Raw genomic sequence first — 144,179 nt, forward strand, 5'->3', positions numbered from 1 at the left:
GTGCTGACACTAACTTCACTTATTTCGTCACGTTTTGTTCTACAAACAATTTATTTTACGTTAATAAAATGTCTAGATGTTTGTAATTTGAGATTATATTGGATTCATATTTGCTGTACTGGTCCATAAAACTTCGGTGTACTGCAAAACATTGCGTAAGATATCTAAATGTAATTACAAAATATTCTACTTCCTTCACATTTTTCTAAGTTATAAGTTCAAATTTTGAGCTTTTAGACATAAATGAAGTCTTGTTCGATGTCCTACATAATTTCAAAATACAAACTGCTAGATGTTCTAGGAAGGAAAATAAATTATTAGTTTTATAAATTACAACATCCGAAGATATTTGTATTTTACTTTTTATTTTAAAGGTGAAATTCATTTTTCTACTGCAACTCGAAAACAGTAACTGTTAATTTTTGGGATGTCATTTTCGGATTCAGTACACGATTTTACATTGAAAATAACAATTAGCTTATTGAGTTCATAAATGCTGTGAATAAGTGTAATCAGCTGAATTAGTTTCATTTAGACATCGAAAAAAAATTAATTTATTTTCTTGCACATATTTGGAGCATGAATATAAATGTAAAATTAAAGTTCACCACAAATGCACACAACTTGTCGTGCATTATTCAACGAATTTTATTATAATTTTACGCGTTGATTGAAAATTGCAGTTTCATTAAACGGTAAATTAATGCACTTTAATGTGATATTAATCCAATATTGCTGTAAAATAAAGGATATGCAATATCATGCGAACGAAATGTAAAATCATATACTTTTTGATGCTCCCGTTGGGTGCATCGAACTTAATTGTCAATCCAATTTTTGAATCAAGCTTTATATGTTTACATTCGTATTGATTTACATGTTGCTTAAATTTCATTTATTTGTGTGAACGTGTCAGTCCATGGAGATTCTTAGCATTTCGAAACGCACGTGTAATTCCGCATGGTGCTGAAACAGAATTAAATTTTAGCAAAAACATATACGGAATTATTTGATGCTCTGTCCCAAAACTCAGTGTAAAGTGTAACCTGTCGTAAAACGTGAACATTTTTCGAGAGGGTTCTGTTGCAGAAACCCTACACGCAAATTCTTTTAGCATATTTAAATAATAAAATAAAAATGTGTAATTGAATGCAATCATTTATTATTTATCACTTCAACCAACGAATTTATTAGTTTGAAAATATTTTTATTTAATTTAAGTTTAAATTTAAAGCAAAAATTTATTGCATCTATAAAAATATTTTTAAATTCCATAGTTTTCTTTTAATTTCAATAAAAATTATTAAAAACGAGGACGATAATTTTTTTATTGAACCAATAAATAAATTTTATTGAATTAAATAAAGAAATTTATTGTCTCCCGACCAATAATTTTATTTATTGAATTTATTCCATATTTTTATTGAAACTACAAATCTTTTTTCTGCGTGTAAGCAACTAATTTAAATGAGAAGTGGAAAATTACTTACATTATTCAATGTAATAACTGTCCCAAGAACTGTCCTTTACACAGAACTCGAAGTTATTTTTGGAATAAAACCATACAAGCTGCTTACACAAATGACAATTCATGCTCGTTTATGCTGATATAAAATTGTTTGCGATATCATTTAGAAATTAAAAAAAAGTAGTCATTTATCTATATTATTACTACTCTTATGGCCTACGTTAATTTACTGTGTAAAGCATTTAGTGCCAACAGTCCATCTGTGAACTAAATGTTTCTTTCTACGTCTAGCAGTGCAGTCTGGACGCCGAAATTAGAACTAACAACAAATCTGTCAACAGAACACTGGCGTAAGGGAAATGGAAAATTGAAAATGACATTAAATAAAATAATTTAATTATTATGCTAATATGCTTATCCGCTAATGAATGTAATGAGTTGGATGTGTATTTTACCCAAGAACTTTTTTATTTCTATACTACACGAAATAGGTTCATGGATTTTTCCTAATAGAACACCACAAACAAGCGTTGTACACGAACACGCTGCCCCTAACAACGTTGCGACGTAGTTATGCAATAGAGATGCATTTCGCCGACCTCTTCCAAGTTCATGCGTGTATCCATCATCATTGGCACTGTATGCATTTTCGCTCGATCAACACATTCAGGACCAGAAGGAATAGTGTATGAGAAAACACTAACATTAGAGCTGGTTTCGCAGGCGAAAACATTCTCATCATGCAACTAATATTTCACAGTTCGTAGCAAGATGTGCGAGAGAATATTGTACTAAAAACAGAGATTGACATCAAGCAAAGCAGGTGTGTGTGTGTACAAGAGGTCGTACGCAACACACACAGTACCGCTAACTGTTGACGGAGTTACGTACAGAAAGAACCGTTTCTACTTTTTTTGGGAGAGCGTTTATCAAGTTGACCGAGCGGGTCGAACAAGCGAGAGAGCGCGAGTGAGTGTATGTGTGTTGGTATGTGCGACGGTGTCGGCCGAGTATGAAAGGAACGGCGAGTTTGTGCGACGTCGTCGCATTTCAAGTGAGGAATCGCCGATTGGTGGTGTTAGTGCGCCTGAAAAATACACGCGTTCGAGCGGTCGTTCACCCCGGGGTCCACATTATATCGTACAGTCATTTCTCTCATCATAGTTGATCAAACGGTCGCAACTTTTTCATAGTCTCTAATGTTTATCGCCTGGTTTTCACCGGAAAAGTCGGTTCCCACAAGTTCTCTCCTCGTGTTGAAGACCTACTCCTGCTAGTTTTTCGGTTTCTAGTGTACTAACTATAACCTTAGTGTTTAGTGCCGCTGTCGTCCCGTGAAGTTAGCGAGCAAAGTGTCGGCTAGGCAGACCGAGTAGGTCTCTGGATGTGAAGCAGCAACAGCAGGGTAAAAAGGTTCGCGAACAACCGTGAAAAATCCTCCCTTTCTGCGAGTTGTGAATCGAAACTGATAAGGCTGAATGAAGTTTTGCCTGTCGTTCGGTCGAAGTAGGCAGTCCTGATCGTAGGAAAAAGTGAGATTTTCAGGGAGAGTTGTGTAACTAAATTTTTGCTTCGATGCGAGCTTGGACCACAGATTTAATCAGATTTTAGTGTGTTTCTTGCCACGGTTTGGTTGAAAAATACTGTGCTAGCAACAGTGGAGGAAAAATTTTCGGATGAGTGCAAATTTGTAGCAGAAGCAGTATCCTCAGGCATCATGATAAGAAGCTGGAGCGGTGGCACCCCTCCGTGGGGCAGTGTGCAGCAAACCTGAAAACGGAAGGGAGACCCGCTTCGTCCCATTTTGTGAGGACGGAAAGTGCAGTTTGACTTGTGACGGATAGATTGAGCAGTTTTCAAAATGTAATAAAAACCAATCCGGTGGAATCGTGGAAGTGAAGCAATATTAAGGTAAAGGTTTGTGAAAAATAGAGAAAACGGTCGTGTGAATTGAATGAAACAGAAAAGTGTAAAAAATAGTCAAACAGTGGAGAAAAAAGGACCGTTCTAGAAGAGAGTGAAGTGACGTGCCATTTTTTCGGTCTGCTTTGTGAGATATAAGTCGAAGAGGACGTGAAGTGTGAAGCGATAGTGAGGGATTTTGGACTCCGAATCGGATAACTGCTCAGCTCGTTTGATGGCCAAGGTTAGTATGGCGAATAGTATCGACGCTTTCGGGACGTTAGATGACGTGATGTGGATTTGGATAACATTATAGATGACTTTTTTTTCTCAACTGCGTTGAATATTGCCTGAAATTTCATTTGAACAATTGAACATAAATAAGATGACATAAATAAGATGACACAAAAGATGACACAAAAAATTACAATAAGAGTTAACATAAATTGAAAACTATTATGCATATTTTGGTTTAACCGAGTGAGCGATTGTTTCATTTAATTCAATCTTGGGACTAGGTTACAAAGGAACTCTACCTGAATATTTGCAAAAACACCGGCAAAAGCTGCAACTTAACCCATTCATCCCCATGTTGTTTGTGGACAACAACGTTTTTAAACAACTATAACTTTTGATTGAAGCGATATGTGCTCACAAAAACAAGTAAGGATCATTAATGTGATTGTTGCCTTTAATTTGAGTATTAACAGTTACAAGGATTAGCTCTAGAACTGAAGTTCTTGCAATTAGTCTGATTGGGTTCCGATGGAGCAGTGCTGCCAGGGACAGTTTACGTTGACGATTGAAAATGATTTTTTCATATATCTTCGTTATGGTGCAATATTATTGAAAACTGATAAAACTTATCAATTCGGACTGTCGTTGGCTACGTTTTCCACGTAATTGGACTATTGTAATTATTCTAGGAGAATTGTATTGAGCATAAGAAGGTAAAAATTGGCCAGCTTCTTGCACTGCCATGGAAGCACCCATCTTTATGAAAATAGGCTTTTCGTGTTTCTTGACCCCACCGTTTTCAAGGAAAAATAGTTTTGAAACCCTACATGAACTAGAAAAAAGTTGGGCTTGATAGGGTTAAATGGGTTCGAAATTTCACCATTCCTCGTCACACCACATCTGAAAGAAAAAGTGTAGGGTAAAAGGGTATAATACGCCTCTCTGGGCAAAATGCCCCTCTTTGATTCCCAAGATTCCTGAATTATCTAAAAAGTAAAAATGACTGATAACAGGATCGTTTCAGTTTGGTATTTTTAATATATTGCAAAACAACAAGATACACAAAAGATACAAAAGAGCTACTTTGATGTAAACTCCCACTTTTTCCAATAGCATTACAACCAATTAGAAACAGTCGGATTCGATAGAACTATTTCACGTAGTTTACTAGAATATTATAGTTACTATATTAGTTTTTAGCTTGGCGTAAAACTATGTGTGTGTAGAATTATTCATGTATTCACAACAGCTCATCACCGGCCAAAACGCCCCACCCATTGTTGTGGGGCATACTCACCGATTGCTGTGGGGCAAACCGTCCTCTTGTTGTGGGGTATATTACACTTTCACCAGGGGCATTTTGCCCTGGCTGAAAGAAAAAACTAGAATCAAGGCGTCTTTGAAAAATGTTTAATAGTACTTGTATCAGGATGTTTCAATAAAAAATGAAACGGGTACTAATTTCTAACTAATATAACAATAAATTAGAGTAACTAGTGAGAAGATTATAGTGTCGAATGGTGAAATATAGCTATTTTGGAATGAGGGGGGCGTATTAGACCCTACTTATCGCCGGCCCTCTTGTATGGAATAGACTGCCATGAAACAACAACCTACAACGTCAACCTTTAAAACTGTCCTTCGCGGACAATAAATTTCATTTATTGGTAGTTATTATCATCACTTATAAGCAGCAGCAACTTTATAGTTCCTTAGTGTAACTTTATAAAACTGTTTTTTGCTTTACCTTTATGCCGGGTAACAAATATAACAATATAATATACCGTCAGCTAATAGATTGCAAGGGTAATCAATCATATCTTAAAGGTGCTACCATAAAAAGGGGCGGAATCTAAAAATAAAAAGATTCAAAGATCTTAAAGTAAATTTGATGCAAGTTCCAAAGATGTAAAGATCGTAATATTCACCCCAAAGATCCTAAGACGGACGTAATAAATCAAAAACTTGGTACAACAAAAATTCTGGCCCTTTATTTAACATTTTAGACTTAATTTTTAACCACAATTACTGGATTTCACAACCACTGAGTTTCTTGATTCCACGATTTTGGTTTTTTTATAATCAATGTTCTATTCCATTAAATTGTTGATTTCATTGCGATATATTTCTTTACTACTACCTCATCTTCAACTAATTTCTCAGTCGTGGGTTCTTTGCGAGTTCTTGGAAAGTCGCTGCAGTAATTTCTTTACTAATACCTCATCTTCAACTAATTTCTCAGTCGTGGGGTCTTTCCGAGTTCTTGGAAAGTCGCTGCAGTAACTCCCATTCACAAAATTGGTAGTATTTACGACGTTAGCAATTATAGAGGAATTTCGACCCAAAGTTGTTCCCAAAAATGCTCGAAAGTCAGTTACACGAAACTCTTCATAACGCTGTACACCATATTTTTGCAGAGGAACAACATTGTTTTTGGTAAAAAGCGTTCCACAACAACCAACCTGATACGATATTTACATTTTTCGACATATCCTCAGGTGTGCCACAAGGGAGTCAATTAGGCCCACTGATATTCGTGTCATTCAACAGCGACCTCTGCAACCTTCTTAGGTCTCCTAAACTGATGTAAGCTGATGATTTTGAGGGATGTAAGTTAACACAGATTAATACAATGTATTCACCTTTTCACGACTACAATCTCCAATTTCCTTCGACTACAGAATCGCATCTACCACTATTAGTTGAGTTGCTGTGATAAAAGTCCTTGGCATCCGCCGTGATACTAAACTGAGGTTTTCCGAACATTTTTCTGCAACCGTCGCAACGGCTTTTTCAATTCAGGGTTTCATTCGACGTAACACTCAATCATTCGATGTGTACTGCCTAAAGACTGTACTGCTCCATCAACTGCAGCATTGGCTGCCTATATGGGCCCATATTTCTTATGGGTAAGCGTGTATGACAGTTTATCACTTTCCCATTCCATTTTATATAAAACATTGTTCTTTCCAACACATTTACCGACCGAACTATCTTCTTTATGCTTGCTCCGGCGCACAATAAGACCACAAAGCTAGGCCGATTGTTTTCTGGTTTCGACATCTTTACGTTTACTCAACACTGCTTTTTTACATTGACATCTGACAGAATGCTATCTAATGCTACCCAATATATCTGACGCACGTTCCGCAAGCATGAGAAATTGCAATTTGAAGCATACAGACAAAATTCGTCACGCATTGTCACGTGATGAGGAAATTTATCAGTAAAACTGTTAATTATGTTATCGTGTATTGATTGCTCTGGGCAGCCGAATACCGAAACTATTTTTAATGATTTAAAGTTGGGATTATTAATTCGAAAAGCTTGAGCTCCAGAAGCCAGTACCAAATAGAGCAAACGAAAGCAAAAGAAGCTCTAATTTTATGCACTGGACCATCAAATTCATCACAAAAACACTGTATTCGAGAATACGAATTCCCGAGAGGTTTCTATTTCCCGTTGCCTTATGCCAGGAAAGCATAATAATCGGCCAAATATTAGAAATCTAATGATCGACCAACCTATTTTGAAAGCAATTTAGTAAAATCATGACTTTTTGGCTCCTTCGTTCGCAAAACAGTTAGATAATGAACTTGTAATGCGCCTAACATCCCAATCAAATCGGAACTGTATGCTTCAATCCGGTTTCAAGGGCAGAGTTGTATTTAAAAATCAAAAGGCTTTGCCAGAAGAATTTGATAAAGAAGCCCAACATGGTCTCGAGGTTTAAGTTAATGGAAAAGGGAATTTTCGTCGAACAAAATCCTCTTGGGCTTAATTATGATGTCAGCCGTAAATAGGGTTCACAGGAACTCTGAAAATAAACGGTTTTGCCATACCGTTGAACATGTCTCGAAATTACATATTTTTACATTTATTTTACATTTTTACCAAATTCCCAATTGTCAATTGGTCAGTGTTAAGTCAGACCGGACTAAGTTACATTGTATTGATTTCGAGACAATCGAGTTTAAAGTTTGAATTGTAGCATCCTTTACATTATAATTTGATTTTTTTTGCTATAATTCTGGCTTATTCTAATATATTTAAAATCAAAAGGTCGAATGTAGTTGAAGAAATTCTTTATCCAGCTCTATGATTATCTAATTTGCGAGTTTTGCGATATAGTCCGGTCTGACTTAACACCGACCAATTCTATTAATTATTCGCGGTATCAAGTAAACTTCAAACTCATTATCTATTACCTTAGACATCGCAGTTACTTATAAAATATGATTTTGCTTCGTTGTGTTCAAAATAGTTCAGCCAATCTCATGGATTTCTAATATTTGGCTGTCCTTATGCTTTGTTGGTATAAGTCAACCACACTTTTTGAGCTTGTGCATAACTTTTGCAATATGATTCTGATGGAATAGTAAACACTTGGGAATTTCGTGGTTATTTTTCCAGCGTTCATGATGCTAAATTATGTATTTTTGAATACTAAAATCAATTTAACATTATATGGAATTTTGTCCAGAAATCTGACTAAATTTTGGAGCCTATACAATTCCAGTGATGATATAGCTGTTATATACAATGTTTACATTGAGCAAAATGGCAGCAACTTGTTTGTGTGCTAATATGTAACTAGGTTCTCTTTTCCTTTTTTATTTGTATTTGGACTAACATGTAGCCACATTTTCTTTTTTACTTTTTAATCACATTCATTAGCTAGAGATACTAAGTAGGGATAGTTATGCAAATTTGGAGCAATAGTACTCAAGTGAGAGCAAGGATGTGAAATATACAGATCGGAAAACTATATGTGGCAGGATCATTAGAAACAAGCTTTAAATCTTACGGACTAAACTTTTGTATCCTGCTGGTAGGAGTCGAGCTTAGGTAGCATTACTATGAATTGCTCAAATCTACCAACATGTCTTAGTAACTAGGTTCACTAGGGTGGATAAATTTCTAATATTACTGAGTCTCACAATAAGAAAATGCAGGTATTTTTGTGACAAATTCGGTGATCGACTGCATGAATAATAAAACTACCTTTGGACGTTTTTGTCATGCACAGGGATACACTTTTTGTTCCATACTAAATACTGGTCTAGTCCAGTGATTTTCAGCCACTATTTCGTAATATCATTCGAAGAAAAGGTGATTATCTCAATATCTACCGCAGAGCACAAATGTACGAAAACTGTAAGCATTCGTAAAAAATCCTGTTTTTCCTGAGGCCATGCGTGTATTACTAATCGATTGATCACATATATACAGGGTGTTTAGTTTATGGTTAAGAATCTCCAGAGGGACGATAAAAGATCATATTTGTGGAAAAATTATTCTAAACGTACGATTAAATCTCAACCGTTACAGTTTTTTTTTGTAATTGACCTGAGCTTTATCTCCAAAGGTGTACTTTGTATTTAAAAACTTTTAGTTCCATCAGAATACGCGAATATTTTCTACTGTACAAACCCCAACAAGGTAATGCGACTGTTACTACGAAGTAACAGACGAATTCCGCAGACATTTGATGCTCAATTGTTTACAATTATGGATGGAATGACGCCACAGTACTTGTGGATACGGAAGAGATGTGCACCGGTATCAAACCAGACAAGACGGCAATCTGAGATTGTTGAGCGCTATGAAATCTTGTACGCAGAACTCCTTATTTTATAAAGGCTACAATTTGTTCAATGCATTGCCAGAATACACCAAGCGGACTAATAGCCTAAGAGAACTTAAGCAGGCCTGCAAGATGTTTGTGAAGCAGAGGTATTTGGATTTATAAGAGAGTAGAATGGGCATACACCGAAGTGAAGTAATATTGAAAGAATCTCTCATGAGTGAAAACTATTATCGAAAGATATCTGCTCCTAAACCTTCCACAATACAAAAGACGGGTGTGAGGTGGACCATCCCAGGATCTAAAAAAAAATATCTTTCAGTTAATATTTAAGAAACCATTTTTTGGTAAAGTAGTCAAAAGTTTGTGTTTTAATTAGGTTTTTGTTAGTTTTCTCAAAATAATGAATAATGAACATAACAATACCTATTATCCAAAATTTTAGTGTAAAGACGACCCATAATTTGTCCTTCAACATCATATTCGTAAAGTAGTTATAGAATTTTTTTGACAAACTACTTAGATATAATATCTCGGTTTTCAAATTAAATTTCTTAACAATTTAAAATCTAATATTTAATGCCAAAATATACTTTTTGATTGATTCATTACATTTGGAACGGCCTCCGCGTCGAAAACCAAGTTGTTCGATATCTGTTCCGACGTCAGCTGCTCTGGTTGGTTCAACATGCTTTGCAACCGGGACCTGCCTTATTTGCAGTTGTAACTATGACTGTGAGTTTCTCTTTTACTGGTTTATTCTAGTTTGTGTGTTAAACATGCATCTTATAAAGATTAATCCTATCAAATAATTTCTATTTATTCTTTTACTTACGGCCAAATTTAAACGACATGTAAATCAATACATTGCCCTAGGAAAATTTTTTATTAAAAATTAAATAAAAACTGAGGCATTTAATTAGAGCATCAATATGCATATGATTTTGGGCTATAATTCATGTGATAGCTCCCAACACATATTTTATAATCATATTAGGATAAAGATCAGTAAAGATGCATAAATTTATTGTTTAAGTCATGTGAACTTGTAAAAGATTTAACTTTATATCTATTTTCATACTACAAATATGTGCACATAAATAAATGTCAAATTTCAATTTTTTCTGTGTAATACTCATATCCACTTAGCAAAATCAACAGTTACTACAACAATAAATTAAGGGCGTTTAGAATTGATTGTGAAAATTCCATATTATATTTACATTTTTTTATTCATTTCATTTATTTGATAGACACAAATGCGTTAGCTTGGCGGTGCCAAATTCTCTTGTTTTTACATTTTGGATATCTTAAAACTAGGAGGTTACAATGTTGAAATATTTTTTTTTATAAAAGAGAAAAAAATTTACAGCTATCTTAAGACTAGAAATAAGATTCTATATACAAGAGAGGGGCAATTATATTTACATGTTCGCATTCAAAGTTAAGCTCTCGGCGTAATACTGTACCTTGACATCGTCCAGGGGCTAAAGCTGCATTACAGTGATATCATACTTCGGCTACGATTACTTTCTTTTTAGCTAAGCTACGTTGTGATCAAGTTCAATACTCAACTTGGCGACATTTATTGCCCACTTAGGCCATGGTCGAAATAATGCACAAAGTAGGTTTAGGGCCTAGGTCCTTCTGGAGGTACCCTGGGCTTGGCGATGTGCCCTGGTCTAGGACTCCCATGCCAGAACTCCCGAAGATGACCGTCGATTCTGATAATCTAGGCCCGTGCATTCAGTTTGACCAATCAAAAAATAACGCTTATATCTACTAGACATGGCGACATGATTGGGAACTCTAGTGATACGGGGAACTCTTTCTTTTCTAATAGTCTAACATCTAAACCGCTCACTGAAAAAATAGTTACATACACGCGACATACAAATGCCCACACGATCGAACACGTTAACATACAAAAGTTCAAGTTTCTCGCGATGATACACAAAGTGAGTGCCTCTGACAGGGAGCCCTTCAGCTCTACAGCTTCAGTAGGACAACTCTAAAAAATGTTCTCCTGAAAAGTAATAATAATCAATATTCTGTCCTAATATTTATAGTTATATTGATATTCATTTAAAATAAATGTTTCTTTGACTAAGAACTTTTTAATAGGTCATGTCTGTATCGGGTGCATCGAAAATCGATTACATTCAGGTTGTATGGTCATAGGCAGCTTTCAGGATCGTTGTAACATAACAGGTTATTGGTAGCACTTAGTTGTTTTTAATCTAACGGAAATTTGCGAATAGAAAAAATACATAATAAATCCTAACATTCTTGACGCATTAACATTAACGCATGGTAACTGATTAATACACTTACTAATAAATTTCCCTTTGTCGTGATACATTTGAAGATGTAGAAGATCCTCGATCTCAAGTAGTAACATGTATCAGACTAATATTTATCCCTTTTCCGGTAGATCGACATCGGACATAACCGGTGTCGGTATTAACCTTCCGACACTCGCGTGAATGGCTCCCCGAATGAGCAGTCACTGGTGCTGAAAGAAGATTTCGCTAGAGTTTCTGAAGGTGTTGCACTAAATACAACGGCGCGAGTGCCGGATGGTTAATTAGCATGCAGCGATAAGAACAGACGCAATGTAAATGAGAATGTTATGTTTATCCAAAAACGTTCTGCAATCTTAAATCGTTTCGGTCAACAATAGAAAAGCAGCACATGTGCGATATTTTATTCTAATTTCGAATATTTTTTGATATCGTATACCAAAGTCGAAAGTCTTGCTTCTTTGCCAACAGGATGTCAACTACTTAGGCTTTATTTATTTCAATTGTTTACCATCTTTGTTCAATCAAGAATTGTGTATTTAATGTCGTCTTAGCTTCAGTTGCAGTTTTCTCTAAATATAGAGTAATATTCTCATCCATGAATATTTTTGGTTCGATTTTGGTCCGTTTTTTGATTCACATTCCGTCCGATTTTTTATCTACCAACCTTTTTATTTTCTTGAGTTTCATTCAAAAAGACTACATTGCACTTCGCTGTAGTATTACTTAGCTATCTTTGGATGTGTTGACGATCGTAATTTCACATTTGATTTGTTTTAGAGAAGCAAAAACATCGAGAACATGCGAAAAAAAAAATCAGCCACTACGCGAGAAGTGTTTTTTGTTCATGAACCGTACAAAAGGAAGGCTTTTATGATCGCGTATTTCTTTTTTCATTTGACCTCCCATCCATCGGGATGGCAGAGCAAGCTTTCTCTCGTATAGAACGAACGAACAACGCAAAACGGTGAAAGGTCTGACGAAACGACCCCACGTAAAAGATGCATGTCCGGAATGTACGAATAAAATCGACCAGAGCAGGAAGGAAAAAATAAGACACACACACTTCTTCCTGCTTTCTTCCTTTGGAGAGGGCAATGCACTTTTGGGGAAGTGAAAGAAAGGCGAGCCTTTTTTTCTGTTTTCCTCTTATACTTTTCTCATTGAATGGTAATCGAGTGCGACCATCGTAGGACGGCATGTAAGTCGAAGAAGAGAAGAGCATTAAATATGCAAGCTGCATCAAAATGGGTTCGGTCGGCTTTGACAGCAGCGGACTGCGATGGTTTATTCGTTTTTTATTTAGTTTAAGAGAATCATGAATTGTCTTCGGTGAGTGCGAGCTAAAATATTTCGGTTTCATATTATGCATGTTAGGCTCTACAAAAGAATTTAAAGTGCTTGTGAATAAAAATTGCTAACTATATAAATATGAGTTAAGAAGCTTTTTTATTTTATTTCTTGAACTAATTAGCTAAATTCTATTTTTTCTTACTTCTAACAAGTTCTATTTGGCTAGATGTTACCAAGCAGGAGAAGATATGAAAATGTTAGAGCCATAGTACTCCAGTGCTAGCAAAGTGGTGAAAATAATATTTTATTATATGGAGTGCGAAACTAGAAGTAGCAATGTCATTAAGAAAAGTATTCTTTTGTCATCTATTAGTAGTTTAGTTACTGGGAATCGTTTGGCCTTATCAATTCTTATCAAATTAAATGAGCAGCTATTGACAGATATCGATTGTGATCAGATTTATCATACAATGTTTTAGAGCGTGTGCCGAGTAATTTTAATGTTCTCGTTTCTTTAGTAATCAGCAAATGATCTGGCAGGCAATTTGTAGTTGCAGTACAATGCAGACGTATAGACCCCAATTGATGAAGCGCGTCACGCTGAAATCACTCGCCGCAATCCGAGATATGTAAGAACGACTGTATGCAACATCGCATCCTAGCAAAGCTGAATCTTATACCAGCAAAGTTTATTTCGTATATATGCACTAATATGAGCCACTGCCCCACGCGCCGTGTTCACATCTCGCCCATTCCTGTAAAAACTCTAAATCCCCTAGAATATTTAATTAATGAAGGAAATGCTGTTTTGTTTTCAAAAATTCGTCTGTTGTCATCGCCGGAATCGTTTTGGATTTTTTTTAACACTAATGTTATTCCAGGTGCAAGGATTGAAAACAAATCGTTCAATCTAATAATCATGCATCTTCATCGTCCAACTCATTATTTGATTATCTTGCCAGTTACTATCGATACACCTGCTTGTCGATTCAAACGAATCAAAATCGTCCAATGTAATTTTGAAAAGGAAAAAAGTAGATATTTACCTTTGGAAAAGTGATTTTGTTTATAACAAACGTTTATTGTTTGTTACACCATTTTGTATGATTGTGGAAATGTATGACTGCTGGCACGCATAATTTCTTGACAAAATAATCAAATAAGCTAATATGCATGCTTTTTGCGAGACATTACAACGGTGCGTGAGTTTCACCTGGCGATTGTACGGGCTTAAGGTAGTCGACCTTGAGGTTAAGTTATTGGAACAGGATCGTTTCGGTAACAATCATGGTGATTGCGACAAACGACATCTACCAGAACTCTACCCTTCACAGGTCAAAATTCGACTAATTTTGGACAGAGTTCGCAGGATCAGAGTGTATGTTCTGTGTATGAAAATGCACTCCATTGAAATCAAATACTTGTAGTTATTTGTATATTGAATCCACCTTCAGTAACACAAGCTTTTCCTTTTTCAATAAGATATGCTCTATCGACGCCAAACCTTCATACTGCCCTCAAACCTAAAAAACAGCCACAGAGGGTATTTTTAAGCCATCTAATTCTGTCGATTTTCGGCGAGCAGCTAAATTAACGCTGCTATCAAAAAACCGGGATGCTGGTAGAGGAAACATTTTTTCAAGGATTCTAGGCAGTACTGACGAAGGTCGAAACAAGTTATACATTTTTTGCATAATGAGTATATTTGAAATGCCACATCGTAACCCCCACATACAAGTCACCACATGGTACTTCCAACCCAAGATATACCATTCTGAACTAAATACACCAATCACAAGATCTTACGATTACAAAAGGTTGTTGAAGTGTGAAGAGTCCACAATTTATCGTAGAGAAAGTTAGAAGCCTTCAAAGTTTCCCCTAACAGAAAGAAGTGCTTAACAATATATGTATGTCTTCTTTCGGTTGTTGCTTAAAGAATACAATATTTTGAAGATATGAAGTTTTGCAATTATTGCAGTTCCAGAACTCTTTCCAGTGACAGCTCATGCTGAAAATAAGGTAATATGAATGCATTGCATTTATTGCTCATATTAGTAAAGAAGGATAATTCATCCCTCTGAATAAATAAATCCGCCGGAGAATGAACTAATAACTTTATTACTATTATTCCTTTTGTTGTCTCTACCTTGCTGCTGCTCATCATAAACATAACAGAGCAAGTCTATTCCACTTTGTGTTTGGTTTTTGTGCTAATTGAGTGGATATTTCGACACTTTTTTATCTCCGCCAAAAACAAAAAATACGTTCTCTGGAGAGAGGAGTGACTATCAGTTATACAGAATCGAGAAAAAAATCCTACGCTATTTGTGAAGACATAGAATTCTGTGCTTCATAATATTTTGAATTTCTGTTAATTACGTTGCATGAAAACATTTCTAACTTATATATGTACGTATATACTAAAAGACGAATGTGCGTATATACTAAAAGACGATTCGCTGCGGTACATAAAAATCTATCGCAGCGAATCAGGCATTATTTCTATCGTATCGTGCATTCGTTAACTTGAAATATCAATTTAACGTTGAATTCAATGAGAATGTCGAGTACGTTGTAGGTCCCCAGCGTTGTGAAGATGATTCCGGAGTTTTCATTCCAATCTAACCCCTATTAAACATCGACGGCATGATAGCCACCATTTCCGGCCGCCCCCCATCTCCATCGTTTATGGTGAAGGATATAGGATATGGACTAGCCCTCTCCTCCCTATATTTTACCTATTGATGCTTTACCTATTTAACGAAAGGATGACGATTCATCAGACCATTTTCATACTTCGAATAAACGGCCACTAGAAATAGAAATTTTGTTTAGTTATTGAGTTCTTTAAACTCGGGGCAGCCGGCTACCGAGAGACGCTTATGTTTTCTGAACAATATCACCTCAACATATGCTTACTTATCCAAACTATAGCTCAAAGTGGTCACCGTTAGGATAAGATCAGGTGAGTTGAAGTGTTACCTACATATCGGAAACCAGCCGACATTGCAGCGCTTCCATGTGTACCACGGAGTTTGATCAAATGGAAGGTATTGATCTGAGACTCGTAGCAACTATGTAGCAACGAAATGTGTGGAAAAATTCAATTTTAGCGTTTTTGTTATATGATTCAGTGAATCATATCTTTTTACGTTCAAACTCAAACGAAAACGATATTGGTTGTCGTTTTATCTGGTAGTACAGGAGATATTATTCGGATTTATTTTTTTAGCATTTTTAATTTGACTGTAGAATAAGCTCAGATACCAAATTTCACATCATTTGGACAATTTTTAAATGCCGCCCATTTTAATTGAAGTTTTTACTTTTGTGACAGTGGGAAAATATGAGGTAAAATACATTAAATGCTATAACTTTTGAAGTAGCACTCAAAAAAGAAAACTTTCGCCTTTTTCGTACGAAATAATACTAGTACTGGAATAGAAATATGTCCGTTTTCTGCATAATAGAAAAAGTTAGGGTTCTGTGATATTTTCTCCCCAAAATCCCCTATAATCAATGAAATTTCTGCTCTACGCTGTAAATCATACATTTTCTGCAGTATTTCTAATGTCAAAAATCTCAAGAATCAAAAGGAACATTTGCGACCTTAGTCAGAATACGAGAAGAGGGGGTTTTAGGGAGTATTGTAAAACATATCAAATTTTATCATTTTCTCATCTCTATTATTTTAACTGTTATCAATTTTTTACAAATGCACTTTACTGAACGTGGGAGATTTTCAGGAACAAATGAAAGTATATTGTATATCGGTAAAATTCAGCAAAATTAGTTTATTGACATTTACCCTGAAAACCACATTCTTTCATTAAATTCCCTTATATCCTTTCCGGTATTTTTCTGCTTTGGAACATTATTTTGTAAATATGATGCATGAGAGATTTTGACACTAGAAATAATGAATGAATAATAGAGGTATCGACGCCAAAAGTCAAAAATAATAATGTTTCTAAATTTCAGCGATACCAAATCTATTCTCATATTGTTCCTGGGGATATTTCATGTGCAACAATGCACATTTGATAAAAACTAAAAAATGATTTAAGAATAATAGATGCATGGAAAGTGATAAAATTTAATATGAATGACACTATAACTTAGAACTCCAATTTCTCATATTTTGACTAAGAATGCAAAGGTTCTGTTTATTTCTTAAGATTTTGTCGCATTAGAAAAACTGCATAAAATGTATGATTTGGGACATAGATCAGAAATTTGGAGTATTTCTGAGAAAAATTATCTCAAAACTCAAACATTCCGTATTTGTCAAGAAACGAGCTTATTTCCAAACAAATACTGAGGTAATTTCCTTTAAAAAAGCTTTAAGCCATAATTTTATGAATTCGTTATTGGAGAGGGCTTTCGAGTTCCTCTCATCAGAATCCGACACTATCTTAGTGACATCACTAAGCTAGCGCCGGATTGACGCTAGCTCCAAAAACGAAAACACTATTTGTGTTCCTGAGCAAATTCCTAATACAGCGTGATGTCCCACAAGAAAAGAAGTTCTGAATAAGCTGATGAGAGTTATTTGAAGCCAAACTTGGTTCAAGCTAATGCAATACGCATTATGCTATATTTCTCCTTAGAGGATAGAATGTACTATTTTTCTCCACTAACGCCCACAGCATTTTTTAGCGCACAGTGTGTTTATAATGAACGATGGAATAGTTTTGATTTTGGAACCCCAATGCAATGCCTCTCAGAAAAAAGTGCATCTATTTTGTCTATCAAAAGTAAGCACTTATTCACATTTCGACATTGTTTTACTTTGAGCAATCTTAAATTATGCGTTGATAAAGCTGTAAAACTCTGTAAATATAACCTTCCGCACTAAACTTCAATTAAATCCACCTACATTTTCAGCAGTGAGGCTTCCTTGCGTTTTTAGAAAAAAAAAAGTTCAACCTCACATGATGATGAACGGTCAATGCTGTTTTTGAAATCAACCACTACAGTGTTCATATAAAATAGTTTCATAACCGAAAGCTTTTATTATTGAGGCTAACTCAATCTTTATATTGTAATATTGCATTTGATTGCCCCGACTGGTGGTTTCGAAATAAACCACTTAAAGACCTAGAGCGTACTGTACAAATATTTGACAATTGCTTCACACCTATCAATAGGGCAGTTGAATGTAGCCTCATATGGTCTGGTCCACTTAGAATCCGGAGAGTTTTATATCCTTAAGCAAGGCCTATAGTGAACAGATTTGGAATGTTGTCACTGATTTGTGTGAAAAGAAAATTAATCGTGCACAACTACATCGAAAACCAAACAAAGTCAATTAGAAATATGACGAAAAATCTGAAAATTACCGTTTCTACAGTGGAAGATGTTCTCAAATGGTCCCGTAATCGCGAGAATGTGGCTCGGAAGATTCAATGCGAACATCATATTGGAACTTTAGATCGGCAGTTGAACTGGAAGGTGTTGAAGTCGAACAAGGGTAATCCAGGATTTTCGCATCGGGATGTCGTCCGAAACATCCATCTGCTACCAATCTATATAGGCACCTACGCCCAGAAATTGCAGGAGCGACTTCAGGCTTCTCATGGTTAACGAAACCGATGTCCCGATAAATTCGCCAGAAAACTGATGATCTGGCAATGCATTTGCAGATTCGGGTTCAACATCAAGGATGTCGTCCGAAAAACGATGTAGTCGAAACTATATAATCTGGAGTGCCTGGAGAAATGTATACTATACAGATTTGACAAATTGCCACTACAGTTGGGAGGTGCCACAGTGGTACCGCGACAATAAGGTGGATTTCGTGGGCCAGTCCAGTGTAAAGAAGGTGGCGGCGGGAATTCGAAAGAAAATTCTTGATTTACTCTAAGGGCCGTCGGAGCTTTTGCGATGTTGTTTATTGTTCTTACATCCTTTAATTTTGCTTAAATTACGTTTCTCTTACGTCAAATCAATTCCGAGAAACACATGGTTTATGTGTCCAATTTCTAAGTGAACCAGTTATGTGAACTTTTGCTTCCATGTAATTGATTCATTTAGTAAGAGAATGCCAATCAAATTTTAAATTTAAACTTTGTTCTTGCTGAGATTAGAACCATTCATCAATAAAGCATAAACAATGTAGAACAAACTATGCGAAATTTCAGTCTTCGAGGGGCAGCTATAAAGTACAAGTAAAATCGAAATTTCAACTCATCAAATATTTTGAATGCCATGCTAGGAGAAAAACACAAACGATTAAGTCATTCATTGATCCTTAAAGCACATAATCCCTGTACATAAAAAAACTTCAATTTATCTACCTAAAAACTAATCCCCCTCTCCGTGCTAACTTTGACTCTGCCACCCGAACTGGGTTTACAGCATAATCGCACTCATAATATGCGTAGTATAGCAGAAGGCGAAACGGTGCTCTGTCCGTGTTTCCCTTTCTCCGATTGTGTTCCGTCGTGTTCTCTCTCACTCTCTCCGGTTGGTTCCATCGCACCGGGGCAGTGTCAACGTACTTCTTCGTACACATAAGCCCCCACTTGCCGCAGTCGTCGCCGCTGCTGCCTTCATCCCTGGGTTACTCGTTCACTCCTATCAGGCCAGGCTCATGCAACCGGCAACTCGACGCTTCCTATATTTTATGAAATTGTGTGCCTGCCAACCGACCGACGGAGCTACTCCTCCTATAGCTGCTGGTTGCTGGTGTTATGTGTTGCTTCGCTGCCTACTAACATGCTCAATCCAAGTTCGCTCAACTTTTATGCTCTCGCGCGCGGTGTCCGTCTCCGGCCTAATAGGATGTGTGTGAGCCGTCGTCGGTCGGTGCTGGCAGCGCGAATCGAAACTAATACCAGGAAGAAACGCGACTTCTAATTCTGCTGCCTGCTGCTGAGTTGTTGTTGCTGAAGCAACTAAAGGCAAGGGGTCGTATTTTGTGGCTCGAACACAACGACATTACCTGAATGTGACACGCACACAGACACGGCCAGCACCCATACAGCGACGGTAGCAGGGGACAGAAATACGCAAGATATGCCGGTTTTATAATTAAATGTGTGTCAAAAGAGCAATAGCCTTTTTTCCATGCCGATTTAAGGTTGATCGAGGATGTTGCCCTCGATTCGACGTAAGGTTCTGAAGTTGTTTTGCTTGGTTCACGTTTTGCGCTGTGCCTATCTCACTCTCGCTCGCACGCCGACCTACCGATCGGAGTGGGTTTTTCGCTTGCTCTGGTGAATGTGAATGCATTTTGCTTTTATGACGATTCGACGACGGCGATGCAGCCAAAGTGCATCGTAAGAGGGACCGCACGACGACGACAGTCAAACCGACACGGCGAAGGATCGACCTGAACGCGAGCAAGTGAAAAGCGCATTTTACGTAGCCTTAAGTTGTTATGGTAGGTAGTTGCGGAAGAGGTCTCACGATTGAATTTATCGTGTTTTTCTTCTTGTTTGTTGCGGCTGCTGTTGATTCCGTTTCTGCGATAGCGTATGTCTGTTTTTTGCCATCCGAACGGGCTCAGACCGTGCTAGAAAGTATTCACACCTCTCTTCGACGTCGGGAATGTCGTTTGGGTTGACGTCTCACTTTTCGCCGTTTCTCTTTATTTCTACCGCATCGAACTTATTGGCGATTGCCTGTTAGAGGGGTTTGCAGCAAAATTGTGAGTTTGTAGCTTATTTACTACGACCACTAAAATATCCCGACAGAATTTTAATTATGAAAGCTCGTTAAAAATGTTGAGTGCTTTAAAAATTTGCTATATTATTAGGTGCTGAATTTTAAACACTTATATTCAAGAAAATCAAAACTATTTGTATGAGTTTAACCCTTAAAGGCGCAAAGCATATTTTTTCAAATTTTCTGAAAATTGTCTCACAGTTTTAATACGTTACTATGATAATTTTGAGATGGTTTTCGCAATGTTGTTTTAAAACAACATTGCGCATTTAAAGGTTAAGCAAATGTATGGATTGTGGGGGTAATAATTAAACCGGATAAATATCTCAAAATATTTTCAGTTCTAAAGGGATAATTTCTTACTCAGTAAAATATAAAATTGCGTTCGGAGTTAGCGTCTACAAAAATAATCAATTCTCGAGTACTTGTTCAAATGGACGTAAGTAACATTGAGAGCCTCTCTTTGTTTACTTTCTCTTTCGTTTATTACGACGTCATTACAACACTTTGTACTAATTTTCCAGTACATATCGAAAGCCGACGGTTTTTGCTACAATATTATGCAAAGAGTAGAGTAGTAAATGTTGAAATGGCCGAGTAATGAACAGAAGAGAAAGACCTCAAAGAGAATCTCTCATTGTTACTTACGTCCATTTGAAAAAGTACTCGAGAATTAAACAATTTCATTGTGTTGAACTATTAACTTGAATGAGAAATTAACTATGTTTGTAACTACTTCATAAAATCACGAAAAACTGCATTTTCACAATGACAATAGTATATGGCTTTATGCTGAACCAGTCTAGCTTTTGGACACTGCGAAATCTATGGTCTAAATAATTAAATCAGACATTTGACGTGTAAAAAAACTGTTTTACCTAAATTTTTCTTCACTATGGAGAAATGAAGCATAGTGCATATTGCTTTGGACCAAACCAAGTTTCGATTTTATTAATTCTCATCAGCTTAATCAGAACTACTTTTATTGTGAGACATCATGCAGGATTAGAGGTTTGCTCAGAAACACAAATAGTGTTTTCGTTTTTCGCAGCAAGCTTCAATCCGGCGCTAGCTTATCCTGTTATTAACCCTTTCATGCCCAACTTTTTTCTCGTGCATGTAGGGTTTCAAAACTATTTTTCCTTGAAAACGGTGGAGTTAAGAAACACGAAAAGCCTTTTTTCATAAAGATAGTGGCTTCCCTCGCAGTGCTAGAAGCTGCTCAGTTTTTATCTTCCAATGCTCAATGCAATTCTCCTAATATATTTACAATAGTCCAATTGCGTGGAAAATGTAGCCAAACACAGTTTTAATCGATAAATTTTATCAATTTTCAATAATATGGCAACATAACGATGATATATGAAAAAATCATTTTCCGCAATTTTCTTCTTTGTGGAGAAAAGTTTTTAACTAAATTTTTCTTCACTAAGGAGAAATAGATTATTTTTTTTAGTTTTATGCTTACAGTTGAGCTGTTGGACTGGAATCGTAGTAACTTTACCTTTTTTCGTATCTTAACATATATAACCACTCAAAGGAGAAAGCTGCTACGCAGTTTTTGAAATATCAGAATATTTGCATATATTGCTAGATTATTTATCTACCTAATCAGGTAATGATTTTTATATTGTTCTTATTTTTGCGCTTTTGAAATTTAAGCGAACACAATTAAAGACAGGAGTATGTAAATAAATGAATAAAATAAAAAATGTTATGAATGAAACTAACAGAAATCAATTAAATGAATAATGCAAATAAAATAATGTAAAGAATAAAGTTAATGCAATAAATAACTAATGAATAATTGAAACACGACAAATAAAATAAATCTAACGAATAAAAAAGTAAAATGAATAAGATGGATAAAATAAACCAAAGAAATATTAATAATTCACGAATAAAATTAAGCAATTGAATAAGATACATAAAATATATATAAAATGCATTGGAACTTTTTAAAAGAAAATAGAAAATGGAACGATAATGTACGAGTTACATTTCCGACCAACTTGAAAAGTGGTTTAGAGGACAACGTGGTTAAAGTTTTCACTACGCCTAAAGCATGCCAAGAAGCGTCATAGCGGAATTGAGCCCTTGAATATCTAGATATTATTGTCACCATCCATTTTATTAAATATCATTTTCTAAACTGAGATATACATATAAGACCAATAAAAAATGGGTAATTTCAGAGACATAACCGGAGTGAAGTAGAATACACTTTCGCCATTTAATTGAAATGTAGCCATTATTAATCTTCTGTAATAAAGTCAGCTATAAGCTGCATATAAGGCGATTGATTTACTGATAGGACTATGTCCACCTCAATCTTGCTTATTTTTCTCCATATTCTGTCACGTAACCTGTAATATTTAATGAGTTGGAATATAATGTATGATCGCGTAGAAGCACCTCAAAAGATCGCTATCGCCAAAACTATAACATACAAACATGTATTAGTCTGTTTGGATCACAATGACTAAAACTTTTTTCGAGAATATTATAATATGTGTACCATTTAGCTCCACCAAATTTCTTCACGATTGATCAAGTTGTAGTAATCGGTGTTGGAATCGTGACGTTGAAACAAGAAAAAATTCACGAAAGAAGTACGATCCCAAATGGATTGTCGAAAAGCTCGAAGTCTGGTTGAAAACAATAGGGTGCGAAGCTACCATTAATCCAGTGAAAATGTCTTCGTTTGTCAATGCACATGATAGTTTCCTCGAGTGACCCTTTCTATATCTTCAAATCTCTTCATTCGATACTTCTTGAGCTTCTTCAGAAAAACAACCGATTGGAAGAGTACACTACCAAATATTTCAATCTATCAACGAACGAAGGGTAAATTTCAAATGCCCATGCATTACCACGAACTCCCTTGTCTGCTTCGAAATATTGATGATTTTCGAAAACATAGATGTGTTTCATCTTTTATTATTATTTAATTAGAAGACATTTCTGAACATATTTATTGCGTCATTTTTCAACATATTAGAAAGTAAAACGTGCAATAGATGTATGGATGCGGTCGGATACTGTACTCTAGAATTAATCAAATTGCAGTTTCAGTTTGGTTTATGCAGAATTATTACGAAAATAAACACGCGTAATCACAATCAATCCTTAGTTCTCTTGTTATTTCATCAAACCTATGATGAAAAATAGTTACCTATCTTGGCGCAAAACGGTGCAAGAGACCACTATGATATTCCGAAAGAAGGTGAAATTTCCTAGAATATGCAAATAATGGCATTCTTTTATGATTATTCCTGCCTTAGTAAAAGTTACGATGAATATTTAATATTATATGTATTCTTTATCATAAACTGCAAACATTTCCAAATTTTCAAGTATTTTTTAATCCAATGATCATTTCCGTTGCATGTTAACCCATTATTGGCCTACTTATTTTTCACGAGCATCACAAATTGAGTTTTCCGATTGGAAAAAAATGATGTGGTCATACCAGTAAAGTTATTTTTGTACTCAAAGTAGCTGATATAATAAGAAACAACCAGTGAAAATTTCAGATTGATCGATTAATTGGTTCCTGAGATATCGTGATCGCCGCGAACGAACTTTTCAACAAAATACAAATACAAGATAATCGAGTTTTACTGTCGATGCAACGAGTCAACGGTCTAGCGTCTACGCACCGCCTACGAGTGGTCAATGGGTAACGGTCCATGAATAGCTGTAACTCAAGTTGTAGTATTCCGATCTTATTGAAATTTTGAGAAGTTTTTTCTCAGCGTATGTAGTTTCAGAATTTCTGATTTACAAAAAATTGATTTTTTCCTTTCTGATAAAAATCTGTTACCCCTAAAGGAAAATTGAATAAAAACAAAACATAAACACCGGTTTAATCACTCTAATTTCTCTAAACCGTGCAAAAGTATATGAACAATATTAACTCATTGATAATGCCTGTTCTGCGTTATTGTTTGAGTAATAAGAGTTATTCTTAGCACCTACTATATATAGTTTTGGATTTGAACGGAAACTGCAAGGACAATTTTTTGGAGTCTGCTTAATGTGTTTTTCGGCAAAGTTTCCTTTCAGTGTATAGTCAATACAAATTTATCAAATATGCAGTGTGTGATTTGTACATGGATATGAAAAGAACTAATAAACATGAACTTTGGATTTCATATTCGAAAAATTTATGGGTCTTGCTAGCAACTGTTTCTTGAGCTATTCCCTGTACGGAAAATTTCTGTGCCTAGTGTATAATAGAGCTATCACCTTTCATCTCTGGGACTAAAAATCTTTGCATCTTTAGATAAAACCAATAAGTCAATGAAATCTGTTAACCATTATCTTCCATAAAAGCACTGCCAGTCAGTAGGAGATGGATTGTATGTACACACACAACTGTTTTAAACAGCTTTTGGCCTAGGCAAGTATTGCTCACAACATCGGGTAGAGCTAATAACTGAGACAATAACATTTCATTTGATCATTAACTGTTGAAAGTATTATCCATAGAACTGAAGTTATTTCAATTAATGCGATTGACTTCAGCTGGAGTAGTGTTGCCAGGGACAGTTTCACTTGATAGTAAAAATGAAATTTTGATATATTTTCGTAATCGTGAAATGTTATTGAAAACTCATAAAACCTATCAATTTTGACTGCCTACCTTTTCCATGCTCTTGAACTATTTTAAATATTTTAGTATAATTGCATTGAGCATCAGAAGCTAAAATTGAGCATCTACTAGCCTTGCGAGAGAGGTTTTTCGTGTTTCTATACTCCAATAGCTTTAAGGAAAAAGAGCCCAAGAGTTAAAATTTAAGTATGCAGCATTCCGCACGGTTATTCATAGAACTTTATATCTACCTATATACTTAAAATGTTTGGTATTCATTTGAAATAAACAATGCTATTCTTGAAAACTCAACGTAGGTATTTTATACGTAGAATGTGTAAGCAAAGTTTGAAATAAATTGGTTGAATTTTTGAATGGAATAAAATTGCTTATGTTTTCTGGTAACTATGAAAATCCGATCAATTTGTACAAAGTATTATTTAAGCAATAAATTCGATCGACATCACGGATAGATACTTACTAGAATAAGACGCTCAACAGTTGATCTTGAAATCCTGTTCTTAGCGGGAGTTTGGACAAAAGACTTGCACTTGTTACTGTAATGCATTTTTCCTGATGAAAATCAGTTTTTTGCTTATACTTTTGTCTACCCGTCAAAAGCTTTAACATAGCAGAAGGTGTATTCTCTGCTGACATATTTAAACTCTCAGTATTATCTAACGACTTTGACTACTCTGTGAATAAAGGTGTTTTATTAATTATCACATTGACATTTCTTAACCACTTATAATTTCCTCATTTTGTGCCCTTCCATGCTAATTTGGACTCAGTCAGTCAGTCACCTGCATAAACATACGATTAACTAGGCAGAGTTTTTCAAAAACCTTTGGTATCAATCCTTTCTTTCACCAATAGTAACTTGGTTCCAGTTGCACATAGTTCTTCAGACTTAAAATATTGTCCACAAACCTGAATACTCAGAATATCCCAATAAAAATAATTGGTATTGTGAGTTGTGTCCAGGGGTAACCATTATTTATATTGTTTGTAAGAAGTAAGTGACGATAATTTTGGCCCAGTCGTCCGATTATCGGTGCAAAAATCGCATCGTTGGTTAAATCAGGAAAGAAATTCGCTTGCAGGTGTTGTTGTCAACAAGTTGTTAGGCTGCATGGAAACCCAATCAATTTTAAAAGCGAATCCTGTGAATAATAATTCACAATCATTTCTACATTAGATAAAATTATTTTAGTCAGCCACACTCAATTTTCATACAAGTTATAAACTTCAATAAAAAGATGAGCTCCAACAAAATGTGCTTGATACAGTTCCGCCCGTTTCTATAAACTCCCGTTTTTTGCACCCCCGATTTTATGAACTTTTTGTACCCGATTTTATCAACCTCCCATAAATTTATTCTTCCATACCAGTAATTCTGACTTTCAATCATCTAATTGTATTCAGTTAAGGTAATCGATTCTGCACTGTTAGGTAGTAGTCGAAATGTAGGGTAGTTTACCCAATTTTGGTCCTATTGAAGGTAATTGATGAACTAGAATCACATTTTGCTTAAATTAAAAAAAAACAGGCAAGGTGTGTTTTTATGATAAACTAACACACTTTGACATATTATCGGTGGAAATCATAACAATTGGAAGAGATGCCGTATATATTAAGTATTGTATGCTTAGTAATACTATTTTTTATTATGTTATAGTTTATGCCAAACTGCTAACAAAATTTAAACGAATAATATTTTCTCGAACTGTCTGTGAACACCGATCCGAAGGATACAATTTAGCGCATATTTGTCTCTAATAGTGTGATATCTGTTTGTCTATCCCAATTAAACCATCTCCTGCCAGTGTGTTTGAGTCATAACTTAACAAAATTCGAATTGAATCAGCTACTGTCTTGTTCATGTTCTCTTTTGTTATCCAAGTCATCAGTTCGAACCAACGAGAATGGGTCATGTCAGTTGAAAGCCATAGACCCAGGCTCATCTTTATAATAAAATACGGGTGTCTATTCGAAACACTTTGAAATCCAGTACGAAATATTGGTTGATGACGACAAACCCTAAAAAATATCAAATCTGTTTGTCCCAATGTTGAAATTTCTACTAATAAAATAACCAAAAAATATGAAATTTGTGGAAAGAGAATATTTCTTTAACAAAAAGAAGGGTACAACATTAATAGCTACAATACTGAGATCAATGCTACCAAATTATTCATCACTGTCGTCGCTTCCAAAAACTTAAAACATGGAGAACGCATCTATTTCTGATTTTAGTAAAACTAAAAGTCACCCGCTTAACAAGAAAACTCTCAGCGCTCACTTGCGTAAACAAAATGAATAAACAACATCATTTGCATGGATCGTGGCAGGATTAACATGCTCGAAATTTCCCGATTTTTATCAGATTTTCCCAATGAGCATTTTTCGTAAAAACTTTGGTAAATTGAATGTTTCTAATGAAAAACTGGACTATTAACATTGGAAGCATTGGATATGAACGTATTCTTAAACTGTGAAGCCTTATTTGATGCACAGTTAGTTTCCAGATAGCGAATTTAATTTTCATCTTCGATCACAGTTTTCTTAGCTGTCAGTTTTGCATCATGTGCGTAGAATGGAAATGAACGACCAACGTTTTGTGTTTAATTAATCAATGAATAATGTCTACATCGTGATTTTAGGAAGTTTATCTGTTAAATTTCGTTGACATAATGTATTATCATTCATAATGAGTCTATTTACAAAATTTCATATCGATCCCATACTTGCAAGTTGGATTATACACCCGTCGGATAGTTCGGTTAAATACATTTTTTTGCACCGATAGACCATTAGATTAAATTTTTCTGCAAACTAACAACTTGAGATAGCTCGCGGGTTGTTTTTAATTATGTTTGATGGAAAAATGAAGACAAAAAAATCATGATTTTATCAACTTCCCCGTTTTATCAACTATTATTTTTCGGTTGTTTGATAAAAACGGGTCATTACTGTAATACATCTAGAAAGATTCAAACCAACATCAACCGAGAAATCAGATTTCTTTGCATTGGAAACATATTTTAACAGTTATGTGTCCAACAAAAAAAAATACCTTTAATAGGCCAACGAGGGTACCCGGGTACCCACAAATTGAAATGCTCATAACTATGGCTTCCTTTAGCCGATTTGGATACTTTTAGATATTTTGGATTCAGGAACTCGTCCACTTTTTTATTCTATACAATAGAACCGGAATAATGGATCCGGTTTTTGGTAATCCGGATTTTCCGGAGTAATGTTCCAGTACTAGGATATGATTTGTAAATTTTAATAATGTACTAGCAATATTAGTATCAAAACTCTTCAAATTGTCTCGGAAGTCTGTTTTTATTGTTACGGGACCCTATGGCAATTTGAAAAATGGAATTGGAATGGAATGCCACTCACGGCCCCACGGGAACCTGCTCCGGAATGTCCGTTCCGGGGTGAAATCGCCAAATGGTTCCAAAACCACGAGATACAGCCTACTGATGCAATTCCAAGAATTTTGATACCCATATTGCTAGTATTCCATTGAAGTTCGCAAATAGTACCCCAGCACTGGAACCTACTTCCGGAAACCCGGATTCCCGGGAACCGAATGAAGTAACCCGATTCATTTTTACCAAGTCCAAAAGTGGATGAGTTTCTGAATCCAAAACGGCCAAAAGTATCGAAATCGGTTGAATATTACCTTAGTTACGGGCATTTTACGTAGTAAAAAAAATTCAGGAGCCTCTCCTCACTCCCACCCTTACTATATCAACAATATTATTAACCCAAAAGCTTGACTTAGTGAAGTTCTAAGATGTCACAAAGTTTCAATTTCCAGCTATGGATAAAACATAGGAATTTTATTAATTGAAACTTAAAAAGGTACCCGGGTACCGCGTCGGACACACAACGGTTAAGATATATATACTTTTCTTCGACCTCCTAAAAGACTAATGCTATTTTCTAAGTGTGCATTGTTGCGACATTTTTGTGTCGTTTGTGATTTTTTGCGATAATAATCAGTTCTACAAAGCCAGGATCGCGGGATTATGCACTGCATCGGCATAACGAAAACCATTCTTAAGTGCGTGTACGGAGACGGTTGACCAAACTGTCCGCCCCGAATGTGACCGTCGCTTGCAATGCAAATGAAAATCTTATTTTTAGATGCGTGCTGCTCAAAAATGCACCACAGCTATTTACCTTTTCCTGGTTCATGTGCAGACGCGCGAGTTGCAAACCTAAAACAATGTACTGCACGCAAGTCTTCTTTAATGATTTTGATTGGTTTTCTTTGTTTTTGTTTCTTCTTTTCAGGAAATCGAAAACGATTAAGTGACAGGTGTGCGTTGCAGTTTGCGTAGAAGTTTCACTGAAGGGCAGTTTATGTAATATATGCTAGTGTAAATGAAAAGTGCATCAACTTCTCAACAACCAAAACCATCGAAGTGTGCGAGTTCTGAAAACGAAGAAAGGTTCGATAGGCGTGAAGCATTATTTTTTCTCTACAGACTTCCTACCACCATGGCAGGCGATAATGGATAACTCAATGGATTCAAGGTAAGCCTTCGTTCATAATTTTTAATAAATTGGATTTTTTTTTATCAACAACATCAACCAAATTTAATTCCCGTGTTTTTGCTTGTTTGCCACTGTTTTTTTTTCATATTTATGCTCCGATGATCATACCAACATCATTATCCCTACTATCTCTCTCCTGCCAAGTTCGACTGCAAACGTAATTATTTACCACCGCGAGCGGAACCGACGCCGAGCCTCTCGATTTCAATGCACCAACATGCCATTATTTTACCGCTACGCCATTTGCGAAGTTCAACGTCGCGTCGTTTCCCTCTACGATGCGGTCACTTTCATTTAGGTTTTAAGTCTCTCACTCTCGCGCACACTCGTGGTGCTCCCACTTCCATACCGGCTGCTTAACTGTATCGGTTGTAAGCATGGGACTCTCCGTGATGTGGGGCCGTGAATGCGAGGATCGTTTCATGGCTGGCGGAACATCGAACAAGACTGGCAGCAATTGGAGAACATGATCTGGAAGATTCGTGTTTTCGCTATTTTCTATGGTCATGCTTTTGCTCACCTTGCTTTCTATTTCCTCAACATGATTACGGGTTTTTACTTTTTTTGTGAGCCTGAGCCTCGATCGTGCTACGAGAGGGACAGTTATTCATCGCTTGAAATTGAAAGGGATTTTTTCGTCTATGTTATGCATTGATTGTGGTTGTAAATTCTCAACAAACATATGATTACGGCTTAAAAGCCAACTGTCAAAATTCTCTTTGAATGGAAATTCCGGACAAACTTATTGAATATATCGAAGCTAGTGGACCCATCGAGATTTGATCCTTTAGTGTAGAACATTTTGTCACAAGCCTTTTGCCCCCTCTCTTGTATATAGAATCTTATTTTTTTTTTTTTTTTTTATTTCGATTATAGAGGTTTTAACCTTAAGGTCATTCGCCTCTTCGGGTTAGAAAAATCTCTTATGAAAAATTTCTAACCCTATGTGCGGGGTCGGGACTCGAACCCAGGTGCGCTGCGTACAAGGCAATCGATTTACCAATACGCTACGCCCACCCCCAGAATCTTATTTCTAGTCTTAGCATTTCAACATTGTAACCTCCTAGTTTTAAAATATCCAAAATTTAAAAACAAAAGAATTTGGCACCGCCAAGCTAACGCATTTGTGTCTATCAAATAAATGAAATGAATAAAAAAAAATTTGTCACAATCGACTTCTCCGAATTTTTATAAAATATATTGGGAATCATTTGCGAGCGTATGTGGTCCGGGATTCCACGAATCTCTTCCTTCATGGTTGTGTCGAAGAATACAATTGATTCAGAAATATCTAATAATCGGACACAATTGGGATTATATGAAAACGGATTGATGCTCTGTGCCTTGTAGTTGAACTACAAGGACCTAAATCAGATTTAATTAAGCTCGACGAGCCTCTCAAAGTTTTCAATCACCAACGTGCTCAAGCCATCGTATTGGATGAGCAATCTGTAACTACTAGCCCGAGAGGAACATGTTCTCTGCCATTGTGCAGTACTATTTCTTCGAAGGAAGCGATACTTCGAAAGGCATCTTATGACGCCTAACGAGGTATGGCATACCTGTCCCAAACGGATCCTTAGTTACATTAATAGTGTACTGCCCGATTGGGACGACACATGTGGACAAACAAACAACTCGCTTCCAACTACATTGGATTCGGGTAATTTGTAACATGTAGAGCAAACAGTGGCACCCACCAAAGATAACCTGAATAGTGGTCGCAGCGGCAAAGTTTCCTCTAACAAAAAATATGTTCTAGTTATTGTCCGAAGAAACTTGACCATTTGTTGGCATTTCTGATTGAGATACCTAATGTGACATCTCCAGGTACCTTTAGAGTCGAACCCGGTCCCGTGATATTTAAATGTGAAGGCCTGATATTTAAGTGTGAAGGCCATCCATTAATAGAAGCTAGAGTTACGCCGGCTCACGCTTCCTAGAATAATCGACCAACTCCAGTTTTCTCCATGGAGAACTTAAAACCCGCTGAAGAGCCCAAGCAGACAAATTGTTCAAAGTATCTTGTAATGGTCCATGCAAATCGGTAGATTTAGGCTCTGTAACAGAAACCCCGTTGTTTGGAAATTGCCTTAGCGTGCATGAATTGAAAAGACAATCGTCAATGTCATTCAACTAATAATTGTAGAGTAGGGGACTTAGACATGAGCCCTGGGGAAGACCCATGTAGCTAGTGATGCAGCGATGTTGTTATATCGCCATGAAAAAGTTGCTTGTGCTTTTCAGGCAACTACTTTAGCAAACATTTATTTTAAATCATTGAAAAACAATGCTTGTGTAGCATCTCTGACATAACATTGATAGAAACTGAGTCAAAACTCCCTAATATCCAAGAACCGGCTCTCTGCTAGCCTAGGCCATTTGGATTTCAGTAGTAATGCTAGGTAATCGTTCGTTTCTTTACCTTTGCGGAAGCCAATTTGTGTATCTGATAGTAACTCATTTAGTTCAACCTAATTAGTTAGGTGAAACAAGATCATTTTCTCGAACAACTTTCGGATGCAGGAAGGTATTGGAATCAGCCAGTACGAATTGTGGTTGGAGGCTGGTTTTGAAATGGCGAAGATCTCCACTTACCTCCAGCCATAAGGGGCAATGTTACGCTCAAGGAACCTGCTAAATAAATTCAACAAACGCCTTTTTGCAGTGTCAGGCAGATTCGTTGGCAAGTTGACTTCGATTCTATCACATTACATAATAAGAGAGCAAGTGAGAACTCCACCATAGATGACGTGAATCCAGCGGTTTGAATATTCCACGTTCTCGTTGGTACTGTTTCGGTTACGCATACGTCCAACCGTATCCCAGAGAATGCTCATCGCTGTTTCTCTCGTTAACCCGTCGACGAACCGGTGCCAATAACTGCGTGTTTTTTTGCTTTCATTAGACTGTTCAGTAACCCGTTGTTCCGGAAGGCCTTACACACAGTGGACTTCTTTGTGTACAGTACTTAGCAGTTTTCGTCGCACCACGGGATGGAAGAACGTTCGTGGATGTTCGCGTCGGGTACTGGTTTAGCCTGAACTTGATTCGCGCTGTCGAGAATAAAGCCAGTCAAAAACCCGTACTCTTCCTCCGGAGGAAGTTCTTGAGTGAATTCGATTTTATCGGATGTCGCGGCCGCGTAACTCTTCCAATTAATGTTCCTTGTCAGGTCATGCGAGAAATTTATTGTTAGGAATTGAAATTACGATATGCAAATGATCTCTACCGCGTATATCAGGATTACCTTTCACATGCATACTAACTGTAGCGATGTACAGCATAGCGATGGCGCTGCTGGTGGTGTATGAAACCATGTCATTTCTCCCGCGGTTGAGATGGTCATGTTGAAATTGTCGCTAAGACCTTGGATGAATGTTGATCTATTATCATTGTGAAGACAACCCCATACCATACCGTGCGAGTTAAAATCTCCAAGAACCAGCCGCGTAAAGATTCTGTGAAATCGCAAAGCGTTCAGTGCCCTATCGGGGCTCTAGGAGGAATGTAGATGAAATGGAATGCAAAGGTCTTTGACTTTGATTAGAACTTGACAAGCCACAATTTCAATACCTGGTGTCGAAGGGAGGTTAATTCGGTTGAAGGAATAGCACTTTTAATTCGCAAAATTACTCCACCTGGATTTTCTCGATCCAGACGAATTATATTAAAGTTATGGAAGTAGACCAAGCTGCACATAATGCGCAAACATCACATTTTAAACTATTTAGTAATAATTTGAAAGAGTCAATTTTCAGACCCTTTCTGCAGTGCCACTGAAGAACAGTGATTGAAAAACTGACCTCATTCGACGGGTTTTTCATCGAAGGATTCGATCGCTGCAAGGAAGGGGCATTTTGCAGTCAACTGCTTCAAAAATGTTCGCACTATAGGAAGAAAATGCATCAGAAGACTTTTAGAAGAATCAGTAACATTGAAAGGTGTGAAAATTAAGTCCATGATGTCAGAAAATTTTATTAGTTCATGACTGGACTGAGTGTCTTTTTGAAAAAAGGGGACACTTGGGGTTTTTGTGTCCTTGGAAGTGGTGCGTACTCCTTGTTAGAAATCAAATTTAATTGGCCCTATTCGGATACAATCCCGTCAATTTCTACGTCCATTGCTACCTAGGCTATAAATTCCAGCGTAAAGCGCTCACAGAAAGCAATCTTGTTTGCCCAGGTCATTCACTAGAACACGTAAATGGTTTACCCGAACAAGTGAGATCTGAGTTACAGTCGGATTCTGATTAGTTAGTGCTCGAGACAGTTTCACTATATTAACTGCTTTATCCCCGATTCGGAAATACACCACCCAGCGGAATCTAGTGGATATTACTTTATACGGTGAGCATTGCGAGCATTAGGGGAATCAGGGACTTTCAAATTAGAATCATATCAAACCACCCTCCCCGCACTCCACCATGTCAATAAACTGGGAAGCCGTTGTGCGGGGTTCTCATAAAAGTTTGAAAATAATATCGATATGGACTTCGACATCTTGCGCCAATCAACTAACTAAAGTTCAAACAGCAACGAAATTCGTCTGCTCAAATCAACAAAGTTATCATAATGAAACTAAATATTTCCTCCCCACTACATGTTTCCACACCATTTATTCCTACTGTGTAATAGCATTGCCAACCTTCCTTGTTGCATACACTCAGCGCTGGATTATAAATAATCTCGGACCACTCCCCAGTGCCAGTCAACGCTTGAGATTAACTCCCTAGCAACTGCATAACCATGTAACCAACCAGCGATTTTTCAACAATAACAAACCATGACCTATCGCTCGGCTCGGGGCTGTCTCCTGGCTACGAAAGCCGAAACTCGGCGTTCATGAACTCTATGCGAAAAAAAGCAAAGCGAAAACATGTATGCATCCGTCTCCCATTGCCAAAGGCAGTATGTAGTCATGTTTCTCCGGCCAACGACGCTATCTAAGCAGCATTTTTATGTCTGTTGGTTGTAGGTATATTTTGGTTTGTTAGTTGCGCCTGTGAACCCTTCACATTTTTCGCCTATCCTAAAACAATCGGCTGACACAGAAGGCGCGCTATTTTTAGTGGCCCATTCGCGCGCACTGTTTCTCCAACGCTGACGACGATGTTGTCGACGGTCACAGACAACGTGCAGGACTCTATCTATGGACGGAAGGGGGCCCTTTCTAGGGGCATACATTTTATGCATCGCGCAGTGCAGCAACTTTCAGGTTTCATTGTTAATTGCCCGTTGCATTCCACACTCATTACGGTTACATACTGCAAGCCCTCGAGTCCCTTCTTCTGGCAGTAGGTACATGTGTGTACTTTCGCTTGATTGTGCTGATGACAATGAACATTTCAGCAGTCTTTGAACCCAGGCTGACTGAGTCCATCAAGAATGCACATATTGGTCGGGTGAAGCAATGCGACGAGGACTGATTTATCTGGAAATAAGCAGACGTCTGGTGGTCAAGGTAGTATAGAATCTTAAAATTAAATTTAAAGCAGGGATAATTTCAATACTCTGTAATCAAACTTAAAAAAAGAAAGAAATAATGCGATCACATGCTCACTGCTTTTATCTATTTACATTCGAATTTTTTTAATTTGCATTGTTTTGAAAAAGTACTTTAAACAGACCACAATCGGCATAAATTTCAGACACAACTTTTGAGAAAAGTCTATTATCTGTGATAACAGTAAGCAATATGAACAGTCAAATATCTTCAAAAATAAGAATAATTTGACAATGCATTTTAATGTTGCAATCTCTTGTTTTCTCATGGCTCAAGCCCAATAAAACATAACTTAATTGTTTTCTGACTGGTTAAAATATCTGTATTGTGCCAAGAAGAATTGTGCATTCGTGAATAACAATATACATACAGTGACGGGCAGAACAATATTACCAGATTATACCAAATGCAAAATTAGTCCTGATCTATATTTTGTCTCGTTGAATATGGAGTTAGTTTTACACAAGTCAATTAATTTATTATTACTTTTTATGAATAAGATGAGAATAGAACATTTCTACCGCCTTAGCATAGAAGTTAAAAGAAATTGTATGTAAACTTAAAAATTAGCAGCAAAGCGACAATTTACAGAACTATTGCAAAAATTGAATTAAATGAGTTAATGATCCAGTCTGAAGGTTCTATGTTTAGTATTTGTTAGTATTCATATTCTTATTGTTGGTTCTCATATTCTTATTAATTATGAGAATCTGCTCGACATTGAGTGAGCCGCAGTGTGGCTTGTAGTAGTTAGAATGGCGGACAATGCTTCTTGGATATCTCTCATTAGGCCGTGGTTTCTCCAGGTCAATTATTTTTTGAACGATCTGTTACAAGTTTTGATTTAGTTTTAGGACCGGAAATTGAGCTAGCTATTCGGTTCATTATCTTGTATAAATCGGCACATCAAATATATTTATCACTCAGCATATGTAAGTATAGAATCTCTAAAGATCTCAGCATAAAAATATTGGCCCATAACACCATAATATAGATCCTGCAAATCGGACCAACTTCGTACCAAGAGAAAGAACCTTCATCCATAATATTCACTTCTCCATGTTTGAATATATTGTGACTAACATCCCAAATTTTCTGAACTTCGAACCAATCGTTTCCCATCCAATCCAACCTTTTTACACTCTTAAGTCTTGGCTTATCTGAGCAGAAGATATCCTGCCTTTCTTCTTTTCAATTTTCGGATCCAGCCGATTTTAGTTGTTCTTTGGTGAACTACAGTCGAGCCTACTGTCTAGTAAGACTTCCCAATGGCTTCTACCAACAAGTTTATGCTATATAAACCTCCTTTGGAGAGTGATTATTTGGCGAAGAGGATTGGCCATTTGTAATCATCGATACTGATTTGAATATATACATATAAACTTCACGAATGGCGGTAGTTTTCCTGGGCATCCAGTCGCCACACGTGGTTTCACATCACGACGAACATTGAAAACATGTTGTTGCAGCATCGATATTTTTCTGTTTCGAGTCTTAATTGTAATATCGCAACGTTTACTCGAACGAGGTGAAAAATTTTAAGTTTAGAGATCTCAATATGCTTGTGATATTACCTATAAAGGACCATTTATAAATTCTGTCACACTATTAGGGGGAAGAGCTATGATAAATAGTGACACAAATGGGATGGGGAGCACGTCATGCGTTTTGATCCAATCGGCCGCTTTACGCACGATTGTACGATGTATATAGGAGATTCCAAAAAACAAGGACAATTTGCGTGCAGTGGTAGTATTGTGTTCCTACAAAAAAAAGAAAAATTGAAATCATATAAGAGAAAGTTAGTTTGTATTTGGCAATCTTTATAATTTTTGAATGGTCCACAATACCACTTTTAAACTTATTGTTTATGCTCCATTTTATACTGTCGACAACATTCCCGACAGCCGACTGTCCAGAGTTAAAGTTGTTTTCGATGAAACAAACTCTCGGTTTGGTTACTACGGTTACCCAGAGTGTAAACCCCTTCACATCTAGAACATTTACGTATCCTACAGTCAATAAACTATTCAAACATTTTATGCACGAAAATATATTCTCAGTCGCATCGATTGCTTGAGGCGAATCCTGACTAATAACCCACCCACTACCTAATCCGTGGTACTTATGGAAGTGTCACTGAATCGGGGCCTTCCATTAAGTAAGTATCACATCAACACTTCCTTTCTCGTATCCCAAGTTACGGTAAAGATGATCGTGGCCCGCAATGGTGGTTCTCAGGCGTAATTCTCGCTTGGACTGCATCAATTATTATACCCAAAGTAATCTGGGTGGAAATGAATATCATCAGTCTGCAATATACGAAGTATACCATGCTTACGCAACGCAACGCAAATCCGGACGAACCCTTACTCATCAAGTACCGATAATTTCAATAGCTGAGAAAGAAAACTTGTCTGTTAAATGTCAACATCTGTGCTTGTCGGATTTTCCGAAATTTTCGCTTAAAGTGTATTTTAGTTATTAATTGTTAAACAGGCATAAAATAATCGAAAACATCAAATAATGTAATATTAGGATGTTAGCTAAAGGAAACAAATTTCCGCACTCAGTATTTCGCAACATCTACCCGTATCCCGGTCGTCTGTTTGCGTGTTGCGCTGGTTGTGTTGTGACCCACTTAGATAAGAGCCTCTCTAATCGCGCAGCCAAACACCCGGCAGCAGCCATACTTTGCATTTCGTTTGATAACGTTGCTTAACAAATGGTTGTTAGCAGCCGTATTCCCGAGGCAGAGGATTACTTTTTCGCCATAAAGCAATGCAAACGATTTGAGCATTCTCAAGTCTCCGCATTATGCCGCCCCTTTTGCAATGTGATGCGTGCGTATCAAGGTTAATAGACCTGACAATACATCTTTAAGTTGTCGGAATCTTGCGTTTTTCCTACACACGTCCGACTCTTTCAATCATAGGACTTGAATTCCGCTTGAATTTTTTTCGGCATACAATCAAACTTCGGTGCGAAAATATGCGTGTGGGTGCGCAGTGTAGATATCACGCGATTGTGATCAGTTCTCCTTTTTGTCTAATAGTGTATTGTAAACTCAATTGACTGAATCATCGCTAAATTAAAAGCAACCTTATTAGCGATTGCGACGACGAAAAGCACCGAATCGCGTGAAAGTGTGTGCGAAAGATTAGATTGGATATGTACAACAATGAGTGTATCAGTTGAGATTTGTGTAATAGTGAATGATTTTCATTTTGTAAATCATATGATCGATCAGCGCTATTCTACGTCGCATTTTTGCTGGGAGCTAAAAGATTATTGAGAATTTTTCATTTTTATTATATTACTAATTACCAGGTATTTTCAAAAAAATGAGCTTTCTACGCAATGAATGTAAATATTTTCAAAACAACTCGAATGCTTAAACGATTTGCTTTTTCACATTTGAAAACAACAAATATAGCTCCAACCACCTGGTCACCCTAGGCGCTGTTGTGCGAAAGGGGCATTGACCTTCCGTGTCCCGATGAGTGTTCTCCATTTGACATGGGCAGCAAAAATAACAGCAACGCGTGGCCTAGCAGCAACAACCCAGGAAGAGAGAGTAAAACTATTCTCTTCATCATCACCGGTTCGGTGCGTATGATGAGAACGGACAGCCCAGCCCGGCATCGGTAGCGGGATCACATGTGCGTTGGAGGCCCGGTGCTCCCCACGCACACGCGTTTGCGATTTGATGTTGTGTTGTATAAAAGTAGATACCTACCGACATAAAGTCCCAAAATTTGGTTTAACTCTGCTGTTCACAGCACGCAAACCAAACGAACTGTTTTTGGCGTCCCGGCGTTTTTCCGGCTGTTTGTTTTCGTCACTACGACAGGGGGATCAGGTTTGAAGCTGGACTTTCACTCTGCTCCGTAATGTGCTCTGATAGGGCAATAATCATGGACCGAAAGTACAGCAGCGATGAGAATCGATGGAAGTGAAGGAGTTTTTTTTTATTATTATTGTTACAGTGAAGTGCCGATATTGTCTAACCGTGATGTAATCAGTTTTTTATCCGATTTGGTCTGCCTTGAATGCAAAAATTGTTTTATGAGCTCTAGAAGACGTGCCAGTTAAATTCGATCAAACCTTTTCTGGAACATACTTCTCTTTTCTTAAAAATTCAAAATATGTCAGAATAAACAAACCATTTTTTTTTTTTAATTTTGCGCTAGAAATAGGGAAATTTGTACTAAAAAGTTAGAAAGGGTTATGGGTATATGTCTAGGGACTACCGCAGAATATTTTAATAGCTTCGGTGAACTAAAAAGAAACAAAACTGTGTCCCGATTTTGTCAATATTTCCATTTTGTCAGCCTAAACTAAACAATAAAAACGATAAACAATAAAAACGAATCTTCGCTGTATTTCTAAATACATCTGTTTGAAGCGATGTTTGCGACAAAACATCAACATTCTTTACAAACATATGACCGCGGTGACCCACCAGCCAATGAGTGCTTGGGACAGTGTATAAAAACTGGAGCTAGTGTTTTGAAAAATTAACGGATCGATTTTTTTTGTAGGAATTTCTTTATAGTGTTATGTCTATTAGTCTGTGGTTGTTCGTCTTGAATCTATAAGAGATACAATCTGCCTTTTGAAAAGTCGCTTTGAGCTTTTTTGTCGATAATTCGTTATATCAGTCATTCTTCAAATACTCATTCCGGTTCGATGAGAACGACATTTATGAAAACACACAGAGACTCTTTAGGTTTCTATCAACCTGATCGATTCACTTTGTTAATAGCGCTATTTTCCTTCTTCGAAGGAGTTTCGCGCATGGTGTGAGTACATGTTTAGCCAGGTCTAGTACAGTGTTTTGGTAGGATTTTACGATTCTAAAATATTGAAGCGAAAATATTTTTTAATCCAATACAATAATAGTTAAATTCTGCAAGTTTCGATTATCAAAATGCCTTTAAAGATAAGTTTTAAATTTACGTTATTACGTTGTATACATGAGGCTCCACTATGTAGTTGTTCATCTTTGATACCGAACGCCTATCCCTTATTTCCCCCCGTACCAGCCGGGGTACGAGCAATCTTAGTGGAGATGAAGTAAGTAACTCCGGTGTACTGTCCACTCGAAAGCCTCAAAAAGTGTAGGTACAGATTGTGCCCCTTCGCAGAAGTAAACCTAACTACGGGTACCTCGTTCAAGTACGGCATCTACTACAGTCGCAACGAAAACGTAGAATATAGAGTGGACTTTATTGTGCTTACCATGGTGCGTACCAAATTTCGAAGCCTTCAAAACACCACGAAATGGTCTCAATAACCTAAATGCACCACTATATGGTTTTTATATGGGATCTACCAGATCCTGATGATGGTGTTTTCATGGGTTGATCCCAGTCAAAATACCATGCAGTGTGGGTGAAATTGGACCATGACCATTGGAGTATTATGGTCTTTTTAATTGTTCGGGAACAATGAAGGGTTTGCAGATGCAGGTCGGTTGCCGACCGTGTCTACATGTTAAGGATACCTACAGTTTAAATAACGCTTATGATGTGTCGACAAACCCGATGATGGGAAAGATGAATTCAGACAAGCCCACCAAATTATGCCATAAAACTCATCGTTACGCTAAGGTCGGAAAAGAATAATTAGTTCATGCAATTATTGGAAAGAGAGTTTCCACTTAACCAACAATAAAAACGGCATATCGTTGATTAGCCTCGCCAAAGTCAGAGGCCATATAGACTACTTATTTTGCACGGAATAAATAGCAACTGCGCAAGAATAAAAACTAATTGAAAAGAACAGGGACTTCGGCAATATCTTCGCATAGCCTGGAAAATTTGTATGAAAAAGTCAGTTAAGAACTCCATCTTCATCAACCGAGTATTCTTCGATTACATTCCTAATTTAACTGACATGAAAATCTCTCGATTTCGAATGTAGCTCTAATAGATTCGTTGAAGCTCGAGACTTTAAAAAAATGCAACTGATATCACGTAGATTTGAGCCGGCGAACATTTCCTCACTGAGTATGTTTCTTTACTGACTGGTCTATACCGACATATAGTTCCTTGGTCAATAAATGGCATACATAAACTTTACCTCAGCGCAATAGCTATCACAGCTCACTGAACTGCAGTTCATAATTTTACAGGTTGAAACATGTGAAATTGTGTAGGCAAACAAAAATTCTTCGCGATGTTCTTTATGTCAACTGTATTACAGTGAAGACCCGTTTTTATCGCCCCTTGGTGAATTTTAGGCTGATAAAACGGGGACAATGATACAATCGGAATTTAAAATATTTTTCTTTAGTCCCTAGATATAGCCTCATAACCCTTTTTTGATTATTTGGTTTTAATTTCCCTTAAAGGGGTCTGACTGAGCAATACTTTTAAAAAATATTTTTGCATATTTCGGATCTATAGGATAGGAAAAATATTCTCAAGAAAGGATTTACTCGAATTCAACTTGGTTCATCTGCTAGAGCCTTTAAACTACTATAAATTTTCAGACGAAGCTGATAAAATCGGAGGTAGACAAAATCGGGGGCTGATAAAATAGGGTCTTCACTGTATTAATATTTTATAAAGAAAGGCTATGCAATCACTGTAAAAATCGACGGCTTAACCGAGAGCCGGAGGGCCGGGTGTTATGTACCATTCGATTCAGTTCGTCAAGATCGGAAAATATCGGTGTGTGTATGTGTGTGTCATTTAAACTCACACAATTTTCTCAGAGGAGGCTGAACCAATTTACTCAAACTTAGTTTCAAATGAAAGGTACAATGTTACCATAAGCTACTATTGAATTTTTAGTTAATCCGACTTTTGGTTCTGGAGTTACGGGTTGAAGAGTGCAGTTACACAGCAAATTCCCATATAAACTGCTAATGATGTCCAAATGATGTAATACATATTAATATGGGTTCAACATTACTTGAGTTTGCGGGTCTAGCTCACTAATGATCAATTGAAGTAGCATTGACCACACCACCACGAAGTAGCTTTGACCACCACGAAGTAGCACCACCTATGGTTCATGCAGCATTTCAAAACACGATCGCATAAAAATAGCATTGAACTCATGCTGATTAAGCTAAATATTATGTTTTCTTGTTTAAAGTGTGTCCGCGTCGACTTTCGTGGTAGTCGTTGAATACGTGCTAAGTATAATATAAATGTAACAGACAATTCCACAATTATATTGAACATAACCAGCTAATGAATCATAGTTTGTATAAAAGAGAAAGGAACGTTCGCACCACTAGGTGGATTAAAACAGGTTTTTGCCTTTCTCATATAAAGAAAGGCTATGCAATCACTGTAAAAATCGACTTTTTAACCGAGGCCCGGAGGGCCGAGTGTCATACACCATTCGATTCAGTTCGTCGAGATCGGCAAATGTCTGTGTGTGTATGTATGTGTGTGTATGTATGTGTGTGTGTGTGTGTATGTGTGTGTGTGTCATTTAAACTCACACAATTTTCTCAGAGATGGCTGAACCGATTTTCTTAGTTTCATCTGAAAGGTATAACGCTCCCATAAGCTGCTATTGAATTTTTAGTTGATCCGACTTCCGGTTCCGGAGTTACGGGTTGAAGAGTGCGGTCACACAGCAAATTCCCATATAAACTGGTACCACCATGATGTTCAAATGATGTAAAACATATTAAAATTGATGTAACATTACTCTAGTTTGCGGGTCTGGATCACTAATGATCAATCAAAGCAGCTTTGACCAAATTGGCCACCTATGACAGGTCATGACGCCCCACAGTGGCTGGAGGCTGGCCAAAACCTCAAAAATTTATTTTTGAATTATTGATATTTTATATTTTTCCTAAACTTCTCATGTATTGAATGATGTATATTCCAAATTTTATGAACATTGGATAAGAATACATGAGTTTAACATGAGTTTAAACGTAGCGAAGTTCGGACTTTTTAATGATTTTCATTTCCGAAACCATTTCCGAAACCATTATTGTTCACTTCAAATGCATGTAGCTGTTTTGATTTTGGTTCGATTTTGGCACAACTAGTTTCATTGTGTAGAGAAACGAAAGAACTTGGTTAGTGAATAAAATACATTTGGTAAATTTGCTTGGAACTATGACTTTTTAGTTTAAATATGTTTGAGGTGGTTAGATCAAAAATACTTTTTACACTAAAGTGTTCTGTACAAATTTCGGAATCATTTCGGAACGGTCACATAGTATATATTCTATGGGAAATAACCTCTACTTTTCGAATATCATGGTCTCGTTCTGCGCCTAGGTGCGCAAAATGGTTTAAGGAGATTTTAAAGCTTTGTTGCTGATATGGAGGCGCATGGTGTTTTGTGTAAAATAGTTAGACAATCTACAGTAAACCAACACGTTATACAATGGATTTAAAGTAGTGTTCTTCATTTTTTATGATATTGCTGACATTGGTGAACAGTAACGGAATATCTATCATGAAAACGGGATCATAGTCATAAGAAAGGTTCAATGACACTGTATGGAAAAAAAGCATTTAATATGTTACGACTTTTGACATCAAAAATGAGCTCAGCACCTCAAAATTAGCTTGAATTGTGATTTTCAGCCAAATTAGGTAACATTTGAGGTTTTGTCCGACTTTTGTCTGAAGACCCGCCAATGTGCGCCCCCGGGGAACTCGCCAAGTTCCTAAGCTAATATCACACCCATTCCCCAACGAATTCTCTACCGATTTTTACAAACTTGATTTCAAATGAAAGATATAGTAATGCCATTGACTGCTGCTGAATTTCATTCGGTTCTGACTCTTGCTTCCGGAGTTACAGGGGTGTTAGTAAGGATACACTGGAATTTCCCATATAAATCGGTACAATCGTAATACCTCAGAGGCTAAAAACTATTGAAATGGTCACCAAATAACTTCTAATCGCAAATCTAGATCACTGATTGCCAATCAAACATTCTTTGAATATATTGCCTACTATCGACGATTCCGGAAGTCCGGAATTCCGGGCATATTCCACAATTAAAGTCAAATCGGTTCTTCGGTGATGACTGAACCGATTTTCTCAAACCAAGTCTCAAATGGAAGACAAAATATGCAGTTGAGTATTGCGTCGCCGCCCCCCTCCCCCCCTCCGTCTTGCCCTTACACCTCCATCCTTCATCACTCCCCTCCCCTTGGACCACCCTCACGCCCGCATTTCCTGCATCCATCCCGTATACCGAAATAAGATGAAGGATTTCTGACGCATCCTCCACTCCCACTCTACTAACTCCCCATTCCCTCCACTTTCAAACCCATTCCACCATCATTTCAAAATATAATCACATGAAAATACTATTGAACTCATGCTGATTAAGCTAAATATTATTCTTTTGCCTTTCTCATATAGAAAGGTTATGCAATTGCTCCAAAAACCGACTTTCTAACCGACTCATAACATTCGACTCAGTTCGCCGAGATCGCAAAATATCTGTGTGTATGTATGTGTGTATGTATGTGTGTATGTATGTGTGTATGTATGTATGTATGTATGTATGTATGTATGTATGTATGTATGTATGTATGTATGTATGTATGTATGTATGTATGTATGTATGTATGTATGTATGTATGTATGTATGTATGTGTGTATGTGCGGATTTGTTAACAAAATGTCCACATCGGTTTCTCGGAGATGACTGAACCGATTTTTACAAACTAAGATTCAAATGAAAGGTATAATATTCCCATAGGTTGCTATTGAATTTCATTTTCAACCGACATCTTGTTCCGGATTACGAGTTGAAGAGTATGGTTACAAAACAAAATTTGTTGATTTGTCCACATCGGTTTCTCGGAATTTTCTGAACCGATTTTGACAAACTTGATTTTAAATGAAAGGTCCATCAGCTGCTGTTGAATTTTGTGTGGATACGAGTTCTGGTTCCTGAATTACAGGGTGATACGTACGATCACGCAGCAAATCCCGATTCTAACGAATTCTGCGATGAATGTAAAAAGGTGAATTTTTTTCCAAAATGTAAACACATTTGTTGAATTTGTAGATCTAGGTCACCAACAGTCATTCAAAGTCTCTTTGGCCACACTGGCCACCATCGACGGATCCGGAAGCATCCAAATTCAGAATAACGGTTATATTGGTTTCTCAAAAATGGCTAGACCGATTTGATCAACTTAGTCTCAAATGAAAGGTGTTCCCTAGAAACTGATATTAAATTCCATCTCCATCCGACTTCCGGTTCCGGAGTTACGGGTTGTGGAGTGCGATCACATAGAAAACTCCGATTCAAACCGATACCGCGATGAATGCAAAAAGGTGCTCTTATATATACTTACCAAGTGTAATAAGAATGAAAAACATTACCATAATGTTATATTGTACGAACCAGCTACTAAATCATAGTTTGGAGAAATGAGAAAGGCACAATTGCACCTCTAGGTGGATTAAAACAGGTTTTCAAAGTATATAATAGCACCTATGTTTGATGTGTATGACGGAAATACGAAAAAATCTAACGTCCCGTTGATTGTAATATATTGATAAAACTTAACTTCATTTCACCTGTATCCGTGCCAGTCTATGAAAGCTTACGTGGACGCTCCTGACTATGTATTACTTATTCCTGGTTGATATAAAATAAATAGGGTGCATTACACAATTCTAAGCTACCACTTTTTAGGAAATCGTGCATTATGCGATTCCAACGACATTTTCCCAGTTATTAAATAACAATCGCTTCAATTTTTCATAAAAAGAAAAAAAACAAAGTTTGTTTGCCAGGATAGCAGCAGCATAGCTATTGATAGTTAGTGCGACATACCCGTAGATGAAGGTTAATGACCCCGTTTCGGTAGCTTACGCGAAATTCCGCTACTCACCAATACAACACTACAGCACTCAGATGCAGCTGATATAGGTAGAAAGAATATTACGACACAAATCGACCGTCAGTTTTTTATGCTGCATCCGGTTCTGTAGCATATTTCATGCTGTTCTTGCGCACACTCGCTACTTTGACTGTCAAAGTCAATAATCGAATCGGGTGCTACTGCTCCTTCCGCTCTTGCATATAAAATCCAATAATGTCGTCTTTAAGACAAAGCGTGTACATATGATTGTAATTCCGTTTTCGAACATCATGTTGCGATTTTGTTCGACATATTTTGTTCGTTTTGTCGCTACACCTTTTTTCGAATAGGCGTTTTATATTGTCTCCCTTTAATGATATCTCCCAAAGTGAATGTCTCGATTCTTTTAAAAGTATCGGAGCAATCTGAACCTTGTTATGTGATATCAAGAAAGACCCTTCCATGTTTTGTTTATTTTACGGAGACGCGTAGTGCTTTACCTTCTACAAAAACCGTGCGTCAATATCAAAGGATGATATTCTAATTTTATTTTATTTAGGATTCAACTGAGAATGCTCCAAAATGCGGTTATCTTTGAAAAGGAAAAAAAGTTTGTGCCCTTCACACAAACTTCATTAAAGTCAATTAGTGTATTAGTGGCATTGGTGGTACTGCCTTTTTCGTAATAGTAATAAAAGATGGCCGCTTTCCGGATTTTCTCTGTTGAACCTTAACAATGATATTAGTTCATTCGAATTTTAAACTATTACTGTTCTGATTATACAAAACCAAATCAAGTACGTTTCAAGAGCTCTTTCTGTTGAGTCCGCTGCGCACTCAATTTTCCCACTTTTTTTGCAAAACTATATTGAATGCTTCATACACGCATCACAGACAAGAAACAGACATCGTGGTGAAAAGACATTCACCTCGTTACTTTACTTACGAGCCGCAACTGACCGATAAGAGTGTGTGAAGTGCGTTGTCAAGTCATGCCACTCTATGTAGGTTCTAGCATCACTATTAATAGTTAATGTTACCCTTCATTTGTTGAATCTCCGCTACCCGCTTCTATCACCATATCGGCCGGCCAGTTGAAGTATGTCACGACTTCTCGCACTTTCAAGTGCTGTAGAGCTGTCGTTGATTAAAAGGTCGATTGCAACGTCATAGTGAAAGGTTGTCTCAGTTCTGCAATACTCTTCACCTCCTCTTCGACGAACGTATTCACCTGGGTCGAGGAATGCAGGAAACCGAACTAGGTACCTACATAAATACACACACACATAGGTGAAGAGCATGATTTAGTTGCAGGAATGTGTCGTGCTCAACTTCGAGCACTAACTACAATTTATGTAAACTGCAACGACAGTAGAGATAGCATCAAGCTTGAAGCAGAAAATTAGAAACTGTTTCCGAGCTGAACGTGTGCAGCAACTTTTCCTATTGGAAAAGTGAAACTTTCTCGGCAATGGCGGAGCTAACATGCCACAGGAGGACGGCGCTGAGTTCCAGCAACTAATCAAGTGATACTCAATTAGGAGTCTTGTGATCGTGGTATCCGGAGTAATGTAATGTCGTTTACACAACCTTCACCGACATGTTAGAATGCAAAGCATAAACTCAATACCAACCGAGTTGATTTACATTTGAGAGTGTGTGCTGTGATGCGATCTCGCGAATCATTTACTTCTGTGTCTAAAATTCTTGTGAAATGCCGTCTATTTATCATCCATACAAAGTCAGCGCTGTTGTGTCAAGACATTTAAATTTCACACACAATGTACGATGGGTTCAGTGCAACGAAATTCCAGCTTCTGCCGTGCACTCGATGGTATCTTCATAGAGACACCTTTACGCTCGGGTAACGTTCAAACGTGTGCTCATAGGCGATTTTCGATACTAGTTTGTTTCAATCTGCTTCTCTCTCACCATCAATTTTTCATTTCATGTTTCCTAAACCTTCTAGCGTTGATGGCCGTTTATATTTTTTTTAAAGTCCACCACTGTATATATCAATTAAAATGGTGATATTTTCAACCAGCTTTCTTAATGAGAGATTACTTCGTAGAGCTAGTCTAATATTGAAAATTCTCTCTCGCATTCTTCAAAATAAAAAAACTTCTCGTAATCGGGTTGAATCGTATTAGCGAAGCAACGAATTCTCGGGTTCGAATTTTCGACTTCTTATCGGGCTAGTTGGTTTCTATTAGAGAAATCGTTCTAACTTGTGAAATAAGTTGATTATCAAACGGATGATTTTTTTTAATCTTTGGTAGGTAAGTGACAAATTAATACATTGGCCAAAAGATACGGATGTCAAATTCTTGGTGGTATTTGCTACTCTTTTTTTGCTATTTACCATTGTAATATTTTATTCCTCCTGTGCCTTGTAATTCGTCTGAACCCACCCATTTTTTTGTCCCAGATTATTGTATTTTTAGCTTTTTATGATTAACACACAATTCTAAGTTTCCAGTGCGGGTTGGAGAACCGGAGACATATAACAACAACTTTACCATGGTGACTTTTCGTTTACTTTTACTGACTTCCATAATTACGGGATAGATTTCTAGAAACGATGACCTTTTGATTCTCGTCAGGTTAAGCTCTAGGTTTGGTACATTCTTTAGGCTTCATCCATAAATGACGTAGCATTGAAGGGGGTAGGAGGATTTAATATTTTGTGACCATATGTGACGATGGGGAGATAAGGTCGCAAGCAAAGCTACGTAGCTTTCTTTGAATTAGAAAAAATAAAATAAATTGTGCGTATGTAACAATTCGTAATAATAAGTACAGAATAATTAAAAACCACGCAGTTATTTAAATTTGTTAATAAATATAGAGTAGAGTGGGTTCAAGTAGGTCAGTTTTCTTTGGCGAACCCTTGCGATGGTACTTTTGCACTGATTTTGACAATCAAGCATTCGTTGGAGAGTTTATACATATGGCAGCGTTTTGGCAATAATGGTTTTATGCCCGGCTAAATATTTTTCAAGCTAAATCCAAGGTACTTTTTTCAATGTTTTTAAAATCTGGGTGTACGATAGATCACTATATTCGAGGTTAAATTAAACAATGTACACGGCTAGAAAATCACCGGTTCAACTTTTATATGAAGGGTATTAACCCATTATTGCCCAACTTATTTTTCATGCACATCACAAATTGAGTTTTTCGATCGGAAAAAATATGTGGTCATTCCAGTAAAAATATTTTCGTACTCAAAGCAGCTGATATAACAAGGAACAACCAGTAAAAATTTAAGCTTGATCGACTAATTGGTTCCTGAGATATTGTGATCGCCGCGAACGAACTTTTCAACAAAATACAACTCCGAGATAATCGAGTTTTACTGTCGGTGCAGCGAGTCTAGCGTATCAAACACTACGCACCGCCTACAAGTGGTGAATGGGTAGCGGTCTATGAATAACTGTAACTCAAGATGTAGTATTCCGATCTTAATGAAATTTTGAGAAAAATTTTCTCAGCGTATGTAGTTTCAGAATATCTAATTTACAAAAATTCGATTTTTTTCATCCTGACAGAAATGTATATCCCCGTAAGGGAAAATTGATTGAAAACAAAACATAAACACCGGTTTAACCACTCTAACTTCTCTAAACGTATTCTGCAAGAGTATATGAACAATATTAACTCATTTATAATGCCTGTTCTGCGTTATTGTTTTAGTAATAGGAGTTCTTCTTATCACCTACTATATATAGTAGGCTGGGCAATAATGGGTTAATACTGCAGATTATTTAAAAATTGGCGTAATTCAGGTAAGAATATGAGCAGTTGCAAATGTTGTGAAAAATCATGAAGCTGCGAAAAGATATGTTGTTTCAGCAACTGCGTCTGGTTTTGTACTTGCGAATTACTTCTTCGGTGTCCTTCTTGTCGGCAGAGTGTGGAATTGAAGTTGTTCATTCCGAATCACGTGGTTTCTTACCTGTGAGACGATGAGTAGTTCCCCCAAGCGTTTCATGTTGATGTCGGGATTTTTTCAAAAACACAAAACTCGTGCTCAGCATTAATATTTACGTAAGAAAAAACTAACTTGACATTTTTTTATATTGATTAAATGAACTGTACAGAGGACGAAAGACAGTGCGTTTACGCAGAACAACACACGAAAATAAAAATGACGCCGTAACTGATCCATGCTAACAGCCGAAATGACAGTCGTCAACGATGTTTTCTACCGTGAATTTAATTCACACAAGATGAGCGACCTCTGCAATAACATAGCAAAACCCTATACCCTATATTGTACCCCCTTACTTAGTTGACCCCATTCTACTCTAGCTAGTTTTTACAATTATTCTGACACGCAAAATTATTTCATTGACTTTTGATCAATAATCTTCAAACCTGCGGAGTTGAATCGATTGCTCTGTATTAGGCATTCCACAAGACGTTTGTTTGACGATTCAGCGGTAGGTTTTATCAACTGTGTCGGTGTCTTAGACGTCAAATAACTCAATGCTTAATTTTGACAGTATGATAGAAACAATGTACATGCGAAACAGCAAGAAAGTTGGAAACATTTATCAGTGCTTGCGTGTAGTTTTTTAACCCAAAATAAAGTTACGAATATTTCGTTGCATCAAGCTTCATTTGGGTTAATTGGTGGTATGAATATTTAAGCTGTAAGGATCAGACTGTGATCCTTTATTTTAAAAGCGAAAAACTAAGATTCAAATAACGACTATTGTTTACTAAAGACGCAGAATCTCTGTTACAAATACTTACTATTTTACCATCTATTTACCATTTATCGGTCAGAGTCATTTCAATCCAACACGAGACATGCCAATGGCTCTCGTTCGAGAAGAATTAGAACAGATTTACCTCGGATTGAGTGTTTTTGCCATGGCATGTGCTTGAACAACACTGACAGATAAATGGGAAATAAACGATTGAGATTGCGAGTCTCCAGAGATTCAACGACCTTAAGATGGTCTTCTACTCGCGATGCCTAAAATTGAGCAGAGCTCACCTTCCTCATCACGAAAATAGCTTTGCACATTTTTCTCTCTCTGTTGAATTCGGGTCTGTTTTGCCGCGACACCCACTTTGCATTCAGAATGAGTTATACGTTCACCTTCGAGTCGAGTAGCACATCTTTCAGCTTCAGTCCCCAAGGTAATTCCCATCACCTCCGTAGCTTGTAAGAACGATGAAAATCCTTGATTGAAGATACTGACTGCCAAATAAGTCACAACATTGACCATCTGCCTGCCAGAATTTGTGCACGTGTTTTGGCGCTAAAGAATAGATTCCACTATTCAGAGACTCATTGATGTTTTGGGTGTGAGCTCCTAAGCATATTTCTAATAAATCATTTAATGATAGACTTTCGTAGATCCTGACATGTTCGAATGTTTCTAAGGTTCCTTTTACTTCAGTCTAATACCACTTGCACCAACTGTCCTCGCCGGGTGAACACTTTGCGTGTTAGGGATATTCGTTCGATGACGAGCAGTGTTCGAGGGAAGCCCAGATTGGATTTCGCATATGTTCTACAGAATTTGAGTTTCTCCGAATCGCCAGTCCATAAAATTTTGTTAGCTGGCCGATTGGTTTGTCCGTCAACTTTGTCCAATGCATTCTTTCTTCCGTAGATAATCTCACAGACGCTCGCATATACATAAACCGTCAAGAATGGTGAATTCTTTAAACAATAATTTTTACATAGACAAGCGCCATCGTGTTGCGCCGCGCTTAGTATCTCAGAAACGGCCAGAGATGGGTACCTTTCGGTTCCCAGAAACATGCCATGGAATATGATTTTAACCAAATTCTTTCTGTGGCGTATTCTCAGATGCGTATAGATTGAAAGTAAACAAAGAAAAAAAATCGATTTTTTGAAACCATGAGAGTAAAAGACCCCCTTAATTTCTGGTACTGCTGAATTTCAACAACTACTTCGGTCAACATTCCGATAAATTTAATCACTTTATAGGAAATAATTTTCGAGCTGTCAAGGAAAAAAATCTTTAAATAGTCCACAGCATAAGATTCAATGTTGAGCTCCGATAAGATTAATATGAATTTTCAACTGTTTTGCTTCTCTTGTATTTTATAATGTCAATTACAAGCAGCAATACATAGCATGTTGGGATGGATTAGATTAAAATATAGTTTTTTTCTTATGTAAAGCAAGCATTTACTCTCTAAACATTGCAATTTAATTTATGCGATGACGCTTTGTTTATTTTACGATAAAAGAAGAATTTCATTGCTGTATATTCCTAGTGAAGTAAATTGGATTAAATCAAATTTGTGCACAAGGGCTTGTGTATTTCGACTTCGTATCATTAGTATCTGACAGACCGACTTGATGCCAGAATTCGATTTTCCTATGCGATAACCAAAGTAAACACATGATTGGAACAATTTCTGCCAATTACCACAATAGAAAATTCTGAATTAATTTCAATAGCTCTGACTGAATATTATGCTTCTTAACTTCTGTTGACGAACTCTGCATTTAAATGGAATAAACGGAAAACGGTTTGAATCTTTAGTGTAACATTTTTATATAAAATCGAACGGAATGTTTGTGATGGCGAAATAAACGGGTTTTTATCATTTTTTACAAAATGAAATATAACACAATGGCTCATTTTTTTTTATTTTTCTATTATTTTGATAGCGTAAGGTTAGAAATTCAATGTTTCAAAATTTTTTTAAGCAAATGTCAACCGCGACTAAGTTTTGCAAAGCTCGATTTATCGATCCAATTTTTATCAATTTTGGTCATTTTTACGAGAACGATTGGGCAAATTTCCTGTATAACGCACTCGCTGTTGATCTCTAGTCGTTTGCTGTTTGTCAGTGTAGACGATAGACTTGACGTAGTACCATAAAAATAGTCCAAAGATGTCAAATCGCAAAAACGAGCTAACCAACTGACATTACCATTTTTCGATAGAGTTCGTCTAAATATCGTATTCAATAAATCGATATGGTTGCAACGCCCGTATTAGAGTGGAACACGGTAATATAAAGTAAACTTTCTAGGTTCTTTTTCGGCCCTAGAACAACTGTTCAAATTCTTATCACAGACTTACAGAATATGCGCAACTATTCGGGGGATAGACCACTAGTGAAAAATTGCTCCCGAGCCTGAGGGATAACGCTTTTGCAAATGAGTGGTTATTAATATAAAATGTGGAGCTAATGTTCTAGTAAAAGTAGTGGATCGATATTTGTTGAAGGAATTTCCTCATATAGCGGTAAGCTTGAATCTAGTTGGTACCGCCACACGGTACTATCTTTGATTTTAGGCCTGAGTTTAGTCCGGCCTAAGACGTTAGTACCTGTCATTGCAGAAATGGCTGCATCCTGAAGCCAAATGAAAACAGTGTAAAAGGCCGCCATGTTCCTCTTGCATACATCTCAATAATTTGAATCAACTTTTCGAACTTTATGTGCAATATTATGGCCCATGTTGCACACAAACAATATGAGGGCAAGTAAGCAAGTTTTATCCCGTACGAAAAACAGGTGTAATCGAATTTTAAATGCATTTTTTTTAATATTCTTTATCGTCCTATATCTAGAAGGTGCTACACGCTCATTTCAAAACGCCACATCGAAAAGTTATATTGCAGGTTAGCAGAAGTTGAATCATATTGAAACAAACTGTCGAACGAAATTTTATAATTGGATTCAGAGTTGAAAATTGTTTTCGTTCGTTAGTTTACCTATGGTTATCAAAATGGGTGCAGTTTAATTTGCTCACAATTTTTTAGTTATTTTTACATGACGAGAATATATAATCACAATTTGTTCCCTTTTCTAGTTGTATCTTCTCACAAAGAACACCATAAGCAAGTGGAAGTTTATTATATTTTTACTGCTTTTGAAAGAGTTCAAAACTAAGATTGAATAAAAAATTGTAAATGAAGCCATGCCATATAGCCTAAGTAACACTTTTAAATATGACGGCAAACAAACTGTTACAAATATTCTCATTTTGATCGTTATTTAAATGTTATCGGAGCTTGCTTGTATTGCTTCGTAATTTATAATTTTCTAGCATATCTTAAACGATTTGCATTTCCGCTGTAGTACAAATTTTCGTTTAATTCTTTATGATAGAACAGATATGCACAGGGTATGAAAGAGCTGTGAAAGCTGAGACTAGACAGATGACTTGACAAAATGACGCAAAAAGTTGAATACGGAAAAATCGCTTAAATCGTGTCGGAACTTAAGGGGGGTTGTGTAAAGTATTATCGGCAAAAAAATGGATACTTTTTTTCGATGCAAAGATTCTTTGTCTTTTCAGTCAGGCGCCACATCGAAATCTTGTTTTGCGGTATACACCATAACTCAAAATCTACTGGACAAACGTTGAGACGTTTGCACAGTTGTTTTTTCACAGCATTTCAAGAGTAATTAAGGTATCTTTTATTTTTTGGTCGATTTTCGATTTTTTCGTAGTACTTTGAAACCAAAGTCCGATTATTGCTAAAACAACGATTAACATGTTATTGTAAAATAATAATATTTAGCAGTTTGCAAAAAGCTCTTGTAGTTGCCTGGACAATGATGTGAAGAAGAAGAATTGTGCAAAATTCAGAACGATTGGTCCAAGAAATTTTGTCTGCATCCAGTATCAGGTTCAATTTGTAAATTTATAATTGTCAATTCATTATCAGACAGATGACAGACTATAAGAAGTAACTAATTATAATCTTTATTAATTAAAATTACTGGACTTTTGGTATTTTAGGCATGATTGGATAATCGTGCTGATAATTTAAATTACTTCATTTTCAGCAAAGTAGGTCTGCCAAATTCTATATGCATGGTTAGTAGACTAGTTGGGTAGGATGGTATAATAAGCCCCACCAGGCTAAAATTTCAGATTTCCATTCCATGGACGACATAATTATCTGAAGCAAATAAATAATTTTTTTGGCATTTTTCATCTGTTGCAGAACAGCAACTGATACAAACTTTTCGAAAGATGTAAGCTTCCACTCTTTTTCTATAAGCATTTGATTTAATTTGGAGCAATCAGATTTGGCTGAACTGACAAACTACTAAGTGTAATATTAGAGAAGCTCTTTAAGCCCTTGAAGTGGCTAGCGCCTAACAATACAACTCTATAACGTTCTTGATAGTATTCACCATTATTAGCAAAATAACGTTTTAGTCAATTATGGATCTTAAATAATAAATTGTTTATGCGGTTACTCCACTGTAGAATTTTAAAACAATCGATTTTTTATTTATTAGTCTAAAATGTGCTTTAGGATGTAAAAAATGATATCCCAAAACATGGAGAACGAAAACAATTCAAAAATATTTTCAATTTTGCCGCAACACTTCTTATGTATAACCCATGTGTACTGCTAACTTTAACCGCGTTTTTCTCGAAACCACTGGCCGGAAATGTAACTCGAGCAAATGATTTTTAGTCGCTTTGAAATTTTCACAGCATATTCAAAATTGATTTTTCTAGTCACGTACGCAGGATTATATTTTTTTGCTGATTTTTATGACATTCTCTACGTTTTTTCACTCAAAACTGTGCCATTTCGCGTAAAATCAAAATATCGAAAAAATGTACATCGCTATTGACACAAGGAATCAGAAAAACTTTAGTTTTTGGCGCTAGGTCAAAAATCACGGGAGATAGATTTCCGACCGTGGGCCCCTTCCAAAAAAACGCGCATGAGGTGAAAATGCTGCAGAGCCGCCATCTTGTGATGAAATTGCTCGAAAAAAATATTTTATTTGGTACAATACTTATGTTATAAATCTCTTTCAACAAGATGTCGATTCACCATTTTATTGCGCAATAAAAAAATTCTCGAAATAATCAGACTATTAAATGGCATAAACAGTGAATGTTAAATTAACTTTATTGTACAATTTTTTAACATAGCCGTGTATTGCTGATCAGAACGCAGCAATGGAAGTGGCAGCATCATGTTACCGGAAGAAGACAAAAATACGCAAAAATTTGTCATGCTTCTCTTGCATACATTTCGTTATTTTCAATCCTTTCTTCTGGATAAATATGGCTCTCTTTGCTCGCAATAAAGATGGCAAAAAATAAGCCAGTTTATCAGGTAGGAAAGACAAGCACTGTCAAAATAAAATAAAATACCAATTAATGCATAGAAAACGACGCATTTTCAATAAAAGTGGAATAACCCATTAAGTGGGTAAAGAGTTCGTATCCATAAATGAATACAGCTCTTGTACGTCAACCTGGGTATGTTTTACCCTTTATTTTCCCCAGAGCTGTTACAACAAAACGCGTGAAAAATATCAATTCATGAAAATCGCGCCAGAATGAAAAATACTGTCAATAGAATTATTTCTGAATTAAAAAACGTAAAATAACATTCATTTCACATTATTGCCTCCTTAACTACACTAAGGCAAAATGCATAGCGAAATTTATAAGATTCATTTTATGATGACTAGAAAAGTAACAAAACTACATTTTCATAAGATTAATATGAAACACATACGACTTGTATGATTACCTTAACATTTTACAAGTTATTGCATATTCCAGTCGTTCAAGTTTCATACGAGCATCTTATGATTCTCATAAACATAAGAGAAATGTATAATATTGTCTTATGATAATTCAAAGATGCCTTATGGAACATGAAATCATAGCAAACCGATTTGACCAAATAAATGCCGTTTCATAAGATAATCTTATGATTTACATACGTGCTACTTGTGGCTAAAAATTATACGATATTCCTATGAAATTCGCTGTATTTTTTGCCTGAGTGTACTTAACAAAATAAAACCGCCAACTGGATATATTTTTAATGGCTGGATCTTTTGGCTGCTCTAAAAATGCCAAACGAATATTTGCAACATCCTCAGTAGTTTAAACAGATTTTTATGAGCGTTGCCGAAATGTTCCGTTTCCACCACGTACTCAGATGCAGGCCGGTAATTTGCAGCTTCCGCTACGAACCTTAGTTTGCAGGTTGACTCGCTTAAAATAATTCTTAATGACTTTTCACTCATTCTTATGATCAGTATATCCATTGACATTATCTCATCGAGTAGTTGTGAAATGAATAAAAAGCATCAATTGTTACAAGCAATAAAATACCCATTTTTTGACAGCTCATAAAATGGGCAAAGTTTGTTTACCGTATTTATCTACCCGCATTTTTTTATTTCCTCGTTCTTTCCTTCTCTCTACACGCTTGATTCCAAATGCACATCAAAGGGTTACAGTAGAGCACGTTTGGATAAATTGAGATCTATTCAATCAATTCAGATCAAAATTGTTTTTGTGAATTAGAAACAGAACTACAATAGGAATTGTTTTGATTCTTTTCTTTTTGCTTATCGCTAAGAGAATAAGCGGGACCATTTAATTCGTTAATATAAATCGATAACATATTTTCACGAATGATTGCCCACATATCTATTGTATCACACATCAAAGAAAGTAAATAACGGAAGAAAATTATTGTTTGTAGGGGATAGATCCAAACATATAACAATTGGATATAGATCGTAAAATGCAATATTTTATGAATTTACTTCCACTGGTCGTTTGCAAATTGAATCAGAATGTTAACAGCTTAGAAATTAGCTCCACAAATACCCTAAGCTAAGAGTAAATAATTAATTTTAAATATGTGCAATGTTCCAATAAGAATAAAATCACATAAAACTTCTGAATACAAAATGTTTTGAAATTTATTGTGAACACAACGGTCAACATATTTATTTCGATTTTTGGCATAAATCGTTCCAATTTGCATTGATGCATTATAGAAATATATCTATATTCTGCCTGCCACAGTGCAAAAAAAAATTAAATATTACGCTCGTGAATATAAATGATCATTCTGTCAAAGTTTAATTTTCTGTTTGATCTTTGTTTACTTTTTATTTAAACCTCTCTGAAAAACATGTATAATTTTAATTCGCAGATCTTCATTGATAATTGATCTTTATTCCAAACTTGTGAAAATTCACTTGAAACGAAAATAAATGTTCTCCCCCACGTCGATAGGTATCATGTTCAATTAGAATGACAATAACAGTTCATTTTAAATTCAAATTGAAATATTTTAACCAATTTTTTAATCAAAGTATGAAATCTCGACAAACATATAATTCCGGCTTAAAAGCCAACTGTCAAAATTCTCTTTGAAAGGAAATTCCGGACAAACCGTTACTCGCCAATCACAGATGTTGACAGTAAACAAAAGAGAAAAATTTTCTCTTCCATTAACTGCTATGAACTGTGTTTATCCAGCGACGGTTTGTCCGGAATTTCCTATCAAAGAGAATTTTGACAGTTGGGTTTTAACCAGTAATCATATTTTTGTCGAGAAATAACTATCATGGCACCAATTACAACCGATGGTTTAGCCACCTCTAACTCGACGAGCGCCTATTCAAACTGAATAAAACATGCATACGTATATCAATTTATTTTCTTTTGTGCATATTATGTCACTACAAAGTACTGCACATCATCGGCCAACTTTCAACTATCCAACACGTTAAAGTTCTATGTTCAGAAACATATCGGCAACAAGTTGACAAAATTGTTTTCAAACCCTATGGAACGAGATATTTGACGAAGAAAAGCTATTTTACTACAAGAAAATATCGGAATGAATTTACTCATTTTCTTTAAGTTGAATTTGTTGTTTTTAACATTGACGTGTAACGCAGATCAGAACGCAGCCATATAAATGACAGCATCTTTTGATTAAAGCTTACCAAATAGTTTAGGCCGGTTTAAAAGTTAGTCCGGATTAAAAACAGTTAGTACGGCTTTGTGCTTACGGCTAATAGTGTTATTTCTGTTAGTCCTTGTTCTTATCACGAAACTATATTTTTGCGCCCACGGTTTAAAGTTCACATGGAGTTTTGCATGGGGAAATAAATTTTTTATAAAATATTTCCAGTGCCTCCTAAAATCAATTAGATGTTTGATTTTCATAGAAAATTTATCAAGGAAACAAAGTCTCGAAGACCGTAAATCGATTTGACGATTGTAGAAAATGTTATTAAGCAAAACAGACTGATGCTCTGAAGATTCATGAAAATTTAAATTTTTATGGCATTACTGCTGCTGACAATCGATTTATATTTATATATACAGAATTTTCCACTTTCCCTTATTGTGTATAAAAGAAGCCTCAATTTATCCCTCAAAACACTTGTGAAGGGACCATTTAGTTCAAATCATTGATTTGGACATAATAAGAGAAAGTCAAAACAAAATTGCCTATAACTAGACGGCCAAATGCAGTGGTACTAGAAAAAAGGAACATTTTATCAATCGTCAGAGCATCAATCGGTTTCCGTTTAATTTTTTTCCCACAAGTGTTGGATCGTTTCGCGGTCTTCGAGACTTTATTTCTTTATTAAATTTCCTAAAAAAATCACATATCGATTTATTTTTAGGTGGTCATGGGCGACTCCTGGAGGAATTATTAAATCTCATTTGCACAGTTGTTCTAGGACCCAAATGGTACCAAAAAAGTTGCTCGGAACAGGAATATAGTTTTTGTCCCTCCCTTGCCCGTGTGGCTTATTACCCGTCTTGTTCTAAAGAAAGGTTGTGGAACAACATTTGGAATCAACCAATCATCGACAATGACTCGATATTGCTCGGCTGTGATGTTGACTTTGGCCTTTTACAAGAGGTTACGTTTTTAGTCACTCTGTTAACGGTATCACATAATAAACAAGTGTTTTGCAGACCTTCTTAAATTTTATATTGGACTCACAGTTAATAGCTTGCCTGTTTCTCACAGGTTCCTTCTTTTTACTGCTTTACGATCGATGCCAATGACGATGTCGATATCGTCCTGAAGACTTCTTACACGAGATAGCTTAAGAGTAGAGAGCAAAGAATATAGCTTATTTTATATACTGCCTATGATCGCAAATCAATCCCATAATTATAGTAAATTCCATAGAAATTGTGACAAATATGCGATTATGGGTAGTATAATAAAGAGTGAAAATTGAAAAGAATTATTAAAGGGTGAAGAATAAATGGGCATTAAATATAAGAGACAAGAAGCGAAAAATAAATGACTAGTCAGCCAGTAGGGGCGCTTTTATAAATAATTTATAAACATAAACAAGAATATAGGAAAAAATTTCTCCAGTTTGTCTTCACATCTCGCCCTGAGCCGCAGCTAAAAATCGTCCCGCACAAGTGAAACAGTCAATTCTACCTACAAGCCGATCGGTGCCCATCGCACAAGCAGTTCATATTATATCAGTGCACAAACAATATTGTATTGTTTCCCCCGGTTGCGGAGTGAAATGAGTTTGCCAGATGAAACAAAAGTGCCCGTGCTACGGGATAACACGATTTCGATCAACTTTAATAAAACTCGTGTTAGACCCACAGTTCAGGAAGTGGAGCAATTAGTTAAAGTTAAAATGGAGCTTAATCTAGCTGAAATTACGTACATTCAGCTAGATTACGTTATAAACTGTGTTTTGATCACGTTTAGAAGTTTAGCACAGGCAGAAAACTTCATTGAAAAGAACAACATGCAACATGAGGTCGAGTTTAATAACACCAGAATCAAGATGCCGGTGCAAATGGAAAACGACATGGTGGGCGTGCGTATCCATGATGTGGCCCCGCGCACTAAGAAAGATTACATCAAACAAATCATGTCGCAATATGAGGAAGTAGAGTATATTACGAATGACACCTGTAGAAATTTTTTCACCGGCATTCCCAACAGCGTTCGTGGGCCCTATTCTCACAGTCACGTCACCTAGTGACTAGAGTAAATTTTGTTCTAGTCACTAGATGACGTGACTGTGAGAATAGGGCCCCGTATTGTGAGGATGCGAGTCACTAAACCAATACCTCCTTACATGACTATCGAATGCAAATCTCCGAAGGATGGAGTGGCCTATAAGCAAACAACGCTAATCACATATCCCGGGCAGACACCAACATGCCAATTCTGTAACCATACAGCCCACTACGGAAAACATGCGCCGAAGCAACTAGTCAAAAGTCGTCTACTACAGGCAACTCTAACAAGCAGCCACCGACACCTTCAGATAAACCAAAAACAACGATGCAATTAACCAATAATGCAGTTACAACGACCACGACAACCGTTTCCAAACCAACGACTAGCATCACCAATAAAGAAGAAAATACCGATGAAGACGGATGTATAACAGCGACCCGTAAGAACAAGAAACAAATAAGGACCTCTGATCGTAAACAGCAAGAAAGCAGTACCGATGATGACATGCACGGGAACGAGAACGCGAAAGAAGGCAGACTGAATGACCCCCAAGCGGCTTCACCGCCAAGAAAAAGGATCTCAACACGCAGCAGCAAGCTGCGTCAACAAGATCTGCAAGACCGACATTCTTAGCATTTTAATTTCTTATTTTTACTTATTGTAAAAAATTGAAAGACCCACGGCTCAGTTGTGCTAACGCATTGAGCCGTTTCAAATAAATCTTTAGATTAAAAAATAGGATTTTTTTCCAAAACTCTATATTCGAGCGATTGTCCTTTCAGTTAAGAGCACCACTCTATCAGTGAGATATACCGACCGATCCTTATCTATTCCGGATATTTTATAGATAATGTAATATAGCTTGAAATTAATACAGGATTTCATCGAAATGGCATAAAAGCATACTAAAATTTCCTTTCCAGAGAGAGTAGTGCATCCAGCAGGTTTGCAACACTTCAAGGTCACAATTTCCCGTAATTTTTTAGTACTGTATTAAATCCCGTAAAATCTCAAACACTTGCTTGACTAGCCTGCGTAGGTGTAACGTATTTGCGGAAATTTTACGACACTAGCGACAAAAGAAAAGTGCACCTCTTTTACAAGAACACGGAACACGGTTACGGTGATGCGCCGAAAAATCCTTAGCAAAAAAAATCAACAAGACAGAATGTTTGTCGTAAATTTGTCTACCACCAACAACCAAGCAGCGGGACCTTTCGGGAGATGAGTGGTGATGCACTTGTTCCTGCCAAAACAGACGGGACGTGCCGGATCGGTTTGAACTTTGTCGCGTCGATGTGCAAGTGCGTGGGCCAAACGATGACATTTAAAGCCACAATCATGCGGAATTTACGCGCGAAAGTGAATCTTTCGGTGGCAAACCTTTTAAAATAGCACCCCACTCCACCGGTCGATTTTTGCGGCGGACGGCAAGTGCAAAATAACAAGCCGAGGTGTGATGTTGTTGCGTTTTTTTTTCGTTTAGATGCATTTTTATGTTCGTTGTCTATGCTAAGATGGCGCGGGTGGCGATGGGTTGTGTACGGATACATGTCGGATTTTTGTGATCTGGAAATCTCCAGTTCAAGGACAGAAATGTACTGTCATCTGAGCTATGACGCTATTGCATTTTTATCTCTTCATTTCAGTACAACAAAGATAAACTTATGACTCGTATACTCATTTTTTACCGATTTTAAATATTTTAAATAAATTTTACAATTATTTACAGTAAATTCCAATGTTTTGCAACACAACAAACCTATCGTTTTTACAGCAAATTTCAATGTACATTAGATTTTTACAATCAAAAATGGACTGGTTTCATTATATTTCCTAGAAACGGTCACGATTCATCTAAACTTATTGTAGTATTTCGCTGTAGAAAGAAACTAAATATCATGAAAATTTATTATAAGTCCACTTAAGAGTAGTACTAACCATAATATTTGTTTTTCCATGATTGTTTACAGGGTAAATTTTATTAGTGACTGTTTATGGCGTGATTTTTTTAAACATGTGATGGTCTTCAAAAGAGCAAGACTCTTGCAACATTGCGCGCAACTAACTAGTTGGACAACTTCACAGTCCTAAGGTATGAACAAAGAAGTACGAAAATGATCGACACCTCATACAAAAATTGTGCTCAACAAACAATCGTATAATATATTATAACAAGGCATTTTGGAAGTAAGCTTTGCACCAGGTTCTATGTGAGATGTGCTATCGTTTACTCCCTAGCCTGCGCTGGAATCACATGGCTCATCGAAATGAATCATGTAAGAATGCAGCACGACCGATGGCAGTTGCACCAAATGGGATTATTAGCACTGACGACATTGACTTCTGAAATGATCCGTTCCGGAATGGACGCGGCTGCTTCTTTCTCGCTCGTTTGATCTTTCGGCACATATTTAAACTCGCGAAGAAATGCGCCAAGCCAAGTGTCAGATTGTTGTATTTTACGATGATGTACACACAACTGTGGATGCGATCGGCTGTGCTTCTTCGCCCAACGAATATGCAGTGTGTTAGGTTTGTTTATTGTTATGGTGCTGTCATGAGTGGCCTTTTTGCGCTCTTTTCCTTTCGCTTCCAATTTTTTATGAGAACATTCTATGCTTACAATTACACAGTCTACGCTCGGTGTGTGTTAGCATTTTTAAATGTTTTCTTTTGGGCAACAGCTAAGCGTTTTTATTTTGTTTTTAATCAACAACATTAGTCAGCGACGTAGCTGCTTATCCGTGATGTTTAAATCAGTTTCAGTAGTTTTTTTTCTCAATACGAGCACAATGACAATTAAAGAAAGGGCTTATGCTTTCTATAAACTTCTTGAAAGATATCGTTGGCGTAGTTTTAGCATGACCAGTTAATCGCTGTGTTCAGTGCAATTTGATCGACAATTGCTTAAATGCTGTAAATATATTACGAACACCTTTCCAGAACTTCCAACATGTAGGACTATAGAAATTATTGAAAAATGTTATAGGTAATCCACAAACAATGAGACTTGGCTCTTTCAGTCTTGGAAGATGTAAATTTGATGCAAGCGCCAAATTTACATCTTCCAATACATCATTAAAAATACAATTTCAATGTCAGGTATATTGAGTAGTGATGATTTGCAGCGTGCGGCGACTATATTCACTGTATTGGACTTACTGTAGGTGTTGTATATGACATCGAGAGTGGAGCTCTAGCAATACGAAAGGAAGAATGTTGAGTATTCATATTACGTATTTTTAGGTACGAGCAGATCATATCGCAAAAAGCGAGTTGTATTGCAAAACGAATTCCGAATAAAACCTGCCAACATGTATTTCTTTGGGAAACTAGTGTGTTGAAGGAGTTACACTAGAGTGACACCCCTAAGTCGATTCCTAGTCCCACCAGGAGTACTTGCTCCAAATTTGGAGCAAATCGGACAAGTCGAGCTGTCGAACCAACGTGCTTGAAATTTGCATGGTATTTTTCGACAATTTACATAGAGAAAACCCACTAGCTCATATTTTCGCCGTTAGGTGGCACTGTGTGCATCGTTTTATCACTGTAAGTGAAAATAAGAAAAATAATTTAATTGTCTACAACTTTGTCGAAGACTGCTAGTCAGTCTGGCTTTGTCACAAGAAGATCTTAAACTTTTGGCGAAGTGATGTCTGAATCACTTTTGCATAGGGCCTAGCAGTGCATGGTTGTGTATCAGTACTCGATTCGCATGAACTAAACATTTTTGTGAAATAATGGTTAGGTTTAGCTCAATAGCATGTTCAGAAGAATTATAGTAAATAATATGAGTCGTGTTTTGGTTAGAACATTTTAGTTGCACATGTTACCGCATAGAGGGTGCCATCACTAACTTTTCAACGGAGAGAGATAGAAATTAGGTGTCTTCCACAAAGTTGTAGAATAGGAATTTTGCAATAATTCTTCCGATCATTTCGATATTCTATCGCTTTTCTATGAAAAGTTATTGTTGACGACCTCTTTGCGGTCACAGGTGAAACTAAAATTTCCTAACCAAAACATAATTCCTATTATATAGTACAATTCCTCCGAACATACTGTTGAGCTCAATCTAACCATTATTTCACAAAAATGTGTAGTTCGTGGAATCGAGTCTTGATACACAACCATGCACTGCTAGGCTCCATGCAAAACTGACTAAGCGAACACTTCGCTAAAAAATCAATAACTTCTTCTAACAAAACCGGATTGAGTAGCAGTCTTCAACAAAGTTGTGGACCATTAAATTATCTTTCTTATTTTCATTTTCTTGTATTTGCATATATTTACACCAACAGGCCCTTTGGACCCAATGGTGACTCCTTATAGACTAATTACATCAATTTACATTTAACAAAACTTATAACAGACAATTTTCAATGACAATGTTAACATTGAAGAGAATACTAACATGACAATATCCACAACATATTTCACATATTGCATAAATTAAGCAAACAGAACATTTTCTCACATTTTAATTTCACTCGGCCTGATGTCGCAATCCATCCGAAATGTGATATGAAGTCTATGCAGATCCAGGTTTCCACGTTGTGTTAACACGGTTTTAAAATTCCCTGCGTCGGATGTTACGAGGCCAAGTCGTGGCTTGCAGAACAGCCGATTTCCATCTGTTGTTGAGCTTAACTCTGAATGAAGCGTAGTCAATGGTGTCGCACGATTTCCAGACAGGCACAAGTTTCTTAACCTCAACTGTTTCACTTGAACTAAGGCCAAGCCGTTGTGCGATTAAAGAACGAACTTCGCCTTCGCTGACATAGGGTTCAATGTTTGATAGATACAGAGAGAACTCTATATTCTTCTCCCAAGAACGGCTCCGCGGCGGTATAAAAACTGAAGTTATCCGACCTCAATCGCTTGATGTGTTTTGCAAATTGACAGAAGCTGGAGTTGAGTGATGATCACACATTTGCTTATTGGGAATTATTTGAGATAGGGTGTTCTGAATCTCTTCAATTTTGGTTTTCATGAGCGCTATATCCTTCTCCATGCATGATGATGGAAGTTCCAATTCCGGTGGAACAATCAGTGAAGCAGCTAAAGTTTCGTTGAAATCCTCCAAGCAATCATCACATAACCAAATAATATTTTTGGTAAGAGCATGGAGTTTTGCCTAATTTAATCCAACGCATTTGGCATGGAATCGTTCACTGCAGCTTCCTCCACACATAGTAAACAAGTCCGCTTTGCAGTCGATCGCCATATAGCATCTTTTGCATTCCATTCTACACTGCTAAGTGTAATAACAATTGGAAACTAATAGCAAGCGAACAATGGCTCCTCGGCAGTTGTAAGCTATCAAAACTATTGCAGAATTCTCTTACAGAACACTATTTTATAATGCTTATTTAATCACCGCCAATTCACCACAAAGTTCAGACGTTGTAAGTTTACACTTTAGTCTACGGACAAGGCGTACTTGTCGTATAACATTCTATACAAACGGAGAGCAGAAAATACAACAGCCGACGCGGGAGACGACGATGATTTGATTTACAGTGATAAAACGATGCACGCAATGCCGCCTAGCGGCGAAAATGTGAGCTAGAAGGATTTTTCCGTGTAAATTGTCGAAAAATCTCATACAAACTACAGGCACGTCCGGTAGCTAGTCTTGTCCGATTTATTTCAAATTTGGTGCAACTACTCCTGGTGGGAATAGGAATCGACTCAGGGGTGGGCCGATTGAGTTTTCAAAAATTCAATATTTTTCTGGGCAGTCTAGGTTACACCACTGTAGAATTTTATAAAAATCTAAAATGGACTATAGAGTCTTAAAATTGGCATACCAAAAAAATGGAAAGCGGAAATAAGAGACAAATGATCAAATTCTCAAGTCTTTCATAACATCTCTTATGTATACCACGAGCGAACTCAAAATTTTAAACGTGTTTTTCTCGAAACGACTTATTGGACTATGCTATGTCTCTCCTAAGTTGAGAAAAATTTTGGAAAAAAATATTTTTTCTCCGTTACACACAGAAAAAAAAGTAAAATAAGAGTTTTCATTCTTAGCACAAAACAACTAACGCATATTCTTAGTTTGAAAATAAAACTTTTATTTTGATTAATATTCTTCATCAGCCTAAAAAAAACTTATTTTGATTATTATTCTTGATTAATTTAAAAGTTTTACTTTCAACCTAACAGTTGGTTTTTGCTGAGAGCGTAACACTCTTAAGGACGATTCAGACGATACATCAGCTTCCGTCAACGTCAACGGAACGTCAGCGTTCCGTCAGGATAAGTTACGTGCAATTACATGGAAACACTCACACACAACATCAGCGGCACGGAACGTATTGACGTACGGCACGTGTGAACGGGCACAAGAGAAAAGTATTAAAGTTATCCTGACGGAACGGCGACGTTCCATTGACGTTGACGGAAGCTGCTGTATCGTTTGAATCGTTCTTTACTATAACCAATATCTTTGGGTGTAAGGAAAAAATGGTTCAAGAAAAGCACCAATCAAATACACTATTTGTGTTCCTGAGCAAACCCTTGTCCTGCGCGATGTCCCGCAAGAAAAGGAGGTTTGACTAAGCTGATGAGAATTAATTAAATCGAGACTTGGTTTTGCTTAGCAAGCTAATCCAATATGCACTATTGTCTAAACGTAAATTCCATAACTAATTTAGTTATAGGTTTTGTGCTCTGTACGTGCAAAGATGGTTTTAAACAATTTTCATACCGGCTTGAACCTTCGTTCGAACCGGTCACAAATCTTGATAGCTCCTGGTTTACCTAGAGTTTTTCAACAGCAACAGTCTTTCTCAAGGCTACCTATATTTTCGCTCGATCAGTCTTTCTCAAGACTACCTATATTTTTTCGACAATTAGTCTTTTTCAAGACTACCTACTTTTTCTACTCAATCAGTCTTTTTCAAGACTAAAACATTTTTCAAGAACAATTCAGCCTAAAGAAATATTTCATTCTTCCAACATGCCTGGGTCCTCCCAGAAAGGCCGTGTGCCAAAAATTAAAGCTAAACGGAAAAGGGTATCTTCTCCACCCGAAAATTCAATTGACTGCAGCAACTCATTCGATGTTTTATCCGAATGTGAAGCTGATGAAATTTCTAAATTTCCTCACATGGCGCATAATGCCAATGAGAAGAAAACGCAATCACCTCCGCCTATAACAGTGATGATCTCCGACTTCAAAGCCTTTCGAACTGAGCTTTCGACGTTCCTTCCGGACGTAAAAGTATCTTTTCAGATTGGCCGAAGAGGAGAATGTCGAGTTACAGCGGAGGAATTGATTGGCCACAAACGACTACTCCAGTATCTTACGGAGAAGTTATATAAATTTTATTCATATGATTTCAAGACAGATAGACCATTCAAGGCTGCCTTGAAAGGGCTATCTTAAGGTCAAAGTTTGGATGAAATATCCAACGAATTGAAAAATTTACTTGGCTTTTCTCCTTCACAAGTTATTCTTATGAAGAGAAAGGCTACCGGCGATGACACGCCAGTACGCTCTGGAATTATCCAGGAGCTATATTTAATTCATTTTAACCGTAATGAGGTTAATAATTTGAAAGTAATTGAAAAAGCACGTTTTATGTTCCACGTGCGAGTAAAGTGGGAACATTATAGACGACATGGGGGCAGAATTCAAAATCTGACCCAGTGTCGTAGATGCCAAGGCTTTGGGCACGGCACAAAAAATTGTCATTTGGATTCCAAATGTATGATCTGTGGTGATAAATCGCAAACGAAAGATACTTGTCCGGTGAAAAAAACTACAAAAAGTTTCAAATGCGCTAATTGTAGCGAAAATCATAAATCGAATTTCTGGGGTTGTCCAGTTCGAGAAAAAATAAACACAATTGATTGTGTTTCCGCATAAGCCAAGAGCTTCTTCTCTTAAACCAAATAATAACCATATTATTAAATTTAATGGTTTGAATTTAACGTGGACAGATCAAGTTAAATACTTGGGTTTGATTTACGATAAAAAACTCACTTTTAAGGATCACATTGAAGGAATCCAAACAAAGTGCAACAAATATATAAAATGTTTATACCCTCTTAGAAATAGGAATTCTAGGCTCTGCCTAAAGAACAAACTATTAATTTATAAACAAATATTTAGACCGGCAATGCTATATGCAGTGCCAATCTGGGCAAGTTGTTATGCTACTAGGAAGAAAACGCTTCAAAGGATTCAGAATAAAATTCTGAAAATGATTTTGAAGCGTCCTCCCTGGTTTAGCACAAATGAGTTGCACAGACTTGCAAACATAGAAACATTAGAAACTATGACGAACAGTATTATAAGCAACTTCCGACAAAAATCGTTGCAATCTTCAATTGTAACGATTAGCTCTCTTTATAGTTTATAAGATTTGTTTAGCTCATTATTCAGAAGACAAGTAGGTTTAAAACATCCCACTGAAAAAAAAAATACTTAACTGCGAAAGCATATTATAATTTAATAATAATTAACTGAATCATGTAAACAATAGGGATGAAAAGTCACCACTTGTGGCTGAACACCCAATATACTAAATTAGAAATGTAATGCAAACAAAACAATATAATCAAATAGAAAATAATATTAAATAAAATAAAATAAACAATTTTCTCCTTAATGACGAAAAAATAGCTTTTACAAAAAAATTTCTCCAGTAAGGAGAAATATAGCGTAGTCCATATTGCATTGGTTGTCTAAGCCAAGTCAAGTCTCGAATTCCTTAATTTTCAGCTTAATTAGCAATCAGTTTAATCAGAGCTCTCTTTCTAACGGGACATCACGCAGGACTAGGGGTTTTGCTCAGAAACACAAATAGTTTTCGGTTTTTGAAGCTAGCGTCAATCTGGAGCTAGTTTAGTTCTATCACTAAGTTATTGTCACACTCTACCCGACCAGGAGAAAATAACTGGGCAATAACCCGAGCATACTATTTTTTGGTATTCATACCAAAACTTGGTATTTATTGATTATTATACCTCATTGAGGTATTAAGCAGGTATTGAAGAAGCAGTTTTCAATACCTGCTAAATACCTCAATGAGGTATAATACTTTACTTTAGTATTATTTACTATTATTTACCTTATTGAATACCTCCATAGAGTGAATTTTGTTACTGGAAGGTTGAAAAATGTTTTATTATTATTCAGGTATTATAATAACTCGTTTTATTATCAAATAGTTATTTGTAGAACATATCTGTGTTGTTTTTTTTTGGTATTTTACCTCTTATGTAGAGCTCAATACCATATTGTGGTAAACAGTCGTTGGTATTGATACCTAAATTTAGTATTTCGCAATTATTTTCTTCTGCTCTGGTAATGAGACGAAGTTGAAACGCAAATTCCATAAATAATTTGACTTGCTGTGGGGTTGGCTGGAAACGTTACTCAGGTAAATGATTTTTGATCATTCTGAAATGTTTACGGTGTATCCAAATTAGATTTAACCAACGTACGTAGGATTTTATTTTTTGAATGATTATTTTTTCAATAATCGATTTTGTGTCGATTTTTACGACCTTTAAAGCGTTTTTTTTTCAACAACTTTCTACAAAAAGGGGCCATAGGAAACTGCTGGACAGCTGCCATCTTGCAATAAAATCACACGAAAAAAATATTTTTTGTGCTTCATAACTAGTGTATAAATGACAATCTACAAGATCTCGATTCACCTATTTATTGCGTCGGGGCCTATTTTTGTGTTCTACAGTGGTGTAACCCTTTAATTAGCTTAATCAGCATAAGTTAATTTTTTGTCACTAAATTGTTTTTGGTTGGTAGGGTATTTAACCACCCAGCTACGGCGCTAGTATACTTATGAACGATGAATTTAAATTAATTAAACGAAAATTGCCATAATTTTATATTCAAAAAATTATAATACAATATCAATTTTCGTTTTACCTTCCGGATCTCATTTACATTTGTCAAGCATGTATGAATGCACTGTGCTGAAAAATTAATAAATACTCACTTTTTAGTTTTGCATCCTTATTCACAAATCCCACTCCGATTAGTGACTGTCACTAATCTAAACTACGTTTTAACTATATTAAATCGTCTATTCTCTTCCTATCTTTGCAGGTATGTACTCTTATATTGAAGCCCGAATACTAGTGAGTACTTAAATTCAGCATAGTTAATCAGCACGCCTCTCCACCAGGCGCTTTTCCAATCGCCCAAACAACACTTTCTGAAGCCGTCTGATTCGAACAGCTGTGGGCTGCGGGTCAACGACCGACAGATGCTCCAGAAATTAACTCCACTCCAAGGCAATGGATCTAATTTCCAATGCGAGACAGCGAACTCTCTTGCGTTGGCCGGTTCTCGTTATCCATTCATACATTCCTGCTTTCCTGTTCATCTCCGATGCAAATCGATTCAAACGGATCGCATCGTTTTGTTTTTATGTATTTTCTCGATCGATAAAAGTGACCAAAAAGACTGGAACCGAGTGTCTCCACCGAAGCCTCGGATGCATATGGTTTCGGTTGCTGGTGCCTCGTTCGTATCGCACTACCCAGCAGCATCCTTTGCAGTCGATGTCCGAGAAGTCAAGGGAATAAATGCATAAAATTTAAATCGAAAGCGGTACACTGAAAGTTCCGACTTGCGAACGACCGCCGCCATCGCCGTTGTCGCGTAAGCAGAAAACTTCAGACGGATACGCGTCATCTTGTTCCCGGGTGGAAGGTTGGGTCTACGACGGTGACGGATGAATAGTTTTATTTGGCACAGTTGGTAACAAGAATAGGATTGATTTGTTGATTGATGCAGTGGGCGAAACGAGGTTTGAGGTGAAACGAGGTTTTGTTGAAGTAGACGATATTCTGTCTCATCCTGCTTTTTGTGTATATGTTTTGGAGCGAGAGGGGCGAAAAGCAAATAGAATCGAAAAATTTGCATGATATATGTGCCGTTGAATGAATAAAAATTCAAAAAAAAAATCAAATAAATCAGGATTTATTGCTGAGACGGAATAATATGTAGCCGCTTTCGGTGGTTAAGGAATTTCCACACCGTTTGGGCGAGTAACGAGTTTTACTATCCGGCGGTTTCTTTGGCTACTTGTTACATTTCATAGCCGGGTCAGTGACCTTTTGATAGTGCTCGTTGATATATTGATTCAATATTACGGACTGTTTACCTGAGTAGGAAATAAAACGGACTGATTTTAGAAATTAGAAAAGTTCGACGTTTTAATGTTTCAAGAAGTTCGACTTTTACGCACAGTATCATGGCACATCCTACAGTTCTTAGTTAAGGCGATAGACCCTCAAGGTCTGGGCTTCAGAACCATTTAAAGAAAGTCTGATATTTTTCACATTCAATTATGTGTATTTCAGATGCTCCTCTAATCTTGTAGATCAACACTGAAACTAGAACATTACCGAAGTCTTTGTTAATTACACGCTGCTACAAAAACGAAGTTGAATGAACTGCTCTAGTATCGATTGTAGGTCTAGTCAAATGTAAGAAAAAACCACGTTTGACCCATAATCTTGATTTCTGCAAAAAAAATTGTTTGACCTTCAGCTCTAAAATATTAGCTAAACTGTCATTTTCCTGCCAATTTTCGATTTTTAACAGTTCTGGAAAGAAGAAAAATTGACCGTACCGTCAATCTAATCGCGGCCTGGAGGGCCGAGTGTCACATGTTATTCAACTCGGTTGGTCGAGATCGGCAAATGTCTTTAAGTGTGTGTATGTGTGTGCGTATGTATTCTATAATGTCAATCATTTTTCTCATAGATGGTTGAACTGTTTTGCACAAACACGGTTAGAGCGTAAAACTTATTAAAACGGGTGCAAAATTACTTGGATTTGCCAGTCTAGATCAATAATGACTAACTAAAGTCGCATTGACCACACTGGCCACATACGATGGTTCTTGATTATATATAAGCAGGAACCATAAAATGCTCTAAAGGGGGAGGAAAGGAAAATTTCAAAATTGAATTTGTATTTTTGATGCCAAATGTTTGTAAAATGCATTAACCGTTGAGTTTGATATTGAAACTAATTTAAAATTTCTTAACAAGTCGAAAATTTTTGGGAGGAGGACGGGACCTCCAGGACCCTCCCCCTAGATCCACCCCTAGTTTCAAATGTTACAGCGTTGACGCGTAGCTCCTCAAGTTCGTTGCTGACGATCCATTGTATATAAATGTTAATCGTACTGAATATGTAAATTGTATTTCCATAATTATATTAAACATTACAAACCAGGAATTCCACGAAGGTCCGTCCGAAAATCTCTAAAATCGTGACCGACCATCTAAACTTTAAAACAGGTTTAACCGGCATGGAAGACTAAACATTTTCCACAGTCGATAATATTATTTTGACTCAAGCGTAATTTTTTAATTTTTTTTGTTCTATTACACTATTTTATACAGTAAAACTATCTGAGAACGAGTTACAGGTAATGAATACTTTTGCACGACAAAAATATGCACTGAAAAAAATGTTTTGTCATTTTTCACAAAAACAAAAATTTATGATAATTCAAATTATAAAAAAAAACATTTTTTCTAATTTTTTATATTTTGTCAACAAAAATCTAAAGAAAAAGAAAACATTTTGAATGTGGTTTCATGATGGAGAAATCATCAGCAAAAGTTTTTCTAAAAATGACTTTATACATGTTTTTCAATTTCATACTAATTGACATACAAAACTGTATTTTTATTACAGAATATAATTCTAAGTATCATTTCAAATCAAAATGCATTTAACAAATGTCTTCCAAAATGCGACAGTTTTCGAGATATTTGGAGTTTTGCTCCAACAAAAATAATCAATTCATGTAATTATGTCCTTAAGCTTTTTCAGTGTATTTGGATCATGGAGAAACTTTTAATAAAAAAGTTTACTTTTGAGATTTTTTTTATAATTCATACTATTTGCAGTCAAAAGTACAGTTTTATTTTTGAATATGATTCTGAACGCCATTTTAAATTAAAATGCTTATAACAAAAATTTTCTGAAATGTAGTAGTTCTCGGGATATTTTAAATTTTGTTTTAACAACACAATTATTTTGTTTTATTACGACCTTTTCAGAAGTTATTCGCGTTTCTCCATCAACAACAATCAATTTTTCGCCATAAGGCATATCATTTCTTATAACTTTCCCATTGACATCAAGGCGATATTATAAACCATTTAAAAGCTATACAAAAACAACCAAAATATAATTCAACTATATAGTTTAAGATTCGATAAATTTTGGGTGAGCATCTATTAGAATTGAACGCTTTGTAGTATGCGTGAGAAAAAATGTGTTCAGCTTCACCACCGGTTTATCCATATGAAACCTTTTCAAAACTCGAAAAGAAGAATATCAGTCGAATTATTAGATTATTACAATTCTAATTATGCAAAATAGTTGCTGGAAAAACTATCTGCCTAGCTGAATGGTGTTTTTGAAAAAGTGGCTGTGATTTTCTGTCACACCACCACACTGCGACGAGGCACGCAACACAACTGCGTAGTGAAAAAAGCACAGCCACTTTTTCAAAAGCACCATTCCGCTCGATGAATTATTTTTCCAACAACTATTTTGCATAGTTTGAATCGTAAAATCTAATAAATCGACTGATATTCTTCTTTTTGAGTTTTGAAAAGATTTCATATGGATAAACCGGTGGTGAAGCTGAGCACATTTTTTCCTACGCATACTACCAAGCGTTCAATTCTTGCACATCCTCAAAAAAGGTAACTTGAGCCTTAATCATCAGATCCTATGGTTGAATCATATTTTGATTGCTTTTGTATAGCTTTCAAACGGTTTACGATATCGCCTTGATGTCAATGGAAAAGCTATAGGAAATGTTATGGGCCTTACGAAAAACTAATTGTTGTCAATGGAGAAACGCGAATAACTTCTGAAGAGGTCGTAATAAAACAAAATAATTGTGTTGTTAAAATAAAATTTAAAATATCTCGCGAACTACTACATTTCAGAAATTTTTTGTTATGAGCATTTTGATTTAAAATGGCGTTCAGAATCATATTAAAAAATAAAATTGTTCTTTTGACTGCAAATAGTATGAATTATAAAAATTTATCAAAAGTTGTTGTTAGGAAAACTTTTTTATTAAAAGCTTCTCCATGTTTTAAATACACTGAAAAAGCTTCTTTTATGTCTTTAAAACGATAAACATTAGACTTTTGACAATTTATGATGGGGTAACGCGAATAACTTTTAAAAAGGACATAATTACATGAATTAATTGTTTTTGTTGGAGCAAAATTCCAAATATCTCGAAAACTATCGCATTTTGAAAGATATTTGTTAAATGCATTTTGATTTAAAATGATACTTAGAATCATATTCTGTAATAAAATAACAGTTTCGTATGTCAATTCGTATGCAAGTTAAAAGCACGTTTAAAGTTATTATAAGAAAAACTTTTTTGCTGATAATTTCTCCATCATGAAATTATATTTAAAATGTTTCTTTTCTCTTTAGATTTTTGTTGGCAAAATATAAAAATGTTATAGATTTATCGAATGAACGCCTACATCAAAACTTATTACAGATTCAGAAAGTAGACAAAATTTTACGAAAGATTCAATAAACATTAACTGAATGTACTGGAAGAGGATTGTTTTATGCATAAGCATAAGCATAAGAGATCGCCCGTAGTTGCTACTCCGTTATTAACCAGAACCAAATTAGGTTGCAAAATGTTGATTGGAACAACATGCTTGGGAATAACATGATGAGCCACATTGTACAATCTATTCCGATCCCTGCATGCTGATCAATACCGACGCCGGCTACGTCCGAATGCAGATCTTCTGGGAAAGGAAGGAATGTTAGTCCGATACATGTTGCTACTAGAGACCGAGGAATCCTCTGCATCTCCACATGTATCACGGAGAGTTGTTAGTAAGCGTGCCAATAGCGTTATCATGTAATAATTGCTCTGGGCAGCCGGCTGCCGAGAATTTGGGAAATTTATCATTTGTTGTATTAATACGATTAGCAAAATAAGCAACTTGAACTCCGGATAGCCGGCTATAAGGAGCACTGCTTATATTTTTTAATAATATTCAATCACGCGACGAATTTATTCGTGGTTTCTATCGTGTCGGTGCTGATTTTACCCGGCGATCGCTTGAATAAAATGGGGAATCTTATACCGAAGGTTCATCAGACTCTTCCATAGGTGTCGCGGAGTTGGTAGTTTGGAAGGAAATAGGGTCTAGGATTCGCTCCAAGCAAGCGATGCGACCTGTAAAGCATGGTTTATTAGGGATCATCCATAAATGACGTAGCATTTTTGAGCAATTTTTACCAGCCCCCTCCCCCGTCGTAGCATTTCGTCGCAAACCTCCAAATACCCCCCTGGTAATTACGTAGCTTGACGGCAACTCTCCCCCCCCCCTGTTCCCGTGATTTTTTTTAAATAAAAACCGATGTTAGTTATTCCCCTTTGAAAAAGCTACATAGCCTGACATGACCCCCTACCCTCCCGTTGTCACACATCATCACAAAATGCAAAACTCTCCCCTCCCCCATATAATGCTACGTCATTTATGGATGATCCCTTAGTTTGTAGTTCAGTTAGTTTTCGAAAACACGATCGCTCGAAAAAGATCTTGTTTAGTTTTTTGTTCTTTTAAAATCTGGGTAGCCGGCTACTGAGAGTATCCTATGTTTTCTAAACAAAATCAATTTCAACTCCACACAGCCAATCGTGGGAGTATTGCCCAGAAAAACTAATCTTATCTGCTTAATGGGCCGGATCACTATTTATTGCGACATTATTTAGACTAACTTCGCTATTCCTTCTCTACGATATATGTTTTGGGTTGCAAACTATCGCCTGATAACACGTTATACAGACAAAGAGTTATGATAGCTCTAGATGTTATAAATCAGCGAAAGTGTTTCCTATTTCTAATATCGGATTGTTTGTGAAATACATGTATACGAACGATTGAATCGAACATTGAAGGGAAATACAAAGGATCGTTAACCTGATGGACGGGCTTGTTACCAAAAACGGAACTTGAAATTAGATTCATTAAAACAGACGCGGCGAATTTTCAGTACGTATTGATCCGCGTTCATCGATACTAGTCAAATTAAAGTCTTATTGGAGCTGATTATTCACTTACCAATAGCTTTTTCAATATAATAAACTTTCCCCAAAAGTTGAACAAAATCTATTTTCACACATCGTCGAACCTCCTGTGTATTGAAAATGTCCAAAACTATTGATTTTCAACTGCCAATAACTTTCCCTTCAATATAAAACACTCCCGAAAAGTTGACAAATCGTCGGACCCCTCCCCCCCCCCACTGTGCTTAGAAAATGTCCAAACTATTGATTTTCAACTGCCAACAACATGTCCTTCAATAGTTATTTATTTCTAAACAATTGAAATTTAACCGCATCAACTTCAACTCCAATAAACGGGAAAGTAACGCAAAATGTATCGCGATAACCACCGATGAATTATCGACGATGACGATGAATCCGACGATACATTATCTTTAACGGAGTTTCCGATGACGTTGACGGGTGGTTAACGTTATCGACGATGACGATTATAATTAATCGTCGATTAACAACCCTGAACCTTAAGGTTCGCCCAGGTTAAGTCTTCGGTACGGAGCAATACCTCGACCTAGGAACTTCTAGCATGTTGTTAGTCGCCTCTTACGACATGGGAGCAATTCCCAGAGGTTCTATTCTTGGCTGAAATAGTGCAAAAAGATTTCAGCCCGCCGGACACCACACGGCTTACTGGAAGAGGATTGTTTTATGACCGATAATGTAAGATGACATTACAACGCGTGACAAATTAGAACTTTCAACGTATTTCAATAAAAGTCAAATCATCAAATTCTAGTATATTCAGTTTGTGTTAATTGAATCTTTCGTGAAAATTTTGTCTATTTTTCCGAATCTGTAATAAGCTTTTATGTAGGCGTTCATTTCATAAAGTTATTGCATATTCGTCGAATGAAGATTCGTTAAATCGTTGTAAATGTCACGAAAGAATGTGTCATTTGAATTTTTATCATAAATTTTTGCTTTTGTGAAAAATTATACATTTTTTTCAGTGCATATATTTTTCGTGCAGAAGTATTCATTACCTGTATTTCAAGCCGTGTGGTGTCCGGCGGGCTGAAATCTTTTTGCACTATTTCAACCAAGAATAGAACCTCTGGGAACTGCTCCCATGTCGTAAGAGGCGACTAACAACATGCTAGGAGTTCCTAGGCCGAGGTTTTGCTCCGTACCGAAGACTTAATCTGGACGGACCTTAAGGTTTTCCATATTACCCTCTTTACAGTCTGTATTTAGTGAATCACTGACATATACCTTTTCTGATTCGCCTTTCTTGATTGTGTACCAACGTTTTAAGTTTCTTCTGGCGGTTGTATATTAGCCGTAAATGACGAAATCTAATTCTACACTAAGTAACAGAATATATTAATATACCGGCACTTCCACGCCAAGGTTTAACTTCCAAAGCTTTGGTTTAAAAACCGTTTTAAAAAAATGGAAACTTTCATGTAGGAAATTTATTGAATTGGCCTAAGATAGAGCTGTCGAATTTCACAAAAAGCTTTTTATGTTGCAAGTGATCTGTAGTTGTGTTAAATTAGGTATTTTTCTATTATATTTGGAACCGTCTACCGACAAATCTACATTTACGAATACCTCCAAAAGTGACGTCTTGAGGTCTCATGAAGGCCTGACACTAGCTTTATGATACATTGCCGTAAAAATGAATAGTTGATCGGAAATTAGCCCCAATACGACTAATCTGACTAGTATCTATGAACACGGGTCAATACGTATTGAAAATTCGCCGCGTCTGTTTTTATGAACCTAATTTAAAGCTCCGTTACTGCTAACAAGCCCGTGCATCAGGTTAACAATCCTTTATATTTCCCTTCAGTGTTCGGTATTATCGCTCGTATATTTGTATTCCACAAACAATCCGATATGGAAAATAAGAAATACTTTCCTTGATTTATAACATCTCGCGCTATTTTTGCCAGTATAATATGCTGTCACTTGGTAGTTTTCAAGCCAATAAATATATCGTAGAGAAGAAGTAGCGAGTTCTGTCCAAATACTGTTGCAATAAATAGTGATCCGGCCCATTACGCAGATAAGATTAGCTTTTCCAGGCAATACTCCCACGATCGGCTGTGTGGAGTTCAAATTGTTTTTGTTTAGGGAACATAGTATACTCTCGGTAGCCGGCTGCCCAGAGTTTAAAAATAACCAAAAACTAAACAAGATCATCTCTTTTTCGAGTGATCGTGCACTCGAAGACTAACTAAACAACTACCTAATAAAATATGCTTTACAGGTCGCATCGTTTGCTTGGAGCGAATCCTAGACCTGATACCCTTCCAAACCACCAACTCCGCGACACCTATGGAAGAGTCTGATGAATCGTCGTCCTTCCGTTAAGTAGGTGGAGCATCAACACTTCCCGTCTACCTTATCCTTTATCCTTCCCCGTGAACGATGGAGATGGGGGCGGCCGGCAATGATGGCTATCATGCTGTTGAGGTTTTAATATGGGTCGGATTGGTATGAATTCCTACTTACCACTTCCTAAGCAACTCTTATTAGATAATCAGCAGTCAAACATGATGAAGTCAGTGTGCAATCCGCCAAAATCATCGTCACAACGCAACGCAACGCAACGCAGAAGTATTCATTACCTGTATTTCGTTCTCAGATAGTTTTACTGTATAAAATAGTGTAATCGAACAAAAAAAAATTAAATTATTGCACGTAGAAACGTTTAAACCCTTTTGAAAAATTGCTCTTGTATCAGAATATTCAAATTGCCAGAACAAATCATGGAGATTCATAAACCGATCACAACTTCAAAGTTTCGTTCGAATCGACGATGGTCATATTTTGCGGTCGGCCGGATTCTCATGGAATCCCTCCCGTGGAATCGTAGTTCGGAACATGAGAAAGCCACAATCGCGCACTAGGTGAATTAAAACAGGTTTTTAATTAACAATGCGCAAAAGGTTCAAAACATTTTTTCGAAGTTATGTCATTGTTCTAATGATAATTAAAAATACATAAGCATCATCAAAATAAGTCGAAAAATCGTAAAGGTATTCATTTTTTTCTACATTAGGAATTGTTTCCCATGACTCTTAATGAGTGTATGTAGCTTTGCTACTATGATGAGCATTGCATCACAGCAATAATTGCGAATGCATATTTCGCCTTAAAAGTCCGTGCGCGAAAATTTGTAATTTGGGATGAAATGAATAACTCCGCCAATTTTCGATCGATTTTTTTTTTATTTTTGTCGTTGGACGCGGAATTGAATGTTATTTCGAATTACCACTAGGACGTGCCTTTTGAAAAATGTATAACCATTTGCATATTTTTTCATGAAAGAATTCCAAAAAATGCCAATTTTCATATTGTTGTCACAATACATTATGTTGTACGATACATTATTTCTTACAAAACAGCATATCATAGCATACCGTAGGAAAGGTCCAATTTTCTTTTTCCAAAGCTGTTAAAATATCGAAAATCTGCTGGAAAATTGAATATTTTTTAATGTCGTACATCCAAAACACGTTTTTTTGCCATAAATCAAGATTTTGGGGTTATACAACATTTGTCAAGCAATTTTTTCATAGCACTTGATGATACCTACAAGCTATACTAAGTCTCTTGAATAGTTCAAAATCACTGTAGCACCGTGTTATTTATACAATTTCGAAAAAAAAATCGGGAATGAAGTGAGATTTTGACGAATCGAATTCACTGTCTCCCGCCCGAAATTAAGCTTTGAATATTAAAAAAATATTTTTTGACTCTGCTGACTTAAACAGTATTTTGTCTAAACTACTTGAAGAATGAAGGAAGGGAACCGCAGTAACCGGAAAAAGAATGGCCAGCACTTTCAGTCCTAATCTTAAACTTTCTATTAGAGATGTTGGCAACAAATTTGAGATATCACACACAATAGTGCCTAGAAACGGGCATTGTCATCGTACAATATTACAGTGACACCCTATCGAGACAAAAACTGCAATTATTACAAATCGACCCTAGATGAACGATTTCTTCACGATAGGTTGAAATCCATGATCCGAAATCCGCATCCGTATATTGCATATTTTATGAACACTTCGCATGCTGCCTGTATATTTTTCCGTGTAAAAAACTTCTTTCGGGGTTGTTGGTTTGGAGGTAGTAGGCACAACAGCAGCTATTGAAAAGTTTGGGATTTAGTTGAAGATGTGTATTGGATTTGATTAAAGTTGTTGAGTTCTTTCAGGCGGCTTGTGTGTGTATGGTTTTTCGTGCTGTTTTGACTGATAAGGAAACTGGCACAGGAAAACTTTACCTTGATCCGTACGTTGCGTTGTCTGAAAATTGAGTACGCCTTTTATTTGGTTTGTAGAACCAGTTCAACAGGAATATTTTCAGTTATCTGCATTCAAAAATGAGTTGTCTCATACGCTATACGTAACATTACGTTCAGCTGGAAGAGAGCAGTAATTGTATGTATTGTATATAATTATAATATATTATTTCATATACAATGTCATTCGGTTTTCTTTGGGACTGCCGACAGTTCTTATAATTTATATTTACATTTTATGGATCAGCGGTTCAATTTCGGATTTCACATATAAACCCACCATACCAATATTATGCGAAAATGACTCAACCATGACAAAGATTACACTATAATTCTTGAAATTTCATTTTTGGATCATTGGAAAATATAAGCAGCATATATAAGAGGCATAATTACATCATAAGACATATTAAGTGGTTTTGGTAGAAAAATGCAATTATTTTTTTATTCTGCTCTGAAATTTATTGTGAAGCTGAAATTTTACACCTACTGGGCAATAAAATAAAACCCACTGGCTCTCCGCAACCTCAGCTTATTTTCTTGAAACCGACTATCAAACGTAAAACCATCACCCAGAGCATAAACGCTGTCCGCACGGGGCACGGAAACAAGGAAAAAATTGGCGCGCATACTCGGTTACTTTTCTTCCAGAAAAAAACACTCCTCTCGTCAGCCAGTGCACTTCCTTCGATAGGTCCTCGCATTTCCCGCACCCCCTATTCCCTGACAATGTACCAACCGTCGCGTTGCGTTGTACACGTGCCGAAGCCTATTCCATCCATCCAACGAAGGGACAATCCCTTCGTTGCTCCCGCTCGAGTTTGTATGTGAGCGAAAACGAGAGAACAGTTCGCAGCGAGGTCGTTGACCCCCGAAAAATATGTAATCCCAGCAACCAACAACGTCATACACAGTCACCCGATGCTCTCTTTTTCCCGGCATCATCTGCCTGGCTTGCGGGACAAGGTTGCCTGTTAGTGAATGTAAGCCTTGCACTGGTGTGTGTATGAGTGTAATGTGAATCATCGGCAACATACATAACTTAGCACAAAGGCAGCATAATCGACGCCCTTGTCCTTTACTGCAACGAGATTCGACATTGAAAATATCACTTACCGCACACTTTTCTCTCGATGCCCACCCGCACGTCGCTTCTGCGCTGCTACTGCCGTGGTGACACCCATCAAAATACCATTGTACTGTACTTTATGGCAATCATCGTGTTGTGCTGCTTTTGATACTGTTTGCTTTTTTTAACGACAACCGCTTCCCAAATCTATCTTGGTGAGTTTGGAATGGCCGACAGGGCGAAACAAAATCCCAGTGCGACCCATCAGAAGAATTATGATTGCAGAGCAGCAGTCAAGCACGTTGTTTACATATTGACTTGGGCCAAGGCGCGGCGGGAAGTGCATTGACTTTTTTTCGGCTCGTGTTTGTGGGAAATGCATTTTGATGGGATGTAAAGTTTGTGATTACGATCGAAATTGTTGGTGACATTTCTTGAGCGTTTTTTCAAAACGTCATATCTGCAATGAGTTACTCTCTTTGTTTACTTTCTCTTCTGTTAATAATTCGGTCATTTTAACATTTATCCCTCAACTCTTTGCATAATATGCTAGTTAAAACCACCGTCTTTCGATCTGTACTGTAAAATAAATGAAAAGTGTTATAGTTACGCCGTAAAAATCGAAAGAGAAAGTAAACAAAGAGAGTAACTCATTGCAGATATGACGTTTTGAAAAAACGCTCAAGATTTCATCATCCGTTCTGCAGATCATTCTAGAAATGTCGTAGCTGGGCAATGTTTGCATTGGAAAATTTGGATTTTTTTGTTTGAATTCTAGAGGTTTTAATCTGAGGGTGGTCATTCGCCCCTTTTTCGGATTGGAAAAATTTAGATCTCAATGCGCGAGGTTGGGAACTCAGGCAAGCGGGCGGCGTACAAGGCAATCGACGTACCAACTACGCTATTCTCGTCCCCGAATTTGAAATTTATCTTTTCTATTCTAGCGATTGTCTAGGAATTTTGCAACACCTTATCACAACGGCATCAATTGGAGTTCGAAACGATGGCTTCGCTGTCTACATCTTCAGCCAAAAAGGATAATCAGACGAATATTTTTAATTACGCATAACAACAGCTACTGATCGTTTAGACCAATGAATTTTTAGCTTTCTACTGGACGGTGCTTGTGGTACCAAGACTTTTTCTGCTCTGTTTATAAGATTCCAAGATAAAAACCGAATGATAATCTGTTTTAAGTAAATGTACAAAGATTTTATTACAGGCACCGCAATATCTATCGGATTTATAGGAGTAATGAGCATTGCCAGAAAAGAAAACATATCGAACAACATAATAAAAAAAATTGTTAGTGCACAAAAAATACATAGCTAATGCTGTTAGAAAATCATTTGACCTGCTCCTATGTTATAGTTTTCATATGCTAAAGATTTTCACAGTGAGCAAAAATTTCAAATTTGAGAATCGTACTCTAAAACTAAAACTAGTTTTTCTTATGCAATAAAAATTGGACTAAACCGTTTTGCGCGTTAAGGGCACAAGACCTAATTTTAATTAAGTTTTGTATTTTTTGTGTTTCGAATTCATCTCGTCAGTAACTAGCACCATCTGGGTGTCTAGTTAGACGATGTATCTGAACTAGTACCCAAATTAGCACTAGTTAGACACAAAAAATTCCAAACAGTTCACACGACATATGTGAACGCCTAAAGCCACATGTCCCGAGTGATGTCCCGGGAAGCAAATATAGCTCTGGTTTGCTGACGAGAAAGCGAAGACGAACTCTTGTCTTTTGGTTCAAGAAACCAAACGCCTGGTATTATGCAATAAAAATTGGACTAAACCGTTTTGCGCGTTAAGGGCACAAGACCTAATTTTAATTAAGTTTTGTATTTTTTGTGTTTCGAATTCATCTCGTCAGTAACTAGCACCATCTGGGTGTCTAGTTAGACGATGTATCTGAACTAGTACCCAAATTAGCACTAGTTAGACACAAAAAATTCCAAACAGTTCACACGACATATGTGAACGCCTAAAGCCACATGTCCCGAGTGATGTCCCGGGAAGCAAATATAGCTCTGGTTTGCTGACGAGAAAGCGAAGACGAACTCTTGTCTTTTGGTTCAAGAAACCAAACGCCTGGTATTATGCAATAAAAATTGGACTAAACCGTTTTGCGCGTTAAGGGCACAAGACCTAATTTTAATTAAGTTTTGTATTTTTTGTGTTTCGAATTCATCTCGTCAGTAACTAGCACCATCTGGGTGTCTAGTTAGACGATGTATCTGAACTAGTACCCAAATTAGCACTAGTTAGACACAAAAAATTCCAAACAGTTCACACGACATATGTGAACGCCTAAAGCCACATGTCCCGAGTGATGTCCCGGGAAGCAAATATAGCTCTGGTTTGCTGACGAGAAAGCGAAGACGAACTCTTGTCTTTTGGTTCAAGAAACCAAACGCCTGGTATTATGCAATAAAAATTGGACTAAACCGTTTTGCGCGTTAAGGGCACAAGACCTAATTTTAATTAAGTTTTGTATTTTTTGTGTTTCGAATTCATCTCGTCAGTAACTAGCACCATCTGGGTGTCTAGTTAGACGATGTATCTGAACTAGTACCCAAATTAGCACTAGTTAGACACAAAAAATTCCAAACAGTTCACACGACATATGTGAACGCCTAAAGCCACATGTCCCGAGTGATGTCCCGGGAAGCAAATATAGCTCTGGTTTGCTGACGAGAAAGCGAAGACGAACTCTTGTCTTTTGGTGCAAGATGGTGCTAGTTACTGACGAGATGAATTCGAAACACAAAAAATACAAAACTTAATTAGTTTTTCTTAGTTTTGAAAAGAAAAATAATATATAGACGGCAATAAAATACGAATTCTTGAGAAATAATACCTTGGTTCCATACAAAGATACAATGTTACATAAGAAGAGTATTTTCGGTAGTTTTCGTTTCTCATCTTGCACAGTTCAGAAGCTAAAAATCACTCCGCTGCTATAGCAGGGCAGGCAATCAAATTTACACGTGCACCGCTTTGTCTAGTTGCTAAAGTAAAAATCGATTCCTGCTGCCCAGTGTGTGAAACGTGAACAAACAATGAGTGACAATGTAAAGCCAGTTTATTCCCGAAATGTCCGGTAAGATCATCGATTCGTGAAGTGGAGCAATTGTTGAAGGTGAACATGAAGCTCCACCTTTCCACCACCTACGTCATGAGGTACTGATTATGTTCAAAAACATGTCTGACAACATCTGCAATTGAATGGCTTTGAGTACTATATGGGTGTGTGCAACACCCAGCCAGATATTATACGTTCTAATTGATACTTGGTTTATGTAAATTGGTTCAGTCAGCACCGATGAATCAAATTATGGAATATGCCCGAAATCTGGGACCTCCGAAATTGGCCATTAGTGAACTAGACCTGCAAATCGAAATAATTTGACATACATTTCAATAGATTTTTAACCTATGGGTCTTACGTTTCTGTACAGGTTTATATGGGAAATTCCTATGTGAGCAATCGGTGTGGCATGGTCTTAGAACTTGGCAAACTCCCCGAGGACATCAGGAATTGTCAGAGGTGGCCAATGTCGTCAAAGCTACATTGATTGTATCATTAGTAATCTTGACACGCAAATTTAAGTAATGTTGCATCCATTTTAATATCTGTTGCATCATTTAGACATCATATTAGTGCCAGCTAATACGGTAAATTGCTGTGCGATCGCACTCTTCAACCTCTAAGTACGGAACCGATAGTCCGATCAACTAAAAATTCTATTACAGCTTATGGGAGCTTTATACCGATAATTTGAAACAAAGTTTGTGCGAATCGGTTCAATCATCTCTGAGAAACGTTTCTGCATTTAAATGACACATACATACAGACATTTTCCGATCTCGACGAACTGAATCGAATGGTATATGACATTCGGACATTGTTTGGCACGTTAATTTTTGGAGTGATTGCATAGCCTTTGTCTATACGACAAAAGCAAAAACACATTTTAGGAACACTACCTCTAAAAACAAGTATTTCTTTTCTAGATTCTCTGAACAATTACCTTCAAAAATATCTAGCGAATTCATTCTAGAATAAATAGACATAATTAATAGAAATTTATTATTTTTCACAATTATTCAAAACAGAGGGGTTGCTAAGGATCGAGGTGAGGTTTAATCGACACAAAAATTTGAATTTTCATATATTGGTGCTCGATAAACAATTCCTCCAAAATTAGTTCAAATCAGTGAAGGTCAATTTCCAGCTTGCATTTTTTTTATTACTTCGCGCGGAATAATACTTGATTGATATCTTAGGAAAAAAAATCTACTTCACCCAGATAACACTACCCAAGCAACATTCGAAGTTTTATAGCACGCTACAAGGGTAATCTAAGTTTTATGAGTGGCTATAAAACTACCACAAAACCTCAAATGTTACAAGAGTATAACATTGATTTTTTTTCAAGTAACACAGACCGGACTAAGTCGCAAAACATCAAAAAAGTGAGATAATGATAGCACTGGATAAAGAATATCGTCAGTTACATTCGACTTTTGCCAGAGTTTTTAATATGTAACAATAAACAAGAATTATGGCAAAAATTAATTTCCAATCATAATGTAAAGGATTCTGTAATTCAAACTTTAAACTCGTTTTTCTCGAAATCAATATGTTGTCATTTAGTCCGGTCTGACTTAACACCGACCATATACACTCAGGATTTGTGCGTTTCTGGAAAAAAACATTTTATTAGACGTTTAATCTAGTAAAGTTTTGCCTCCAGATAGCTTAATTCAGTTTTGTGAAATCTAAACGTTTTTGGAAGAATATTTGGAATTATTTGAGACATTTGACCATTGGTTTATCCAATTTAATGATGAGATGTAAAAGTTTTGGACTAACAAATTTCAATATTTTCTTAATTTAATTTGAAATCGAGATTTTTATAAATATCTAAGACGAAGAAATCCTTTCAAATTGGATGGGCGAGGTCTTAATGATTATTGTAAACACAGTTGCATCTTTTTACTTCACGACGTCTAACTAACAGGGTACATGCCAGTTTGAGAAAACAAACTATTTTGGCAAAGAAACATCCAGATACTACATTGCTATTTAATATTTTAAAATTATTTACAAGATTTATGTAACTTTTTTCGATCAAATGGAACAATTCGTCACTGTTGTGCTAAGTTTGAGATTTAATACCTTGAAACTTATAAGTTGTAGTAGAAACAATTCGAAGAAGACAATCGCTGCTTTTATCTATTCTGTAATAATCTCTCAAACATTACGAAAATCGTTTGACTATATTGAGTTATTATTAAAAATGTAAACAAAAGTCGTACGGACTCATAAGTGTGTATTGATGACATTTGTATGACGTGTCAGAATAGCGCATGAAAAATTTTCTATAGAAATAAAACATCTATTATGAACTTTTAATCATATCTTCGGCTTAATTTGTTATAGAAACAATCGGTGAGATGCATTTTGTAGGCATTTTGGTTATGAAATCTAGAAAAATGGTAGTTTGTGTTTATAGTGTTGCCAAATATGCAATATTTCCAGTTTCAAAGTAAAAATGCATTTTGCGCTATATATGTTATTTCATTTTAAAAATTATGTCATTGTGTTCCTCAGACATTTTTTACAAAAACCTCTACAACTTCAAAATAACTTGACCCAATCCCAATCTACAGTGATTTGATGCAAAAAAATCACAATGTCTCATCACGTTTTTCGCTATATTTCAGTAACTAAGGTACATTCTGAAAATGCCACTTTGTAAAGATTTTTCAGACAAGTAATGTGGAATAACTCAGTCTACCCAAAATGGCGTTGGTCAGAAGATAGCATAACAGCTACGAAAAACTAAGACATTTCGCTTCATACAAAGGGACGAGCACCATATAATGCTATTTCTTCATCGAAATAGCAAAATTTTGGTTAGCTTTATATCATTTTTTTAAACAAAACATGGGGTAAGAAAAGCCGAATAAAATCATGAGCCCTCGATTAACCCAGCGTTTGTCAAAATACACTCACCATTTTGCACCTAGCAACATTGTAGCCCAATTTTTTTATTCTGCAACCGCCCCAAACTGATTGTGCGTATCTTACGAAACAGTTCACAAACAAACAATGTCAGCGCTCGATGTCTGAGTTCTTTCGTTTGCTATTTGAAGATTGCGTTTCGGTTTTTTTTATTTGCCGAAAGCAGCCATTTTTGTCTCACTCTTTCCTTATGCCATGGTACCTCAATTAGTTTCCCTCCAGTGCATATCTCCTACTGCTGTTTCGGTATGCTGCTCCAAGGGGGAGAACCATAAGCTGCATGTAAAAGTGCATAATTAATTTATCAAGGCGAAACAGAAAAAAAAATACCCACGGAAGAACGAAGAAAGTACATACCTACTTCGGAACGGAAAGAGGGAACAACAGCAGTTCTTCTTGAAATGGAATGACGAAAGACGCAAAAAACTGTCTTTGATGGTGGCGAGGCTGCACGCAGAAATAAGCAGGCAGGAAGGAAAAAGTCGTATGTAAACAAAACCATGCTTATGTGTGAATGAACTCTGACGCGCGAGTGTGTTGGTGATGTGTCGCGGCGATCGGGTGAAGAGAGAAGCACAAAAACAAACGCCTTTTAGTAGTAGTGCGCTCGACAGTGAGAGCGCATACAAATCTCGAACGGCAATAATTATTATAGTTTTTTATTGCGAAAACGAAACTTGTAAATTTTGTTTATCAATTCGATGGATAACGAAAATTCCAAAAATTTTATGTTCTACTCAGGGCTACAGTTCAGACTTACTGCTTGTACTAAAACGAACACTAAGCTGATAAAATTTTGCTTGTATTGGTTCCAGTTCGTCCAGTGTGAGCATTCATACCAAACACCAAGCTAGCAATTTCGGCTGTCAAAAATTCCTGCTTGGCACACATATACCAAGCCTCTGATGTTTTCTGTCGATGGCTGGCCCGGGGTGAATGAACGCCGAACGACCTAGCAGCTGTGCTTGTGTGCGCGGTTTGCTCTGTCGATGATACAATCATAACATAATAATAACAGACCAGCAGCGGCATCAGCAGTAATATCGCCGTCAGCAACAAAAACAACATAGAAAAGCGGTCAGAGGGAGAGAAAGAGAGCGAGCGGGTAAAATTAAATCAATTATCTCATCGTTTAGTGTTTTGCACCGTGAAAAAGCCGGCAAAACGTCGATTGCAGTGAGGCAACCCGAATTATCGCAGTGGAAGAAACGAATCGTTCCTGTGGGTGGGCCTACTGGATGGTGATAAATCGCAGAGCAAAGTGGTGACGGGAATTTTAAGTTTGTTCCGTCGAGATTGTTTCTGTTTTGTTCAGTTCCATTGTTTTTCAGGCTTTTCCATTTGCGGTATACGATTCACTTACTAGGCGTATTGTTGTTGTGATGCCATGTAACAAGCGGAACACTTTAAGTGCATTGGAGGTTTGAATAAAATTATTTTAGAGGAATTAATATCAACTTTGCAAATCAGCTTTTTTCTACAATCACTTTGGTGAATTTTAACCGCCGCACAATGTTTTGTTTTTGACAAAATTGTGTGATCAGTTATTAGTAGCATAATCGTTAATGTTTTCAGGGGAATTTATAGACTTTTTTATAATCCTTTCCTATTACAGGTCGGACTCGATTATCCGGGGATTCGATTATCCGTGATTCGATTATCCGGGGAAATTGATTGGATTATCCGAGTGCTTTGAAAAAAAATCAAATTTCAACTATAATGTCTTATTATAGTGTTGCAGTCAATAGAACATTTTTTTGGGCAATTGGGGGGTCTAGGGTTAACCTCCTCTCAAATTTTAAGCTACCTCAAAAATAGCTCATATATGGGTTATTCCACGCAGTGACCTAAAAAACAAAACTTGGAATCGACCTTCATGGATTGGAACCAGTTTTGAAGAAATTGTTCATTTAGAGCCAATATATAATAACCTAAATTGTTGTGTCGTTTAAACAGCCCCTCAGTCCATGGAAACACTCTTAACCGTTATGTGTCCGGCGCGGTACCCTGATACCTTTTTAGGTTACAAATAATGAAATTCCGATGTTTTATCCGTAGCTGGAAATTGAAACTTTGTGGCATCTTAAAACTTCACTAAGTCAAGCTTTTGAGATAATAATGTTTTTGATGTAGTAGGAAGGGAGTGAGGGACTCCTGAATTTTTTTACTACGTCACAAGCCAACGTGGATACCCGGGCACCCCCAAAACTGAAATGCCAATAACTAAGGTAATTTCCAACCGATTTTGATCCTTTTGGGTTGTTTTGGATTCAAGAACTCATCCACTTTTAGACCTGGTAGAAATGAATCGGGTTATTTCAATCGGTTTCCGGGAATCCGGATTTCCGGAAGCATGTTCCAGTGCTTGGATACTATTTGTGAATTTCAATTGAATACTAGCAATATGGGTATCAAAATTCTTGGCATAGCATCAATTGGCTGTATCTCGTGGTATTGGAACGATTTGGTGATTTCACCCCGGAACGGATATTCCGGAGCAGGTTCCCGTAGGGTCGTGAATGGCCATTCCATTCCAATTCCATTTTTCAAACTACCATAGGGTCCCGTAACAATAAATAACAGACTTCCGAGACAATTTGAAGAGTTTTGATACTCATTTTGCTAGGGCATTATTTAAATTTACAAATCATACACTAGTACTGGAACATTACTCCGGAAAATCCGGATTAACAAGAACCAGATCCATTCATCCGGTTCAATGTTACAGAATCCAAAAGTGGACGAGTTTCTGAATCTAAAACATCTAAAAGTGTCAAAGTCGGTTAAAGGAAGCCATAGTTATGAGCATTTTAATTTGTGGGTACCCGGGTACCCTCGTTGGCCTGTTAAAGGTGTTTTTTGTTGGATGCATAACGGTTAATTTTAACAAATTGTTTAAAAAAATGTTTTTATTCGGATTATATCTCTGGTACTGTTTGCACTAGAATCAATCAGCGAGATATTTTTTTTTAAGATTTGTTTAGGGATTCCAAAAAAATGAAAAGTTTTGAATGCCAATATTGCCAACTTTTTAATTTTACACTAAAAGTACATTTTTCTCGTAATACATCGGTTACTGTAGGCCACATAAAACGTCATTATACCTACATTGCTCGGTCGGTTTCTGGATATCTCTTGGGATAATGATGACATGCTTCTCAGGATTCTGTTTGGATACTTTTCAAGATTCTGATCGAAGTTTTCTTAGCATAACAATGGAATCTATTTCAGAACTTCGATTCAATATTTATCCGTATTTCTACGGTTTTTTCTCTGAATTTTTATGCAGATTCTAGAGAAAAGCTTCTTAAATGTCTAGTGGAATCTATCTCAGGATAGAATTCCGCTGAAGATTATGCTTTATTCCAGATACTGATAGAATCAGTAGGTCCTATTATGATTGGAATCCGGTGTAATGTTCTGATGAATATCCTGCTTTGAATTCCAGTGGACTTTGACACAAACAATATTTCTCTTCTCCCATTATCCCCTTCAATAAGTGATTCCTGCTAAGAATTCCAATAGCATATTTAACTTGTTCGTGCCCTTCTGGTGGATGAACAACCATGTTTCTATATGACTATAACTTTTGGTTTACACAACGTCAAGTAAGGCTAATAACTGCGACTAAGATCTTTCATTTCAGCACTAAAAGTTATAAATATTAGCATTAGAACAGAAGTTATTACAATTAATCTGATTGGATTCCGCTGAAGCAGTGCTGCCAGGGATAGTTTCTGTTAATGGCGAAAATGAAATTTTGGAATATTTTCTTATTCGGTAGAAAAAAGTTGGTCAAGAAATGGTTAACGAGATTCTGAAAAGACACCCGGCCGTCATTGGAGGTGATTTCAATTCTTGTGTAACTCAAGCAAAGATGGATGATAGGCTATGTAAAGAGGGCGCCAGCAGTACTTCTCGCTGAGGCGCCCGGGAACCTTGTAGTCCTTCGCTAGTGACAAGTATGAGTGGGACAGTTTGCGAAGACTACACGCGTAGTTATTACCTGACAATCCAGTATTGGTCAACTAAATGATGCTACAATATCAAGGACAAGGATCTCTTTGTGGGTGCGCAACACGCACTCTTCTAATTAGAATGACTAGACATGTTACCTGTGATATGTGACACTCCACGTAAATTAAACTGGAGCCAAGAAACAGACGACCCCCAGTTTACTTACTAACTTTATTTTTTCTGGTATTCGAGTAATTGAATCAGTTACTTCGAAAAATCTAAGCCCTGGGTAATCGAGTTTGACTTGTATTACAAAAGACACACCTTAAAAGTTTATGTTAGAATTCTGGTACAAATAGCTACAAACAAGTGATACATATCGTTAACTCGTTACCAATATGAATAATAAATGAAAACCAACTGAAAATACAAATCACACCCTGAAAGTCTGAAAAATCGACTAGGGTCAAAATAGGTACATTTACATTTACCATTATAGGAAAATTTTCCCTGGTCATTTTAATTTGAATTTCTCCACGAATGAAGCTTAAATTTATGAAATAAAGCAAAAAAGTTTGATTCGATTATCCGGGGTGAGATTTTTTGCAAAGGCCCCCATAATCGAGTCCGACCTGTATGTTCTAATTTTATTGCCCCCAAAAGAGATATATTTATACATTTTCTCGAAAGAAAATATAAAAAGATAATGAACACCCGTTTTTATCAGCCCCATGGTGAATTTCAGGCTGATAAAACGGGGACATTGAAGAAATCGGGTCGTGACACATATTTTTCTTTATTTTTAAGAAACCGAAGCTCTTAAAATATTCTTCTTCAGCCCCTAGATATAGCCTTATAACCTTTCCTGATTATTTAGCTTAAATTTCCCTTAAGGGGGTCGAGAGTGCAAAATTAAAAAAATCTAAGTTTAGAAAAATATATTCACGAAAGGATTTGCTCGAATTTAACTTGGTTCGTCTGCTAGAGCCCATCGAACTACCAAATATCAATTTTCATATGAAGCTGATAAAATCGGTGGTAGATAAAATCGAGGGCTGATAAAATCGGTTTTGATAAAATCGGGTCTTCACTGTATTTCACAGTAATCATCTTCTATGTAATGACGCCTATATCACTTGTTCTTTAATTCAAGTTTTATAAATCACATTTCGACAGGTTTCATATATTTTGACGAAAATTACCAATAATATAAAAATGTCTCGCACATTTTCAAAGTAATTGGAATTTTTTTTTAAAAAGAAAGACTATAAGATTTTATGGTCACCGCAACATATTTATTTCGTGGACTTTTGTCGATGGAAATGAAACAGCAAATTTTCCCATCATTACATGTAACGTTTCACCGAGAGAAGTCCACGAAATAGAAAAGAAAAACTGCCCATATTCGCCTGTCCTACAGTTATTACTACTGAAAATAGAGCATAGTTTGCTAAAAGTTACTCAAAAAAATAGAAACCACAAAAGATAAATCGACGACTTTTGCTAGAAGAATGTATTAATGATTAATACAAGGAACTTCTGAAAACAAACCACACCATATAGTAACAATACTTAGTTTCGTTAAAGAACAGTTTTTGAGAGGTTATGCATAAACAATTACCTAAAGCTCAACGCAATCAGGATTCAAGATAAAGATATGCCAACTTTAGTAAAGGTGTCTGCTCCATTTTCGAAAACTTTATTTTGCTTTTCATACTTTAACAAGAATAGTTACAAATTTATAAGTGCATCATTGCCTTTTTTAATATTATGAAATGGAACTATATTCAACTAATCTATACCTGATGTTAAGTATCAGAAGTGTGTGCGGAGATTTCAAAGTATTTTGGGTGTTCCCGATGAAACAAATCTGCCAGTTTTCTTGCTCATAAATAAATTTCACACTGGGCAGTTCTGTTTGTTTTGTGAATTTATTGTTTTTTTTAGTAACTACACATATTAGTTATTGTATTTATATAACATTAATGAAACGTATATAAAACAATGTTATCGGTGCTAAAAAGTGTATAAAAATTAAGAGCATTTTGATAGTTTCTGTGAAGTTTTAGATGTACCTAAAAGACACTGATAACGCCATGTTAGTAAAAACTTCTAAGAAATTCACAAAGAAATCCGCCTCCTTCCCAGCTGCCACAAATTATAAATCCCCGTCAAACGAAACAACAAACAATCGCTACCACTTTTCGACTTTTATTTTGCACGATCACTTCCTAGTTTCCACTTCAAATCACTCCCCGGTCGGTGAAAGGGGCAGAATGGAAAATAATACCAAAATCAATAAACGACAACCACCCGGCGACAATCTGTCGCTCACCGGTCTCGTTTCTTACCTCTGCACAGGTCCTGAAATTGACATCACGTAGAGAGAAAAAAACCCTCTGCAGTTAGTACACACCCCATCCTAGACTGTTCCTCATGTACGGCAACTCTTTGCCTTATTGTATATATTTTCCACCCAGCTGCCGCAGTACTAGTGAATGGAGTGTAAGCTTATCTTGGCCCACTATGCACCTCCGGCATCCACCAGCGGCTGGTGCATCGTCGAGCGATCATGCCGCCTTGGTTTGCCGCGGAATGTGCACTGGTCGCAGTGGAAATAGGGGTTGTTTGCATTGTGTCGTACTTTACTTTCTCTATCGCTTTCTCGCTCACACTCACTGTTAAAAACCGTATCTGTTGGCCCCGTACTTGCCCGCTTCTGCAGCCTATGTATAAATAGTACAAACCAGACCAGAGCAGACAGACTGATTGGAGGTTTTTGCAATTGCACTGCACTCACACTTTGTCCTTCCGCATACACGAACTAATAAGTGACAACGACCTACCCCAATCGCATTCGAATTGCCGCTGCAGCTCAGCGGTTGCAGCTGGTGGTGAATGGTGATGCTGATGCTGATTCTCTCGTCTACCGCCGTGACCAACGACGTTCGATTCCCTCAGTCCCCAGCGTCGTTAGTCTATGCAGTTATGCAACGCGACACAGCTGCCACATCTCGAATGCATTGTTCTAAAGTCTAAAGGACGGATATAACGCCTTGCTTCGAGTTTTGCCTAGTGCCTCGTCCGGTACTTCAACTGCGCACAGGCAGCAGCAAATGAATCGATAGCATCGAGAGGGGGATTCGTGCCTGGTTTGTCCGGAATGAAACTTTTTCAACTGTGGATGATGTCCACCAAGGGCCGCCTGCTGCAGCTGCCTGGATGATAACCGTCGGTTGCATGTCGTAGTGTATTCTGACACTAATCAAGCGATTGATAAATTGACGGATGGAACTGTGTGATCTTTACATGGGAGGAGGAATTGGCGGAATTTATTGCGTCTTCCTGCGGTAGACTGAGCTGCTTTTCACGCTATTTATCGCAGATTTCGTTTGCAGCTGAATGGGTTTATTTTATTTTCTTACGAAATTTGTTTCTTATTAAATTTGTTTCGATCTTTTTGGTGGTTTGAAACCAAAATTTAACCCTAGAACGTTGCACTGGGGTACAAATGTACCCCACGCCTTCTTTGGAGCCATGTAAAGACAAGAATTCGGCATTTTCCGACCTGGGATCATAACCATAATTCAATTTAGAGTTCCTAGTCAGAGTAGGAAACGATGGTATAGCTAGTTTGCTTATAGCCTTCGTAGAAGCAGGTGTCAAAGTGCGGTACATTTGTACCCCAGTGTACGGTTGCCGTTAGTATTTCGTCAGGTTTCGTACTCTCAGTGGAAATGTGACTCGTGACAATACTAGTTTAAATATTGATTGTTTACTGCATAAGTAACAAATAGTATTATATAATAGCTTTTTATCATTTATTCAATTAATTTAAATAAATTTTGAAGCGGAACAAAAAATCGTTCTCATTTTTGCTGTTTTTTATTGTTGTATTGTTTATTTTTTATAGTTTTTCAAAGCAATGACTCGCAAGTATAGTTTGCACACAATTACTGCTGTAACAGTAACGTTGCATGTTACCAATGTATTACTGGCCAGAAATTATTTTTTTCATTTCAATTTCCACCCCATTTCGTGAAATTTTCCAAACCCCAATTTTTAAACTTTCACTCTTCCAAATAATTGCACTTTTTTTAAAATATCAAAATTCCATTTTATAGCGTTTTGATACCATTCTTTCAACTTATAGAATAATTTGATTTTTTTCAAATCGATTTATAGTAATGTTTATGAAAAAAGTCAAAACCGCGATTTATTCAATTTTTATTTTGTTCAAACCAATTTATGTATCATTGCTTCAATAAATTCCGCGATCCGCGATCCGCGATCAAACGCGTGGGGTACATTTTTACCCCAGTGCAACGTTCTAAGGTGGAAAACGCAAGTGCAACGTTCTAGGGTTAATATCCTAATGATTTTGACCTATCAATGATGAGCACGATAATCATTGTCCGATAATTTGCTTTAATATTAGGAGGTTGTCTGTATGTCGTTTGAAAATGTTTCCTTCACTTGTGGATCTAATGCTATGATCACACTACAGAGTTAAAACATGTTATAATAATTAGCAACAAGAAAACTGTCATCAAGATAGCGATAAAAAACGTTTTAACTCGTAGTGTGAACGGAGTATAAGGAAAATTAGCATACAACACATTTTTATTAACGTTGCACCAATTCGAAGCGTCTTTGTTCAGTATTTCTACTGTAACTTTTCGAAACGATGACTTACACTAAATATCATTGCGTATTCAGAAAGTTGCCAATTTTGAAATGGGGGAAATTACTGGAAAGAAAAGTTTAATTGAGCGATTAAATTACATGATGAGATTACGCGTGACAAATCAGCACCGGTATCTACAAAAACTAAATATCTGCTCTACATTATGTTTTATCATCAACCAATCTTCTATGATACATACATCAATGAAAATCAAAGAACTTATCCTGATCAAATAAAACTATATTATTATGTTTAAACAATTGTCATTTTTAAACTTTTCATGGCGATCCATAGAAAAAAGAATCTGTTGTTTGTTTAGAAAAGACGTTGTACACTTTATCGTGGTACAAATGAATGATAAATCGTTGTATCGTATCATATGCGTGATATTGTCTGCACCATCATAAAAAATAACGTTTCCGAATCACCCAGAGCTCATTAATAAATTATGTAACATTTTAGGGGCAGGGGATACGACAAATTATGATGTGATGAGTCATATGAGGAAAGGGGGGGGGGGGGGTAAACCAGAACGTTACGCAACATATTTTTACTGAATAGTAAACAATTTCTAAGGACTTTATTACGTACTAGAGAAGGATGAGATAAAGAAATTTGTAACAGGAGAGGAGGAGTCAAGTTTGGGCAATTTTTGCGTTACGAATTTATAAAATACTTGGTTTTTCGCATACATGTAAGCTATAACTCATACCAATGTATTATGGTCCCAAAGTCGAATCCAGAAGACAAACCCGCTTACGCCCAAACCGTGTGAAGATTTATGATGTCTTTGGAAAACATTTTTACTATTTTGTGGTTAGGGAGCTCAATAGTTTAATTTTTATTATGTATGAAATTTACCCACGCAATGTTCTGCAAAGTTATAAAATAATGAAATAAAGAAGCTTTGATGAATAAACTTGATGGTTATTTCTAATTTACCAAGCGTGATAATTTTTTAAAATTTAGAGCCCTTGAAAACTCGCTTTTCCTATTTGAGAGGCACCGAATTAATGGAATACTTCAGTAGTACAAATCTGCACATACTTAATGCAGAAAATCGCCCAACATTTGCACGAGCTGGCAGAGAAGAGGCGTTAGATATAACTCTCTGCTCTGACGGTATTACGCATGAGTTTGCAAACTGGCTCGTACCAAACGAGCTCGAACCGTCGTTATCTGATCATAAGTACATCGTATTTGATCATTTAAACGTCTCGCTAGATATCGTCACATATCGTAATCCCAAATCTGCGAACCTCTACGAAGAGGGCTTGGCGACCAGGTTTCATGGGTATCTTCCAACGATTGAATCTCCAAGTGACTTGGATGAGGTCGTGTTATGTTATGCGTGCTTCTAGAGGAACACCTTGATGCAATACCGAACTTGTTCGACCCAAAAAGTTCTGTGGAAGAGCTTGGAATCGCAGACGCAGGGACGGGTCGGAGGCTTTTACGTTGGCTCGCAAAGCATACATAAATGCCGTTCGTCCTCTGAGCAAAGTAGTTGGAAAAGCCTCTGCACAAATGTTTCAAGTGTCAAAGAGACTTGTAGATTAAATAAGTTACTTTCGAAATCGAAAGATTTTCATGTCAGTTCGATTAGAACTGCTAATGGTGAATACTCGTCTGACGAAGATGTAGTACTCAACTGTCTTTTTGGCATACACTTTCCAGGCTGTACGGAGCCATCACTGACGTCTGTCTCCTTTCTCCTGACGTCTGTCGTTCCTTTCAGGTAGTTCTGATTCTTGGGCATTTGCTCGTAAAATTTTGACAACCGAATCGATCAAATGGGCGATTAGTTTTGCTCCGAATAAGTCTCCAGGAAAGGCTGGAATCATTCCAGTTCTACTACAAAAAGGATATGAATACTTCAAGCATATTTTGAAAAAGATTCTTGTTTGTAGTCTTGCAACAGGATACATTCCATTAGCGTGGCGGGAAATAACTGTCAAATTCATTTCCAAAGGTGGTCACTTATGAGGAGGCAAAGAGCTTTAGACCGATCAGTCTGACCTCCTTCCTTCTCAAATCAGTGGAACGTTTAATAGACCACTACATTCGGGATGTTAGCTTGGGCGAGCACCCGCTGCATGGAGAAGTCTACTACCACCCTGTTACACAATGCTGTCTATAATATTGAAAAAGCTTTTTCACAAAAGCATTCAAGTTTAGAAGTTTTTCTCGATATTGAAGGTGCTTTTGATAACGTGTCTTTCGAATCCATTTTGGAAACAGAACGAGGTCATAGAGTACCTTCATATATCATGAACAGGATATACGCAATGCTTTGCAACCGACATCTGTGCTCATCGTTAAGATAAGTAGAGATAAGGAAACTGAGTGTCTGCGGATGTCCTCAAGGTGGTGTGCTGTCACCGATTCTATGGAACCTTGTCACCGCTGGCTTGTTGAAGAATCTTAATGATCTTGTCATGCCATGCCATGCGTTTCGATGAGCGCACCTTACTGGATGTTTTCCTCTTTGCTCCACCTTGCGGGAATATTAGTCGGCTTACCCAAGGTGAAGTATCTGTCTACCATTGACTAGAAGAGGCCTTCCTCCAGGTGCCCTTGGCCAAGGATAGTTACAAATACACCGTCCTGAGTGTTCCCCGCAGGGATATTTTCTAAGTTACTCGTCTACCATTTGGTCTTGTCAACAGCTCCACTACTCTGGTGCGACTGATAGACCAGGTTCTATGGCGATGCAAATGGGAACCATAAGTTTTCGATGACCCGCTGCTCAAAGCGGTGGCCGATCAATTTGGAAAACAATCCCGTTTTGATGTTCCTGAGCTAAAGTTTCTTGATTATTTGTTAATCAGGACGAACTCAAGGCCAATCCTGATAAAATTCAACCGATCCTCGACTACGAGAGACCAGTTACCGTGACGAAACTTCGTTGTTTCCTCAGTATGTGCGGTTATTATCGCCGTTTGATTGATCGTTTCAACGAGGTAACAACACTCCTGGCCGATCTGCTCAAAATAAAAACCAAGAGCTTAGTTTGGAACGCCGAGTCAGAACTCGCGTTCCTTTAAATTTAGAAACTTCTAGTCACTCCTCCAGTTTTAGTCCCACCAGACTTCCAAAGAATTCATCCTTCAAATGGACGGTAGTGACGTAGCACTTGCTGCTGTTCTGGTGCGGAAGCATCCCGAGGGTGAGAAAGTAGCTGCCTACTTTTGGCATAAACTTGTTACTCCCCAACGGAACCATCAGACAACTAAGAAGGAAGGTCTAACAGTTGAACACTTCTGCGATTACTTGGAAGGTTATTATTTTCGACTGTTCATGGATTCGTCAGCGATTACATGGATACTGAAGACTGTTTACGTTTGAGCCGTTGGAGTTTAGAATTAGAGCGAGGGAGAGCAAGGAGAGTGTCATTTCACCTCAGACTGGTACCGATTCATGAAGTCCAAAGTTATCCAAAATCCTGACGATTATGCCGACTTAAAAGTAGAAAATGACCGACTTTTAGTATGTAAAGATGCTCCGTGCGACTTGCGGTTCAAGATTTGATGCAAGGTACCCACGAAAATATGCTTCACGAGAGATACGATAGAACGATCCACGAATGCAGTTGCGATGCTACTGGCCTCGTATGGGATCGGAAATACGATTTAGCAACTAAAAACTTCGAAGTTTGGCCAGTAAATCTTCTCAAATCAGCGTAAAAAAAATTCCGTGCCGCCTGTGGGCTGACGGTATGATTTTATATGGAGCTTTCCAAAAGCTGTCAGTTTCCATCGACAACACCACGGACTTCGGCTCCATCAACATAAAGTCTTCTCTATTTGTATTCTAGAAAACCTATTCTTCCGAGCCCCGCTCCCACAGTGGCATAACCAAATCATCCCTCAAAATATATGCTTCGGGACCCGATACGATAACGATGAGGTGAAATTTCCCACTTAAACAAACGCAAACACTATTCTAAAACTGTACCGTTCTTGAGGTCTACGGACGCATAAAAAACACTTTCTGCCGTATTCAGCAATATGAAAATTTATTCAAAACCGCCTTTCCCTCGGAGTACACAAATTTCGTGTATGTAGCAAACTTCTTTACGCATACGGTAGATGGTAACGGTAATAACAACTGAATACATTGTCTACCTTATATTGAAAATAATAAGCCTTCGAATAAGAGAAAAATTCTTAATTGCACCACTAGGTTTAAAGCAGAATTTTTCATTTATTGTTTTATACATTGATTTATCATAAATACTTATTTATTTATTTATTTATTAACGCTTAATTTCCAGGATCATTCGCCTTTGCATAAATACTTCGTTTGTAACAGGTAATCTGAATGTTTAACGATACAAATTAAGAGAAAATTCACATTCAACGAGCGTTATATCATTTGAAAGCTGACCGTTTCAGTTTTGTGATGGTATTATAACAAATGCATATTTACACGATTTGAATCGAGTTGTTTAGAATGTACCATGAACAACTTCATGAAAAATTTCACGTTGCTTTTTTTCTATAATGTATGCCTTAAAATATAAAAATGTATCCGACCTGACCTAATATAATGAGATTTATATCATGCTAAATATAGGGGAACCTGGGGCTATTCGGACCTACTTAAGCAAATCGCCCGGTGGATAGATGTGAAAAAAGTTACCGGTCGAAAGTCCTAATAGTTTGAAGCCTCAGCTACATTTTTGTGCCATCAAAAGTTCATTTGCACCACTCAATGGCAGCGCTAGGCGACAATTTGCAAACCTCTACGTTTTTCCATCCTTTTACAATGTAGGGGTAATTCGTACCTCCCTACGGGGTAATTCAGACCGTCATTTTTCTTAAAATTGTTTACAATGGAATTATGTTTACCTATGAATTAGTTACCAGAGACACTCCTTGAGAAGCAAAAAAATTGCTTTACAAAAACTTAATCTGGTATGTATAGTCACAGCTGTCGATTGGCGGCCCATGTATTTTCTTTGCTGTGGCGTGTGCATTGGTGTGCGTAGCCACAAGCCGCTGAACGGTGGTTGAAGGGGTCTGAACAGCCCCGTACGCTCATATCGCACTAAAGTGGTTAGCGTCTCGAAAATATCTCTGTTTTCACCCAAACCAAAATCATTCCATAAAATAAGAGCCCCAATCTTTCCAAAACACTTACCTTTCATTTTTTCACTTTTATTTGTTGCTTTAATCACGATTTTTTCCATTATAATGATTTTTATTTTGAGAATGGCAAAACAACGAAAAACGTTGTATCTTTTTTTTACAAAGAACAAAGAATCAACTTCGGCTCTCAAAATTAATGTTTCGGAATGACGGTTCCACGAGTATGTACGATAGTCAGAAAGTCTTGCTATTTTCGGAGAAATCGAGGGGGTCCGAATTACCCCCACTGTCTTAATAGACCTGGGTTCCCCTACGTACTTCTACCGGGATTTCATTAAAAGTAGCCAATGTGTACCGAAACTACTTGTAGATAATCTATGACAAAAATTTGTTTAGGCCGATAGAGTATCTGGGTATCTGCAAATTGAAATGCTTGTCATTTTCTAACCGACGTGGAAACGTTTTGAAGTTTTAATTTCCGGAATCTAATACACTTTTTGACTCTGCTGAAAGGAGTTCACCTGGTTCCCGGAAATCCGGTTCTCCGGGGACATGTTTCAGTACTGGAATACGATTTGTGATTTTAATGAATCCTTAGCAATATGGGTATCAGATCTCGTGAAAGAAGTTTGTTTATTATCGTCCTGGGATCATATAACTATTTGGTCGTGGAACAATCACCCACGGCCTCATAGGAACCTACTCCGAAATGACTGTTTCGAGATCAAAACTGTTGTCAATTGTTTAAATGGTATTTATTATCTGTAGATTAACTATTTTATTGAAGCAAGGTGCTTTGGTCCTTACTATACAGTATACATCCCGCAAGGCTCTATATTCTACACCACCCATCCTTCAAGCAAAGGTATATGATCTTTGTTCACAAAGTTGTAAGTGAATATGTCTTATCTAAATTAGAAGAGTCACTCACTGAAATATAAAAAGTAAGAGGTGATTCAAATTGGTGTTGCTAAATTGATTCAGAGTTTTCTAGCCATACTATTTGATCAGAAATGTTGTATCCCTGTTTTTCAATGTTTATTTTTATTTTTTTAATGAATTATTCAGGATAGTGGAAATATCGTCAATTCAATTACAACCACAATGTTGACGTTCTATTTCGACAGGTTTTGTTTCTCATAATTGAATATTATTAATACATAAACATTTCAAACCGCCGTCCTTCAAAGGATATGCCCAAATCTGCCATTGCACTTCATTCTCTAGTGCAGCGGTATGCTATCCACAGAACGATCCTGCTGCAATTTCCACTTGAACAGAAAAGTGCACGACAGGCAGCATCCGAAATGGCAGTCAGCCAGGATTCTCATCGTTATCATCATTTGCCATCTCATCTCAGCACTTGCCAGCCAGCCAGCGGCACTTTTATCCCATCAAGAGCGAAGAGCAGCTCCATAGTCGGTTTTGTTCAGCTGTGCCCATTTGGCTGTTGTGTTGGTGTGCGAAAAATCTTCCCACGGAGGTGAATGACCGACGGCGACCCTGAAGCGAGGTCACCAACCTCCAAATATCGATTTTCCTCTCGCAACATTGTACTACTGCTGGATAGGAGAGAAAAAGGCTCTCCTCCATTTGCCTAGTTTCCTTTCTGTGTTACATAGAAGCCGAGAAGCGGTGTGCGGTGCGCTCGAGTGGGAAGCGCCACATTGAAAAGGACCTGTTTTATAATACTGCCGCCAGTGCCAGTGCAATGCGGAAAAAATAGAACGAATGTCTTCCGGGTTCATGATGGGTGATTATTTCTGGCATGATGCGGGGGCGCGTTGATTCCTTCTACCCCCTACAGCCATATTCGTGATCGAAACTCTCCCATCTAATAAATTTGATGAATAAATGATCGGTACCGGCTTTCCAATAGGCGATAGGACACTAATTGCATTCCAATCGTAAAGGGTTAAACGGATATTGCCCCCATCCCTATATGGCTGCCATCCCCGAGCGCTTATGTTTTCAGTTTACTGACCTCGGACAATTTTCCCGCATTTTATCGATTTTCAGCACCCGTTCATGCAGTCTGGATAGAGCACATAATCCTTTTCCTGGTTTCGTCCGACTCCTGCCGTTCTGTCCGGTATGCACATACGACTACAAGTAAATACGAGCGAAGACTGTGGACGAATGCACGGTTAACAACGCAGGGTAAGGGGTGGGCTTAGTGGTACTTCGGTGCTGATGTTTTTCCAACAGAATTACGATCAAAGGGCTGAGAAAACTGTAGTTTGCTTCTTGGGCACTTGAGTGTGCTTCGTAGAATTGCGACTACAGTATTTGTAGCATTAACAAGTGTGATTCATTTGTATTTGAAAAATATTGGATTGTTTGGGAATTTACGAATTACATGTATAAGTTGATCTATTTAATTAGAACAACATATGATGTCAAAAGTAGATAAAGTTTAGGTAATTCCAGGATTACACTTAGGTCTGGAAAACGCTTTTCAATATAATAGGTACTATAGGTTTGGTTTATGTTTAATATATGATGTATTACTTCGCATTAGAAATTTTTTTAGACATATTATGATTATTTTGTCGTATATTATATTTCTTACACAAGGAATGTCTATGATTCGCTCAAACTTTGCAAATGTTTTCCAAGACCCGAAGGGCCGAGTCGCATAATTGGGACAATGTCTCTAACTTATTGCCACCATCTATTACGTCGCCATTTAGCTCTCGTCCCAGTAGGCCACCGTTAGCCATTTAGCTCCAGTTCCCGTGAGTCATTCAGCTCCCAGCCTTATAACAATATACTCCGATAGTCTCCGACGGTAAAGTTACCCTACTCCGACTGAGAGTTCTCCGACGGAGGAATTTCTCTCGACACCGATACCCGGTCCTTGAGCCATTTGAGCCGACGGTAAACTACCCTCTCTCGATGCCGATGTCTGTTTCATGAGCTAATTAATTCCCATTTTCGACGTGATTTAGTCAGATAAATCTACCATACTGTAAATTCCCTCGACGCACAGAGGAGTAACGGGTCGAACCCTGGCCAAAATTATTCCTTGTTGCTATTGCTGTTATTATGCTTTAATGTGAACTAAAAATAGACAATAACTAGTTTTTGGAACAATTTGGCATCTTTTTTTTATTATAGAGGTTTTGACCTTAGGGTCATTTGCCTCTTTTCGGGCTAGACAAATCTCTTTTGGAAAAATCTCTAACCCTATGTGCGGGGTTTGGACTGCGGACTGGACCCAGTTGAGCTGCGTTCAAGGCAATCGATTTACCATTTACGCTATGCCCGTCCCCCAAAATTTGGCATCTATCCACCTACCAGTGCAGAAATCTATTTACTATATCCTTTCGAATACTAGTAGTTTCAAGGTGCTTTTGTGATTACATTTGGATTTCCATTTGTTTAAACAGTTGATCAGTGGAAAAGGGAGAAGAATCTCCATAGAATTACATTTTACCAAACATAGTATTTGACTCTACAGCATTTCGATGTACCTCAAATTAGTAAAAATTTCAATATTTTCAAATCGCTTAGATTTTGTGGATCTAACAAGATCGGAAAAGTTTGAATGTTTTTGGATAGCTGGAATCTTATTTTATAATACTGCTTCAGCCACTTTGCAGGATCTCGCTGTATAATGTAACATTTTATCATTAAATTTTTAAATAAAATGGTTAAAACAGGTATTTTTAAAGCTGGTGCTGGAAATTTCTTCGAAACGTTGCACTATGGGGAGATATGTGACCAAAAAATCTGAAAACTACAGCAACTCCAATTCAATTCAGTTCTACACTGAGCACACTATAATCAAGGATGTCTGAGAAGAAAATTGCGAAAAAAGACATTCCACGTGCGTTTTTTTAACTCTCCGTGCATCTATTGAATTTTGAATGAAACTTATGTTTAAACATGTCATTTGGAAACTAAGAATACCTGTATTGGGATGATATTATTGCTATTGCAGATTCGTTGGATTGGTATGTATATGTGAAAAATAACGGATCAAGGTCCAATAATATCCACAAATTCGGAAATAAAAGCCTCACAAAGACCTCCTGAACTCTCAATGGAGGATGCAAGTATAATGTTTATTTTAACTTATAGCGATAGTTTCAGTAGCTCATATTTGCCATATAATGAGAACGCTTCAATTGAATATTCAGTGGTAATAACCATTAGCAAAGAGGCGGTGGATAGTTCAGTACACGTTTCGTTTGAAAGCCACGTATTCGCAAATACTTTAGCGAGGGTAACAATCAGTGAGTCAACAAATAACACTGAGTTGTACTGAAAACCCCAATTTACCTTTTTCATAATCAATGTGGCCAACCATCTATTAATTTGCAAAAAATATGAGTTGTAATATCAAGAATCTTCACATTTCAAAGGTAGTTTATATGCCCAAGGACATTTTCAATGGTCACTTGCTTTTCCAAAAATTTGAATGCTGATTCTAATAGTTTGAACCATTTCTTTTTCACGGTACTGGTTAGTATAGGTCCCATTTATCCATATCTTCGGAACGAGAATTCCGAACGAATCAAAAGTCAATTTAAGGATGGTCGTGACTAGATTGCAATGTAGTCGACTGAAAGCACCGCTTTTGTGCTATGCTGTTTTGTAACTATTTTTAATTATGTCTAATTTTTCATTAAAGAGCTAAACTAATTTGATTTATTTTGTGATTTGATTTGTATCAATCATTGTACTCATTTTATGAATTTGATATCTTTTTTCATTTCTTTTGTTATACTAGTTTTTCTTTATTTTCAGTTGATTGATTAATTTTCTATATATTATCTAGTTTGTTCGAGGTGTTATCCGTATCATATCTCTAGTCCGACGCTTACTGTATGAGTTGTGCAAACTAATGAATGATCCAACAGTAATATGTGTAAGAAATGTCTCATTTCACTGGTAGGTTTTTCTTTTAGACCTAATAAAAACAGAAATTTCAAAATTATGATCTCCCAGTTTTAACAATTTCCAAAGGATCAGCAAAATGTTGCAGCTGAACATAATTTATTGGCGACGCTTTCAGTTTTGCTATAAATAGTATCTTACGTAAATTACATTATGCCGCAGCAAAAGAAATGGGTATTGTCAAGCTAATGCAAACGAGCCTATCAAATGAACGAACTGATTAAAAAAAGATAAACAAGTTTTTAACAGAAAAAGTGCAAACACTTCGTTGCGGTTAAAATTTGATGGCATATGTAGAACGATTTTTCCCCCAAATTTAATTCTCTATCGCCACTCGAAAAATTCTTAATCATGAATCGAACGCCTTGGATCGCACATTTTTTTCGTAAAGATGAAACGTTTTATTCCAATCCGAGACAAATCAAAGAACTTTTTAGATTTTCCTAGCTCCACTCAAAACAGCTATAAACGAAAATGAGTTGGCAAGCCATTAAAACTTTTTAATCTCATTTATTATCGGCATTGTTGGTGCCCGTGTTTAACTTTCATGCATCCATCTATAGTCCGAAAGTATGATCTTGGTTTTCGAGTCCCGAAAATGATTTAGAGAAACTCTTCTCGGGAAGACAAAGTTTAGAAAGCGTAATCAAGTTCTCATCCGGTACAAGGCTAGAAGAAAAAAAATCATCGAAGTTCTTCTGAATTCAATCTCATAATTATATGACTTATTTATCACTAATTTTAATTCATACTTGCATACTATGCATACCGTTCTAGGTCATTGTTTCTTGTTTAAGAATTATGCAAAATACCACTAGTACGGTCGTGCTAGCCTAGCTACCATGGACTAGTCGAATTGTGCGTTTAACACAAAATTTCTTTATATTTTTTGTGCCATTGTTTCTTGCTAAACTTAAAAACTATTTTTGTTTCCTTTTCTTTGCAGATTCCAAAAGGTAAAACAAACCACAATGCAAATTATTCGCTTGAAAGTAACTGATTTTAATAGTGATGACATCAACGGTGAGTTCAGGTATGGAAATGTAAGAACATAGACAGAATTAGGTTAGGCTGGTTAATAACGTGGGGTTAGATTATGATGGTATAATAAGTCCAACCGAGGCAAAACGTCCCACTTTCCATTTGCAGAGCCCCAGGATTATATGAAGCGTAAAAAATATCTGACAACAGTACCACGTAATGAAACCAATATTTTAGTTTCGTGTTCCTTATGTACTGTAGATAGGGTTGCCACTATTTTTCCAAAAAAATCTGGCAGTTCAACTAAAAATGTCTGGCAGAATCTGTCACTTGAAAGCGAACTCAAAGTCATCGAAATTTGGCATACATTTTGGTCTTCATAGAACGTGTATTAATCGTATAGGACCCAGATTTCCAAAATTTGTGTGTAACAACTTCTATAATTTAAAAATCTGATAGAATAAGAGATTTGACTTATTGCTGGAAACTTAGAAAAACTTTGGCTGTTCCAGATAAATCTGGCATAATGGTAACCCCGCTGGGTTGTAACGTAGAACTCAATATCTGTAAAAATCTTGCAAAATTTTGAAAATCTGGCATGAACGAATGTCTGTTTAGTTGAAAAAAAATCTGGAAGAATTTTTCTATGGGTAGTTCACAAATAAGAGCGGGACAGATTTGAGAGCACCGTTTGATCTACTAATTGTAATATTAACGTTCCTATCCTAATTTTTGAATTGGCTAAAAACTATGTTTGCATTTAGAATTAATCATTTCCCAACAATTAAATCCTAAACTAAACGTTCCACTAAATTTTGGTTAGTATGGTAAGGGCTTCAAGGTTACTTAACAAATTTAATCATGATAAAAAATTAAATAATTCGATTGGGGATGTGAGCGAATTTTTGTAAAAATGTGCAATATTACTTTTTATAGCAGGTTCTTTAGAAGAAAATATGCTGGAACTAGGAGGCGGATATAGTTTAGTTTACAAATCACTTGCCTTGTACGTAGCACACCTGGGTTCGAACCCTAAACCACCACATAGGGTTAGATTTTTCTCTCTTGAAAAAGGAGCGAATGGTCCTAAGATTAAAACCTCTGTAAAGGAAAAAATAGAGCTGGAACTAATTTTTAATTAATATTTCAATAAATTGCTGAGATAGTACTGTCTAAAAAATACGTTGTTTTTTTGTTGAAGGGGCGAAATACACCTTTTTGCTTTACTTATTTCTCTAATGATAATCTCTAGTTATTCGTTTGGTCAATTGTGAGCGTTATGATTCAAAATAGTATTGCAAGCTAACTAAATAACAGTGCTGCTAGAAAATTTTGTCAATAAGAAAACATGTAGCTATGTATGACAGGCCACAGGCGAGTAGCCATGTATCTCGTTAAAATAAACATCAATGAAACTAAAATCGTGATGTTCGCAGCATTTTTCGAAAAATTCCCCCTGTCGGTATTATTTAAATAAGAAAACTGCGTTGAGACTTTAATATAATGGGTATTAAACTAGGTGTGAATACCGATACAGTGAAACCCCGTTTTTATCAGCCCCTTGATGAGTTTTAGGCTGATAAAACGGGGACATTGATAAAATCGGGACATATATCAAGAGTGCTGATTCAAATGGTCCTTAGTGACAAATGTAAACAAACTGAGTTATTTGCAGCGCAGCATGTGATTACAACATAGCTAACGAATACCGAAAACCAGGATTCATTCTACCCAGTATTTATGAAAATAACAAGCATTATATAAAAAGTCGCAAAGTTTTCATGATCATATTTTGAAATTTTGCACTTGAGACCTTTTAAATTGAAAGGACCTATGTGTGAAACATTTCAAAACCTCTGCAGCTGTTCATAGGCGCCATGCAAAAACGACGCATGATTCATTTCATTCTATGTTTTTCCCACTGCACATAGGTACCTAGTAAAAACGTCCTAAGCATCAAAATAAAAGAAATTATTTTCTTCTGTTTATGCGACTTATTTTCGAAGTTGAATTTAGAAAGTATAATAAATTAAATGATAATTGGAAAGCTTAGTTATTCTAAAGTAACATGCCATTCGTTGGTTTTAACCACTTCCAGCCAATGGTTTGTTAATATAAACTAAAGTTTTCCGCACTTTTTTTCTGCAAGACTTCTGTTAAATCCAGTGCAACTATTTACCATAGTAATGAAGAACATTCGTATTCCGGTGCTCATTTTGTCGAAAACTTTGAAGATATTCAATATTCGTCGTAAGAGGCACCTTTGCTGAAAAAAGCCTTATGTGCAGCGTCGTATGATTCTTAGGCCCGAAAAAAGACCTATGTGAAAGGTCCTATAATTTTCAAAAGGACGCATCATTTTTAAGCGCTTAAAAACTACATTAGCAGTAAACATTTCATGTTTTTAGTATTATTTACCTAAAGAGCATAGTCCATAGACTATATTGGCATAATTGTTTCATCAAAACACATATTTGTTCTCTAATAGGGATTTGTTTTAGGTCCATGAAACTTCAGCCTCGTTTTTCTCAGTTCGAGCTCAATGTCACTTAGGACCTTTTGAATAAGTACTCTTGATATATTTCTTTCTTTCTTTTGAAGAAACCGAAGTTCTTAAAATATTCTTCGTTAGTCCCTAGATATAGCCTAATATCCCTTTCTGATTTTTTAGCTCTTGAGGTGGGCGTAGCGTAGTTCGTAAATCGATTGCCTTGTACGCAGCGCCCCTGGGTTCGAGTTCCGACCCCACACATAGGGTCAAAAAAAAATCCAAAAAGATTTTTCTAACCCGAGGAGGCGAATGACCCTAACGTTAAAACCTCTATAATCGAAACAAAAAAAATTAGCTTAAATTTCCCTTCTACCCCCAAACAGTGCAAACCTCATAAAAAAATTATTATTGCATATTTCAGATCTCTAAGATAAGAAAAATATGCTCAAGAAACGATTTACTCGAATTTAAGTTGGTTCGTCTGCCAGAGCTCATCAAACTTCCAACTATCAATTTTCATACCAAGCTGACAAAATCGAGTCTTCACTGTATAGCTGTAATGCATGAATTTTGAATTATCTTCTGATTGGTAATCCAATTTTTCGATGTAATTAATTGGGTAGAGCGTATGTACGTAAAATTTACAATTGAGAAATTTAAATCACTTAAAATTTAATGTCTATTAACCCAAACCGTATACCTACATTGGAGTAAATTAATCGGTTTTAAGCTACAGTTACACCCATTGCATCTTATGCGCCCAATAGATGCCTCTGTACCAAGCTAATTGTCATCTCTCAACATCATGCCAATAATGCGGAAGCGGTCCACATCGTTGCACTTAATTAGTAGTGACATGCTCAATTGGATTAGTGTCTATTTAAACAAATCAAGCAAACGACCGCGAGCCCGTCGACGACCAGCCATAAGAGTTGATGATAGAACGTGTATTTTATACCGCAGCATTTATTTGAGCTGCCGATCATCACCACCAACGCCGCTCATTAAAATTGCTAGTACTTTCTCCACGCAGTACCATCAAAGTTCACACTCTCTCTCCCACTTTTTCATCAGCCTGCTCTGAACTGATACGATTTCGCATCTGCGCTGCATCAAACACTACACACACATAGAACCGTTCTGGTATTACCGCATCAGCCAACAACAGTACTTCAAAGTAAGTGCATTTGCTGCAGAGAAAAACAAGCAGTTCGTTTCGCGGGAAAAGATTGCCGTGACGCAGCTCGCGAAACAGACGGTAAAAACAAAACAAAAACAGTGTTGGTGCGACGGGACAAAGGTGTGTATGTTTGTGTTAGATGTACTAAAAGCTTGGAGAGGTTTGTCGATCAGAGAGTGGCGTTTTTCGCCCGCCGGAGAATGTCGATTGATCGATCAATGCCTATGCTCTCATGCATACGCACAGAAGTCCTTCGGCGTGTTGGTGAGCTCGATTCTGTGCGGAAAAGAGAAAGCTTTACAAACAAAATAAAGAGTGATGCCTTTCACGCTTCTCAAATAATTTGAGAAAGTGTTGGCAGCTTATATAGATATACCTCGAATAGGTAAAACATAAAATGCCGTTAGATGGCAGCGCACTCTCTTAAGATTATTTCAAGACTGGAATGTGAATTTCCAATGAATATTGATTTTGGCAATAAAAATTGGAACCCAACCGCACTGCGGACTTAACATTCTTCTAATAAATGTTTATCATAGACTGAATAGTTCGACTGGTCGAGTTTGATTGCTCGCGCTTTGAAAGTACGGAGTCCAGGGTAGTGGAAAGTTTACAATATAACAATGTATTTTCAAAGAATAATAATTCCAACAATTCCCAAGTTATAATATAACGTTACTAAAAAATTCTGTGAAAAATTTTCACTTAAAAAGCAAACCATAATAAATGAACATTCTCGTTTTGGGAAAATTGTTGTATTATTGTCGATAGGAATAATACAACTAATTTGAACAAGTTCCTGGGTTGACTATGAATTCATTTTGTATCATTGTCGAAGTCTTCCAAAGTTTCAACAAACGAAGGTTTCATGAAGTCCAATTTGCAAGAGAGCCCTTCTTTAATCTCACTGTATTCGTGGTTGCATAAAGCAGCTTACAAATTTGTCCAGTTTATATCATGCATCCTTCTAGCTTCATCGCATTTTCTGTACTGAAGAATAACTTGACAAACGTCTACGATCACTTCACCGCAGTCGTATATTGGAAGAGGAGTTTTGTTGAGCAGAAATTATGTGTTAAACCGTATGGTCGTTCCTTAGCGGTGTTAGTACATGCTGAAGAAAGTAATGGATAACAATTCGCTAGAGCGGGACCCCATACTTCAGTTAGTGAATAGATGAAGACAGTAGAGCTCTGATCCCTCTACCGCTGTTTACACTTATTCTTGGGTTAAGTATATTCAAATAGTTTATTATACACAACTTTCAAAGAACTTCGCAGAAAAAATAATGAATGGAAGATCTCGAAGGAGTCGAATGTCTCGCCATGCAGGTATGCCTTTGACAAATGAACGTGAAAGGCACATTCCAATAGCACCCAGTATTGAGTTGTTTAATTTTTATCTGTTCCTATTTTGTCTGATCAAAGTAGTTGAAGCCTCTGACACACAGGTGTCGCATTGGGACTGTACTAATTCCACCTTTCTGTTCACATCGTTTATCTTGCTCTTGCATTTCGTTATTTTGTATTCCGTATACTCTTCTCGACCATACATACATTTTAACTGATGACGCAGCTATCATATGGCGCGCGGTCGTGGGGCAACCTTCTCTTTCCTATTATTTTTTGCGCACAATCTCAAATCGTGGAGCATTTTTCCGTGTTCGCTCTCTATAGACGTTTAATGTCGTCGCCTACTTTAGCCTACAAGCTAGCTGTTGTGAAGAGCTCTTCACTAAAGTTTCTCAGCCGTGAGAAAGCTTAGTGACGTCAGCGTTAAGAAGACCATTGTGGTGAACTCGTCCGCACCGTTGTTTCCTTGTCCGATCGTATTGATTTGTATGGAATCTCTTTCCCACTTTGGCACTGCCGTCAGCCTGCCAGTAGTCTCGCTCTCGCAGCAGTTCTCTATGCCGACCTTCTTCGACGGAGCTCTCGCGAGTCGTGATTGCACATTTCTGCGCGAATGTGTGCGAAATTGCACATACGAGAGATGCGGAATGCATTTTGCTTGCACCACCATTGCCCCGCCATCGTCGCTGTGCTTGTTTTGAACAATTTTCCGACCTGGGGTAATACCGAGTGCATTCACCCTGAGACTTTCAATGGGTACGATTTTCCACTCGCTCACTCTTTCGCTCGCAGTTGCTGTAATTGCAGCCCCTCACCCTTGGACGGAGCTGCACTTTGATGTATGCATCATGCCGACCGCCATTCGAGTGCGCACTTTTGTTTCGTGAGTCAAAATGAAGTGGCTACATACAGCCTCTCACTCTCGACTCGATACGACCCTGTCGCCGAAGACCTGTTATTTAGTAGTGAGTCGGCAATTTTCCAACACATTTGCCCCGTCCGCCTTTCGTCGGCTGCCGCTTACTCCCTTGGTGTGTAGTTGCACCGAGCTGACTCCTGACTGGTAGAGTTTTCACTGCAGGTAAAACCAAGCCTGTGGCGGATGGGAGGGATGAAAACTAGGACACCACCCACACAACCATCCTCCCGCTTGGTGGCAGTGATGGTGACACTTCCGGGAAGCGAGAAACCACGGTACGGCTGCTGTCTCAGTGTTCACTGTTCGTATTTCTGGCCTGCATTGCATAATCAGGTGCTGCATGATTCGATGAACTTGTTTGGGGTAGGTTATGGGAACGAGATCGATGCGATTAGTAGGTTTTACTAACGCTTGCATCAAAAAAGAGACAGTTTTTAGATTGATGGGAAACTGCGATTGAAGCTATGAAAATAAAACAAATTTTCATTGATTCCTGTATTAAATGACGATTTCACCAAAAATGACTACACTCCCTGTCGGGTGGTTTTATGGCAGCTGACCGTAACTTTGTCCATAGCTGTCGGGAAGAGGAAGGTCTGCATATTCTTCAATTCTCTGGCTGGATTTTTGATTAGTTTTCATTTCAGATATACGCCACGAAATTGTTTGCATCGATTCTCCGCTTTACGTTCGCTCAGAAATTTTCAATTGGGAGAAGCGGGAGTAATTTTGGGGGAAAAGGGAGGGGAGGTTGGTGATCCTCGAAACAACTAGGATCTTCAAAAGCATTATCACATCCAGCGACCACTTCGTGTAATGTGTCGAAGCCAGCTCCGACCAGAACAAGACATTGTCCTTCACGCCGAAACTTCCGATAAGCGCTTCGTGCTGTAAACTTTCCCGTTGACCGGCGTTGACATCCCTTTCTCACACAAGTGAACCTTTTTGGACTTTTGTGAGGGAGATGTACTTTACGTCGCTGCTTACCTTCTTCCTGTGGGACGCGAAATATCCAGTCACCTGCAAGTCATTGCTGTCGATCGTCAGGTCGTCGTTCATGATCACAACCACGTAGCGCTTCGCAGGGTGGACAGCCTTGATGAGCACTTTCAGCCGCCGCTTTTGGGTGGCTGCTTGCTCTTTCAACACGGCCAGCCTCGACTTCCGCTACCTCATGACGATGTTCATGTTGGTTAAATACTCTTCGACCAATTAGCGGGTCACACCGACCTCTCGGTCCACTTTCGAGGAACAGAAACGCTAGTACTCTGAGTATGCTATTGGTTGGTTTAGTCTTCGGTAAAGTATCTCCGATGAAATTTATCCATATTTTTCTAGGTCGAGGTTTGATCTAGATATCTTGAAACTAATCTAGATCAGTTCTGTCTTTTGAAATAATAAATGTCCTAGCACAAAAAAATATTCAGCAATCTTGTTTGTTTTGATATTTGCAATATAGGGTAATGTTCGTATCATGTCAGTAGAGCCTACTGTACCTCTATTTCATACCTCTTCGTTTCAACCCAGGCTTATGAGATAATGACAATATCTATTTGGCTAAACAGTTGTGCAAGAATAAGTTCAAGTTATATTCTTCATAAGTACTGCACAGATTTATTTAGAACTTTCGGTTAAATCTAACTATTGGTTTAAATAAAATTAACTTCTTGAAATATCTTCTAATTCGCTTCATTCACATAGTGAACTGAAACATGATGCAACGACGTTTAGAAACACCAAAAATTGGAGCGTTATTCTGACACAGATATATTAAACATTCACTGATACATACCTTTTCTTCAGCTGGCGAATCTTTTTATGATGAATTCACAATGAAAGCAGAAGATACACGAAAAAAATTATTCCCAAAATCATGAATAAAATAAATGAATTCTTGAACAACCACTTTTTCCGTTACGAAAACTGGACCATGAACAAAAATCATAACTTTTATAATTATGTTCAATTTCTCTTCAGTAACGCCCGCTTAACGCTTGTATTAGTAGAAATATTTGTTTTTGTTTCGTAAACTTAAGTCATGTTTTCCGCCATATCACTACTAAATCGATTTTCTGTACGTGAACTAGTACACAACTTTATGAACATTATTCATAAAACCAGTTGGACTTATGATGTTCAGATTTGGAACAATAGTTTACTAAATCAAAACAGTCTGGATACATTCTCGTGAACTAATTTATGGTTCTAAATATATAAGTTACGACCCGCTATCCGTGCTCGAGAAATAGTTCACAAAATCATCAAATATTATTCATGTGTTCGTGAACTGGTTCATGATTCCTAGTACAATAGTCCCGACTTACAATTCATGGTCGTGAAATAGCTCACGAAATCATGAAATATTGTTCATGCATTCGTGATCCCTAGAATACTAGTCACGATTTACCTTTCGTGCCCAGGAAATATTTCATGAAATCACACAATATTATACCATTTGTACTATTTCATTAGTTCGCGAAATCATAAAATATTTTTCATGTATTCGTGAACTGGTTCACGATTCCCAGTATAATAGTCACGACATACCATTCGTGCTCGTGAAATAGTTCACGAAATCATCAAATTCATGTATTCGTGAACTGGTTCATAATCCCTAATACAATAATCACGACTGACCAATGTTTTACAAAATCATGGAATATTATTCATGGGCTCGTGAACTAGTTCATGATTTCTAGTACTTGACCTACGATATATAATGCGTTCTTGTGATATTTAGAAGATATCCCTAATCATTTTCAATTTCATGCAACATGGTCATGAAATTTTCACGGGAACACATTTCACAAAATCTAGAGCATTATTCGTAGAATCATTTTTGTTCAATGCACTATTCCATGAAATGTTATATATATCCAGCTACTAGCGACCAGCAGGAGGCACGAGCTGTAGGTATAAGAAAACTATTTGGACCTAGAGCATCGTTATTCATTTGATAAGGTTCAGTGTGATGTCTAGACAGAAAAAGAAAACTGCACTGAGTACCATAAATATATTATAGAGCCACAAATTGTGTTCGTGATATAGCTAATGGGACAAGTTTCCGTTTATTAGTCACACATTTGTCATGAGCCTCAGTCACATCACTCCACGGGTCAAATTCGAAATATCATACATGTCTAGAATTAAATATCGATAACGTGCAAATACATTACGAAAACCGTGACCAATTAAGAACATAAATCATACTGTTTGTCACAAAAATATCAAAAATCGTGACTAAGATCCTGCAATCATGAACATAAATCACGCTACTCTGACAGACAAATACGATAGAAAACTCGTGAATAAAATAACACGGTAACTTGAAGAGAAATCACAAAAATCGCGAGTAAGCTCCTGCAATCATGAACATCGTTTAACTATCTGCTGTGTATTCCGAAATTGTGAACAAGGACCACAACTAAAACTAAACATGTCCAGTGAACAACCACAGTAACCCTACCAAACATTCGGATGTAACGCCATGTATATGTTCCACGCGAACTAGTTTTTTGGAACCACAAATAGTTTCATGAATACGAAATTCATTATTCATAATTTCAGGAACTTGGTCACGGTTTTCGCAAATCCTTCAGTTCACGATATCGTGATCTTATTTTCATGAATTCATGAACGGATGAAAAGATGGTTGTCTATCAAGCGACTTTCGGGGGATCTACCCACTCCAAAAATAAGTCGCGAGAATTACGCCAAAATTCGCACCACAGCAGCTGCTGTCTGTGGCACTCGAGCAATTCAGCGAAAAATCAGAACAGTTGCTGGTGAGCGGGAACAGTTCTGGGTCTACCTCTCCCGCCTCGATCTGAGCCATACAGTGGTTATGACCCAAGAATTCTTGGGAATAAGCGATACACCCAAAGCAATCTTAAGAAGGATCTGACAAAGCTCACTTTTGTTGTCCTTCCGAGTGAACTGAAGGACGTGGCACTCAGAGCGTCTACTTGGCCAACTGGAGTGCTGGTTCGCGAATTTAACTTCGACCAGCAGAAACAAAATAGATTTCGTCAATAGGTTACATCGGCCTCCGGGATGCACCGCCGCTTGTACTATGGAAGCCCTCGATCCTCCCGCCACAGTCCAGGTACTGCAGCCAGCGTTCACCAGTCGTCCCGGTCCTGTGTGCGGGAGTGGAGAAAGGGTCTTCCAAGCTTCATACTGCGGCAAGTATCCATCTATTTCGAAGCCTTCTAGCACCGATATGTTCTTCGATTCCAACTCACCGTCAACTGCGCAAAGTTTCTATCGGTATCAGACGCCCCCTTTCATGCCAGCGACCCGCTGCCGTTCAGGAGTGGTACTTTACTGAACTGCATTGCGCACAACCCTCGGTTTCCCGTTTTCCCGGTCACCGGGACGCACACTTGCCACCAGTCCTGAGGAAGCCCTTAGTCCCCCCATCACAGTCGAGCCCTTCCGGCCAGCGATCAGCAGCCGTCCCGGTCCTGTGGTGGAGTTGGGACGAGGGGTCTTTCGCAAACCTATAGCAGGCAAGTATGGAGCATCTGTGAGCTCTTTTTTGCCTCAAAACTCTTCGATTTCCAACCTCGAACAACGACGGGATAAGCTGCTACTTCTACTATACTACCAAAATGTTGGTGGTATCAAGTCAACCGTTGAGGAATGTCGCCTTGCAGTCTCCGATAACAGTTTTGATATCATCATCTTCGTCGAAACGTGGATGACACGCTTTCCAGTCAGGTGTTCGGTAATGGATATGAGGCTTTTCGTTGCGACCGGAACCTTAGAAATAGCCGTAAATCTACTAGAGGTGGTGTATTAGTAGTAGTTAATCGCAGATTGAAGGCACGAGTTGTTGAAAAGATTTGGTGGGATTGCCTCGAACAGGTCTGAACGTTGTAAGTTGTATTTAGGGTCCATTCATAAATTACGTAACGCTTTTAGAGGGGAGGGAGTTCGACAAGTAGTGACATATTGTGAGATGGGGAGGAGGGGGAGTAAGCTAGATCGTTACATAACATGTTTTCACCGAAGAAAAAAAAAATTCATGGAATTCGTTACGTAATAGGGGAGGGGGATGAAGCAATTTGTGACAATTTGACACATGGGGGGAGGGGGGAGTTAAGTTTGGAATATTTTTGCATTACGTAATTTATGAATAGTCCCTTATGTGCATTGTACGTCCCACCCGACCGAGTCCGAGACATCGAATATATTGACGTACACTGCAGCTCAGTTTTTACCATCCTCGAAGACGCTAAATCGGTTGATGAGATCTTCGTACTAGGAGATTTCAATCTCCCCAGCATTTCGTGGAGATCTTTCCGCGCTGGATTTCTTTACCCGGATTCCGATCACTCCGTTCTTCACTCAGGGGCGGTGAGGCTTCCTGGCAGCTCTAGCTCAGCCACGTTACTACAAATTAATCGTAATACTAACGAGAATAACCGCCACCTTGATCTTTGTTTTGTCAGCGATTAGGTTTCTATTACATCAGTAGTGATGTCTTCCTCTCCTCTAGTGAAACTAGTAGCACATCACCCACTATTGATCGCCACGATCGATCGCACCCTGGCGCACAATTACAATGTTCCTCCGGTCCTCGTATCATACGACTTCTACAAAGCTGATCATCGCAGTATCGCAGATCTCTTCTCCACTCTCGATTGGCTAAATATTCTGAACCCCGAAGATGTTGATACCGCAGTTCGAACCTCAGCAAAACATTCAGCGTAAACTCAAGTCGCACCCAAAACGTTTCTGGGAATATGTGAATGAGCAGCGCAAGGAATCCGGATTGCCGTCATCTATGACTTTCAATGGCTGCACAGCTACCACATCCCAAGATATGTGCAGACTTTTTTCGGAAAAATTCGCGAATGCGTTCACAGATGAGGCTTTAACAGTTGATCAAATTGAACTCGTTGTTAGTCAAGTTCCGGTCGTGAGCCAAACTCTATGCGCTGTCGATGTCAATGAAACGATGATTACCAGAGCTTGTTCTCGGTTAAAATCGTCTTTCAATCCGGGACCCGATGACTTCTCTTCAGTACTTTTGCAAAGGCACATCGACGTTTTAGTGACTCCACTTCTTCGCATCTTTAGAGCATCTATTGTTAGTGGTATCTTTCCATCCTGCTGGAGGTCCGCGAACATGTTCCCAGTCCATAAAAAGGGCGAGACGTCAATAATTACTTCATTGAGTGCTGTCTCGAAATTGTTCGAGCTGGTGATTGTGGAACCTCTTCAGACTCACTACAAGCAGTACCTAAATGATGATCAATATGGCTTCACGTCTGGGCGATCGATAACAACTAACCTGCTTTACCTAATATCCTACATGACAGAGCATGGAACGTCGCGCTCAAATCGATGTTATCTACACAGACCTATCTGTCGCTTTTCACAAAGTGAACCATGACATAACAATCGCTAAAATGGAGAGATTTGGAATTAACGGTAGTCTGTTTGCAGTTATTTCGATCCTATCTTTCAGGTCATTGGAGTTGTCAAGCACCCACTTTTACTTCTACGCCAGGAGTACCCCAGGAAAGTCACTTGGGACCACTGATGTTTCTGCTTTACTTCAACGACGTTCATCTAGTTCTGAAGACTCCACGCCTGTCCTTCGCAGACGATCTCAAGATGTTTCTTCTCATCCGCTCTACTGAAGATTGTAGATTACTCCAACGACAGTTTGAAATCTTTGTTGACTGGTGTAACACGAGCCGTATGTGTGTAAATCCAAAGAAGTGCTCGGTGATATCGTTCTCACGAAAAAAGACCCGGTTTGTTTTAACTACCGTCTACTGGATACTGACATTGAACACGTTAGTCAGGTGAAGGATCTAGGATTGATACTAGATTCGCATCTTACGTTTAAACAGCACGTCTTCTATACAGTTAGCAAAGCATCTCGAATGCTGAGATGCATCTTCAGGATAGCGAAAAATTTTACGGACATTTATTGTCTCAAATCGCTGTACTGCTCTTTGTCGCGGTCAATCCTGGAGTACTACTGCGAAGTTTGGAGCCCAAACTGTAATAACGGTGTTGAGAGAATTGAGTCCGTGCAACGATGCTGTTTACGTTTTACGCTTCGTAGGTTGCCGTGGAGAGATCCCGTCCATCTGCCAAGTTACGCCGGTGCCAGCTGATTAGTTTAGAGCCCCTGCTTGTTCGAAGGAATCACACCTCGAACAACGTGTAACAACCTCATGCTCCGATTGCCATTTTGACGCATTAATTATAAGCATGCACGGGGCCATTACTGGCCTACAAAGAATCTTCAACCGAGTCGCATCAGCTTTCGACTTTAATTTGTCTCGCCCAACTCTACGTCTACAATTTTACAGAACCTTCAACGGACCCATTAATTTCGGCTGATTCCTTCATTGCTGTTTTTTTCACTGAATTGTTATTTTTATCAAATAGTTTAGCATTGAGACATCATTGGAGCTTTGAATTGCCTATTGGTGTATATATGACAAATACAAATATACCTATAGTGTCGTTATATTTTATACGCATATTGCCCTATGTACATGACGGACATAGAAAAAAAATGCTGCTTTCGATGAAGATTGTAAATCAATTATCTTGTACGCAGATCACCTGGGTTCGAATCCCAACCCCGCACATGGGGTCAGAGATTTTTGTAAAGGTTAAAACCTCTATATTCGAAACAAAAAAATATTTCCCAAAGATGTAATTTTTGGAAGCATTCTGCGTAAACTATCATATTTCGTCACTTACTAAAGTTGTAGAGTAAAAGAGATTAAAATATGTCAAAAATATCGAAACAAATAGCTTTGTTGAAGAAAGTTTTTGTCAAAAGATAGAACTGATTTAGATCAGTTGCTAGGAAGTTTTCGAAATAATGCTACCCAATATACTCCCTTAAAGACGCCAAATCTTAGGGCCGGTGTTTCGAAAATAACCGAGTGGGTATTTACCCACTCGGTTATTTTCGAACTACCTATACTACCCACATTATCCATGTGCGGTCCAAGTCGCTGAAGGATTTCGCTACTTTGCCTTTCGTCGCCCTTGCTGTACCATTCGGTCACGCAACACCGTTGTACGGCATAATCATAGCGTTTTCCAAATGTTCATATTTTCATGGTAAAATATGAATATTTTCATTGTATTATATTATATTTCCTAATTGTACATCATATTATCATGATTTAATCTGTTCCGCAATATTCCGCCACGTCACTCGGTCAGTTGCTGCTTATCTCCAACCTCTCAGGTGCCCGATACTCGCCAGGTTCTGCTCCACTTGGTCCAGCCAAGTGCGCTTCTCTCCGTCTTGTACCTGCCGGGTTGGAGGTGAAAACCAACTTGGTGGGGTTGTTGTCCGGCATCCTCACAACATGCCCCGCCCACAGTACCCTTCCAGCTTGAGCTACTTCCCGGATACTTGGCTCACCATAGAGTCGCGCAAGTTCGTGGTTCATCCTTCTCCACACGCCATCCTCCTGCACACCACCGAAGATCGTTCTCAGCACCTTTCTTTCAAAGACTTCGAGTGCTAGCAGATCCTCCTCGAGCATTGTCCACGTTTCGTTCCCGTAGAGAACCACCGGTATAATCAGTGTGTTGTACATGGCGCATTTCGTGCGGTGGTGAAGCTTCCTGGATCTCAAAGTTTTGTGGAGCCCATAGTAAGCACGACTTCCAGAGATCATACGCCTTCTGATCTCCCGGCTGGTGTTATTGACCGCAGTCACCAATGAGCCTAGATAGATGAACTCGTCAACCACCTCGAACTCGTCGCCGTCGATCGTAATACTACTGCCATAGCGTTCCCTATCGCGATCGGTTCCGCCAGCCAGCATGTACTTCGTCTTAGACACATTTATCTTCTGTGACGGCCCCTTGGTCAGCGCGACTCACTGTAAGGAACAATACGCTGTTCGTAGCAACACGTCATGCCGAGAGGTAAATGACGTACTAACAAACTGTCACTACGAATGATGACTGGCGCAATTTTCGGAAACCATGAGTAATCTACTTGGCGACGAAGACGAATAGTGCATTAGTTGTTTTCCGCTAGAATTATACAATTCATTATTTGTGAAGTTTCTTCAGCAGCAGAAATTGGCTTTCGGACGGATGTGCATTGAGTAATGTAAGATAGAAAACTTATATTCGTATCCCTTAAACTGCTAATAAAAGTTATACATATGTAGGTTGAGAGGTTAAGATTTGGAAGAAAGGAAGAACTAAGATAGTAAAGAAGGAAGAAGAAAACAGAAATAGACTAAACGTAAGTGAATTAATTATGTGAAATAGGGATGAAATCTAAAAGATGGTGAAATTTCAGGATTTTTTTAACGTGCAATAATATACGTTACTGAATTGGAAACCCGTTTCTTCTTCTATTCCGTTTCGTTGACCGGCGCGTCAACAATTTAAAAAAATCGTTTATCCACGACACGGAGATCATTCGGAAGGCTTAAGATGCCACGGCGAGGTGAACAACAGCTAGAACTGGCCGCTCCAAACGATACAGCCACCAACCAACACTGCAAGTTGTGCACAAATGCGGACGATAGTCGCATGGTCCAGTGCGACAAGTGTGTTGATTGGTACCACTTCGTATGTGTGGGTGTTACAGAGGACGTTCAGCATCACGATTTTATCTGTCTTCCATGCGGAGCCGCCGAGGAAAAGGCTAATAAAAAGCGTAAGTCATCAAAAGCTTCATCGAAAGTCCCGTCACTAAGTACGAATGTGAATGTTCCGGCGAGCATTCAAGTACCAGTACAAACGGCTCAAACAGCATCCGAAGCAGCTTTGCTAGACCGTTCCGCGTACATCGATACAACTACCGCGGTTACTACAAGTATTTTGACGACTGCTCCTGTTATCCCAACAACAGAATTAGGATTAGCAACTAATATTCCACCCTACAAGTATGCCCCCACGGTTCCTCAAGCTCAAGTTGTATCGTGGACTACCAGCATACCCTCAGCCAACTCGTTTCCGCCTCTAGCGTATGGACAATTTAACCAGATCCCAACGTCTAGTTTATCGTTGCCCTACCCAGTTCCACCACCCGCTCTGCCAAAGCCCTCGTGTGCAATTCTACCGCCAAATACGTGCGAGTCGAGCTACTATCCGGGAGTACTTGCAGCTCAGAATTTCACAGTACCTTCGTGTGGCAATCAGCTGGTTCCATCCCTGCATTATAGCACTCCTCTATCATCTCGAAATGCGCCAATCACCACTTTACCCAACATAACAACCCAGAACACTGCAATCACGTTTATAGGAAATAAACCATCTGACACCAAGAAACAAGGTCGGGAGGAGATTCTCAGTCAGCGTTCCGTTGCTGCTAGTTCCAGAAAGTCTAAGAAGGATGAAAGGCTTCAATTGGAGCTGCAAATTCTTGACGAAGAAAGGAAGTTGCAGGAAGAAGAACAGGCGAAGAAACGTGAATACCTTCAAAAGAAACATACACTGTTGAGAGAGATGGCTAACGATTCGACGACGGATGACGAAAGTGAAGGATACGATGAAGATAAACAAGCACTAAATAATAAGGTGACCCAGTGGATACAAGAAGTGCCGCAAGCCGGTAACAATCTTATCCAGAATGACAGAGTGCAATCAACACAACCCCCCTTGTATCGCAACCAGTTATTTAGTCAGTTTGTTCCCGAATTTCGACAGCTAAGAGTAGGCGAAGGCACCCAAATTCCATCGAGGATCGAGAACAGCGGAGCTAATATCGGTATGTTTAATCCAGCACGGCGTTCGACACCTCGACAAGCAGCACTGGTGGACGACGATGGAAATAACCTCTCACGTAGTCAAATAGCTGCACGCCAAGCAGTATCACGTGAACTTCCAACGTGCACTGGCATTCCTGAGGAGTGGCCATTATTCTACTCGACATTCATCACCACGACCAATATGTGTGGGTACACATCGGAAGAGAATCTCGTTCGCCTACAGAAATGCCTGAAGGGGAAAGCGTATGAGGCAATCAAATGCAGATTAATGCATCCTTCAAACGTCCCCGGAATCATCTCTACTTTGAAGATGCTGTACGGTAACCCCGATGTAATTGTACACAATTTAATTGCGAAAATAAAGTCCACTCCCTCACCGAGACCCGATAGTTAGACACACTTATCGAGTTCTCTCTAGCTGTCCAAAATCTATGCGCCACAATAGAAGCCTGCCAGTTGGACGAATACTCTCACAACGTTGTACTTCTGCGTGAACTCGTTGAAAAGCTACCATCTTCGGTAAAAGTCGATTGGGCAAAGTATCGGCGAACCCTTTCACGCGTCGACCTCACCATGTTTTCGGCATGGTTGTACGAGCTTGCGGAGACTGTTTGTCCTATTGTTTCGCTGTCAAGTATTGAGTCGAAAGTAAGTCGGGGCAAAAGGGATTCCGCTTACCTCAACGCACACATGGAAGACATGCATTATCATCAGAACAGGTCAGATCAAGCCGTCAAGTTTGCACCACGAAACTCGACATCGAAGGCCTGTGTGCTGTGCAAAGGCAGTTGTCCCAGCATTGATAAGTGCACTCGGTTTGCTGAATTCAGTTACAACTCGCGATGGGCAACTGTAAAAGAGTTTGGGTTGTGTAGAAAATGCCTAAAAAAACACAAGACATCATGCAAATCTCAACAAGTTTGTGGAAAAAACGGATGCCAATTCAAACACCACCAATTACTCCACAATAACCAACGAGATAGCGCTACGTCGACCAGCGCACCACCACGTCAGGCCCCAACAGCGGCAATTACTCTACAGAGTACGATAGAACGAGAGTGTAACACACATCTGAAACAAAAGAACAAGATGCTGTTTCTCCCAGTTGCGCCCAATACGTCAAAAACTTAAACGCTGAGAAGCATGGAGGGCAGTACCCGAAGGCAGCTAATGCAATCATCAAGAACCACTATGTGGACGATATGCTAACGAGTACGGAGTCAGAGGAAGAGGCGATCCAGTTAGCTCGTGAAGTACGACACGTCCACGCTCAGGGCGGATTCGAGATACGTAACTGGATATCGAACTCACCAGTGGTTCTCAACGCTTTGCAAAAGGAACGGATCGATGAGAAGAGCCTGAATCTAGGGTCCGAACTAGCTACGGAGAAGGTTCTTGGCTTGTGGTGGTGTACCGCAACGGATACGCTCACGTTCAAACTTTCACCGAAGCACGATGAGGATCTGTTATCGGGAAAACGTCGACCTACCAAGAGAGAAGTGTTGCGGACCTTGATGACCATCTTCGACCCTCTGGGATTGCTGTCGCACTTGTTAATCTTTCTCAAAATTCTACTGCAGGAGATATGGCGCTCAGGAGTTGGCTGGGACGACGAAATTCCTGATGCTCTTAATGAGAAATGGGAAAAATGGTTAAAGGTTCTTCCATCGGTACGGGATGTACGTGTACCGAGATGCTACCGACTGCTCGTGTAAAACGGTCCGGAAACAAATGTGCAGTTGCACACATTCGTCGATGCCAGTGAGGATGGTTACGCAGCCGTAGTGTATCTACGATTCCAGCAAGGCAACCGCATAGAGTGTTCAATCGTTGCGGCGAAATCACGGGTGGCCCCTCTAAAGTTTGTTTCGATACCGAGGCTTGAACTTCAAGCGGCGGTTACAGGAGCGCGGCTAGCGAATATGGTGACCAATAGTTTATCATTCAAGGTGAACGAACGGTACTTTTGGACTGACTCTCGTGACGTGCTATGCTGGATCCGATCCGATCACCGACGATATTCGCAGTTTGTCGCCTTTCGTGTCAGCGACATCTTGGAAACCAGCGAAATTGCGAACTGGAGGTGGGTCGGCACAAAGCAGAATGTGGCGGATGAAGCAACCAAGTGGCAACGTCTGCCGGATCTTGGAAATGACAGTCGATGGTTTAAGAGTCCGGAGTTTCTATGGCAAGAACGCGACAACTGGCCAGTTGAGCCATTTACAACTGGAACTACTAAGGAAGAGATACGTTCCAACTTATTTCATCATAGAGTTGTCATGAAACCATGTATAAACGCAGAGTACTTCAGCAACTGGAAACGATTGGTTGGTACAGTAGGTTTCGTGTTTCGATTTCTGTGTAACTGTCGGAGCAAAGTAACGGGAATCCATCGTAAGCTCGGCCCCCTATCCAGCATGGAATTACAGCAAGCATCGAACTACCTCTTCAGAGAAGCGCAGAGAGAATCATTTCCAGAAGAAGTGGCCATTCTTTTAAATAGAAATGGTACAACAAAGGCGCTCCCTAAGCAGAGCGCAATATACACGTTGAAACCATTCTTAGACGAGAATCAGTTGATGCGAATGTTTGGTAGAATTAGCAGGTGCGAGTATGCCATAATGGACGCGCAGAATCCTGTCGTTCTCCCGAAAGATCATCACATCACGAAGCTACTTGTTCAAGACTACCATGAACGTTTCCATCATTGTAATCATGAAACCGTGATTAACGAACTGCGACAGAAATTCAGGATACCGAAACTGCGAGTTGTATATCGAAACGTGAGGGCAAACTGTCAGAAATGCAAGAATCAGCGAGCAATTCCCCAGCCCCCTCCGATGGGCGATCTCCCAAAGGTTAGACTGGCGGCCTTCTGCAGACCGTTCACGTTCGTAGGCGTGGATTACTTTGGCCCTATCATGATAGCGCTAGGGCGAAGATCGGAAAAACGATGGGGCGTACTTGTGACATGCTTGACGACACGAGCAGTGTACATAGAGGTCGCACACACACACACTAAATGTGGACTCATGTGTTATGGCGATCAGGAATTTTATGGTCAGACGTGGCGTTCCGAATCAAATATTCAGCGACCGTGGCACGAATTTCACGGCAGCAAACAAGGAGCTCGGGGCGGCTCTGGCAGAGCTAGATCAGGAGAAAATTGTGCAGGAAATTGTCAGTCCCAACACTGAATGGTGTTTTATTCCTCCAGCGTCTCCCCACATGGGTGGGTCGTGGGAAAGACTAATCCAATCTGTAAAGCGTAACCTAGAACAAATTCGCCCACGATGTTATCTCAGTGATGAAGTCCTTCGGAATCAGTTGATCGAGATAGAAGGCACAATTAACTCACGTCCACTAACACATGTACCGGCAGATGATCCAGATGCTCCTGTTCTCACGCCAAACCACTTTATTCTGGGTTCATCTAGTGGGCTTAAACCGGCTACTTTACTCGACGACAGTGCTCTGGCATTGAAACGTTCTTGGCGTAATTCGCAGGTGGAGGCGAACATCTTTTGGCGTCGGTGGGTTCGCGATTACATGCCAGACCTCACAAGGCGCACAAAATGGTTCAGCGAGGTAAAAGCAATCGAGGTGGGAGACATTGTGGTCATTGTAGATCCAGACCATCCGCGGAACTGCTGGCCCAAGGGGCGGATCATCTCCGTGAATAGAGGCAAAGATGGCAAGGTGCGATCGGCGGCTGTCCAAACAGCGATCGGAGGTGTGTATGAACGTCCAGCGGTCAAGCTGGCAGTGCTTGATGTTCGACGCGATGAGCAGGTAAGCCACGACTGTGGCGTACCCGGGGGGGAGTGTGACGACCCCTTGGTCAGCGCGACTCACTGTAAGGAACAATGCGCTGTTCGTAGCAACACGTCATGCCGAGAGGTAAATGACGTACTAACAAACTGTCACTACGAATGATGACTGGCGCAATTTTCGGAAACCATGAGTAATCTACTTGGCGACGAAGACGAATAGTGCATTAGTTGTTTTCCGCTAGAATTATACGGTTCATTATTTGTGAAGTTTCTTCAGCAGCAGAAATTGGCTTTCGGACGGATGTGCATTGAGTAATGTAAGATAGAAAACTTATATTCGTATCCCTTAAACTGCTAATAAAAGTTATACATATGTAGGTTGAGAGGTTAAGATTTGGAAGAAAGGAAGAACTAAGATAGTAAAGAAGGAAGAAGAAAACAGAAATAGACTAAACGTAAGTGAATTAATTATGTGAAATAGGGATGAAATCTAAAAGATGGTGAAATTTCAGGATTTTTTTAACGTGCAATAATATACGTTACTGAATTGGAAACCCGTTTCTTCTTCTATTCCGTTTCGTTGACCGGCGCGTCAACAATCTTCAGTCCTACTCGTGCTGCTTCGCGCTTCAGTCGGGTATACAGATCTGCTACCGTTTCCTTGTTTCTACCGATTATGTCCACTTCGTCAGCGAAGCCCACAAACTGTCCGGACCTCGTGAAAATCGTACCCCGTATGTTGAACCCCGCTTTTCGCATTACACCTTCCAGCGCTATATTAAACAGCAGGCAGGTCAGCCCATCGCCTTGTCTTAGTTCCCTGCGTGTTTCAAACGGACCCGAGAGGCCACCCGAAATTTTGACACAACACCTTACACCATCCATCGTAGACTTAATCAGTCTTGTCAGCTTCCCAGGGAAGCCGTTCTCGTCCATCATTTTTCATAGCTCCACACGGTTCACCGTGTCATATGTGGCTTTAAAGTCGATGAATAAGTGATGTGTCGGGACCTGGTATTCACGGCATTTTTGGAGGATTTGCCGTATAGTAAAGATTTGGTCGTTTGTTGATCTGCCGTTGATGAAACCGGCCTGATAACTCCCGACAAATCCATTTACCAGCGGTGATAGGCGCCGGAACAGAATCTGCGATTGCACTTAGTAAGCGGCTTTTGTCACCGTGATCGCTCTGTAGTTTTCACAGTCCAATTTGTTGCCTTTCTTGATTTTTATTGTGTTCATTACAAATCACACAGCATGCCTTATTATAATTTTGAAATTGAATTTCATGAGACGTGACCAGAGTTGAAGAGTTTTTAAAATGTAATGGTGTTGAGATAAAGCGCGTTGTTTGTGGGAGGCACCCAAAAAATTATTTTTTCATTATAATTTTTTTCTGAGATTTTTGCAATTCTTTAAATGTTCTATGAAGTTGTTGAAATTAAGAAATTACAGATATTTGTCGAAGACGTCAATTACTACGAGATGCGGAAATATGTGGAAGACATTTTCATTCCATGAGAAAGTCAGTGACAAGTACTACAAGAAAATATACTACTCACAACAGGCATCCACCAGCCTGTATGTATAAAATACTTTCCAGCAATGCATGTTTTGTATTTTGTAACAAAATAATTACGACATTTTAAGTATAATTTTCTTTAGCAATGTGTTATTCTATTCTTCGACTATTCTAAAAAATCTTTGGAAATGTCAAAGTACACATGAATCCAAAACTCTCAGCTCCTGTAGTCTCCAACTTACGAATTATTCATAAACTAATACAACAAAAGTGATCAACTAAAAAATGCGCATTTACAATAGTACAAACCATTACAAATAGTATTAGGGTTACTGCGCCCTAATTCATCATAGCTCCTCTATTCATCCCATCCATTTGAACTCATTAGTTAGAGAAGTATCTGCTATCTCTATTCAACCCATTAGCTCAAATGGTTGTACTCGACTTTACGCTTCGCTCAAACGCGAGCATTTTACATTTCGTAGGCAAAAAGTTTAACTGTACTGCTTCTTAGGAACGAAGCAAAGATGATGATACATACTTACTTAAGCGCACTCCAGTCACTCTAAGGGCCAATTTCTTCGCTTAGCTTTTAAACCAGGTTCACCAATACGTTTAAACCTGGCTTAAGCGCTAAGCGAGGGTGAAGAAATCGGCCCTAAGTCGAGTTATCAACGAAATAGTGTGACATCTCGACTAATGAGATGGATAAGGGCTCGTCTACCCTATATGCCGTTTTCATGAAACGATTACGTGGCCGGAATTGTTAACAATTCTTTTGCAAGCACGCATTGAATTATTAAATATTTGAAATTAACCCTCAAAAAGGCAAGCGAAAATTGTGACTTCATAAAGCATCGCTTCTAAGACCCAATGAAACCAAGAGCCTCTTTTTTGTTGTTTTACCAGTGAGAGAATTGAAAGCCTAAAAACGCTCGATCATTTGTGTTACGAATTACAAGTTCATTGAAACTAGGGAACTGTAACTAGCCGAGCCTTTGGGACCCTTTACCTTTTTAAGGGTTAAAATTTGACAGTTTTCTGGCAAGTCGGATGCTAAATAGCAACTCTGACTACATAGTCGTTTCGTGAAAATGATATCTAATACTCCTTGCTATGGATCCTACTCATGAAAATACAGTACAGTGCCTCTATCTCGAAAGTTAGTGGAAATAAATTTTCTATCTCACTTTTAGGTGGATTAATCACAATTCAGTATACATCAAAAGAAGGTGTTTTCGATTCCGAAAAAGTGTTCTTAACTCACCAAATCGCTAAAATGAGCTCCTAGAGCACCATTAATTAAACGCACATTTTGGTACCATTGCGACCACTGTGCGTCCTTTTAAAGTATTTGGCAACCGACCATATCACACAGAAAGTATAATCGAAATCGTACTACACAAATACGTACTTTTGGACAGAGAGATGCCCGCTTGTGTTACACATGCTCTTACGCATGTTACCTGCTTTTTTAGTTTATCGTCCATCGACAGGTTAGGTCCGAACTACGGAAATGTTTAATTATCTGAATTTGATAGTCATGTATTTTATCGAATAGCTTTCTGCATGAATTTCCAAAGTAAAAGCTTATGATTCCTACTCGCCAGTAGCTAAATTTCATTATTTTACACGATTTTGTCTCGTTATGACACACATTTTTCTGATGACATGACTAAACTGGAGTCCACGTCACTATAGCAAGCGGAATCGCAGAGTTGAATGAACTATTGCAACCATGATCATCTCCTGTACACTACTAGACACTACACAGTCTACTTGAGAAAAGCTCCAACGAAGTGGGGGGTGAAGGGAGGGGTCGGAACGCGGCTCGGATAGTTTATGTAAACCCATATTTACACGGAGCTTTATTCAAATGAGCCCGCTAGCAGCTGTAGTAGATAGGCAACACAGGGTCCATATATAGAGTTACACCGATAGAGTTTACTGTCTGCTTTTTTCGTTACATTTACAAGTGCACTTCACGTTTGTAACGTTCGTGCGCTTTCGTACCTCGATACGGTGCGACGTCTGCCTGCTGGTACAGTGAAATATGAATGCAATTTAATATCCTATAACCCGACATGGTGAATACAAACTTCCAGTTGATCGTTTGTAGGTATGTGTGCTTGTGGTAGGGCGATACCAATTTCTTTATCGAAAGGTGAGCTAATCGGATTTGGTTACAGTTCCTAGCCATTTAAAAACTTCCGCATTGGACCACACGAAAGCAGTAAACGTCTGTTTAACCCCTTCATGTCCATGTTGTTTATTAACAACAACGATTACAGACAGCAATAACATTTGGTATAGGCTAGATTTGCTCACGAAAACAACCAAGGCTAATAACTGGGAGCACTAACAGTTATGAGTATATTATCAATTGAACCAAAGTTATTGCAATTAGTGTGGCTGGATTTCGCTGGAGCACTGCTGCCAGGAACAGTTTGAGTTAATGATAAAAATTGAAATGTTGATATATCTTGCAATATTATGGAAAACTGATCAAACATGACAGTTTAGGCTGTCTTCGACTACTTTTTCCGTGCAATTCGACTGATGTGAATATTCTAGGAGAGTTATGTTCAACATCGGAAGGCAAAAATTGAAGCAGCAAATCTTGATCAAAACAGGGTTTTCAGGCTTTTTGAACCCAACTGGCTCAAAGAAAAGTAGTTTTGAAATCCAAAATGCGCCAGAAATAAGTTGGGCATGGAAGGGTTAAGGTTTTAGATCTAGAAGTTGATTTAAACTGAGGCCTTAAATAACTTCCTACAACCTGATAATTCTTCATTGAGTTCGAGATAATCTTTGTGAAATGAACCACCCTACTGTTCGAGGTCGGAACTTCTGCCGTACCATACTGTGAAACTTTGTGTAACATAAATTAAAAACGGTGCTGCTACATTTGTCAGACAAGCTACGACTGTCGACAATTATCACATTTTGTACGATGATTATAGCCTTCGCTGCCTTTGGTGAAAGTCCAATAAAACAATTAGCACCTCATTTGTTGATTCGGGGAAAAGTTTTGTCGTTGGTGCAACAGAATTACTCACAGGACGTATGTGCCTCCAGTATGGTTTGCTTTCTGTAGGTATGGGGTCCAGTTCCAACAACTTTCTTTCGCGTGCGAATTCTTGAGCGGAACGGAATTATTTTATAATGACTGTCGCATTCCAAACTACTCATTTAATACATTCGCTTGGACGCATCTAGTCTATTTCATAATTTCTGTAACATTTATCTCTCTGAAACACATCGAAAAATGTACAAGTAACTTGAACCACCCACGTGCCATCATTCTAATGTGATACTTTTAAGTTGGGTATAATCAAACTGAAAAACAAAATAAGATGAGAAGATGAAACACCGTACATTTTCTAATCCATTCGCCGTGGAAAACATACAGATGCTCTTTTCCCCCTATGTACTAACGGTTTTATTTCACCCACGCTATATGTTGATTATATACTTCACACATAGCGAGATGCGATGGCACCTTCGGCAGACGAAAAACATGAACTGCAAACCAGCCAAAAAATCGGATTCGAATGTCAACAGCCAAGTCCACCGTTTTACACCCGGGCAAGCTTTCTACAGTCACCAGTCTCTCTTGTACTTGGAACCACAGATCTATCTATCTCTCTCTAGTTTATATATCGATTGTCGACCGGACCTCCGCTGTTGCATCCTATATACTTTGCTCTCAGGGCAGACCCAATCCCCCTCTTCCGATGTAGCAAACCCACCCGAATCGGGGCAGCCGTTGGAACATGTGACTAAGTAATGCTTTTGCGACTAGTGAAAAGTTTTTAATATAATTAAACAGCCACTCTGGTGCTGTTGGAAAAAATGTCGAATGTAAGTGTGTGGTAGTTAGGAATAGTTACACGATGAGACATGAAATTGTTGTTTTCTTAGTTCTTGTTAGTTAAGCCTATTTTTTCTAAAAGCTTATGATTCTAATTAGCGAGCACATCACTTTTTGAGTTCCTCTTGTGGCTCCAAATTTTATGTGTAAATTTTGAGAGCGATTGCTTCCTCCTCCGATTTGCGCATTGCGTTTAATGTTTGTATGGAAGTATGGGGAACACTTGTTTGCATCTCTATATAAAAAATGAGGCCAGAATTAACAGATTAATAATTTTGTCGAAAACCGTAACATGTTTGAATTTTTTATAAAAATGATATTACGATTTCAATATAGAAGAGTGTGTGCGTCCGGAAGACCTTTCCCGATTAGGAACACATAGCAAAAAGATTTCAAAACTATATTTCGCGTTGTTACTTGTTATAATTTTCTGTTATGTTAATACTAACGAGTCCTGATTTATAACACAATATGTTACGAAAATTGCATTCTGTTAAAATCTTGTTATTTCATTCTGATCTACGTTCGAGCCTGGCCAGCGCCGGTATTGATCAATAAACACTAGAATTACCAAGAGTTGCACATTCAAAGATGTTACTCTGTTACAATCTTGTTATTTTATTCTGATCGAATTGTGCGTCATATGGTCCGAAAATAAATTAACGTCTGAAGAGGGTCCTCTTATATAATTCTGGCAAGAAGTACCTAATGTTTAATATTTTTTTTGAAGCAGTAAAATAACTTAGACATGTGCACTATTCTGCAAAATATTTATTAGGGTTTCATCTATGAAATAAAAATTTTCGAGTGTAAGGTGTCAAAAATGGCGTCCAAAATGGCGGCTTTCTCGGAACAAGATTTTTCGAATCGACAACATTCTCGGGCGCTGTAGCCTACAAAATCGCAATACAGGTTTTTTTACGCGGAGGATACAGGACGCGTAAATGAAAACCGCGTAAATGAAAACCGCGTCAATTTCAAAATCCGCGTAAATGAAAACCGCTTAAAAAACCTGAGTGTATTTTGATCATTAACAATTTCTACAGCCGGACAAAGTGGAAAAATCATGCGAGAAAACGATACATTATTTTCAAGTGGCCGCCATTTTGCTTCAATTTCGAATTTTTTCAAGTTTTTTAGGTTGGGGCGCCGACGAATTGCGACCGGTATCGTGCCCGCAAATGAGCCGCCATTTTCGACACCTTACACCTAAGTCATTTTACTTCTTAAAAAAAATATCAAATATTAGGTACTTTTTGCACAATTATGCAGGGTGTTTGGTTCATGGTTAAGAACCTCTCGAGGGGTGATAGACTGTCATATTTGGAGAAAAAAATTGTTCTACACATACCATCAAATCTCAACCGATACAAAGTTATTGAACTTTTTGTGTAAAAAACTTATTAGTCTTAACATACCTCTAAATTTAAAAGTATACTTTGTATTTTAAATTTTTTAGTTCCATTCGAAAGGTGAGAAAATTTCCTATTCAATGGTGTTCTCATATCTTTTAGTTAATTAGTTTTAATTACCTTTCAGCTGTAAAGTAGTTAAAGGTTAGTGTTTTTGAGGAGGTTTTTGCTAATTTTCTCGAAATAATGAAGTATGATTATAGCAATATCCATTATCCAAAAGTTGGGTTTTAGGACGATTCATAATTTGTTCTTGGACGACATATTCCTATCTCTTCTCATTTCTTTGTAATTTCATTAGTATACTTTTCCTGTAACCGACTTGCAAGTGCTTAAAAGGCTCTAATCTGAAAAATATTCCTTATATCGTTATTTACAAGATTTTATTGGAAAGCTGAGAAAATGTCCTATCAGTGTATGTACAAATATCTTTTAGTTAAGTGTACTAAATGATTTTTTACTAACGAAATAACTCAAAATTTGTGTTTTTTGGAGAGTTTTTTAATTATTCTAATTAGTAATCAACAAAATTTATCGTTACTATTATTCATTTGATGCCCCTTAATGTTCTCTATAACTTTTTATTTGACACTTTGTCTATATCTCTTTTCATTTTCCTGCTATTTAATAGTTAACACAGCGTGACCTCGCCACAAATGTAGTGGGTTCGAAATCGTTATTTTTGCATATGAAACGATGTGATAAAAACGAGAACTTGCTGAGATGCATTATTTCAATGATACTAATGGTGATGTTTATTATTTACTATTTTAAGTAAATTAACGAAAATGCTAATAATAGCACTAACTTGAAACGAAGTTACTTCTAAAAGAATACTAAATTCACTTAACTGAAAGGTATTAATCAATTTTTCTCTGTAAAATTTTCCTGGCTTTCGAATAAAAAGAAAAAAAAGTACAATAAGTGCCATACTTTTTCAATTAGAGCTGGTATTAGTGAAAATAAGATAAAAATATCCATGTTGAATAACCCAAACTCATGAAAATAAGAAAAGGTAAGTGTATCATGTCGAATTTTGCAGCTCTTCAAGGCTAACAATCTGGATTATTAAAATGATGAGGTTAACTATTAGGATTTTCTAGAAATGAACGAAAAATCGATTAAAATTGTTTAATTTTCACTAAACTACTTTGAAAAGGCTACTTAAATTCATTAGTTGAAACATGTGAGGGCATCACTCAATGCGAAATTTTCTCACCTTCCCAGTGGACCTAAAATATTTGAAATACAAAGTATACTTTTTGAGTTAGAGGTATTTTAAGACAAATAAGTTTTTTACACATAAAGTTCAATAACTCTGTAACGGTTGAGATTTGATGGTATGTGTAGAACAATTTTTTTCTCCAAATATGACAGTCTATCACCCCCCGAGAGGTTCTTAACCATGAACCAAATACCCTGTATAAGTCCACCATAAAACTAGTGTCAAGACGTCCGTGATCCATAATCGTCATAATATCCGGGTTTATATGGCCCACACAATATTATGATGTTATGACGCAGAGGCACTGCGTCACAAAATCAATAACGAATTCATTGTTTCGGACGACACCGTGTCATAACGTCCGAAGGGTGGTGCGTCGTAAGGTCCGGAAGATTATGACTCGCCAAGCTGCATCATAACATCAGAAAACGGATGTGTCATGAAGTCCCGGACTTTAAGATGCACTTTTATTTTCGGAACTTAAGACGCACGCTTTGTGCATCACAACGACGCACATTCAATTTCGGATCTTATGTCACATCTTGTACACTGTAACGCACTTATATTTTCGGATATTGTGACGCATAAGAACTGCATCATAATGACTCAGGTCATATCGTCCCAAAATAATGTGCGTCTTAACGTCTGGAACACAATGTCCCGAAATCCATACTGCGTCATTATATCCGGGATTATATGACAAACACACGATATTGAGATGTTATTATGCACAGGAACTGCGTCATAAATCCCAGGATTCAATGACGCACTTATAGTTTCGGAGGAGATTATGACGCTCCCTTGTGCGTCCTAACATCACAGGTCATAAAGTCCTAAAGAAGGCCGCGCCACAATATTTGGGACAGTATCCCGATCAAAAACACATAACAGAAACAATTCAAAACTATATCTCGTACTGTTACTGTTCTTTTCTGGCATTTTAACTACTAACGAGACCAGATTTATAGCACAGCTTGCTACGAAAATTGCATTCTGTTATAATCTTGTTATTTCATTCTGATCGGGATGACGCACCAGGCCGTGTCATAATATGCGTAAACTCATTGTGCGTGACAATGTCCAGAACGTTATAACGTACGTTCTCTTCCGGATCTTATGTCGCAGTTGATTTCGTGGACACTGTGACTCACTTATAGTTTCGGATAACTGCGTCATAATGTCCCAATGCTGTATTACCCGGGACACTTGATGCAGTACCTGTGCTTCAAAATATCCGAAACACTGAGTGCGTCACATTATCCCGGACTTTATGTCGCAATACGTCAAAACATCCCAACATCAGTTTGCGTCATAAGATCCTGGACATTATGACACAGGACTATTTTCGGACGTTGTGACACAGAAATGATTTCGGATATATTGACGCATTTTTGCTTTCGGTGGGAACGGGCATAGCGTAGTTGGTAAATGAAATGGCTTGTACGCAGCTCACCTGGGTTCGATTCACAACCCCGTACGTAGGGTTAGATATTTTTCCAAACGGGATTTCTCTAACCCGAAAAGAAGCGAATGACTCTACGATTAAAACCTTTATAATCAAAATAAAAAATGCTTTCGGAACTTATGACAGAAGAGTACGTATTAATGTCCGTACGCTATAACGCTCACTGTTGTGGTACGTTATAACCTGGGACATTATAACGCAATGCGTCAAACTATCCGAAACTATGAGTGTGTCATATAATCCCGCACCTAATGACGCAATACATCTGCTTCTTATTATTCCAATGCATCATAAGATCTCGGACATTAGAGTAAGGTGGGGTAAAAGTGCGCGTGGGGCAAAAGTGCGCATAGGACGTTTAAAAGCACAGAAGCGCTACAACCTGGCATCTCTGTGTGGATTTAGTGTATCATTAAGTCAACTAAGCGCACATATAAGCATGAAAGGTTTGAATATAGTGGCTTGAAATTAAGGGGGAAGGACTATTTTTCGCTGATTTGATATTATTTTTTGAATTTTGGGAATCATAAATTGGCTGTTTGAATAAATCAGGATCTATAAAACTACAGTACCCTAAAAATCTTCAACATATGGTTCGTTGCGAGATATATTTGATTTGATGAAAAAAATTCAGTAATTTTCGTAACAATTGAATAAGTTAAAAAACTGATAGTGGGGTAAAAGTGCGCATAGCATATCCGCCCCAAATCAAAAGACGCGAGTGAAGCTTTTTATATAAAAATTGAACTAATTCTTCCATGATTTAAAGAAGGGACCAGCATCGTCAATAACTGCGAGCTCACCGGTCAAATCATGACTGATATGAGCGGTTTAGGAACAAAAGCATCAGCAAAACTGGTTCCAAGGAAAAATATAGAGTGCCGACAGCTCAGAGTAATTAAAAAAGAACCAAAAAACTATGAATATGTAAATAAAGATGTATTTCCAATATAAATAGCATATTCGCAAGAATTCTTGTAGTGATCTACCCAACTATGACAAATAATGATGTTACCAGGGGTGACAGTTTGATCATGAACCACATTGTCTAAAAGATGAAACATCCAAGTTTTTTCAACATAATGGAAAACTGAACAACATCAACCGAGGCAGAGGAAGGGATACTTTTTAGTTATGAAGGAAGAGTAAGAGGGGATGGATATTCTAAAATTGATTAGTTTAATTTATGGGCGGAAATAAATCGGCTATTTAAGCTGTGCGCACTTTTGCCCCGTGCTATGCGCATTCTTGCCCCGACCATGGGGCAAAAGTGCGCATTTGAGTATTCATAAGAAAATAACTATTTCTCGGATTACAAGCAAAACCAAGAGATATCTAGTATTACGTTTTAAAGATGTGTGATGAGAGTATTAATTTGTAATCATGACGATTTTCTAGTGCTTTTCTACCAATAGTTATTTTACGAAAACTGTTAGGTGCGCACATTTTTCCCCACCTTACTCTATGACGCAGCACCGGACGGACGTTGTGACACAAGAATGACATCAGATCTTTTGACGCATTATTGTTTTCGGATGTTATGGTGATGTTTCTATCCTAAATATCTCAGAACTTGTTCATCGTAAGAACGTGTTGTTTTCGAATCAATTTTTCAGAAAGATTTTCTGGATGACATGAATGCAGTTTGAAAGTAACAAACCCGATTTAATTCACCGAACCATGTTCTGAGATATTTGGGATTGAAACGTAGGTGTTTGGCGTACATCAGCGGTGTTGACAGAAACAATAAATACCAAATTCAGACAGAAACAATAAATACCAAATTAAAAGTAATTTCACGCTCTTCAATGGGAACCTAAAATATTTTTAAAAGTTTTATTTTACTATTTTTGGCCAAAAAACAATAAAAATCATTTTTATAGATTGCTTTTAAGCCAATGAAAAAAAGAGTAAAGGATGTTTTTTTTTTTAATTTTTGGTTCACAACTTAAAATTACCTTTAATTGAATATAAATATCATGCAAATCGATCCAGCCATTCTCTTGAAATCTGGGACGCCAACTGAACTATCGACTTTGCGCGTTACTGTCCCCAAATGAACGAATATATTTCAAAGCAAATTTTTTACGCATTTATAATAACGTCTTCAAAAATTGTTTGAGTTTTTAACATGAAAATTTGTTTTTAACCACACGCAAAGATTCAGTATGATTTTGACTGTTTATATGAAAATTCCCCCTTAACCGCGTTCTGAGCAAGTTTTTTATGGGATCGGTTTTTAATTTCAGTGAAAAAGCAAAATAGTGAAATCTGAAAGTGCAGGACACCCGGGAAGCAAACAATCGGTCCCAAACTTGACGCAGTGATTTGGTACCACAGAAGGAAAAAATATTGCTGTTCTGGCATATACCCGATCAGAATGAAATAACAAGATTATATCAGAACACAATTTTTGTAACATATTGTGTTATAAATTAGGTCTCGTTAGTAGTTAAAATAACATAAATTTATAACAAGTAACAAAGCGAGATATAGTTTTGAAATATTTCTGTTATGTGTTTCTGATCTGGTAAGGAACTTAGAAAAATAAAATATGCTTCTTGATGTAAAGAATTTTTTTGGCCGGCAGGTTTTTTTGAAAATAAAATAAAACGAAAATCAAAAGAACCACCCTAGCTCACTCAATATTGCAGATAAAGGGTTAAAACGTTAGAAAAATATTCTTTAGACAATCCTCTTTCAAACAGTTAATAATATTTTTTAGTTGGAAGGATATTTCATATGCTTATCCGTCTCAACCTTTCCATGTCAATGTTATGTGGTCTTTTTCAAAAGATCGTCTCCGTTTGCAAAAAAAGTTTGATTTTATGCTTTCATAACTTTGGTAATTTTTAATATATTTTCATGGTCTCAAATTAGTCATTGTACTACGCAAGACTTAAAACACGTATTCAATAAATATGGCTACATAGCTTCACAAAAATTCAAAATTCCCGCCTCTTAACAAATGTAACCCCTTAAATAACAAAAAAATATTTCAAGTATTTGTCTGATGAGCTGAAAGGAACAACCAACTTTTATTGTTTGAAAAAAAATATATCCATATAGCGGAGAGCTTACGATTCATGATTGGCAAATATTCTTTTTTTTAAGCTTCAAGAATTCTAAAATAAGATTGCAGGAAAGAATTTTCGAAGAAACCGAAAATCGGGCTGTGAATCTAACGGGAAATACCAGTAGGTGAATAGTGTCTTAATCTTTTATTCGGTATTCAAATAATCGATAGTCAAATGGTCGATTATTGGATCAATCAATATTCAAAAAATTGATTATTCGAATAATCGGTATTCAAAAAACCGATATTCAATTAATCGGTTATTTAATATTTAAATAATCGATTGATCGATATCCAAATAATTGATATTCGATGTTCTACTGAATGAAATAATTGATATTCAATTTAACGATAAATCGATATTTAAATGATTGTTTATCCAAAAAACCGATGTTCAAAAAATCGATTATTCGAATAAACGTTAGGGGAATTGTGGGTAAAACGGACAGGGGGGTTAAGAGGGACACATGGTTATTTAAGGCATATTACTTTGAAAATTCAGCTGAATTGTATATGTACTAGAGTGACAGGAAAAAATGACCCCTATCGGCCCACCCCTGAGTCGATTCATAATCCCACCAGAAGTACTTGCTCCAAATTTGAAGCAAATCGGACAAGTTTAGCTACCGGACCAACGTGCCTGAAGAATTTTTCGACAATTTATATGGAGAAATCCCACTAGCTCGCATTTTCGGCGCTAAGTGGCACTGTATGCATCATATTATCACTGTATGTGAAAATACGATAGATAATTTAATTGCCGAAGACTGCTAGTCAATCCGACTTGGTTAAAGGAAGTTATTAAACGTTTAGCGAAGTGATGTCTGAGTCAGTTTTGCATGGGGCCTAGCAGTGCATTCCCGATTCGATTCCCACGAACTATACACTTTTGTGAAATAATGGTTAGATTTAGTTCAATAGTATGTTCAGTAAAATAGTAGTACATAATACGAGTTATCTTTTGGTTGGAAAATTTTAGTTCTATCTGTAACCGCATAGAGGGCGCCAACACTAACTTTTCAACGGAGGGAGATAGAAATTAGGTGTGTTCTACAAAGTTGTAGAACAGGCATTTTGTAATAATTCATCCGAACAACTTGATATTCTATCTCTTTTCTATAAAAAGTTAGTGTCGGCGCCCTCTATGCGGTCACATGTGGAACTAAAAGTTTCCAACCAAAACATATCTCGTATTATATACTACAATTTTTCTGAACTTACTATTGAGCTAAATCAAACCATTATTTCACAAAAAAGTATAGTTCATGAAAATCTAGTACTAATACCAGTGGTGCAAATTTTCATTTTCAAATGCCAACTTTCAGTTCAATCAAACCCAACCATGATTCAAATTCAAAGCCTCCCTCAATCATTCACTTTCAAGTTGGCGGGATTTTCATAACTGAATCGTACGTCTTCATTTCAAATTGATGCTTTTTCATTCACCAACCAAAGCTGTCATCTGCTCTGTAGAGGCCAGTTTAGGTTTAATGTCGTCATGTTTTGCGTTTTCAAGCTTACATGGACAGTAAGAACTATGTTCAGAGTAGTTTTGCTTGAAAAACCTAGTCAATAGCCAGTAAAGAGATATTCACAGGGTCAATGAGATTGAAAATGAATGGAAAATGATTGAGCAGGTCGGCTGTTTGAATGAATAATGGAAACGAACAACTGCGAATTGAACATAGTAGGGCATGATTTGAGAATTTTTTCTCCTTCAAGTTCAAAACGAACTGTTGAAAATTTGCAGCTCTGACTGATACATTACCATGCAAAACTGACTCAGACATAACTTCACTAAAAGTTTAATAACTTCTATTGACAAAGTCGGATTGACTAGCAGTTTTCAGCAAAGTAGTAGACAATCAAATTATCTATCTTATTTTCATTTACAGTGATAATATGATGCATACAGTGCCACCTAGCGGCAAAAATGCAAGTTAGTGGGTTTTGTCCATATAAATTATCGAAAAATCCCATACAAACTTCAGGCACGTTGGTCCAGTAGCTAAACTTGTCCGATTTGCTTGAAATTTGGAGCAATAACTCCTGGTGGAATTAGAAATCGACTAAGGGGTGGGCCGATTGAGTTTTCAAAAAAAAATTTTTTTCTGGGCAGTCTAATGTGTACCCTATCATTATGCATAATCTCGAATTATGAAACACTCGGTAGACTTTGAATACTGTTCAACGTGTATGATAATCAGAAACTTTATTTTCGTGCTGATGTAATTTTCAAGTCTGCGATTTTAAGGCTTATCGTGGAAAAAATAATTTTTGCGGCTTTTTCTATTATTTCGATAATGTACCTTTAAGTGACATCTTCGTTAAAAGAAATAGGTCAGTTGATTTAAGAGAGAATATATACAAAGGTTTAAAATACGTGTACTTATTTTTTCACCGAAAATACCTCTTACACCTCCCCCCACCTTAACTTTAACTTTTATAGTAAGACGCAAAAGCCATTTAAATACTCTACAACCTTGTATCATCATTGCGCTATCTCTTACGATTGTACAGATAGGAATATTACCTTGAATTAGTTTTCCTTACAAGCGTCACTATGGAGCTAAATTTTCCCTTTTCAACTGACAATAGCCAGTTTTTAGGATTTTCGTATGCTTCTATCTATTCTGTATTAATCTTATTAACTATATTGAGAGTTTTTGCTAAAAATGTAAACAAAAGCACTCACACGTATCATAGGTGTGTAAATTTGTATGACGGATCATAATCGTGCATGGAAAATTTTCCATGGAAAAAAACATCAATTATTAACTTTTATTCATATCTTTGGCTTTATTTGGTCTATAAACAATCGGTGAGATGCATTTTGAAGGAAATTGGTCAAGGAATCTAGAAAAAAATAATAATTTTTGTTTATAGTTTTCCCGAACAGGCAATATTTCCAGTTTAAAGGTAAAGCTGCATTTCTCTGCATGTATTTTCTTTTGAAAATTTGTATGCCATTGTGTTCCTCACTCATTTTTACACATGAACACATCTAAAACTTGAATATAACTTGAGCAAATGCTAAGATACAGTGATTTGAAGCAAAAAACTCACAATTTCTCATCATATTTCTCGCTATATCTCAGTATCCAAGCAGAATTTCAGAACGGCGCTTTGTAGAGATTTTTCAGACAAGTAATGTGACATATCTAAATCAGTTTACCCAAAAAGCCGTTTGTCATGCGATAGCAAAACGGCGACGATATTCTCTACCCCGTACCAACACTAAACTGACAGTGCCGGTGGTTGAATGGTAAGCGTGA

The 144,179-nt window shown here is 37.6% G+C and overlaps 1 long non-coding RNA gene across 1 annotated transcript; it reads left to right on the plus strand.

Annotated features, from left to right (window-relative positions):
• Nucleotides 1–2,617: 2,617 nt before the first annotated feature.
• On the plus strand, nucleotides 2,618–107,961 carry LOC131693043 (uncharacterized). The gene is made up of 3 exons (XR_009306138.1): nucleotides 2,618–3,614; nucleotides 29,376–29,618; nucleotides 107,851–107,961. It is a non-coding gene; the product is annotated as an uncharacterized LOC131693043 (long non-coding RNA).
• Nucleotides 107,962–144,179: the final 36,218 nt, after the last annotated feature.

This window comes from Topomyia yanbarensis, chromosome 3 (genome assembly GCF_030247195.1).
Source record: "Topomyia yanbarensis strain Yona2022 chromosome 3, ASM3024719v1, whole genome shotgun sequence".
Classification (NCBI taxonomy): Eukaryota; Metazoa; Arthropoda; class Insecta; order Diptera; family Culicidae; genus Topomyia; species Topomyia yanbarensis.